The sequence below is a fragment of the Ovis aries genome, chromosome 8 (genome assembly GCF_016772045.2).
Source record: "Ovis aries strain OAR_USU_Benz2616 breed Rambouillet chromosome 8, ARS-UI_Ramb_v3.0, whole genome shotgun sequence".
Lineage (NCBI taxonomy): Eukaryota > Metazoa > Chordata > Mammalia > Artiodactyla > Bovidae > Ovis > Ovis aries.
In genome coordinates this window covers 224,832-362,018 of record NC_056061.1, presented here as the reverse complement: position 1 = coordinate 362,018, position 137,187 = coordinate 224,832, and the positions used below count along the sequence as shown (strand labels likewise).

Genomic DNA, 137,187 nt, shown 5'->3' with positions numbered 1-137,187 from the left:
CTGGGTTTTCACTTAGGACCACCTACTGCACAGCAATAGGAGGGAGACTGTGTGGGGATGACTGGGTCTTAGGTAGTAACTGGAATTTCTTTTCAAGTTTAATGTATTGACAGTCTAATCTAAAAGTAAAGTAATTTTCTTAACCTGCATCATAGCATTCAGTGTATACATTCCCTTGCCTAACCAATCAGAAAAAAACCAACAATGACTCTTAGACACAACTGAAGCTATCATTGAAAGTCCCTTCCAAGCTTCACAGAGGTAGGATAGCATTCATTTCTTTAAATCTGCATCAAAATATTTAATTAACTCAAGCCTAAGTAGGAGCTTCCCTGGTGGCTCAGTGGTAAAGAAGTGCTTGCCTCAGATCAAAGTCCTCCCCACGGCCCCACCTTGTAGTCCCAATAAAAGACAGAGTCTTCCTTACCAGTTCGCTCGTGCTGTTCTCCAAGAAAACAGATGTGTGGAGTCCACCTCTGTTGGCTGTCAGCTTGGCTGCATGAGAGACAGTAGTGTGACAATCCATCAGTAGACTACTGAGATTTTTTTTTTCCCAAATAAACACAAATTAATGAAAAAGATAATGCAAGTTTTAACAGATTAAATACCTTTTCTCCAGTTCTCTCAAAATACTTTAGGAATTTTTCTTTGTAAAACTCTATGAAGAGCCAATCTTCACTCCTTTACACAATTTTGTTACTTTATAGACACATCTTGTATGTTAAAACTGTGACCTAGTTTGATTGCTTTCCTTTATATGTAATGATGCTACCACATAGCATTATTAACTCTATGTCTTGTTGGTTTTTATTTTAGTTGGAGGGGTTAATCAATCATGAAAACTCTGAGTTTCGGTTTTGCCTTAGCTGTTGTTATTGTTTGAATTTTTGTTCTTTGGTGCTTGTTTGTTTAAACAAAGAGAGGTCTAATGATAGAGACTGGAATCATTTCATCAATTGATGTAACCAGTTCTGATGAATTTTTTTTTAATAGAAAGGATTAAATTTAAGATTCTGGTTTACTAGCATTATAGCTAGTAATTTGTAAGATTGTGATTTTTATTCCTGAGATACTCAATTAGAAAGATAATCTCAACATAACTGCATTTTTCTTTTTACTTAAATTACTGGTACAGAAAACAAGCATAAATGTGTCCTATTTAAAAAAATAGCTAAATTTGTAAGTCTACTTCTTTCATGAATACTGGGAATTGCTGATTTTTTAAATTGATTTTTAATTGGAGGATAATTGCTGTGCAATGTCGTATTGACTTCTGCCATAGAACATATCAGCCGTAAGCATACATATACCACCCCCACATCACCCCTCTAGGTCGTCACAGAGCTCTGAGCTGAGCTCCCTGTGTTAAACAGCAAGTTCCCACCAGCTGTTTACTTTACATATGGTAATAAATGTCTCAATGTACAAGTTCAGAAAGTTTAACAAATTGGAAGCAAGATAAATAATGAATCCACACTTGGATGCATAATAGTGAACCAAAAGAGAACAGAGTCAGAAACAAGTTACTAAAAGCAACTAGAAGGAAAAGACAGATTAACTAAAACGGGATTTCATTTAGTCAGACAACAGACTAATTAATGACCAGAAAATAAAGGGAAAATGTGGCCAATTTCCTAAGAGGAAATATTCATCAATTTTTGACTTGTAAAACATCAAACTGTAATTCAACAGTAAAGAAGAAAGAGGTTAAAAAAATACCTAAAAAATGAAAATTCAGCTATTCCTCTACAAAAGGGTTAATCATAGCCCTTTTTTAAAAAAGTAGCAAACTCACGTGTCATCTTAAATGTAACTGAATTTATATAAACTTTAATATAAGTTGATATAAGGAACAATAAGGTGCTATTGTGTTCATTGGTAGGTTATAGGGATACCTAGAGCCGGACATCCTGGAATGTGAAGTCAGATGGACCTTAGGAAGCATCACTATGAACAAAGCTAATGGAGGTGATAGAATTCCAGTTGAGCCATTTCAAATCCTGAAAGATGATGCTGTGAAAGTGCTGCACTCAATATGCCAGCAAATTTGGAAAACTCAGCAGTGGCCACAGGACTGGAAAAGGTCAGTTTTCATTCCAATCCCAAAGAAAGATAATGCCAAAGAATGCTCAAACTACCGCACAATTGCACTCATCTCACATGCTAGTAAACTAATGCTTAAAATTCTCCAAGCCAGGCTGCTGCAAGATGTGAACTGTGAACCTCCAGATGTTCAAGCTGGTTTTAGAAAAGGCAGAGGAACCAGAGGTCAAATTGCTGATATCCATTGGATCATGGAAAAAGCAAGAGAGTTCCAGAAAAACAGCTATTTCTGCTTTATTGACTATGCCAAAGCCTTTGACTGTGTGGATCACAATAAACTGTGGAAAATTCTGAAAGAGATGGGAATACCAGACCACCTGACCTGCCTCTTGAGAAACCTGTATGCAGGTCAGGAAGCAACAGTTAGAACTGGACATGGAACAACAGACTGTTTCCAAATAGGAAAAGGAGTACGTCAAGGCTGTATATTGTCACCCTGCTTATTTAATTTATATGCAGAGTACATCATGAGAAACATGGGACTGGAAGAAACACAAGCTGGAATCAAGATTGCCGGGACAAATGTCAATAACCTCAGATATGCAGATGATACATACCACCCTTAGAGCACAAAGTGAAGAAGAACTAAAGAGCCTCTTGATGAAAGTGAAAGAAGAGAGTGAAAAAGTTGGCTCAGCATTCAGAAAACGAAGATCATGGCATCCGGTCCCATCGCTTCATGGCAAATAGATAGGGAAACAGTGCAAACAGTGTCAGAGCTTATTTTTCTGGGCTCCAAAATCACTGCAGATGGTGACTGCAGCCATGATTAAAAGACACTTACTTCTTGGCAGGAAAGTTATGACCAATCTAGATAGCATATTAAAAAGAAGAGACATTACTTTGCCAACAAGGTCTGTCTAGTCAAGGTTATGGTTTTTCCAGTAGTCATGTATGGATGTGAGAGTTGGACTGTAAAGGAAGCTGAGCACAGTAGAATGATGCTTTGGAACTGTGGTGTTGGAGAAGAGTCTTGAGAGCCCCTTGGACTGCAAGGAGGTCCAACCAGTCCATCCTAAAGGAGATCAGTCCTGGATGTTCATTGGAGGGACCGATGCTGAAGCTGAAACTCCAATACTTTGGCCACCTGATGCGGAGAGCTGACTCATTTGAAAAGACCCTGATGCTGGGAAAGATTGAGGGCAAGAGGAGAAGGGGACGACAGAGGATGAGATGGTTGGATGGCATCACCGACTCAATGGACATGGGTTTGGGTGGACTCTGGGAGTTGGTGATGGACAGGGAGGCCTGGTGTGCTGCGGTTCATGGGGTCACGAAGAGGCGGACATGACTGAGCGACTGAACCAAACTGACCACTTTTTAATATCCAGATCCCATTTTCTCAGATTATTTTTCCTGTTATAAAGTAACAATTAGTTTCTAATCCAGTATATCCCTCATTAGTCAGAAAATATGAATGTATATGTACAGAGAATTCTGACCAAAAAGGATTGTCAGGAAGAGCTGACTCAACAGCACTGTGGTTTCACACACTAGTTAAAAAAACAAATTTGAACCTTAATCTTCTAATCTGCCTGAGTCATTCAATTTTAAGTTGCTTTACATGCACTTTCAGCTTATTTCTGAAGGTCATTCTGATTCTTGTGGTACTTATGTGATTTTCCCAGCTGATTCACTATCTGCTTCACTGATAATTCACATTTGCAAAAATTGACTTATTTTAAATTCCCTAAAGTCAAAGAGATAAAACCACAACATACCTTCTAAATTTTTCAATGTATTTAAATGACTCTGTGGGAGAGGGAGAGGGTGGGATGATTTGGAAGAATGGCATTGAAACATGTATAATATCATATATGAAACGAATTGCCAGTCCGGGTTCAATGCAGGATACTGGATGCTTGGGGCTGGTGCACTGAGATGACCCAGAGGGATAGTACGGGGAGGGAGGAGGGAGTGGGGGTTCAGGATGGGCAACACGTGTATACCTATGGCGGATGCATGTTGATGTATGGCAAAACCAATACAATATTGTAAAGTAATGAACCTCCAATTAAAATAAATAAATTTATATTTTAAAAAAATAAAAATAAGTAAATAAATGTTACATATCAGTCTTTTCCAGGATTTTTCCAGAGGCAAAATTACTTACGTCTTTTTTTCAAGTGACTACTTTTTCAGCATCTATATAGCAAATAAAAGAAAGGAAACTGACAAAGAAAGTTTCATATAATTTATAGTCAACAACTAACTTCACATATTATATACCTATCACTGAAATGACTTCCAAGAGTAAGCAAAATTGTACTCAAAAGTTTTGAGATGCAAAGATAATGAAGGAGGTGTTGAAAATCAAGAAAATTATGAAGAAGCACCACCATCCTAGGGGCTCTGAATTCTAGAAAAGGCAATAAATCTAAATTGCCATAGTGCCTCTCACTGATCTTGGACAATTTACTTCATTCAACTGTCATGCATTAGTTCCCCTCTTTTAAATGGTTATAATAACCACGCATCTGTGGGTATATTACGATAATTACCCAATTGTTATGTTAGATTGTAAAGCACTAAGAAAATTTAAACCCTGCTATAAAAATACTTGAGTGATGCTGTCAGCTAGACATGACAAAAAACTATTCACATTTACCTACCTTACTTTGTTTACATTTTGATCATTGTCTGAGAACATCTGTCAGTAAAGCTGCATGAAGGAAACAGGATATGGGAAAGACTGTTCATTTTTGAAATTCCTTTCTAAAAATATGATCTATTGTCCTCTGGAATACATTAATCATATACCACTGGTTCTCTAGAAAATATACATTTTAAAAAGTCCTCTAATTCATAATTGTTAGAGAAATATTTGTACTTCCCTTGCACAGTAATTAAGAAATATTTTCTTCTAGGTACATTTTATTTATAAACTCCTTAGAGGCAAAAATCATGTTTATTCATCCATACACTTTCATAGCAACCAGGTCAGGTCCTTGGCATAATATGAGGTTCCATAAATATTTCTTAAGTTGTTCTGTCTGCTTAGAGCTGGAATGGAAGATAAGTAAGTCAAGGTTCCTATCTTCAAGGAATGACTCACACACTATAAACAGCCTTAGTTATAGCACAATGTGTTAATATAAATGTATGAATAATACACACGAGAGCATGAGAAAGGGAGAGGTGGCCAAGAGATCTTGAAAGAAATGTGACATTTTAGTCCACAAACAAATAAGAACTCACTACGCACAAAAGAAGTAGACAAAGAAAACATGATGTGTAGTCCAATGTGTACAGCACCCAGTGGGTGCAGAAGTGGTGGAAGGTGGAAGGAAAATGCGGCCCATCAGTAACAGTCTTGTGTGCTTCACCAAGTATTTAGATTTTATCTTCTAAACAATAGTCTCCAAAGTGGGGGGCACTCACTGCAGAGCATATGCAAACTGATTCAGGGAAAAATCAAAATATCTATCTCTATTTATATTTTCTCATCTCCTTTTTAATTTTGAGTGTTCATTGAATATATATATATATATATATATATATATTCATGTGTAATTTACAAAGAAAAATATACAAATTGGGTCCATATTCAGAATTTTTATTGATGTAGTACACAATCAAAAGATGTGAAGACCCAGGGAATAAGTTAACATTACAGGGTTTTTTAAAGGAGTAGTAGTATCAGACCTGTATTATGCAGAGAGAGCATTAAGGTACATGCAGATGATACTTTAACAGGGAAAAGGAGAAATATTTTTCCAGCTTTAGCTGTAGAAATAATTGACATACATGAAGCTTAAGGTGTACAGTGTGATGATTTAACACATGTATATATTATAAAATTATTTCACAAGGTTAGTTAACATCTCCATCCCCTCACATAATTGCCTCTGTGTGTGTGTATTGATAACATTTAAGATTTATTCTCTTAACTTTCAAGTATACAGTACAGTACTGTTAGTTATAGTCACAATGACATACATTAGACCCTTTGAACTTATTTATCTTGTAACTGGGAATTTGTACCTTTCGACTGACATCTCTCCATTTTCCTCACCCCACCGCCAGCCCTTGGCAACCACCAATCTTCTATTTCCAACTTCAGCTTTTAAATTTCAAATAAAAAGTGAAAAAATACAGTATTTGTCTTTCTCTGTCTGACCTGTCTCACCTAGCATGTCCTCAAGGTCCATCTATGTTCTCACAAAAGGCAAAATTTCCTTTTCTACTTATCTGAATACTATGCCATTGTATTTCCTATATCCATTCATTTGTTGATGGACACTTAGGTTGTTTCCATATCTTGGCTTTTGTGAATAATCCTGCAGTAAACATGGGAGTGCAAACTTTTCTTTAAGACCCTGACTTCCTTAAGATATATATATATATCCAGAAGTGGAATTGCTGGATCATATGGTAGTTCTAGTTCTAACTTTTTGAGATACTTCCACAGTGTTTTCCATAGTGGATGCAGCAATTTACGCTCACATCAACAGCTTTGCCAACATCTGTTATCTTTTGTCTTTTTGACAACAGACTTTCTAACAGGTATGAAGTGATATCTCATGATTTTGATTTGCATTTCCCTGTAATTAGTGATGTTGAGCATCTTTTCAGTATCTATATATGTCTTCTGTGCAAAAAAGTCAATTCAAATCCTTTCAGTTCAGTTCAGTTGCTCAGTCGTGTCCAACTCTTTGCGACCCCATGAATCGCAGCACACCAGGGCTCCCTGTCCATCACCAACTCCCAGAGTTCACTCAGACTCACATCCATCGAGTCAGTGATGCCATCCAGCCGTCTCATCCTCTGTCGTCCCATTCTCCTCCTGCCCCCAATCCCTCCCAGCATCAGAGTCTTTTCCAATGAGCCAATTCTTCGCATGAGGTGTCCAAAGTACTGGAGTTTCAGCTTTAGCATCATTCCTTCCAAAGAACACCCAGGGCTGATCTCCTTTAGAATGGACTGGCTGGATCTCCTTGCAGTCCAAGGGACTCTCAAGACTCTTCTCCAACACCACAGTTCAAAAGCATCAATTCTTTGGTGCTCAGCTTCCTTCACAGTTCAACTCTCACATCCATACATGACCACAGGAAAAACCATAGCCTTGACTAGACGGACCTTTGTTGACAAAGAAATATCTCTGCTTTTCAATATGCTATCTAGGTTGGTCATAGCTTTTTATCCAAGGAGTAAGCATCTTTTAATTTCATGGCTGCAGTCACCATCTGCAGTGATTCTGGAGCCCAGAAAAATAAAGTCTGACACTGTTTCCACTGTTTCCCCATCTATTTCCCATGAAGTGATGGGACCAGATGCCATGATCTTCGTTTCCTGAATGTTGAGCTTTAAGCCAACTTTTTCCACTCTCCACTTTCACTTTCATCAAGAGACTTTTTAGTTCCTCTTCACTTTCTGCCATAAGGGTGGTGTCATCTGCATATTTGAGGTTATTGATATTTCTCCCGGCAATCTTGATTCCAGCTTGTGCTTCATCCAGTCCAGCGTTTCTCATGATGTACTCTGCATGTAAGTTAAATAAGCAGGGTGACAATATACAGCCTTGACGTACTCCTTTTCCTATTTGGAAACAGTCTGTTGTTCCATGTCCAGTTCTAACTGTTGCTTCCTGACCTGCATATAGGTTTCTCAAGAGGCAGGTCAGGTGGTCTGGTATTCCCATCTCTTTCAGAATTTTCCACAGTTTATTGTGATCCACACAGTCAAAGGCTCTGGCATAGTCAATAAAGCAGAAATAGATGTTTTTCTGGAACTCTCTTGCTTTTTCCATGATCCAGCGAATGTTGGCAATTTGATCTCTGGTTCCTCTGCCTTTTCTAAAACCAGCTTGAACATCTGGAAGTTCACAGTTCACGTACTGCTGAAGAAGTTCACGTACATCCTGGCTTGGAGAATTTTGAGCATTACTTTACTAGCGTGTGAGATGAGTGCAATTGTGCAGTAGTTTGAGCATTCTTTGGCATTGCCTTTCTTTGGGATTGGAATGAAAACTGACCTTTTCCAGTCCTGTGGCCACTGCTGAGTTTTCCAAATTTGCTGGCATATTGAGTGCAGCACTTTCACAGCATCATCTTTCAGGATTTGAAAGAGCTCAACTGGAATTCCATCACCTCCACTAGCTTTGTTCGTAGTGATGCTTTCTAAGGCCCACTTGACTTCACATTCCAGGATGTCTGGCTCAAGGTGAGTGATCATACCATCCTGATTATCTTGGTCGTGAAGATCTTTTTTGTACCGTTCTTCTGTGTATTCTTGCCACCTCTTCTTAATATCTTCTGCTTCTGTTAGGTCCATACCATTCCTGTCCTTTACCCATTTTTTAATCAGACTGTTTGGTTTTATGCTATTGAGTTGTATGAGTTCTTTTACTTATTATGGATATTAACCCTTTATCAAATAGGTTGTTTGCAAATGCTTTCTCCCACTCTTTTTATTTTGCTGACTATATCTTGTGCTGTGCAGAAGCTTTTTATTTTAATGTAGCTCCACCTGTTTATTTTTTATGTTGTTGCTTATATTTTGGGTGTCATATCCAAAATATAATTGCCAAGGCCAATGTTCTCTTCTAAGGGGTTTTACAGTTTCAGGACTCACATTTAAGTCTTTAATGCATTTTGAGTTAATTTTTGTAAATGATGTAAGATAGGGGTCCAATTTCACTCTTCTGCATATAGTTATCCAGTTTTTATAACACCAGTTTTGAAATGGCTATCCTTGACCCATTGAGTATTACTGACACCCCTGTCAAATATTAGTTGACCTTATAAGTGGGGGTTTATTTCTGGGCTCTCAATTCTGTTCCATAGGTCTATGTCTTCATTTTTATGCCAGTACCATACTGTTTTGAGTACTATAGCTTTGTAATAAAGTTTTAATTCAATAATTGTGATGTCAGAAAAGAAGTATTATAAGGAAAATCAATATTCTTAGAGTACAGAGAAACCTTATACTCAATAGAAATTCTCCTACAAACCCTATCTTTTTAAAATATTTTAACACTCCTCCTTGAATAATTACATTAGGTCATTGTTTGAAGTCAGGCTGATTGGTACTACCTAAAGTTTTAGTGTCTCTCCTTTGCAAAAATCTATTATCTGGGCAAGTATTTGGCCTAACACTCTATATAAGTTACAAAGATAATTTGAGAAAAAAAATGATCAGTGGAACTGAACTTTATAGAATTCTATGAGGATAAGATCTCCAAAATGGTGGAATATATAATAATGTGATACAATTTAAAGAAAATAGTTGCAAAATCCTAGAGATTCAAAACCATAAAATGACAAAGAATTATGAAATTAACCCAAAGAAATAAACTCTCAGATGATTAATTGTCAAGTGTGGCAAAATAATAATAATTAATTAAGACACTGAATAAAGTATCTCAATAACCATTATAGCTTGATAATCATCATTTATGATTATAATTAATTATTTTAGAGGAAATTTTGGGATAAAGGATGATTTTATAGGGTGACATTGTTCATCCAAAAATTCCTTTACCAGTTTTACTATTTCTAAATTTAGTGGTTCCAATATCTGTCTCTCCATTGAGTTTTTTACACCTTATATACACATATCTACTTGAAATTTCACCTTGGTAGTTTCACCAAAGCCAACATGGCAAAGTACTGTGAAATATGATAAACACAGTGAAAGAAAGAGAGTTACGAACTTCTCAGCTCACAAAGATAAATGAGACGTGATGCCAGTTCCTAGGACACCAAGAGTTACAGAAAGGAACTAAAATAGCTGCACAGTCAGCTACTATCCATATAATTCTGGACAGAAAGTGATTTGTATTTTGAAACAGGTATAATAAAAATCAAATTGGAGTTTCTGTGCAGTTAGTGGGAATGTAAATTGATGCCGTATGGAGGTTCCTTAAAAAACTAAAAATAGAGCTACCATATGACCCAGTAATCCCATTCCTGGGAATATATCTGGGGAAAACCATAATTTTAAAAGATACATGCACCCCAATATTCATAGCAGCACTATTAACAATAGTCAAGACACGCTACTGCTACTGCTAAGTTGCTTCAGTAGTGTCCAACTCCCATAGACGACAGCCCACCAGGCTACCCCGTCCCGGGATCCTCCAGGCAAAAACACTGGAGTGGGTTGCCATTTCCTTTTCCAATGAATGAAAGTGAAAAGAGAAAGTGAAGTCACTCAGTCGTGTCTGACTCTTAGCAACCCCATGGACTGCAGCCCACCAGGCTCTTCCATCCATGGGATATTCCAGGCAAGAGTACTGGAGTGCGGTGCCATTGCCTTCTCCGAGTCAAGACATGGAAGCAATCGAAATGTCCATTGGCATTGGAATATTACTCAGCCATTAAAAAGAATGAAATAGTGCCATTTGCAGCAATGTGGGTGGACCTAGAGATTGTTATACTGAATGAAGTAAGTCAGGGAAGGAGAAATATTGTATGACATCCCTTATATGTGTGTGCATGCTCAGCTGCTTCAGTCATGTCTGATTCTTGGTGACTCTATGGACTGTAGCTCGCCAGGCTCCTCTGTCATGGGACTCTCCAGGCAAGAATACTGGAGTGGGTTGCCATGGCCTCCTCCAGGGGATCTTCCCACTCCAGGGATCAAATCTGCATCTCCTTTGTCTTCTGCATTGCAGGGGGATTCTTTACGCACTGAGCCACCTAGGAATCCCATATATGTAAAATCTAAAAAGAAACAACACAAATGAACTTATTTATAAAACAGACTTACAGACTTAGAGAACAAACTTAATAGTTGCCAGGGAGGGAGGATGGGAGGAAGAGATAGTTAGGGAGTTTGGGATGGACATGTACACAGTGCTGTATTAAAAATGGATAACCAACAAAGATCTACTGACTATAGCACATGGAACTCTGCTCAGTGGTATGTGGGAGCCTGGATGGAAGAGAAGTTTGGAAGAGAATGGATACCTGTATATGTACGGCTGAGCCCCTTTACCTTTCACCTGAAACTATCACATTGTTAATCATCTGTACCCCAATACAAAACAAAAAGTTAAAAAAAAGATGTGGTACATATATACAAAGGAACATTACCCAGCTATAAAAAAAGAATGAAATAAAGCCATTTTCAACAACATGGATAGATCTAGAGATAATCATACTAAGTGAAGTAAGTTAGAAAGAGAAAAACAAATGTTATATGATATCACTTATATGTGGAATCTAAAATATGACACCAAGGAACTTATTTATAAAACAGAAACAGACTACCAGACATAGAAAAAAAAAAACTTATGGTTACCAAAGGGGAAAGGGAATGGGAGAGGGATAAACTGAGAGTTTGGGACTAGCAGATACAAGCTAATATACATAAAATAGGTAAGCAATAAGGTCTTACTGTATAGCACAGGTAACTATACTCAGTATCCTGCAATACGCCATAATGGAAAAGAACATAAAAAAGAATGTGTGTGTGTGTGTGTGTGTGTGTGTGTGTGTGTGTGTGTGTGTGTATAACTGAGTCACTTTGCTGTACACCAGAAAATAACATGACACTGTAAATAAGCTACATTTCAAAGTATATAAATAAGGGAGTTCCTAAGATGGGGAGGTTCATTTCCAACACAAATTTAACAATAAAAATGACAATAGCTACCATATATTGAAACTTACTACCCCATCATATAGTGCTTCCCTGGTGGCAGTAAAGAATCCACCTGCCAGTGCAGGAGCCACAGGAGACACAGGTTCAATCTCTGAGTGGGGAAGATGTTCTAGAGAAGGAAATGGCAACCACTCCAGTATTCTTGCCTGGGAAATCCCATGGACAGGGAGCCTAGTGGGCTACAACCCATGAGGTAGCAAAAGAGTTGGACATGACTTAGTGACTAAACAACAACCTATCCTATACCATGACTTGCATGCATTATTTATTTCTCATAATAACAAAATAAGTTAACAATAATAGTTGTTTCTATTATTATCTCCATTTTATAGAGGAAGAAAACAGCTAGTCTTTTGAACTAGGCACTGATCAGAAGACATTCTTTTTCCATGCAAAGACAGAATTTGGGGGAAAAGTAAGCCCTCACATGGTCTACAACTGTGCTGTCCAAAATGGCAGCCCAAGCCACATGTGGTTATCAAACATTTGAAATGTGACCAGTCTTAATAAAGATGGGCTGTAAGTGTAATACACACACCACATTTTGAAGATTTAGAACCAAAACAAAGGATGCAACATATAACATTAAGTGGTTTCTGTTTTTGATGTGGATCATTTTTTAAGTCTTTATTGAATCTGTTACAATGTTGTTTCTGTATTATGTTTTGGTCCAGAGTCATGTGGGGAGTCATGTGCCATCTTAGCTTCCTAACCAGGAAGTTAAGAAACCCCCAGCCCCTGCATTAAAAGGCAAAATCTTAACCACTGAACTACCAGGGAAGTCCCTCAGTAAGTGTTTTATATTGATTAGATATTGAATTTGCAAAAATTTTGATAGATTTGATTAAATAATGTATATTATAAAATAATTTCATCTTTTTTTACTTTTTTGTTTCTTAAGTTTTTAATGTAGCTGCTAGAAAATGTTAAATTACATATATGTCTTGCATAATATTTCTATTGAACAGCACTGGTTTAGAGCGCTGGTAAAGGAAGGAATTACCAATCAAAAAACCAGTAAATAACCTCAACAACAATCTTTTATGGCAGTGAGCAGGAATTGAATACCAGATACAAAGAAGTAAAAGGTGTTACCTTATACTTTAAAAATATATATATTCTCTTGGGAAGATTATAAAAGGAAACAAAAAAAAGTACCTCCTCTGGGCCTGGAATCAGTGACAACAGCAAGATGTACACCCAGCACCCATCTTGGTTTCTAATATCACTGCCCTTGGAGAAATGGCAGGAGTGGAGACTATTCAGGATCAGCTGCAATAGCCTGTAATACCAGAAACTAAGGTAGTCCTCAAAAAATATACAGCAGGGACATATAAAAGGGGTACAGGAGCCAACTGAAAGGAGCACTCAGTTACCAAAGCTGGAACAATCTGAGCAATGAAATGAATGACAAAGCGCTGAATTATAACCCAAAAGGATAAAAAGCCATGAGTCCACATTAATACAAATAAATGACTGAATAAACAAATATATGGGGGTGGGGGAGGGATAGATTGGGAGTCTGGGATTGACATGTACACGCTGTTATATTTAAAACAGATAACCATGGGAATTACCTGGCGGTCCAGTGATTAGTTAAGATTCCTCGCTTTCACTGCCTTGGCCCAAGTTCAATTCCTGGTTGGGAAACTAAGATTCTATGAGCAGTGCAGCACAGCTTTAAAAAAAAAAAAAAAAGAACAAGGGCCTACCATCTAGCACAGGGAACTCTCAGTACACTAGAATAACCTAAACGGTGAAAGAATTCGAAAAAGAATGATGCATGTACATGTATAAGTGAATCACTCTGCTGCACACGTGAAACTAACCCAACATTGTCAATCAACAATACTCCAAAGTAAAGTAACAAATTTTACTAAATAAATGAGTGATTTTAAATATATGTATACATAAAATAAACAAACGGGGGCGAACAGACACATTTCCCATACAAAAGAATTCTGTCCTTCAAAGAGACGAAGCATAAAGTACCTGCCCCTCAAGTTCAGGCTGCACATACTGAGAGAAAGGACGGAATGGGAGGGGGGAAAAGAGGAATTTGACACAAGGAAAAACCTGACAAACACCACCTCAAGCATGTGATGAAGTGTAATACCACCATTAAGTGATAACCATTAATGATAAGCTATGCTGACAGCACATTCTCTTGAAATTATGTGATGATGATGGCACTTTACCTCTGTGGTCTTTCTTCAGAACCCTTAACTCCAGTTTAATTACAATAAAAGCATCCAACAAACCCAAATTAAGAGCCTTTCTACAAATTCTACCAGTACTCAACAAAACTTTCAAGGTCTGCGAAAACAAGGAAAGTCTGAGAAACTGTCAGTCTACAGGAGTCCCGTGAGATACAATGACTAAATATAATGTGGCATTCTGGATGGAATCCTAGGACAGAAGAATATTAGGTAAAAGCGAAATAAATCTGAATGTAAAGTATGAACTCCCATTAACAACAACCCATCAATGGCTAATTAGTTGTTATCAATGTATCATACCAACCTAAGATACCAGCTATATGTCAAACAAGACAAATGGTACGCAAAACTCTCTGGATTATCTCCACAACTTTTCTTTAAACTTAAAACTTCTAAAATAAAAACGGTAGGGTTTTGTATTTTTTTTAAAGGATGTCTTGTGGTTTGAAAACTTTTAAGTTTTTGTTGGAATCTTTCTGGTTCAAGTCCTTTATAACCTTGCAATTCAAAGTGTAGCCACCTGTGAACTTCCTAACACTACAGAATTCTGACAGGCCAGAATCAGCCTCAGAGAGTTTAAAATCTACGTAATTTCAGAAAGTAGGTCTGATTCATCCTAGTTTTAACGTGATAACCTTCCTAGCCTTTACCCATGCAGAGGTTAAGAATTCCTTTAGTAACTACCACCCTCCCCTCTGGACAAAGGTGACCCCTCTCATTTTTCTCACGTGGACCTCACCAAGTGCCTGACCTGACTGACTCAACTGTTGACTTGTGAGTTTCTTCCCCGCTACAAGGTCATCTGCTATACCTTTATATCTCATTAATCTCCAATTCCCAGGATTACTGCCGGTGGTCACACACTCCAAGGCAAGATAGTGCATTTTCCTAGTGCTTCTCCCTTAGAGTCAGCAAATGCCAGGAAAACCTGTTCGAATCAGACCTGGGGAGACCTAAGTCAGATGATTGCATAGGGTGAACTATAGGAAACTGCTGATAACTGGGTATTTTGACTGCAAAGTAGGCAATTACACAGGAATCAATGTATCTATTGCCTGTTTTCCACCTTCAAAGCTATCCTAGCGACAATATGCTGTCATGGGCAGAAAGAACTGGGGTTGCTAATATCCATGGCAATTTTCCCTTGTGGCTCAGCTGGTAAAGAATCCGCCTGCAATGAGGGAGACCTGGGTTCGACCCCTGGGTTGGGAAGACCCCCTGGAGAAGGAAAAGGCTACCTACTCCAGTATTCTTGCCTGGAGAATTCCATGGACTGGATAGTCCAAAGGGTCGCAAAGAGTCGGACACGACTGAGCGGCTTTCACTTTCATGGCAAATTACTACTATAGCGGAACGTCACATACACGCCACCCTCTCCAAGTTCTCTCCTTAATGATGCACAATTTAAGCCCCTGTCTTCCGCCTCAAGGTTCCCAGTCCCCGCTGTTCTCTGAGCTTTACCAGGGAGCGCAAGGGACGGTAACACTAGTCTTTAGAACACCAGCGACCCAGCGGGCCTACAGCTGGCGGGCCCGACAACTTGGCGTCCGCCGCACCTCAGCGAGCCTGACCCTCAGAACCCGGCCGTCCCCGCCCCACCGGCCGCCATAACGCCCGACCTCAAGATGGCGGCGGGGGCGGAGCCTGCGCGGCCGCCCTGGGGCGGAGCCTGTGACTGACGTGGCCGGGGTGGGGTCAGACTGGGGGCGGTGCCAGCGGCCCAGCTCAGCCTGGCCGCCTCGGCCCGGGGGCGGGGGGCTTCGGCGGTCCCGCTGGAGCTCTCTTTTCCGCGGAGCAGGTTTGCGCCGTAGCTCCCTGAAGGCATCATGAAGTCCCCGGTTTCGGACTTAGCCCCGAGCGACGGCGAGGAGGGCTCGGACCGCACACCGCTCCTGCAGCGCGCCCCGCGGGCGGAAACCGGTGAGTGGCGGCGCGATCCAGGGGGTTTTCGGGCGGGTGGCCGTCCCAAGGTGGAGGGTGTCCAGAGCCGCTCAAGCCCTCGGGGGCTGAGATCGGGGAGCCCGGTGAGGGCCCCCCCCTCAAGCCTCCGATTTCTCAGATGCCCAGAAGCCCGCTGCCGGGCCCGGGAGGCGAGCGGCGCCGGGAGGCCGGGGCTGGGCGGAGGTTCCAGCAGGACCTCGGCAGGTGCAGCCCCGGGGGTCTCCGCAGGTGCAGCCGGCGGGCTCGGGCTCGGACCTGCTGGGCGCCGCGGGCGCAGGGCGCCGGGCGATCTTCCGTAGTATTGAGCTGGGGACCCTGTGGAAGAACGAACTGGGGGAGAGAACCTTGAAATGAATGGGCAGAGGGCGAAGCGGAGGACCCCGAGGAAAAAAGCGCCCTGGGGAAACCTGCAGTTGAAGGCTGGAGGGCGGGACGGAGAAGTGGACTCTTCCTCCTTGTCACTGCCACCTTGCCACAGCTGCTGGTCCTCCAGCATGTGATCTGGTAGCTAGCTCCTTGGGCGTGGAGACAAAAAAAAAAAAAAAAGGACTGGGGTTAACTTTGTTGCGTATGCGGAGGGAAATTATTGGATAACTCAGCGAATATCTTGAAATTGTGCAGTAAAAGTTACTGCATACATTTTTTCCCCCGTATAGTTAGTTGTCTACAGTGAAGTCATAGCAGTCTAATAAATTAGGAAACGGGTAGGCTATCCACAGATAGGCTTAAGATAGGCTATCCATAGAGCGCGCTAAGGTAATTTATCGAAAGCCTTGCAGCAAATAGAAAAGGATGTATAATACTTCACAATGCATCTTCCCTGAATTTGGGAAAATTAAAATATTTTGCTATCATGCTTCTTTAAAAGAAATAAAAACTAAAGAATAAATCACTTTGCGTGCTTTCTGTAGTTTCAAAGATGTATGCTTGAGAAACAGAGCTGAATTAGAAATTCAACTTTTCTTGACCAAGAGCAGTATAACCTTTTAAGTTTGTTTTCAACATTACCAGATGGTGGCAGTAGAGGTAGCAATATTATAGCTCCATCGGGCAACTAGGTGCTTATTTTTGTGGACGCTCAGGGTAAGCATTGTACCATACTAGCGTTTTATCTGGAAGTTGGACTTAGTTCCATAAACTGATCTTTTTTCATGACATATGAATTAGATTTCTATAATCCTCTTCTCTGAAATAATCTAGTGTGGAAATACAGAAATAAATGCCATAAAGATATTCCCTAGAAACTACTATGTTCTATTGCAATTGGGAAATAAATATATATATAATCAAATTTTAGCTCAGATGTTAAACAGAGTAGTTGTCAGGAAATGCAGATTAAAACTGCAGTGAGCCATTACATGCTTACTGAAATAACTAAAGTTAAACTGGCCAAAGATACCAAATACTGGCAAACATATGGAATAACTAGAACTCATATTTTGCTGGTAAGAGTATAAAATGGTGCAAGTACTTTGGAAAACTGGCAGTCTGTTAATATTTTAAAGTTAAACATGCATGACCATAGTACCAAACAATGTTTATAGCAGCTTTAATTCATAATATCCATAGTTAAAAACTGGAAACAACCTATCCATCAGTCCATCAACAAATGACTAGGTAAACAAATTGGGGTATAGTCACACATACTCAGTGATAAAAAGTAACTGCTGACACTCCTGATATGGCTAAATCCCAGGCACAAAGGAAACTACCATGTTAATGTATCTTTTGGTCAGTATGAGGTTCTAAACAAGCAAAACTAATCTGTGATAACAGGAAGCAGATCATTGATTGCATGGAAGCTACAGGCAGGAAGGAGTTGCCTGCAGAGACACTAGGGTACTTTTTGGGGTGATGGAAAAATTCTGCATCTTGACTAGGGATCAAAGATGTATACATCTGTCAAAATTCACCAAATTGTACACTTGAAATGGGAGCATTTATTGTGTGTAAAATATACCTCAATAAACTAGATTTAAAAAGAAAATTTTCATTCCTTTTGGGAAATGGAATGAGATGGAAATGAAATTTGAAAACAATCCCTCCTTGATTCATGGGTTGAGTGTTCTTGTATAGATCTTAGCCCTGTTCCTCATGCCTTGAGGTGGCTGTCTTTATTATAACCATTTCCCCTCTTATTTTTACTCTATACATTACCTACAACAGAGGAAAAGAAGATAAAAATAGCACAACACATTGTTATTTTTTGCTACTTAAAATATAAGGGTTTTAGAGAAAAGTTACAGGGTGTTGCATTAGTCAACAATATTTTAAATTACGCTTTGTGCCTGGCGTGCTATGACAAGGACAAGAGAGGAGCAATGGGAAAGACAAAGATGGGTGTAACAGCTTTATAAGAGGCCCCAGGGGTTACCTCATCTTCTCGCTCAGTAGTGCCCTGGTCCTGGCTTCTGTACATCTAATAGAAGAAACAAGATGACTATCAGTTATATTTTTATTTAAATTATGTTCTGTATGTTTACTTTGCACATTTCAGACATTGTAGGTGTTTAAAAAAAAAAAAACTTTTCATCCAGAATTAGCTTTTTAGTGGTGCCTGAAGGAGTAAATCTTCAGCTGACCTTAAAATCTCTCTTTCTGTATGTTTATATATGTCTTGGGCTTCCTTTGGTAGCTCAGTGGGTAAAGAATCCGCCTGCCATGCAGGAGACCCCAGTTCAATTCCTGGGTCAGGAAGATCCCTTGGAGAAGGGATAGGCTACCCACTCCAGTATTCTTGGACTTCTCTGGTAGCTCAGTTGGTAAAGGCTCTGCCTGCAATGCAGGAGACCCTGGTTTGATTTCTGGGTCAGGAAGATCCCCTAGAAGAGGGATAGGCTACCCACTCCAGTATTCTTGGGCTTCCCTGGTGTCTCAGACGGTAAAGAATCCACCCACAATGCGGGAGACCTGGGTTGGATCCCTGGGTTGAGAAGATTCACTGGAGGAGGACATGGCAACCCACTCCAGTATTCTTGCCTGGAAAAACCCTGTGGACAGAGGAGCTTGGCGGACTACAGTCCATGGGGTCACAAAGAGTCCAGCGTGACTGAGCATTTATGTTTTACTTATCATTTATGTTTGTTTTGGACCAAGCCTATATGAAATTAGCAGTATCTTCTGTACGCCTATGTGTATAGTTTTGTTTACCAGAGGAGATAACAAAAGCTGATAAAATGTTAGTTATAATGTTATACATCAGTTAAAACACCTTAGAGACTAAACTACCATCTGGTGGGCATCATTTTATATATAAACAACCAACAGCCAAAGAGATTAAGTTCCCAAAGATTGCTATAGCCGTGTTAAAGTCTAACCAGAGTTCTAGATTTTAGTCCCATCCTCCTTCCTTGTCACAACACTGCCACCTTTGCGTTACATTTGAGAAAGTCCTATTTGCAAAATGCTTAATCATTTTTGTTGACTTCACAAATTTGAAAGTTCACCACTCATTCCATCATGGATAAGAGGTCACGGTCTTGTTTTTATAGGTCGTGCTTCTTTATTAAGAGAGCTAAAATTAAGGTATATTTCTATAGTGTTAAGAACCTCTCAGGTTGACAGAATATGACAGAATTCTCCGTAACCTGACTGGTTTGCCTTTCAGGCATTTGTTTTTACATAGCCAGCTAGATTTCAGAGATGCACGCCAAAGTGATGGCAGACATTGTGTTGCTGTAGATGGCATTATTTCATTCTTTTCTCTGGCTGAGTAATATTTCATTGTATATGTGTATCACATCTTCTGTATCCATTCCTCTGTTGATGAATATTTAGGTTGCCTGAATGTCCTGGACATTGTATAAGTGTTGCAATGAACACTGAGGGTACATGTATCTTTTTGAATTATGATTTTCCCCAGATAATATGCCCAGGAGTAGGAATATTGGTAGCTCTTAGTTTTTTTAAGGAATCTCCATATTGTTCTCTATAGTGACTGTATCAATTTGCATTCCCACCAACAGTCTAGGAGGGTTCCGTTTTTTCCACACCCTCTCCAGCATTTATGGTTTGCAGACTTTTGGATGATGGCCATTCTGACTGGTATGAGGTGATACCTCATTGTAGTTTTGATTTGCATTTTGCTGATAATTAGTGATGTTACACATCTTCTCATGTGCTTTCTAGTCATCTGTATGTCTTCAGAGAAATGTCTGTTTAGGTCTTCTGCCCATTTTTTATTTGTTTTTTGTTTTTCTGAGCTGCATGAGCTGTTCATGTATTTTAAAGGAGATTAATCCCTTGTTATGACCAACCTAGATAGCATATTAAAAAGCAGAGACATTACTTTGCCAACAAAGGTCCATCTAGTCAAGGCTATGGTTTTTCCAGTGGTCACGTATGGATGTGAGAGTTGGACTGTGAAGAAAGCTGAGCACCAAGGAGTTGATGCTTTTGAACTGTGGTGTTGGAGAAGACTCTTGAGAGACTCTTGGACTGCAAGGAGATCCAACCAGTCCATTCTAAAGGAGATCAGCCCTGGGTGTTCTTTGGAAGGAATGATGCTAAAGCTGAAACTCCAGTACTTTGGCCACCTCATGCGAAGAGCTGACTCATTGGAAAAGACTCTGATGCTGGGAGGGATTGGTGGCAGGAGGAGAAGGGGACGACAGAGGATGAGATGGCTGGATGGCATCACCGACTGGATAGACTTGAGTCTGAGTGAACTCTGGGAGTTGGTGATGGACAGGGAGGCCTGGCGTGCTGCGATTCATGGGGTCGCAGAGTCGGACATGACTGAGCAACTGAACTGAACTGCCCTGAATTCCTTGTTGGTTGCTTCATTTCCAGATCTCTTCTCCCATTTTGAGGTTTGTCTTTTCACTTTGGTTATGATTTCCTTTGCCATGCAAAAGGAAAGTTTAAGTTTAATTAGCCCCGTTTGTTTATGTTTGGTTTTTATTTTCATTTACTCTAGGAAGTGTATCAAAAAAGATCTTGCTGAAATTTATGTCAAAGTATGTTCGGTGCATGTTTTCCTCTAAGAGTTGTATAGTGTCTAGTCTTACATTTAAGCCTTCAGTCCATTTTGAATTTATTTTTGTGTGTGGTGTTCAGAAGTGTAATAATTTCATTCTTCTACATGTAGTTGTCCAGTTTTCCCAGCACCACTTATTGAAGAGACTGTCTTTCTCCATTGTGGATTCTTGCTTCCTTTTTCACAGAGTAGGTGACCGTAGGTGCCTGGGTTTATCTCTACTTTCTATCCTGCTCCATTGGTCTATATTTCTGTTTTTCTGCCAGTATTCTGTCTTGAATACTGTAGCTTTGTATTCTAAAGTCAGGGAGCCTGATTCCTCTAATCTAGAGACTGTCACACTGAGTGAAGTAAGTCAGGTAGAGAAAGACAAATATCATATTATATTGCTTATATGTGGAATCTAAAAAAGGGGGATACAAAGGAACTTATCTACAAAACAGAAATAGAGATACAGATGTAGAAAACAAATTTACAGTTACCAAGATATAATGAGGGAGGCATAAATTGGACGATTGAGATTGACATATACACACTACTGTATATAAAATAGGTAACTATAAGGACCTGCTGAGTAGCACAAGGAACTCTACTCAATATTCTGTAATGACCTATATGGGGAAAGAATCTAAAAAAGAGTGGATATATGTATATGTATAACAGATTCACTTTGCTATACACTTGAAAATAATACAACTTGTAAATCAGATCAATTATTAATATATCCCCCAAATGTTTTTAAGTGGTGGGGGGGAAGGAAGGCTCAATGCTGATAAACCACAGGAATGTATAGATTTTTCTGCTTAATCTAGATAGGAGGGAGGAAGAGAATTAGGCACACACAGAAAATTTCCATTCCTCACACTTCTCACCAGTTGAAGGTTTATTTTTGTATGAATGAAATGTGTCTTGTATTTGATTAAATGGACTTTCAGAATACTGTTTGCGCCGAAAATATGTTCATTCATGTTAGGAAAAGTCAGTTTTAGATCTCCTTTGACATTTCTTTGTGTTTAAAAGCAGAACGTGGATCTGGAGGCAGGGTGCCTAATTGCCAATGCTAGTTTCACTACCTAACCTAACCTCTCTGTGCCTGTAAATCAGAGAAAAATAATATACCTAACTCATAGGGCTATTGTGAGGATTAAATAAGCTAATAGAAAGTGCTTGGAATAGTTTAGCATACAGTAAACGTTAATTACTATTATTAGCATCAATTAAAATTGTTTGGATTTTGCATTCCTCAGAGCAGCTGGCACCAAAAAAGAAAGAGCCCCATTCTTCATGTAACACTCTATTGGAACTTGATTTTCTAGCTTAAAATGGCACATCCTCTGCTTTATTTCATTTTGTTATCGTTTTGTTTTGTTTTTTTGCCTCTACTATTCTTTTGGGACAAGAGGCAGATGGTTACATTCAAGTTCAGTTATATAAGCTTTGTATAGTACACATAAATAGAACTTGTGTGTAATTACAGTCTTAAATGTAAGGTATGCAGTGCTCATAGATAGCAGCCATATTGCAGGATGAAGGGAAGTGGCCTTGGGTCATGTTGTGATGATCAGTGTTAACATATTAAAGTAACTGAGTCCATTTTAGCGGTTTTTTATTTTTCTCTTACAGAGTATAGAGTTAAACAAGGCCTACATTTAACGTTGTGTGTTGGTCACTCAGTTGTATCCGACTCTTTGAGACCCCATGGGCTGCAGCCCGCCAGGCTCCTCTGTCCATGAAATTCTCCAGGCAGATACATTTAATATTGTTGCATATATTTTAAAAATTAATATATTCAATGCCTAACAGTAAAAAAATTAACTGAGTCCATTTTAACGGAATTTGTTTTCATGTAAATGGATATTAATTTGGGAACTAGAAATAAATAAGGATTTATCAGGAGTGGGTTACCCATAAGACAGGCTCTGTGTGTGTGTGTGTGTGTGTGTGTGTGTGTGTGTGTGTGTGTGTGTGTGTGTTAGTTGCTCAGTCATGTCCAACTGTCTTGGCAAGTCCAACCCATGGACTTGCCAGGCTTCTCTGACCATGGAATTCTTCAGGCAAGAACACTGGAGTAGGTTGCCATTCCCTTTTCCAGGGGATCTTCCTGACCCAGAGACTGAACCTGGTTCTCCTGTATCATAGGCAGATTCTTTACCATCTTAGCCACCAGGGAAGCCCAAGACAGGCTAAGATTAGTTAAATATTTACCCCTTTTAAAAGCAAAACTTACTTTAGCCATTTAGATAAGAACTCTTTTTTAATGCAGTTCCCTGGCCAAGGGGCTCACCCATGCAAGCCCCTCCTCTAGAGAAAGTCACCGTCTTTGCATAGGTCAGTGCCCTTGACCATGAATTTTCCACCTCAGTCTTAGCCCCTCACCACCACTCAGTACGTCCCTGCTCCTCAGCCAGGCCCGCTCGTCCCCAGTGTCAAACCCTCCCACCGCGAGTGGAGGCCGGGGATTCTCAGGTTTTTACGAGCCTGCACGCACCTCAAGCACCTCCTTACTCCAACAGAAGTCTGGCCTCCTGGGCGCTCTACTCCCACCCCTCACTGCTGTTGTCTTACAGCAATTGGTGGGGTCACTTCATACTCCATACTGATGCTCCCAGACAATCACCCCTCCACTCTCAGGGCCGTTTGGCTAGACCACTTTCCCCAGCATGGTCTCCTCTCTGCCCACTGCCCAGCCCTTTGCTTCACCGCAGGCTTTACCGCCTGACACACATCCATCTTCTCCGTTCTAATTCCCCACTGTTATCTCGAGTGACTTCTCACATGTAGCGCCTCAAGTTCTCAGACTCAAACATGTCTGACGACTTCCTTCCCTCCTTAGTCACCCTTGGACTTCGCCAGCTCCCATAACTGCCTTAACCACAACTAGAATTCCTCCCTTCCTGCCTGTGTAACTGCTCCACTTTGACCTCTCTCTCATTCCATCTGAACTTTCCACCCACTGACTCCTCATTTATTTTTATGGAAGATTCCACACGGGTCCAGAAGTAGAGAGAAGGTGTGTCTGTTTTATCCATTGTCAAGATAGGTACCAACTTCATAGGTAGAACTGTGAGCTTCCATTAAGAAACACCCTTTGGGACTTCCCTTGTGGACCAGTAAGACTCTGCTTGCCAAGGCAGGGGGTATGGGTTAGATTCCTGCTCCAGGAAGATTCCACATGCCTCGGGGCAACTAGGCCAGTGCAGCGCAACTACTGAGCCTGTTCTCTAGAGCCCGTGCTCCACAACAAAAGGAGCTACCTCAGTGAGAAGCCGATGCACCACATGAAAGATAGCCCCCACTCCCCGCAACTAGAGAAAGCCTGCGTGCAGCAGTAAAAGACCCAGAACAGCCAAAAATAAGTAAGCCAATAATTGTTTAAAAGATACACCTCTCGACTTTTTCATGCTTGCTCAGTCGTGCCCGACTCTTTGTGACCCCATGGACTGTAGCCCACCAGGCTCTTCTATCCATGGAATTTTCCAGGCAAGAATACTGGAGTGAGTTACCGTTTCCTCCTCCAGGGGATCTTCCCAACCCGGGGATCAAACCTGTGTCTGCTGTGTCTCCTGAATTGGCAGGTGAGTTCTTTACCAGCCAAGCCACTGGGGAAGCCACACTCTCTACTTTTAAGCCCCCTAAATATTTGTATGCCAACTCTTGCAGACACTGCTCTAGGCATTGAAGGTGGACAGCGGTGAACAACACAGCCGAAAAGCTCCTGCTTTCACTGAGCATTAGCCCTCTCCATTTTACTTGCTTCTTGAGTCAGAATCATACTCCAGCACTTTATGTTCTTGCTTGTACTCTAAACTCCTTTGCCCTCTTGCTTTGTCACTGCATCCATCTCAGTGTGAGCTATCTGCTTACAGGCAAGTTGTGCTTCAAGGTGAAACACAAGGGCAGATTGCTCACCCCAATTTTGGGTGGATATTCATTCACTCAGCAGTTCTGTCTGTTTCACCGGGAACTTCACACCCCGACTCTCTTCAATAGCTTCTTTTTTCAACTCTTAATTTCTCAAAAATGAGAAATAACCTGGATCCCTAACATACATGCATGCTCAGTTGCTTCAGTCATGTCCAACTCTGTGCCACCCTATGGACTGTAGCTCTCCAGGCTCCTCTGTCCATGGGATTCTCTAGGCAAGAATACTGGAGTGGCTTGCTATGCCCTCCTCCAGGGAATCTTCTTGACCCAGGGATTGAACCCACATCTCCTGTGTCTCCTGCACTTCACACTGATTCTTTACCCACTGAGCCACCTGGGAAGCCCTAATTACCTCAATTCCTAATATCCAGAGAAAGCATTATAATAATAACAGTTCACAGTAATTGAAGCATATTATGTGTGTTGTAAATATTTTATATGTGCCACCTCAGTTAATCCTTAAAACCATGATCTAAAATGCTTAGACTGATACTGAGCACATTGAGCTCAATAATTATTGCCTATTGTTTTTGTCATTAAATTAAGAAACCAGTGTTCCATTCAGTTACTGCAGCATCATAGTCCAGCCCCATCAGGTCATCTGCTGTTTCCTGCTCCTTTTAAAAAAATTAATTTAGTTTTAATTTTATTTTTTTTTAATTGGAGGATGATTGTTTTACAATGTTGTATTGGTTTCTGCCATTACAACAATGCAAATCAGTCATATATATATATGTATATATATATATGTATCCCCTCCCTCTTGAGCCTCCCTCCCCCTTCCTGTCCCATTTCTCCAGGTCATTACAGAATGCCATGCTGGGCTTCCTCTGCTATATAGCAATTTCCCACTAGCTATCTGTCTTCAGTTTCCCACTAGCTATCTGTCTTCCACACGGTACTGTATATCCATCAACGCTATTTTCTCAAGTCGTTGTATTCATCCTGCCCTCTCCTTCCCCTGTTGTGTCCATAAGTTCGTTCTCTACATCAGTGTCTCCGTTTCTTCCCTTTTAATAGGGTCATCAGTACTATTTTTCTAGATTCCATATATATGAGTTAAAATATGATACAGTTTCTTCCTCTTTCTGACCTTGTTGTTCGGTCGCTAAGTCATGTGTGACTCTTTGTGACTCCGTGGACGACAGCACACCAGGCTCCTCTATCCTTCACTATCTGCCAGAGTTTGTTCAAATTCATGTCTGCTGAGTCAGTGATGCTATCTAACCCTTCCTACCCTTTGCTGTCCAACGCTTGCTATCTAACTGATGCTTCAGCCCTTCCAAGGAATATGCAGGGTTGATTTCCTTTAGGGTTGACTAGTTTGATATCCATGCAGTCCATGGTGGGAGGTGTAATGGTTCAGTTCAGTTCAGTTCGGTTCATTTCAGTCGCTCAGTCGTGTCCGACTCTTTGCGACCCCATCAATCGCAGCACGCCAGGCTTCCCTGTCCATCACCATCTCCCCGAGTTTACTCAGACTCACGTCCATTGAGTCCGTGATGCCATCCACCCATCTCATCCTGGGTTGTCCCCTTCTCCTCCTGCCCTCAATCCCTCCCAGCATCAGAGTCTTTTCCAATGAGTCAACTCTTTGCATGAGGTGGCCAAAGTACTGGAGCTTCAGCTTTAGCATCATTCCTTCCAAAGAACACCCAGGGCTGATCTCCTTCAGAATGGACTGGTTGGATCTCCTTGCAGTCCAAGGGACTCTCAAGAGTCTTCTCCAACACCACAGTTCAAAAGCATCAATTCTTCACCATTCAGCCTTCTTCACAGTCCAACTCTCACATCCATACATGACCACTGGAAAAACCATAGCCTTGACTAGACAGACTTAGTCAGCAAAGTAATGTCTCTGCTTTTGAATATGCTATCTAGGTTGGTCATAACTTTTCTTCCAAGGAGTAAGCGTCTTTTAATTTCATGGCTGTAGTCACCATCTGCAGTGATTTTGGAGCCCCCCAAAATAAAATCTGACACTGTTTCTACTGTTTCCCATCTATTTCCCATGAAGTGATGGGACCAGATGACATGATCTTCGTTTTCTGAATGTTGAGCTTTAAGCCAACTTTTTCACTCTCCTCTTTCACTTTCATCAGGAGGCTTTTCAGCTCCTCTTCACTTTCTGAGTTAAATTCACCCATTCCAGACCATTTTAGTTCGTTGATTCCTAAAATGTCGATGTTCACTCTGCCATCTCCTGTTTGACCACTTCCCATTTGCCTTAATTCATGGACCTAACATTCCAGGTTCCTATGCAATATTGCTCTTTACAGGATTGGACCTTGCTTCTATCACCAGTCACATCTACAACTGGGTATTGTTTTTGCTTTGGCTCCATCCCTTCATTCTTTCTGGAGTTATTTCTCCACTGATCTCCAGTAGCATATTGGGCACCTACTGACCTGGGGTGTCCCTCTTTCGGTATCCTATCATTTTGCCTTTTCATACTGTTCATGGGGTTCTCAATGCAAGAATACTGAAGTGGTTTGCCTTCACATGCTAGAAAGTAATGCTCAAAATACTCCAAGCTAGGTTTCAGCAATACGTGAACCATGAACTTCCAGATGTTCAAGCTGGATTTAGAAAAGGCAGAGGAACCAGAGATCAAATTGCCAACATCCACTTGATCATTGAAAAAACAAGAGTTCCAGAAAAACATCTATTTCTGCTTTATTGACTATGCCAAAGCCTTTGACTGTGTCGATCACAATAAACTGTGGAAAATTCTGAAAGAGATGAGAATACCAGACCACCTGACCTGCCTCTTGAGAAACCTATATGCAGGTCAGGAAGCAACAGTTAGAACCAGACATGGAACAACAGACTGGTTCCAAATAGGAAAAGGAGTACGTCAAGGCTGTATATTGTCACCCTGCTTATTTAACTTATATGCAGAGTACATCATGAGAAACGCTAGACTGGATGAAGCACAAGCTGGAATCAAGATTGCCGGGAGAAATATCAATAATCTCAGATATGCAGATGATACCATCCTTATGGCAGAAAGTGAAGAGGAACTAAAAAGCCTCTTGATGAAAGTGAAAGAGGAGAGTGAAAATGTTGGCTTAAAGCTCAACATTCAGAAAACGAAGATTATGGCATCTGGTCCCATCACTTCATGGGAAATAGATGGGGAAACAGTGGAAACAGTGTCAGACTTTATCTTTTTGGGCTCCAAAATCACTGCAGATGGTGACTACAGCCATGAAATTAAAAGACGCTTACTCCTTGGAAGGAAAGTTTTGACCAACCTAGATAGCATATTCAAAAGCAGAGATGTTACTTTGCCAACAAAGGTCCGTTTAGTCAAGGCTATGGTTTTTCCAGTGGTCATGTATGGATGTGAGAGTTGGACTGTGAAGAAAGCTTTGATGCTTTTGAAGAATTGATGCTTTTGAACTGTGGTGTTGGAGAAGACTCTTGAGAGTCCCTTGGACTGCAAGGAAATCCAACCAGTCCATTCTGAAGGAGATCAGCCCTGGGATTTCTTTGGAAGGAATGATGCTAAAGCTGAAGCTCCAGTACTTTGGCCACCTCATGCGAAGAGTTGACTCATTAGGAAAGACTCTGATGCTTGGAGGGATTGAGCGCAGGAGGAGAAGGGGACAACCCAGGATGAGATGGGTGGATGGCATCACTGACTCGATGGAAGTGAGTTTAAGTGAACTCTGGGAGTTGGTGATGGACAGGGAGACCTGGGGTGCTACGGATCATGGGGTCGCAAAGAGTCGGACATGACTGAGTGACTGAACTGAACTGAACTGAGGATTGTCATAGCTTTCCTTCCAAGGATCAAGCGTCTTTTAATTCCATGGCTGCAGTCACCATCTGTGGTGATTTTGGAGCCCAAGACATACTTCACTCTGTATAACGGATTCTAGGTTCAGCCACCTCCCTACAACTGACTCAAATTCATTCCCCTTTATGACTAATATTCCATTGTATATATGGACCACATCTTCAATATTCATTCATCTATCAGTGGACATCTGTGATCAGAAATCTTTCAACGAACAAAAGCCCAGGGCCAGATGTCTTCCTGTCCCTTTGGTGCTCACTCTTGTTTCCACACTGTGCTTGCCCTGCCTTTGTTTGTATCACTCTCCCTCCTCTAGCCTGCCCGTAGCTTCTTGCTTACGGATGAAGATTCACTGTTAGGTGTTCTTTCTCCCAGAGGTCTTCCTTGACCATCGCCTACCCCACACACAGCATGTTTACGTCCCTCTTTTGTCCCGTGTTACACACGTGTATTGTAGCACTGTATCTCATCGGTATGACTTTCTCCAGGGTAAATGGGAAAGGATTCTCTTTTACTCCCTGCCCTTCAGTACTTCATCTAATCTACACACAACCCAGTGAGGTGGATGGTGGTCACCTCGTTTGGCAGCTGAGAAACCTCATAATGGAAACTGTTAGCTGCCTTTCCCCAAGACACACCGCCAGTGAAGATCAGAGCTGAGATTCCATCAGCAGGTCAGTCGTGTCTGACTCTGTGCGACCCCACAGATGGCAGCCCACCAGGCTCCCCCGTCCCTGGGATTCTCCAGACAAAAACACTGGAGTGGGTTGCCATTTCCTTCTCCAGTGCATGAAAGTGAAAAGTGAAAGTGAAGTTGCTCAGTCGTGTCCAACCCTCAGCGACCCCATGGACTGCAGCCCACCAGGCTCCTCCATCCATGGGATTTGCCAGGCAAGAGTGCTGGAGTGGGGTGCCATCGCCTTCTCTGATCAGCAGGTCTGCTTTGATCTAAATCAGCCTGTGTTCTTTCAACTACACCTACTTCACATTCCTAAGTTGAAACCATCTTTTAGAAGCTGCTGTTTGTTTTGATGGGTGCTCCGCTCGTTATGCAAGCATGGTTTTACTTTGAATTTGATTTCTGTGTGGCGGGTGCCCAGTGAATGTACTCTCTCATTGTCACGCAAGCGCACTTTCCTTGGACCAGTTTCACACACTGGCCACATTCACGGGTACATTTTGCTCTGTCACCATACGTTCCTTTTTTCTTGCCATTCTTTCTTGAAATAAAATGTTTCCAACTGATTTCTAATCAACAACCATTTTTTTAAAACTAGGAACCATTTTTTTGGTAATATTTCTTAAAACCTCAAAATCATATAGTCACTTTGTGACTTCTGTGTTGGCATTTTCTTTTATGATTATTGAATGTGCCTCCTGAGGTTAAAACTGCCTGATCCATAACTACTAGGTCAGATTTTCAAGTAATTGCACTGGTAATTTAAAATCGTTTTACTCGCTTTTTCTCCACTTCCCAAGCTTTTGGCACCAAGGATGGGGGAAGGGATAGTCAGGGAGTTTGGGATGGACATGTACACACTGCTATGTTTAAAATGGATAACCAACAAGGACCTAATATATAGCACAGGGAACTCTGCTCAATGTTATGTGGCAGCTTGGATGGCAGGGGAGTTTAGGGGAAAATGGATACATGTATATGTGTGGCTAAATCCCTTTGCTGCCCACCTGAAACTTTAACAACATTGTTAATAGGGCTATACCCCAATACAAAATAAAAGGCTTAATTAAAAAAAAAACAAAAAACCATGCCTTGTAGTTTGCAAACTGTCCTTAACTAAACGGCTGCCAATTTTCGTGGGGTGGAGAGCAAGAGTATGTAGGTTCAGGTGAGAGAGGCAGTGTGAATGAAACTTTATAGTTTCCACAGGTCTGGATTGGACTGTGGCAGGTAGCACCACAGTTTGAACACCAGCTCTACTCTGGAGAAAGAAATCAAGAATGCCAAATGAAAAATTCTCTGTTAAAAGATGTCAATCTTTCACAAAGCTAAAATTGATAGCAGGTGTTAAGTGTATGAGTGCCTACAGAGGAGTGAGTGGATTACAGTATGTTAACATGCGCCTAAATGCAGTTGTTCTGTCTTCATTAAGGCTTCAATCTGAATTGAATCTGAATCTGAACCAAGACAATTGTACTCTGAAAAATATATCCTTGTGCAAAGCTAGGTCAATGAATATACCAGGATTCCTGAGTAGGGAACAACAGGCATATGTGTGTGTGTATGTATGTATTGTATTTATATATCCGCATACAATGCTAATATATCACTGCCAAATAAAAGCACACATATATGCTTTTATGTATATATAAATGTATGTATGTATTTAACTTGTCATTAGTGATTGAAATAGATTTTCATATCTTTAAAAACACTCTGTTGGTCGAACTTATGGTGTAAAACCCTGGATTCGCCACTTTGTCATTGTCACTTGGGGTCAGTCACCCTTAATTTAGCTTCCTGAACTCTTATCTCCCCTCCAGTTCTGCCACTCAATAAAAGAAGAAAAACAGAGACAGTAGGTGCATACACCTATAATCAGAGGGAAAAAAATAGGTCAAATTCCTCCTGTCATATGATCTTCCTTTAACAGGCTTCTCCCACCCACTCCGCCTTTCCTTGTGTGTGTGTGTGTGTGTGTGTGTGTGTGGTGCGTTCTCTTGCTGTGCTTTTTACCACGGGCCCTTTAAGCGAGACCAGCTGAGCAACTGTCACAGGGGCTGCAACTGTCATAGATTCTGCAAGTTTGCTTCTGGATTCTTAAATACATCTAGTTCAAGAAAGGCTTGAGTATTAATCATGGCTTCTAATTCAAACCCAGCCTCTGAGGATGGTTTTCAAGGTAAGAAATCGATCATGGTGTGTGGGGGGCAGAGAGAGGGGAAGGGGGTTCATGCCCTGGCCTTAGCAGAAAGTGTTTTATGCTGAGATATGTTTATGATGAGAGATGACTACTAACCCATAGTTAGTAATGTACACGGTATGCTGAATACTCAAGGACTTTTGGCCGTGTTTGAGATGGTTTTTCAGCAATACCAACGCCATTAAACCCCTTTAACTGTGTTTCTCGTATCTTGTCAGCTGATAGGGATTGTCAGCTTCAGTTTGACTCCAGAATGCAGATTTTTCTGAGCAAAGTTAATAAAACTGATGCCTCCATGTTTTAAGAAACCATCTTACAGTTCAGGCTCTCATATGTTAAATGTTTATCAAAGCTACAGATACCAGAACAAATTCTCCTTGATACATGCTTTTAGGTATACTTCATCTGATAGTATTCTCAGAAAAATATTCATAATTTACGAACTTGTGTACATCTAAGAAGTGACCTTTTTAATGATTTGGACAATATGATCTAAGTTATTCTTTACATGGAAGTTTTACCCCAAGTCTTTATTTCAGCTCCAGTATGCTGCTCTGCTCGTTACAACCTAGCATTTTTGTCCTTTTTTGGTTTCTTCGTTCTCTATTCATTACGGGTGAATCTGAGTGTTGCACTAGTGGACATGGTGGATTCAAACACAACTGCCAAAGATAATAGAACGTCCTACGAGTGTGCAGAGCATTCTGCTCCCATAAAAGTTCTTCACAACCAAACGGTGAGTGCTGTTTTTTCAAACAGATGATCTTAATCATGAAATAATTCCAGGTAAACATATTGAAAAACATTGAATTTGTACGTCCTACAGAAACACAGATTCTTTCTTCATGTAAACCCTGAATGATTTTCTTTTGTGTTTTCCCAGTGACTGGTTAGCTGCTACCACTGCACCCTGATCTGTTTGAAAAGTAACTTTTGAGTTTCCTCCATAAACATGCCATCCTTGAAGAGAATTTAGAAAAACCTGTCTGGCATACTGGGAAATTAGATTGTTTTAGATGTTGCTAAATAGTTTTTATGGGAACAATATTTAATAGCTGTACTCTTTAAAAGGTTCCTGTTGCAGGAGAACTTTTTAAATTTTATTTATTTATTTTTGGCTACGCTGGGTCTTGGTTGCCGCGTAGACTTTTCTCTCCTTGCTGCAAGTGGGGGCTCCTCTCTAGTTGCGGTGAGCAGGCTTCTCATTGCGGTGGCTTCTCTTATTGCAGAACAAGGGCTCTAGGGTCCACGGGCTTCAGTAGCTGTGGCACGTGGGCTCAGTAGTTGCAGTTCCCCAGACTCTAGAGTACAGGCTCAGTAGTTGTGGTGCCTGGGCTTAGTTGTTCCACGTTATGGGGGATCTTCATAGGTCAGGGATCAAGCATGTGTCTCCTGCATTGTCTGGCTGATTCTTTACCACTGATCCACCAAGGAAGCCCTCTGTTGCAGGAGAATTTAAACAATCTCAACTACAAGGGTGAAAAATAAGAATTCATCAATTTCTTTTCAAAAATCTATAACATGTCTCACCGAAGCTACTTAGATCATTTTGCCCCCCTCGTATTCTAGTGGTATTGATGAGTGCTTGTTCATCATTTGTTCAGAATTGAGTTTTACACATATTAAATGTTTTGTTTTGCATGGAGACAATACAGGGGGGACAGGCTGGTGTCTTTTTATAAGCATATTTTTCTCCATCTTCAGTGCTTATCAAGGAGCCAGATCCCATGTTAGGTGAGTCTTCTCTGCCATTTACAGATGAGAAGACTTCCCTCTCCTCAAACAGGGAAGAGGGTTTCTGCCCCCAAACAAGCACATGTATGAAAATAATGACATCAAAAATCTTTACATTGGACTTTGATAATGCTACTGAATACATGTTAAGGGTACATATCACCCACTTTCCCTACCTCAACCTGTAACTGCCAGATACTTCATGAAGCCCTGGAATTTCAGAGAAGCTACAGAATGGTACTGTAAACAAACATAATTATGGATTTGCTTTGTATTTCTCCTTTCCACAAATTCTGTCTGATAATTCAACTACTTGAAAAGTTTTAGTCACTAATCGTGTCCGACTCTTTGCAATCCCATGGACTCTAGCCCACCAGGCTCCTCTGTCCATGGAATTCTCCAGGCCAGAATACAGGGATGGGTAGCCATTCCTTTCTCCAGGGGATCTTCCTGACCCAGGGATCAAACCGAGGTCTCCTACATTGCAGGCAGATTCTTTAGCATCTGAGCCACCTATCTGCCTTATATGCACAGTAAAAAGAAATCCTGAATGGTTCTTAACACATGGGTTAGGTTACATGGCTACGTGTACTAAAGATTCAGATACCCAGTTGTCAAATCTTCGTATTTGGACTTCCCTGGTGGTACAGTGGATAGGGATCTGCCTGCCAGTGCAGGACACAGGTTCGATCGTTTGTCCTGGAAGATTCTACATGCCATGGAGCAAATAAGCCCGTGGGCCACAACTCCTGAGCCTGTGCTCTGCAGTAAGAGAAGTCACTGCAATGAGAAGTCCACGCACCGCAGCTAGAGAGTAGTCCCCGCTCGATGCAATGAGAGAAAGCCCATGCATAGCAACAAAGACCCAACACAACCAAAAATATAAACTAATAAAATTTTTAAATCTTCATATTCACCTTACTGTGTGTTGCTGCTAGTTAAAAGACCTTTCCTACTCACATGAAGTTTCTGGCTTGGTTTAAATTCTTGCTCTGTTGTACTGCTCTGTATCTTTGTTTAAGTGCTTGCTCTGAAATGAGGAGACATTATATTTTTGCATGCTAGTAGCTAACATTAAGTGGTTACTTAGTATGTGTCAGGCCTTATTTTATGTGCCTTTTCCATTTAATCTTCCCAGATTACAAATCCAGTAAGTAACAGAGCGGGCCTTGAACCCAGCCCTAGCTCTAAAGCCTGGCTTAGCCTCTGAAGTATCCTGATCAGTAACTTTCTGGATCAACTCTCTGCCTTTTTTGAGCCTCCTTTGTCACAAAACATCTACAATTCATCCCATCATCTAGTTTTATAAAATAGCAAGCATGCCTGCACATTATGACTTTCAGTGATTTTCCGTTCACTCCTAGAAACTGCATGTCTGTATCACATTGACTCACCCCCCCCAAGAGGAAGTCTGCATGTTCTTCAGCCTCCATCAGTGGTTCTGGGGAATTTCCTGGTTATCCAGTGGTTAGGGCTTGGTGCTTTCACTGGTATGGCCTGGGTTCAGTCCCTGGTCGGGACACTAAGATCTCACAGGCCTCACAGCCAAAAAACAAACGAACAGGAAAAAAAAGAACAGTGGTTCAAAATTACATTTATATGTACTCACATGCCAATAAGAGAAAGGAGCCATTTTATCAAGATGTTAAAAGGCTGGGTTTTTTTTAAAATTTTTATTTGGTAGAAATTTTCTTTACAATGTTCTGTTGGTTTCTGCTGTACAACAATGGAAATTAGTCATAATTATATATATATCTGTAGCCTCCCTCACTTCCCCCCATCCCACCCCCTCTAGGTCATCACAGAGTGCCAGGGTGGGCTCCCTGTGTTCTGTAGCGACTTCTCACTAACTGTTTATTTTACACGAGTGTGTATATATGTCAATGCTACCTCCTCCATTCATTCCCACCCTCACTTTCCCCTGCTGTGTCCAGAAATCCATCCTCTACTAGTTTCATCAGTACTGTTTTTCTAGTTCCCATATATATATGTTAATTGTTTTTCTCTTTCTGACTTACTTCACTCTCTATAACAGGCTCTAGGTAGAAACCTCAGGCACTGTTAGTGGGAATGTAAACTGATGTAGCCATTGTGGAGAAGAGTGTGGCGTATTCCTTAAAAAAAAAAAAAAAAAAAAGAGGACTAAAACTACCATATGACCCAGCAATCCCACTACTGGGCATATACCCTGAGAAAACCGCAGTTCTAAAAGACATGCGCACCCCGTGTTCTCTGTAGCGCTATTTACAGCAGCCAGACTTGGAGGAAACGTCCAAGTCCACCGACAGATGAATGGATGAAGCTGTGGTACATGAACACGAAGGAATGTTGCTTAGCCATAAAAGACTTTTTTTGTTTTCCTGTTCTTTATAGGGTAAAAAGTACCGGTGGGATGCAGAAACTCAAGGATGGATTCTCGGATCTTTTTTCTATGGCTACATCATCACACAAATTCCTGGAGGATATGTTGCCAGCAGAAGTGGGGGGAAGCTGTTGCTAGGATTCGGGATCTTTGCTACAGCTATCTTCACCCTGTTCACTCCCCTCGCTGCAGATTTCGGAGTCGGAGCCCTTGTTGCACTCAGGGCACTAGAAGGGCTAGGAGAGGTATGCTTTTTTCTCTTTTATTTTTCTTCTTACCCCTTCTCACTTTCTTATCTTCTTAAAGATATCATTCTTTGGTATGAACATGAGCCCCAAGAAATGACACTGAAAGATGATAAGGGTTTATTTTTTAACTAAAAACTGATTAAACCATAAAATAACGTGAGTAGATTTTTGTTTGTGGTTGATGAGCTCTCCAGTGGAAGCACTCCAAAGTTAGAAGCTTTGTTCAAAGACCAGAGAAAACATTTTGTAGGGGACACTTCACAGCTCCCCCTGCTCCCTCCTACTGAGGAGATAAGGAAGTGAAAAAGTATTAGTCTCATTCAGGCCTTAAATAAAGTAGATGAATAAAGTTAACACTGAGAGGAATCCCTTTATATCTGTGTAGGAAAAACACTGACTGGAGTAGTAAAATCCAGTCATATAGTAATAGCTAGAAAACTTCGGAAATTGCCAAGTGCTATTTACATTTAAGCTTTGGTCACTCACCTGAATGATCCTTATCAAATAGAGGTGTACCAAATAAACTCTTCTTGATTACAAAATAAAACTAGCCCCCTAATACCAGGTTCCTCTTCTCCTTATATAAGTAAAATACCTGTTTTACAGATAAAGACATGGAAGTTCTAAGAGGTTAACTAATCTTTCTGAGGCTACAACAGCTAGTGAATGGCCAAGGAGAGCAGTGAATCTACCACTTTGAATCTATCAGAGTCCATTCCTTCCTGTTCCCTGTAGCATCTCTTCCTCTCCCAAGTCTCTATGGACCTCCCTGCTTTCACCGTTCTGTTACTTCTCCATTATCAGTAATTGGTATTTTTTTCAGTCAAGGTGTAACAGATGTACAATATTATGTAAATCTCAGATGTACAACATAGTGATTCAAACAGTAAACTGTGGAAAATCCTGAAAGAGATGGGAATACCAGACCACCTGACCTGCCTCTTGAGAAATCTGTATGCAGGTCAGGAAGCAACAGTTAGAACTGGACATGGAACAACAGACTGGTTCCAAATAGGAAAAGGAGTACGTCAAGGCTGTATATTGTCAGCCTGCTTATTTAACTTATATGCAGAGTATGTCATGAGAAACGCTGGGCTGGAAGAAACACAAGCTGGAATCAAGATTGCTGGGAAAAATATCAATCACCTCAGATATGCAGATGACACCACCCTTATGGCAGAAAGTGAAGAGGAACTAAAAAGCTTCTTGATGAAAGTGAAAGAGGAGAGTGAAACAGTTGGCTTAAAGCTCAGCATTCAGAAAACGAAGATCATGGCATCCGGTCCCATCACTTCATGGGAAATAGATGGGAAACAGTGGAAACAGTGTCAGACTTTATTTTGGGGGGCTCCAAAATCACTGCAGATGGTGATTGCAGCCATGAAATTCAAAGACGCTTAGTCCTTGGAAGAAAAGTTATGATCAGCCTAGATAGCATATTCAAAAGCAGGGACATTACTTTGCCGACTAAGGTCCGTCTAGTCAAGGCTATGGATTTTCCAGTGGCCATGTATGGATGTGAGAGTTGAACTGTGAAGAAGGCTGAGTGCTGAAGAATTGATGCTTTTGAACTGTGGAGTTGGAGAAGACTCTTGAGAGCCCCTTGGACTGCAAGGAGATCCAACCAATCCATTCTGAAGGAGATCAGCCCTGGGATTTCTTTGGAAGGAATAATGCTAAAGTTGAAGCTCCAGTACTCTGGCCACTTCATGCGAAGAGTTGACTCATTGGAAAAGACTCTGATGCTGGGAGGGATTGGGGGCAGGAGGAGAAGGGGACGACAGAGGATGAGATGGCTGGATGGCATCACTGACTCGATGGACGTGAGTTTGAGTAAACTCTGGGAGTTGGTGAAGGACAGGGAGGCCTGGCGTGTTGCGATTCATGGGGTTGCAAAGAGTTGGACATGACTGAGCGACTGAACTGAACTGAACTGATACTCCATTTGTAACGTTTATAAAATATTATATTCCCTGTGATGTATAATTTCCTGACAGCTTATTTATTTTATACCTAGTAGTTTGTATTAATAGCTCTTAATCCCCTACTCCTATCTTGCCCTTCCACTAATTGGCATTTACTAGGCTAATTATGACCAGAAAACTTAAAAAAAATATACCATAAACACTCTAATTGAGTGTTTTTTGGTAGGACCATTTTTCCTGTTAATAAGAATGAATTTGAATTTTCTTCTAGTATCCCACAGTATTAGATCAGTATGTTTAAGTTATGTATTGGTTACATTTCCATTTCATTCAAGCCTTAAATAAAGTGAAAGAAAGTGAAGTCGCTCAGTTGTGTCCAACTCTTTGCGACCCCATGGACTGTAGCCTACCAGGCTCCTCCATCCATGGGATTTTCCAGGCAAGAGTACTGGAGTGGGTTGCCATTTCCTTCTCCAGGGGATCTTCCCAACCCAGGGATCGAACCTGATTCTCCCTCATTCCAGGCAGACGCTTTAACCTCTGAGCCACCAGGGAAGCCCTTAAAAAAATATATATATATATATATATATATATATATATATATACACATATATATATAATGTATTGAATGGTGATATAAAGGGATTCCTCTCAATGTTAACTTTATTTAAAGTAGATAAGTAAAGTTAACATTGAGAGGAATCCCTTTATATCATCATTGAATACATTCTTTTATATTTTTTATAACCCTTACCTTGCAGTCCTCAAACCAGTTGACAGAATCCACAAATCTTTGTTCAGATTTTTAAAGTACTTCACTATGAGGTATTTTCACTCAACACTGTAAAGGCATGTCACTCCACGAAACGTAATTCTGGTTTGAGTCTTATCCAGAAATTTTTCTTGCAACAAAATATTCAACTGAATTTAAAACATTAACGAAACTACTTTGTATTTCATCAGAAATGCCTTTTTCCCTTCTCAGGGTGTCACATATCCAGCCATGCATGCCATGTGGTCTTCATGGGCTCCCCCTCTTGAAAGAAGCAAGCTTCTGAGTATTTCATATGCAGGTGAGATAACCATTTTTATAAAGATTTTTGCTACAGTTTGTTATTTATACATCAACCTTGGGGGAAAGGTATACACCAGAGTCATGTAATGTCAAGTGTTTCCTTTGGGGAAAAATAAAGTTTTGAGGATACAGCTTAGTTATTAATGGTTTTCCTTGGCTCACTAGCATATAGCAATGTGGCATAATTGACTATTGTCGTTTTCTCCATCTGCCATCCTTTATTTCAAACCATGTTGCCTTTTTAGATGTTGGTATAGAGAATGCTTTAACAGAACAAAATCCCCAAAAAGCTGGAAAATTGAATACTTGTGTCCTTAAATTGTGATTTCTGGTTTGATCATCTCATAAACATGTCATGACTTTCAATCCCTCCCTTCAGACACTTTTTTTTTCCCCTATGCATTATTTTCTGTCATTTGATCTATAGGTAAGATAGCATGAGCTTTATATGTGAATTATAATTTTCCAGCTCACTGGAGGAATGAAAACTTTTGATCTGACTGCTTTTAAATAGAGTGGTTGAGAAAGACCTCTCTTGCAGTGGCTTTTAAGCTAAAATCTAAAGAATGAGATGAACCAGTCATGCAAAGAGCAAAAAAGGAAAGCATTCCAGCCAATCAGAACAACATGTACAAGGACTGACAGGCAGGAAGTAACATAGTTTCAAAGCAACGAGAAACACTGTAGGTGTCTGCTGCTGCTAAGTCGCTTAAGCCCTGTCCAACTCTGTGCGACCCTATAGACGGCAGCCCACCAGGCTCCCCCGTCCCTGGGATTCTCCAGGCAAGAACACTGGAGTGGGTTGCCATTTCCTTCTCCAATGTATGAAAGTGAAAAGTGAAAGGGAAGTCGCTCAGTCCTGTCCGACCCTGAGACCCCATGGACTGCAGCCTTCCAGGCTCCTCCCTCCATGGGATTTTCCAGGCAAGAGTACTGGAGTGGGGTGGGTTTAGAGAAATAGACAAGAGCCAGATTACATGAAGGCCTACAGGTCACAGGGTTTTTCTTCTCCAAAAGGCAATGGGGAAATATTTTGCGTGAGAGATATGATCTCATGTACATTTTAAGAAGGTTCCTTTTTTTTTTCTTTTAAGAAGATTCTTACAGCTGTGTGGAGATCGATGTAAAAAATCTGATAAGAAGTTCAAGAAGAGGCACTATCTGTGATTCTCCTTTGCCTATTAAATAAAGTCTGAGCTCAAATGAGGGGTCAAGAGTCTTTGTGGTCATTACCACTTCATTTTAGCCAGCCTAGCCCCTGGCACATAGTGCCTGGCAGGGAGCAGATATTCAACAACAGTTCAACCTGTTTCTCTAGCCTTTCTTTTCCTTTCCTTCACCAGCTGAAGTTCCCAATCCCACTTGCCCCTTTCCTGCTTTCATTCCTACTCACCCTGTTACCTCTACCTCTCTATCTTCTTTCTTATGGGACCAGACATTGGTCATCTTTTCAAAGTCCCACCACTACCTCTTAACATCTTTTCCTGACCTCTAGAGGTCAGAGGTTATCTGTCCTACCTTTGAACTTTCATATTGCTCTGTGATACTCAACACTTTCTAACATGTAATAATTATTTGTTTATATTTACTTACTCTATAAGACTAAAACTTGAGACCAGAAACAATGTCTGATTCTTTTAGCTTACACTATACCTACTAAGGTGTCTTCTGTTTGTACTAAATACTAAATACTAAAATGAGTTTTAGTACTTATTTATCTGATACAAATGTATGTTATTTGGAGCAAATTAGATTACTTAAAGCTTTGTTCATTTTCCATCAGATTTGCTGCAGTAGGTTATGTTTAGAGATCATCTTTGAGCCTTTCCCCCAAACACTCGGCTTTCTAACACATTTACTAGTAATGTGGCATTTACTAGCTCATGTTATAATAGGTCTTCAGTTGATTGATGCCTTCTAATTCAGCAATAGCTATATAATTGTAACTAATGTAACTATATATTAATGTATCTATTTTACATATGATGAGTTTTCTAGTAAATGATCCCTTAAGAGAATGGATTATTTGTATTTACATGTGACTAACTCAACTCCTCTGGCTTCCCTGGAGGCTCAGTGGTAAGGAACCTGCCTGCCAGTGTAGGAATGGAGTTCTATCCCTGGGTCAGTAAGATCCTCTGGAGAAGGAAATGGTAACTTGCTTTAGTATTCTTGCCTGGGAAATCTAGTGGACAGAGGAGCCTACATGGCGGACTGCAGTCCGTGGGGTCACAAAAGAGTCGGACATAACTTAGTGACTAAACGACAAACTCAGCTCCTATGAGATTTTCTTTTTAATTCATGTATTTATTGCTGCACTGAGGCTTCACTGCTGCACGTGGGCTTTCTCTGGTTACAGTGAGTGGGGCTGCAGTGCACAGGCTTCTCACTGTGGTGCCTTCTCTTGTTGCAGAGCACGGGTTCTAGGCCCACGGTCCTCAGCAGTTGAAGCTTGTGTACTCAGTAGCTGTGGTGCATGGGCTTAGTTGCTCTGCATCATGTGGAATCTTCTAGGGCCAAGGATCAAACCAGTGACCCCTTCATCTGCAGACGAATTCTTAACCCCTAGACCACCAGGGAAGCCCCACCTATGGGAGCTGATCACTCTTTTCCTCATAATCTACTATCCACCTTCTTAAGCAGTAAACCTGTCCCTGTTCGTTCATTTATCTCCAAAGTTTACAAAGTTTTGTTGTTCTAGGAGCACAACTTGGGACAGTAGTTTCTCTTCCTCTTTCTGGAGTAATTTGCTACTATATGAATTGGACTTATGTCTTCTATTTCTTTGGTAAGTTTATTCAAAATGTAACCTAAATTATGGTGTGAGAGGTCTGAAATGTAATAGAGGTTTAATAATTGGTTAAAATATGTGTATGCCAACTCACTGAAGTAACCATTTCCTAAACCACAAAGCCCTGAAACACTTACTGATAACCTGTTTTTCAAGTTCATGTGGTTAAAATGATCTGGCTAAGCTATAACTTGCTGTTAATTTTGGAATATTTGTTCAATAGAAAGTGCTGTTGAATCCAGGACTTAAATGCTATACTTACTACAAAAATTGCTATGTCACTTATTATAAAAATGTAAATTTTGAAATATTTCTTCTCAAGCAAAGTAGGATACTCTCACTTGGTAGTTTTAATCTTTTTTGTTTGTTTGTTTATCCCCAGGGCCTTTCATTCCTCAATCTCAATAGCAGGGTGATACACATTTTTAATAAAGAAGATTCCACCTAAACATTTATTTGGGAAATATGTTTGCAATCAAAACAAATAAACAAAAGCAGATACCTGTGGAAATAATAGATTGTAGACATTTAGTTTTTTAAAGATTTTGTCTGGTAGACCCTGTGAGGCAGTCATGTGGTCAAAAGTTATTCGCTTTAGGTGCAAAATTCCCATTATAAAGTAAATAAGACTAGGTTTGTAATGTATTGCACAGTGATATTGTAGTGCATACTTGAAAGTTGCCAAAAGAATGGATCTTAAAAGTTCTCATAACAACAACAAAAAAAAGATTTGTGTGGTGACAATGCTACACATATTGTGGTGAAGTTTATAATTACATAATTTTTTTCAAGACATAAGTAAATTGCTGCATTGGTGCATTCTGATTTCATTTAACTATTATTTTTCTATTTTAAGGCATTGTTGGAATCATCTGGTTTATTTTATGGATCTGCTTAGTTAGTGATACACCAGAAACTCACAAGACAATCACTCCCTATGAAAAGGAGTATATTCTTTCATCATTAAAAAATCAGGTATGAACTTTGGCACATCTCAAAAATAATTTCAGAAACTTTTTTTTTCAGGTTTAAGATACCAACTTTTTAATGAATATTTCTGTTGTGCACACTCTAGGCAAATTAATATACAAAGTACTGTTTTGCCCAAGATATTTTAATTCTTTCTAGTTTAAATCTATGAAACTTGAAATGAAAATGAAATCTTTTCATTTTAAATCTTCTAGAGTAATGATTTTCAAGTGACTTTCTTTGTCTTTCTTCTTAGTGGAAAATAATATGTGTTATCTACAAAAGGAATCTTAAGACAGCTACATTCTAAATGTTTGTTGTTAGGAAACGAGTGTGTTTTTTTGTATTTTAAATGAGTGTGATTTAACAAGGACAGCACTTTTGCTATGCTATATAATTTGCTCCTCTAGAATAGACCTTTATAAAAAATTTATATGCACTAAAGTAAGATTTGCTTCCCTTAATTGAGCACAATAGCAAATCAGAAATCAAATCTGTCATAATTTAATACAGTAAATTCTCAAGCCCTAGAGATAAAATATTTGTCTTTTAGTGGGAATAAAAGAAGAACCTGAAAACATTAGCAAAAATTAAAATACACAGTCTTTTCTTTAGCATTATTAATGGCTTCATAGTCACTTTCTTGGTTTAAAGAACATAAAATATTTCATATAAAATTTTCATTCCCCATCAAGTTATTATTATTGATATTTTCAGTTCCCCACCCCCCACCAAGCTGGTATGATTGTTCTTTTATTCTGTTCTATTTTACAGTCATAAGAGTCAGTGATTTGTTGTTGTTGTTATAGTTGATTTACAGTGTTATGTTTCAGGTGTAGAGCAGAATGATTCAGTTTTATATATACTTCCAGATTTTATTGTAGGTTACTACAAGATATTGAATATAGTTCCCTGTGCTATACAGTAGGTCCTTGTTGGTCATCTATTTTCTTCTTTTTTAAAAAAATTTTTTAATTGAAGGATAATGGCTTTACAGTATTTTGTGGTTTTCTGTCATACATCAACAAGATTCAGCCATAGGTACAACCCATGTCTCTTCCCGCCCAAACCTCCCTCCCATCTCCCTCCCCATCCCACCTCTCTAGGTTGTCACAGAGCCCCTGTTTGAGTTCCCTGAGTCATAGAGCAAATTCCCATTAGCTGTCTATTTTACATGTGGTGTTGTGAATTTCCACGTTTCTCTCTATACATCTCACCTTCTCCCTCCTCACCTCCCCTTGTGTCCATGGGTCTGTTCTCTATGTCTGTTTGTCCATTGCTGTCCTGAAAATAAATTCATCAGTACCATCTTTTTAGATTCCATATATATGCATCAGTATGTGATATTTATATTTCTCTTCCTTCCTTTCTTTACTCTGTATAATAGGCTCTAGGTTCATCTAGGAACTGACTCTAATGTGTTCCTTTTTATGGCTGAGTAGTATTCAATTGTATGTAGGTACCACAGCTTCTTTATCCATTCGTCTATCAACGGACATCTAGGTTTCTTCCGTGTACTGGCTATTGTGCATAGTGCTGCGATGAACATTGGGGTGCATGTGTCTGTTTCAATTTTGGTTTCCCCAGGGTATATGCCTAGCAGTGGAACTGCTAGGTCATATGGTGGTATTATTCCTAGTTTTTTAAGGAATCTCTGTACCATCTTCCATAGTGGCTGTAATCAATTTACATTGATTACAGACTTTTTGATGATGGCCATTCTGACTGGTGTGAGGTGGTATCTCATTGTAGTTTTGATTTGCATTTCTCTAATAATGAGCAATGTTGAACATCTTTTCATGTGTTAGCCGCCTGTATGTCTTCTTTGGAAAAATGTCTGTTTAGGTCTTTTTCCCAGTTTTTGACTGGATTGTTTGTTTTTCTGGTATTGAGCTGCTTGCATATTTTGGAAATTAATTCTTTGTCAGTTGTTTCCTTTGCTATTCTTTTCTCCAATTCTGAGGGTTGTCTTTTAACTTTGTAGTTTCCTTTGCTGTGCAAAAGCTTTTAAGTTTAATTAGGTTCCACTTGTTTATTTTTGTTTTTATTTCCATTACTCTAAGAGGTGGGTCATGGAGAAGGCAATGGCACCCCACTCCAGTACTCTTGCCTGGAAAATCCCATGGATGGAGGAGCCTGGTAGGCTGCAGTCCATGGGGTCGCTAAGCGTCAGACACAACAGGGCAACTTCACCTTCACTTTTCACTTTACTGCATTGGAGAAGGAAATAGCAACCCACTCCAGTGTTCTTGCCTGGAGAATCCCACAGATGGGGGAGCCTGGTAGGCTGCCGTCTATGGGGTCGCACAGAGTCGGACACGACTGAAGCGACTTAGCAGCAGCAGCAGCAGCAAGAGGTGGATCATAGAAGATCTTGCTTTGATTTATGTCATCTAGTGTTCTGCCTATATTTACCTCTAAGAGTTTTATAGTTTTGGGTCTTACATTTAGGTCTTTAATCCATTTTGATTTTATCTTTGTGTATGGTGTTAGGAAGTGTTCTAATTTCTGTTTTTGCACATAGCTCTCCAGTTTTCCCAGCACCACTTATTAAAGAGGCTATCTTTGCCCCATTGTATATTCTGCCTCCTTTGTCAAAAATAAGGTACCCATAGGTGCGTGGGTTTATCTCTGGGTGCTCTATTTTGTTCCATGGGTCTGTATTTCTGCTTTTGTTCCAGTATCATTCTGTCTTGATGACTGTAGCTTTGTAGTATAGTCTGAAGTCAGGAAGCTTAATTCCTCCAGCTCCATTCTTCTTTCTCAAGACTGCTTTGGCTGTTCAGTCTTTTGTGTTTCCATATGAATTGTGAAATTTTTTGTTCTAGTTCTATGAAAAATGCCATTGGTAATTTGAAAGGGATCACATTGAATCTGTAGATTCCATTAGGTAGTATAGTCATTTTCACAATGTTGATTCTTCCTACCCAGGAACATGGAATATCTCTCCATCTGTTTATGTCACCTTTTATTTCTTTCATCAGTGTCTTGTGATTTTCCATATGCACATCTTTTGTCTCCTTAGGTGGGTTTATTCCTAGATATTGTATTCTTTTTGTTGTAGTGGTGAATGGGATTGATTCCTTAATTGCTCTTTCTGATTTTTCATTGGTAGTATATAGGAATGCAAGTGATTTCTGTGTATTGACCTGGTATTCTGCAACTTTGCTGAATTTGCTAATTAGCTCTAGTGATTTTCTGATAGTTTCTTTTGGATTTTATATGTGTAGTATCATGTCATCTGCAAACAGTAAGAGTTTTACTTATTTTCCAATCTGGATTCCTTTTATTTCTTTTTCTTCTCTAATTGCCATAGCTAAGACTTCCAAAACTATGTTGAATAACAGTGATGAGAGTGGACACCGTTGTCGTGTTCCTGAACTTAGAGGGAATGCTTTTAGTTTTTCACTGTTCAATTGAGAACAGCGTTTGCTGTGGGCTTAATCATATTTGGCCTTTACTATGTTGTGGTAGGTTCATTCTATGCCCATTTTGTGAAGTGCTCTTATCATAAATGGGTGCTCAATTTTGTCAAAGGCTTTTCCTGCATCTATTTAGGTGATCATATGATTTTTATCCTTCAACTTGTTAATATGGTGTATCACACTGATTGATTTGTGTATACTGAAGAATCTTTGCATTCCTGGGATAAACCCAACTTGGTCATGGTGTATGAGCTTTTTAATGTGTTGTTGAATTCTGTTTGCTAGAATTTTGTTGAGGATTTTTGCATCTATGTTCATCAGTGATACTGGCCTGTAGTTTTCCTTTTTTGTGTTGTCTTTACCTAGTTTTGGTATCAGAGTGATTGTGGCCTCATAGAATGAGTTTGGAAGTGTTCCTTCCTCTGCAATTTTTTGGAAGAGTTTCAGAAAAGTAAGCATTAGCTCTTCTCTAAATGTTTGATAGAATTCTGTGAAGCCATCTGGCCCTGGGCTTTTGTTTTGGGGGAGATTTTTCATCACCATTTCGATTTCAGTGTTTGTACTTTGCTTGTTTATAACTTCTGTTTCTTCCTGTTGAACTTTCCTAAGAATCTATTTCCTCTAGGTTTTCCATTTTATTAGCCTGTAGTTGCTTATAATATTCTCTTATGGTCCTTTGTATTTCTGTGTTGTCTGTTGTAACCTTTCCTTTTTCATTTCTAATTTTGTTGATTTGATTTTTCTCTATTTCTTGATGAGTCTGGCTAGTGGTTGTCAATTTTGTTTATCTTCTCAAAGAACCAGCTTTTAGTTTTATTCACCTTTGCTGTTGTTTCCTTCATTTCTTTTTCGTTTATTTCTGCTCTGATCTTTATGATTTATTTCCTTCTATTAACTTTTTTTGTTCTTTTTCCAGCTGCATTAGATGTAGAGTTAGGCTGTCTATTCAATGCTTTTCTTGTTTCTTGAGGTAGGACTATATTGCTATAAACTTCCCTCTTAGAATTGCTTTTGCTGAATCCCATAGGTTTGGGGTCATCGTGTTTTTGTTGTCATTTGTTTCTAGGAATCATTTGATTTCCCTACTTATTTCTTCAGTAACATCTTCATTATTTAGTAATGTATTATTTAATCTCCATGAGTTTGTGTTTTTCGCAATTTTCCCCTGTAGTTAATATCTAGTCTTATAGAGTTGTGGTCAGAGAAGATTCTTGATACGATTTCAACTTTCTTAAATTTGCTGAGGTTTGATTTGTGACCCAAGATGTGGTCTATTGAAGAATGTTCCATGTGCACTTGAGAAGAAAGTATATTCTTCTGCATTTGGATGGAAAGTCCTGAAGATATCAATTAGGTCCATTTGGTCTAATGTTTCATTTAAGGTTTGTGTTTCTGTATTGATTCTCTGTTTTGATAATCTGTCCATTGGTGTAACTGGGGTGTTAAAGTCCCCTACTATTATTGTGTTACCGTCTATTTCCCCTCTTATGCCTGTTAGTGTTTGCCTTATGTATTGTGGTGCTCCTGTGTTGAGTACATAAATATTTACAATTGTTATGTCTTCTTCTTGGATTGATCCGTTGATCATTATGTAGTGTCCTTCTTTGTCTCTTATAATATTCTTTATTTTAAAATCTATGTTGCCTGAAATAAGGATTGCCACTCCAGATTTCTTTTGGTTTCCATTCACATGGAATATCTTTTTCCATCCTTTTATTTTCAGTCTGTATGTGCCTCTAGGTCTGAAGTGGGTCTCTTGTAGGTAGCATATATGTGTGTCTTATTTTTGTATCCATTCAGTCAGTCTGTATCTTTTGGGAGGTGCATTTAATCCACAATATATATATTCCTATTGGCATTTTCTTGATTGTTTTGGATTTGTTTTTGTAGGTCTTTCATTTCTCTTGTGTTTACTGGCTGTATAAGTCCCTTTAGTATTTATTGCAAAACTGGTTTGGTGATGCTAAATTCTCTTAACTTCTGCTTATCTGTAAAGCTTTTGATTTCTCCATCAATTTAGAATGAGATCTTTGCCAGTTATGGTAATCTTGGTTGTAGATTTTTCTTTCAATACTTTAAATATATCCTGCCATTCCCTTCTGGCCTGCAGAGTTTCCACTGTAAGATCCGCTGTTAATCATATAGGTTTTCCCTTGTATGTTACTTGTTCCTTTTCCCTTGCTGCTTTTAATATTCTTTCATTGTGTTTAATCTCTGTTAGCTTGATTAATATGTGTCTTGATGTGTTTCTCCTTGGGTTTATCCTGTGAGGGACTCTCTGCACTTCCTGGACTTGATTGACTATTTCCTTTCCCATGTTGGGGAAGTTTTCAATTATAATTTCTTCAAAAATTTTCTCGGTGCCTTTTTTTTTCTTCCTTTGAAACTTCTGTAACTCAAATGTTGGTGCATTTAATATTGTCCTAAAGATCTCTGAGGTTATCCTCAATTCTCTTTATTCTTTTCCCTTTATTCTGCTCCTCAGCAGTTATTTCCACCATTCTATATTCCAGCTTACTTATCTCTTCCTCTGCCTCAGTTTTTCTGCTCTTGGTTCCTTCTAGAGTATTTTTAATTTCTGTAATTGTGTTACTCATCTCTGTTTGCTTATTCTTTATTTCTTCTGTGTCCTTGGTGATTGTATTAACTATGTTAAATGTTTCTTGCATTTTTCTCCATTCTATTTTCAAGTCTTTGGAGCATCTTTACTATCATTATTCTGAATTCTCTTTCAGGTAAATTGCTTATTTCCTCTTCATTTATTTGGTCTTGTGAGTTTCTACTTTGTTCTTTCATTTGTGCTGTATTTCTCTGTCTTGTCATCTTTTTTTTTTTTTTCCTAACTTGCCCCACTTGATGTATCCTTTTCTCTGGCCTTAGGGTTGTAATCCTTATTCCTTTTGGTTTTTGCCCTTGGAGGGCAAGATTGGATGGGTGGTTTGTGTTGACTTCTTGTTAGGGGTGACTTGTGTCTGTGTTCTAGTGGGAGGAGATCAAGCAGGTAATTACAGAAATAATGGGACATAAACACACACTTGCACACATACAGTATTCTAAAGAAAAGAGTACAGGAGATTGACTTGGTGAACAAAGAAAACCAAAAGTGATATCAATTAATTAAAAGGCAGAGCTAGCGAATGCTCAATCTGGAAAACTGAGCACAAGCAGAGTGCCAACTGGGGAATATAGCAAAGAGAGCTCAACAATTTAACTTACTTGGTGAGAAAAGAAAGAGTGAAAGAAAAAAAAGGAGAATAGAAAAAGGGAAAAAAGAGGAGAAGAGAAGGAAAAGAGAAAAAGAGGGGATGGAAAAGAGGGTAAAAAAGAGAGAAAAGAAAAAATAGAAAAGCAAAGATAAATAGATGTATTTGGAAAAGATCTCTGTATAGTCAGGAATAGCTATAGCCAGTATAGAATGGTAGGCAAAGCAGTTGAATATGTCAAAAACAAAATTTAAAAACTCATTCAAAAAAAAAAGGGTGAAAAAGAAAAAAAATCTTAAAAACAAACAAACAAAAAATCTTGAAAATGAATTATGTTTTTTAACAAGAAAAACAAAAAGGAAAATTCCACAGCACTGCAAAAGGATAATGTGAAGGCGAGACTATATAGGGGGAGTAAGCAGGGTGACTTATAAGAAAAAACAAAAAAACAAAAAGGTTCTCAAGGTCGCACTTCTTGGTTGTGGTCTGCCCCGTGGGTGGGGTCGGGTTAGCGTCCTGCGATGTTTTCCTGGCTGGGGGAGCTTGTGATGTGCCCTGGCTGATGGAGCTGACCTCATCTCTCTGAAGGGCGGTGCAGTGTCCAGTAGTCTCTATGGGTCCAGTATGTGTTTGGGCAGCCCTTCTGGCCCTGGCAGTATTAGACACATCTATTTCCACAGCTGCTTCAAAGTGGCCCTCCCAGCATATCTCCACTGTCGCCAGCCCCCAACTGTCCCCGGGATCATTGCTATGCTTCTGTTCCCCTGTCCCGCCCTGCACTGCTAGCCAAAGCTTGCTGGGTAGGGGTTTGTGTGGATTTTTCCTTGGCTCCCCAACTGTGCCCTCTGTGTCATGGAGACTTCTGTGGGCTTCCCTCAGCCCCCGGAACTCACCCCCTGTGTTGTGGGCTCATGTACGCTTGTCTCAGCTTCATAGTCCCAGCCTCTGCATCACAGGGCTTGTGTGCGCTTGTCTCAGCTCCCCAGGTCCGGCCTCTGCGTCGCAGGACTTGTGTGCGCTTGTCTGGGCTCCCCGGGCCCATCCTCTGCATCGCGGGGCTTGTGTGCGCTTGCCTCGGCTCCCTGTGCCCGGCCTCTGCTTCATGGGGCTTGTGTGTGCTTGTCTGGGCTCCCCGGCCTCACTCTCAGCATCGCAGGACTTGTGTGTGCTTGTCTGGGCTCCCGGCCTCACTCTCGGCATCGCGGGACTTGTGTGCGCTTGTCTCAGCTCACTGGGCCCACCCTGTATATCACAGGGTTCAATTTTTATAAATAGCAACTGCTACTGCTGCTAAGTCGCTTCAGTCGTGTCCGACTCTGTGCGACCCTAGAGACGGCAGCCCACCAGGCTCCTCCGTCCCTTGGATTCTCCAGGCAAGAACACTGGAGTGGATTGCCATTTCCTTCTCGAGTGCATGAAAGTGAAAAGGGAAAGTGAAGTTGCTCAGTCGTGTCCAACTCCTAGCGACCCCACCGACTGCAGCCTACCAGGCTCCTCCCTCCATGGGATTTTCCAGACAAGAGTACTGGAGTGGGGTGCCATTGCTTCTCCATATATATCAAACCAGGTAATAATTAAACATTTACTCTTTCACGTTTCTTTTTAAGTTTTATAATTCACTACAAAGGTCTCTGTAAGCTGCTGAATTTTAAGAAATATGGCATCCCTTGGTCTTCACCAAAAGCTGGCAGAAATTTAGAAGGTACCACTGATGTAATAAAGTTACTTTGAGATCTCCCTGTGCTCTCAGATATTAATTAAATGAATACCCATTTCCCCCCACTGAGGAACAGGTTAAAATAGTTAATGCGCTGTAAATGGATCTTGCCACATAAAATGTAATGTATTTATATATACAGTAGAATATTACTTGGTCATAAAAAAGAATGAAATTTTGCCATTTACAACACATGGATGGATCTGGATGGTATTTTGCTTTAGTGAAATAAGTCAGATTGAAAAAGACAAATACTGTGTCTTTTCATTTATATGTGGAATCTGAAAAATAAAACAAGTGAACAAATATTAAACAGAAACAGGCTCATGGATACAGAGAACCAACTAGTGGTTAGAGAGGGAGAAGGGGGAGTGGGGGCCAGGCAAGGTAGTTGAAGGGGATTAAGAAGTACAAAGTACTGGGTATAAAATAAATAAGTAACAAGGATGTACTTACTGTACAGCTTGGGGAACATAAGTCAACATTGTGTAATAGGTTTGTATTGAATTTTGAATTGTTCTTTTGTACACGAGGAACTAATATAATATTGTAAGTCAATTATGCTTCCAGTTTTTGAAAAAACTTGGTATGTTTTCTCAGCGTTGATTATTAATAACTTGCTTCTTCTAAAATTTCACTTTTACCGTTATCCTCACTAACTTATGAAACTTTTTAGTTTATTTAGATTTTTTTTTAAAGAGAAAGGTGCCTGAATCTGTCCATTATCCAAGCCTAAGGTTAATCTGTTTTTCCATATGCTTCAGAAATTGAAATATTCAGAAGCAAGAGGAATTAAGAGAATTAGGTTTCCCAGAGCTTCTTAAACCAGATGACATTGTAGTTGAAAATGTCATAAAATACTTTGTTACATGAAGCTCCACTTTTAATCCCAGATCCAATAGATGTTTGGGATCTGCTGTACTTCATTCATTCCTTAAACATTTTTTGAGAGCTTACTATGTCCTAGGTTCTTTGTCAGGTGTGTGTGTGTGCTTAGTCACTCAGTCGACCCCTGGACTGTAGCCTGCCAGGCTCCTCTGTCATTATGATTCTCCAGGCAAAAATACTAGAGTGGGCAGCCAGCCCCTTCTCTAGGGGATCTTCCTGACCCAGGGTTTAAACCCAGGTCTCCTGCTTTGCAGGCAGATTCTTTACCATCTGAGCCAGTAAGGAAGCCCCTCTTTGTAAGGTACTGAGGGGGGAAAAAAATTGATAATCAGAGAGAAGAAATGACATGGTTCCCGTGGGACCTATGATATCCAGAGGGAGACAGATGTGAATGGACAGCACTTCAGGCCAACACTGCTGTCTACAGCTTATATAGTACATCTTTGGTACAGAGAAGGCAGGAGTCCTCAGCCAGCCTGGTGATGATACTCTCCTGCCAAGGACTGTCAGCAACATACCTGTAGTTGAACAAAGGGATTTCTTTCTTTTTTTCTTTCTTTTTTAATATGGAGCATTACATGAATTTGCATGTCATCCTTGCGTAGGGCCCATGCTAATCTTCTCTGTATTGTCCCACTTTTAATGTATGTCCTGCCAAAGTGAGCATGGGATTTCTTGCTTTGTGGCAAAGAAGAAGAAACCACACCATGAGGAACTAAAGGGCATCTCAGTGAGAGAGCTGAAGGCAGCTTGTTACAGTTTAGACTTGAGTTACTTGCCTGTGAGGAAGGTTTAAAGAATCACTGTTTTGCTCCAGAATTGGTGCTGTGAGAAGGCAGTAGTGGTTCTGTGGCTGAGGATCCTAATTTTTATCTAGGTGGGGCTGAGGCTGTAACTGGCAGAGAAGCAGCGGTCACATTAGCCAGGAGAGAGTCTTGCTCTTTTGTGTGGTTCATACATTCTTGTTTGCATCTGAGCTCAGAGGTAATCAAGGTGTTGTCTATCTGTCTCATTCCATCATTTTTTAAAAAGATTTTATTTAGTTTTGACTGTGTCGGGCCTTCATGGCTGCGGGCTGTCTCTAGTTGTGGCAGGCAGGGACTACTGTTCATTGCGGTGCATGAGCTTCTCATTGCAGTGGCTTCTCTTGTTGCAGAGCATGGGCTCTAGAGGGCTGGCGCAGTTGTTGTGGCACATGTGCTTAGTTGCTCCGCAGCATATGGAATCTTCCCAGACCAGGGATCATAGTCAGTGGGAGCGTGCTGTGGCCCAACTGCTAGAAGCAGACCGTCTCAGATGAGAGCAGTCAGACACTGCTTGTTTCTATCTTACTGGTAAAAGCTTCATCTGAGCAATCTTGAAAGAAAAGTTGGCATTAACTAGGCACACTGGGAAAGGGAGAGATGTGTGGGTATCCCTGGGCAAGGATGTGGTATAAGCAGATTCCGAGGAGAGAGAGTGACGCTCACCAGGAATCAGGTATTGATGTGAGTAAAAGGCAAAGGCAGAGAGTGGCAGAAGCCTGATCATGGAGAATCCTGTATGTCCCACTGAGGAGCTTAAACTTTACCCTTTAGGCACTGGGATGCCATGAACTATTTGTAAGCTTGATGCTGTTAAAGGGCTGCACTCAGTAGGCCAGCAAATTTGGAAAACTCAGCAGTGGCCACAGGACTGGAAAAGGTCAGTTTTCATTCCAGTCCCAAAGAAGTGCAATGCCAAAGAGTGTCCAAACTGCCGCACAGTTGCACTCATTTCACGTGCCTCTTGGCCATGTGGATCACAACAAACGTGGAAGATTATTCAAGAAATGGGAATACCAGACCAGCTGCCTGCCTCCTGAGAAATCTGTATGCAGGTCAAGAAGCAACAGTTAGAACTGGACATGGAACAGCAGACCAATTCCAAATTGAGAAAGGAGTATGTTAAGACTGTATATTGTCACCCTGCTTATTTAATTTACATGCAGAGTACATCATGCGAAATGCTGGGCTGGATGAAGCACAAGTTGGAATCAGGATTGCCGGGAGAAATATCAACAACCTCAGATATGCAGATGACACCACCCTTATGGCAGAAAGCAAAGAACTGAAGAGCTTCTTGATGAAAGTGAAAGAGGAGAGTGGAAAAGCTGGCTTAAAGCTGACCATTCAAAAAACGAAGATCATGGCATCGGGTCCCATCCGTTCATGGCAAATAGATGGGAAAACAATTGTTTGATCCCTGGTCTGGGAAGATCCCCCGTGCCAGGGAGCAACTAAGCCCATGCACCACAACTACTGAGCAGCAACTACTGGAGCCTGCGTGCCTAGAGCCTGCACTCCTCAGCAAGAGAAGCCACCTCAATGAGAAGCCCACACACCGCAACTAGAGAGTAGCCCAGCTCAGCACAACTAGAGAAAGCCCATGTGCAGCAAAGACCCACCATGGCCAAAAAATAATGTAAATAAATAAATCTTTAAGAAAATATGTTGGAGCGGATTGCCATTCCCTTCTCCAGGGGATCTTCCTGAACCAGGGATCAAACACAAGTCTGCTGCATAGCAGGCAGATTCTTTACCATCTGAGCCACCAAGGAAGCCCTATTATAAAACAGTGATTCACAATTTTTAAAGACTATGCTGCATTTATACTTGTTATAAAATATCGGCTGTATTCCCCATGTTGTATAATACATCCTTGTAGCTTATTTTATACCTGATGGCTCAGACGGTAAAGCGTCTGCCTGCAATGTGGGAGACCTGGGTTCGATTCCTGGGTTGGGAAGATCCCCTGGAGAAGGAAATGGCAATCCACTCCAGCACTCTTGCCTGGAAAATCCCATGGACGGAGGAGCCTGATAGGTCCCTGTGGTTGCAAAGAGTCGACACGACTGAGAGACTTCACTTTCACTTTCACTTCACTTCACTGGACCTCTTTACCCGCTGCCCCTAAATTGCCCCTCCCACCTTCCCTCTCCCTGCTAGTAGCTATTAGTTTTTTCTCTGTATCTGTAAGTCAGCTTCATTTTTGTTATCTTCACTAATTGTTGTATTTTTTAGATTCCATAAATAAGTAATACCTTGTGTTTCTCTGTCTGATTTATTTCACTTAGCATAATGCCCTCCAAGTCCATCCATGTTGCTGCAAATGGCAAAATTGTGTTCCTTTTTTTTATAACTTAGTACTATTCCATTGTGTATATACCATGTCTTCTTTACCCGTTCACCTGTTGATTGCCACTTAGGTTGCTTCAATTTCTTGGCAGTTGTAAATGATGCTGCTATAAACATTAGGATGTCTATATCTTTTCCAATTAGAGGTGTTTTTTTTTTTTCAGGTACGTACCCAGCAGTGGGATTGCTAGGTCATTCGGTAGTTCCCAGTTCAGTTCAGTTCAATAACTCTGTGACCCCACGGACTGCAGCATGCCAGGCTTCCCTGTCCATCACCAACTCCTGGAGCTTGCTAAAACTCATGTCCATCTAGTCAGTGATGCCATTCAACTATCTCATCCTGTCGCCCCCTTCTCCTCATCTTTCACTTTCATCAAGAGGTTCTTTAGTTCTTCTTTGCTTTCTGCCATAAGGGTGGTGTCATCTGCGTATCTGAGGTTATTGATATTCCTCCCGGCAATCTTGATTCCAGCTTGTGTTTCTTCCACTCCAATGTTTCTCATGATGTACTCTGCATATAAGTTAAATAAGCAGAGTGACAATATACAGCCTTTCCCAATCTGGAACCAGTCTCTTGTTCCATGTCCAGTTCTAATTGTTGCTTCTTGACCTGCATACAGATTTCTCAGGAGGCAGGTAAGGTGGTCTGGTATTCCCATCTCTTTAAGAATTTTCCACAGTTTGTTGTGATCCACCCAAAGGCTTCAGCATAGTCAATAAAGCAGAAGTAGATGTTTTTCTGGAACTCTCTTACTTTTTCAATGATCCAATGGATGTTGGCAATTTGATCTCTGGTTCCTCTGCCTTTTCTAAATCCAATTTGATCATCTGGAAGTTCACAGTTCACATACTGTTGAAGCCTGGCTTGGAGAATTTTGAGCTTTACTTCGCCAGCATGTGAGATGAGTGCAATTGTGTGGTAGTTTGAACATTATTTGGCATTGCCTTTCTTTGGGGTTGGAATGAAAACTGATCTTTTCCAGTTCTAGGGCCACTGCTGAGTTTTCCAAATTTGTTGGCATATTGAGTGCAGCACTTTAACAGTATCATCTTTGAGGATTTGAAATAGCTCACCTGGAATTCAATCACCCCCACAATCTTTGCTCATAGTGATGCTTCATAAGGCCCACTTTGACTTTGCCTTCCAAGATGTCTGGCTCTAGGTGAGTGATCACACCATCATGGTTATCTGGGTCATGAAGATCTTTTTTGTACAGTTCTTCTGTGTATTCTTGCCACCTCTTCTTAATGTCTTCTGCTTCTGTTAGGTCCATACTGTTTCTGTTCTTTATTGTGCCCATCTTTGCGTGAAATATTCCCTTGGCGCCTATAATTTTCTGGAAGAGATCTCTGGTCTTTCCCATTCTATTGTTTCGCTCCATTTCTTTGCATTGGTCACTGAGAAAAGCTTTCTTATCTCTCCTTGCTATTCTTTGGAACTCTACATTCAAATGGGAATATCTTTCCTTTTCTCCTTTGCCTTTAGCTTCTCTTCTTTTCTCAGCTATTTGTAAGACTTCCCCAGACAACCATTTTGCCTTTTTGCATTTTCTTTTTCTTGGGGATGGTCTTGATCACTGCCTCCCATACAATGTCATGAACCTTGATCCATAGTTCTTCAGACACTCTGTCTATCAGATCTCATCCCTTGAATCTATTTGTCACTTCTGCCATATAATTGTAAGGTATTTGACTTAGGTCATACCTGAATGGTCTAGTCATTTTCCCTACTTTCTTCAGTTTATATCTGAATTTAGCAATAAGGAGTTCTTGATCTAAGCCACAGTCAGCTCCCAGTCTTGTTTTTGCTGACTATATAGAGCTTCTCCATCTTTGGCTGCAAAGAATATAATCAATCTGATTTCAGTATTGACCATCTGGAGATATCCATGTGTAGAGTCTTCTCATGTGTTGTTGGAAGAGGTTGTTTGCTATGACCAGTGCGTTCTCTTGGCAAAACTCTATTAGCCTTTGCCCTGCTTCATTTTGTACTCTAAGACCAAATTCGCCTGTTACTCCAGGTATCTGTTGACTTCCTACTTTTGCATTCCAGTCTCCTATGAGGAAAAGGACATTTTGGGGGGTGTTAGTTCTAGAAGGTCTCGTAGGTTTTCATAGAACCATTTAACTTCAGCTTCTTCAGCATTACTGGTCACAGCATAGAGTGAGATTACTGTGATATTGAATGGTTTGCCTTGGAAACAAACAGAGGTCATTCTGTCATTTTTGAGATTGCACCCAAGTACTGCATTTTGGACTCTTTTGTTGACAATGAGGGCTGCTCCATTTCTTTTAAGGGATTCTTGCCCACAGTAGTAGATACAATGGTCATCTAAACTTCTGTTTTTCGTTATTTTTAGTTTTTTTAAACAACTTCCATACTGTTTTCCACAGCAGCTGCATCAGTTTACATTCCCACCAACAGTGTACAAGGGTTTCCTTTTCTCCATATTATCTCCAACATTTGTTGTGTTCTTTTTGATGATAGTGATTCTGAAAGATGTGAGGTGACATCTCATTGTGGTTTTGATTTGCATTTCCCTGATGATTAGTGATGTTGAACTTCTTCTAATGTGCCTGTTAGCCATCTGCATTTGCTCTTTGGAAAAATATCTGTTCAGTTCTTCTGCCTATTTTTTAATCAGATTCTTTATTTTTTTATGGTGACTTGTATGAGGTATGTATATATGTTGGCTATTAACCCCTTGTCAGTGATATCATTTGCAAATATATTCTCCCATTCAGTAGGTACTGTTTTTGTTTAGTTGATGGTTTCCTTTGCTGTGAAAGAGCTTTTGTGTTTAATTAGATCCTGTTTGTTTATTTTTGCTTTTATTTACTTTAGGAGAGAGATTCAAAATCATTGCTACAATTTTTGTCGAAAAGCATTCTCCCTATGCTTTCCTCTGGGAATTTTATTCTATTCAGTCTTACATTTAAATATTTAATCTATTTTTAGTTTATTTTTGTGTATGGAGTAGAGAATGTTCTAATTTTTTTCCTTTACATGTAGCTGTCCAGTTTTCCCAGCACCATTTATTGAAGAGTCTGTCTTTCTCCATTGTGCAGACTATCTTTTCTCTCTTGTCATAGAGTAAGAGCGACTTCACTTTCACTTTTCACCCTCGTGCATTGGAGAAGGCAGTGGCAACCCACTCCAGTACTCTTGCCTGGACAATCCCAGGAATGGGTGGAGCCTGGTGGGCTGCCGTCTGTGAGGTCACACAGAGTCGGACACAACTGAAGCGATGCAGCAGCAACAGCAGCAGCAGCAATTAACCATGAGTGTCAATTGGGTTTATTTCTGGGCTTTCTATTCTGTCTCACCAATCTATGAGTCTGCTTTTGTGCCAGAACCATACTGAGTTTTTTATTACTATAGCTTTATAGTATAGTTGGAAGTCAGGAAGCATATTCCTCCAGCTGTTTCTCTTTCTTGATTGTTTTGGCTGTTCGAGGTCTTTTATGTTTCCATACAAGCTATTAAATTATTTGTTCTAGTTCTGTGTAGCATGCCCTTGTTATTCTGATAGAGATTGCATTGAATTGGTACATCGGTTTGGGTAGTATGGTCATTTTAACAATATTAATTCTTCCAGTCCAAGAACACAGTATATAGCGGTCTCATTTTTAATAAATTGTTAAGACATTACCACTTTACCCATTGACGTTTTCTTTCCTCAAGAGATCTGGTACTGTTTTTTTTTTTTGCTCTTTTTTTTTTTTTCTTTACTAAGTCTTTAGAACAGGATGTTTTAAAACTGTTTTACTTCTCTTCTACCTTTTTGAAAGAGTATACAATTTTGCAGTCTTATGAAGCAAATAAGGGCTTTGGCTTGAGATATTTAGTTGCCCTAACTTAGAACATGTGTTTCATGCAGCTTTTTCTAAACCAATTTGTTTTTTCTTACATTTGACAGGAAACCATTTTTTTGTGTGAAGTTGCACATAGAAGATACTCAAATATTATTGATTGACCTTACCCTTCCTATAGTCTAGAAGATTTTGCACATTTGACAACAAATACATTTTTGTTCTGTACTTCTGTGCTTCAACTGGTATTTTAAAAAGCTGTTTGAGCTATTATTACTTATTTAATGATACATTCTCTATACAAGATTCAAGATCTCATTGGTTATTCCTTCAGCAATTCCCTTACTCAAATATCTTAAAGAATTTGCTCTCGAAATATTGACTGGGCAGATGCTCTGAACAACTGAAAAATTTCCTTTCCAGTATATTTTCATTCATCAGCAGTGGCATTTTAGAAGAATGTGGAGCTCTGCTAAGAACTTTTGTAATGTGCTTTGCCAACATTTAAGTATAGGGAAACCAGGAGAGTGTGTGACCCTGCGTGATTGACAAGTCACCTCTGATAATAGCAAAAGAATAATTTCTTCTCTAGAACATCAGAAAAAGCTGTTTTGTACTTTATTAAGATCTTACCTTCAACTTTTGTTGTCCATTATGGTAGCCACCAACACTTGTGGTTATTAAATTTTAATTTAGATTAATTTAATTAAAAATTCATTTCCTCAGTCACACTAGCCATATTGCAAAGGCTTAATAGGGCTATGTTTACCAAATTGGGCAGTGTAGATATAGAGCATTTCTGTCACCATAAGAAGTTCTATTAGACAGGGCTCTCTTAAAATCCTGAAGGATTTTTTTAATGTCTGCCACAGCTAATTGGGTAGTTTCTCCTAGAAACATTTAAAAATTCATCATTAATTTGAATGTTTTATAAATGAAGGGTTTTCCCCCTTTAAATATAACTTATAATGTGGAAATACTGTAAATTGATTTCATAATTCTCATTCAGAGAAAAGAAAGCTGTTATTTTATGCTCAGTTTACAAATGAACACTAACATTTACATATTCTATTCTTATTTCCAAATTCCTGACCTGTGGGCTTCATATTCATGTGATAAATAGCTACTGAGATCCTGCTACGTGTCAAGCTTATATGTTTGGCCTACAACTGGTCTTTCCCCCTACCCAGCTTTTTTAAGATATAATTGACATTATGTATGTTTAAGATGTACACCATGATGATTTGATATACTTCATTACAAAACTGGAGAAAGGAACAGAAACCCATTCCAGTATTCATGCCTGGAGAATTCCAAAGGAAACTGGTGGGCTACCGTCTGTGGTGTCGCAAAGAGTCGGACACAACTGAGCCACTAACACACACATGCACGTGTAACAAAGTGATGCCCACAGTGGGGTTAGTCACACCTGCAGCATCTCAGTGGACTACTGTTTCTTTTTTGTAGTGAGAACATATAAGATCTACTTAGCAGCTTTCAAGTACGTGATAGAGTAGTGCTAGCTATTGTCGCCATGCTGACATTAGACCTTAGCAGCTGCTCATCTTGTAGCTGGAAGATGAGTTTCCCCCTCTCTCCAGCCCCTGGCCACTACCATTTGATTCTCTGTTTCCATGAGTTTTGACTTTTTAATTTTTTAACTTATGTATCTATTTAATTTTTGGCTGCACTGGGTCTTCGTTGTGGCATGCAGGCTTTCTCCGGTTGTGGCGAATGGGGGCTACTCTTCGTTGCATTGTACCGGCTGCTCATTGTGGTGGCTTCCCTTGCTTCAGAGCTTGGTCTCTCTTCCGCTTGTAAGTTATATGGTATTTGTCTTTCTCTGTATATCTTATTTCACTTAGCATAATGCCCTCACGGTCCATATGTGTTGTCACGAATGTCGGGATTTCCTTGTCTAAAGCTAACAATCTAAGTCAATATTTTCCAAGGCTTCCCAGACCACAGCCAAGAAAGGCTGAAGCTGGTTGACAAGTTACTTCAGGGTTCATAGCTGGGACCAAGATCCTTATGTCTTTTACCCAATGCACAGACATGCAAAACTCTTACCGGGTCCCTTGGCATATGTTTGTAGATCCCACTGCCCCCAGAAAAGCACTTTTGTCTGTGGATGGATCCCAGATTGTTGTTGGGGGTGGGAGACAGTGGATACCAATAACGGGCATATTATTTGGCCATCTTGCTGACATCACTCTCCATGTATAGCTGGTCATGGTTGAGTGATTCTCCAAAAAACTCAAATTATAGAAAATTCAGTTGTTAGACTGTGAAAATATTCTGGTATGGCTCAGTTTGCTTCAGTTTTCCTTCATTTATATTAATATAAGCAAGATTATGCCTAAATACTGGTGAAAAGCTACAGAAGCTATTATCAGAGCCCTATACTCTTCTAAAACATCACCATCAGTAAGTGTAAATACATAGTCATAGCATGTCTTAAAATTATTACATATTTTACATCAGATATATTTCAGTTATTTAGATCAGATACATTTAGGCTCATATTTTTCAACAAAGAAGAATAATTTCATTTCTTTTGTGAGTTTCAAAGCCATGTAAAAATAGCTATATTCCAAATTTCTTTAAATGCTAAATTCTCTAGACTGGTTTTTTCCTTCCTCTTTGTCCTAAGATTTTCAAGCAAGGGGTGATAGAGCGCAGTGCAGCAGGGAGGAGGTTGCAGAATTCTTTAATTAGTACAACTGCTGCTGTGTTATGCTCAGTCGTGTCCAACTCTTTGCAACCCCGTGGACTATAGCCCTTCTGGCTCCTCTGTCCATGGGATTCTCCAGGCAAGAATGCTGAGTAGGTTGCCCTTTCCTTCTTCAGAGGATCTTCTTAACCCAGGAATAGAACCAGAGTCTCTTGCATCTCCTACATTGGCAGGTGGATTCTTTACCTCTAGTTGCCACCCGGGGAAGCCCCAATTACTACAACAGTGGATTCCAAAGCTTGCTACACTTTTAAATCATCCAAGGATCTTTCAAAAATACGGCCACCTACCTCCTACCCATCTCCCACCCACCTCCCAACCTGATTTAATTGGTCTCAGGTGTGAGTTTGGCTCTGGGGTTTTTTTAGCTCGCCTGGTTGTTCTAACGTGAAGCAAAGTTTGAGAACCACTGCTGTGTAGAATCACCAGGGAAGCCTTTTAAAATATACACATTGGTCCTCCACTCAGAAGTTTGACTTTGGCTTTGAATCAGCAAGTCTGGGGTAGAACACAGCCAACTGTAATTTTGAAGTGCCAAAGGTGATTCTGAAGTGTAAATGGAATCAAGAACCACTGCTATATAAAAATAATTGTCCCCTCTGTTTCTCTTCCCCCACATCCCCTACATCTTTAATACATGGGGGGAATCACAAGAGTATATCTACCAAATCAGATCAAAAGTCCCTAGGAAAAAAGGCCCCAAGAAGGTTAATACTGGTTCTTCCCCTTTTTGAAGTAATAGTGCACCCTAGAGGTGGAAACATAGATTGCTCCAGCTTGTGAAGAAGACAGAGCAGAGTCTCAGTATACAAGAAATGTCAGGAACTGATTTATCAGGCCAGTGGTCTCCAGACTTTACTTAATCATGCATCTGTAAAGCAGGGGGACTTACCTGGTGGTCCAGTGGCTAAGACTCTGTACTCCAAATGCAGGAGGCCCAGGTTCGATCCCTGCTCAGGGAACTGAGCCACATTGCCACAAATGAAGACCCCAAGTGCCGCAACTAAGACCTGGTACAGCCAAGTAAATAAATATATTTTTAAAAAATACAATGTGGGGGATAACAGTCTGAGCACATGGATATTTTTATGGTTATCTGTATGCATTTCTGTACTTTCCTACATTATAAAATTTGCATAAAGACAGACTCTTTAAAGGATGGGTAAGATGAAATAAACAATATATACATAAATTTTGAATTTTAATAGGGAAAGCCTTTTGTCACTTCAAAATGAATAATAATACATTGTTTAATAGGAATAGTGTGTTTGAATATGGAGTATTGATGAGCCTGCCATCATTTTGTTGGGTGTGGTAGCTGACAAAGGGCTCATGAAGAAAAGTGTCAACTCTACTATTTTCTTTCTTTAACATAAGCATTCACTCGTGCTTATGTTATTAGATTTCTGTTTACCTTCTCCGGATGAATCTTTTGAAGCCTTTTTCTTTGTCCTCGCTGGTCTTCTTGGTGTGTGTGCACTCTCTCCAGTTGTGGCCAGCAGGCGCTGCTCTCTAGGTGTGGCGCACAGGCTTCTCATTGCGGTGGCTTCTCTCGTTGCAGAGCACGAGCTCTAGGTGTGTGGGCTCAGTAGTTGTGGCAAATGGGCTTAGCCGCCCTGCAGCCTGCAGAATCTTCCCTGGCCAGGCATCGAACCCAAGTCACTGGACTGGCAGGTGGATGCTTAACCACTAAACCACCAGGGAAGTCCTTGTTAATTCTGTAGATTTGTTTTCATTAAAACTGGCTAATGAAACCTATAAATCCATTTTGAAAGGCAGATATATGGGGAGGGAGGAGGGAGGGGGGTTCAGGATGGGGAACACGTGTATACCTGTAGTGGATTCATGTTGATGTATGGCAAAACCAATGCAATATTGTAAAGTAATTAACCTCCAATTAAAATAAATAAATTTATATTTTAAAAAAAGAAAGGCAGGTATAAACTAAAGTGTGCTGTGATACTACACCAAGGGCAGACCAACAAGTAAGAACGCCATTAAACCCCTTTTGATTGGGGGAAATCAGACAGTATGTGATTATCTGACATATTCCAGGGCCAACCTATTTGTTAAATATTAATACAGCTTAATTTCTTGTTTTAAAATGAGTATAGTGAGTATAGATAGATCTAGTATGCCTTTCCACACCGTGGAGGATCATCTTGCTACCCCTGGAATGTTTATACCCTGCTTCGAAGACCGTTACTCCAGATGGCTACATAAAAAACCTTTTATTGCACAGTTCTTATAAATTACTGTAATTGAATAAAGATTGGAGAATGAAATATGAATTCTAATAGGACTTCCAGTCTCTTACCTTGGCCCTTATGTCAGCCTCTGAATTTGATTATTAAACTGTCCTCTCTTTTTAAGGTGGAGAAATTAATACTTCAGGGGACTTCTGACACTTATAAGGCATTTTTAGTTTGACCTTTGAGCTCTAAGATTACATTTCTGTTTTTTCTTCTAATCTGAATCATGGAGTTTCTATTGCTATTTAATATTTTTAAAGAGTTGTTTCAGAAATCTGAGATTTACTAGCCAAGATTGATAATGTGTTCAGATGAAATTTTAGCTGATAAGATACAGATTTAAACATAGCTGTCCTCTGCTGTACTTAGTTGTGTCCAACCCTTTGAGACCCCATGGACTGTGGCCCACCAGGCTCCTCTGCCTGCGGGGATTCTCCAGGCAAGAATATTGGAGTGGGTTGCCATGCCCTTCTCCAAGGGATCTTCCTGACCCAGGTATCAAACCCAGATCTCCCGCACTGCGAGCAGATTCTTTACCATCTGAGCCACCAGAGAAGCCCAAGAATACTGGAGTGGATAGCCTATCCCTTCTCTGGGGGATCTTCCCGACCCAGGGATCAAACTGGGGTCTCTTGCATTGCAGGTAGATTCTTTACCAGCTGAGCTATCAGGGAAGCCCAAACATAGCTGTAGCTTATCCCAGTTACGCCTGGTGTTTGTTTTCTAGCTCTCTTCACAGAAGTCAGTGCCGTGGATACCTATGCTGAAATCACTGCCACTTTGGGCTATTGTCGTTGCACATTTTTCTTACAACTGGACTTTTTATACTTTGTTGACCTTATTGCCTACTTACATGAAGGAAGTCCTAAGGTTCAATATTCAAGAGGTAAGAAAAAATAAGCATCTACTTCTTATAGAGAATATACAGAATTTGTTCCTATCTATATGAAACTCAGTTATTTTGCATCTTCCATTTTACTTTGGTATACTAAATTCTAAGGACTTCTCTTTTTAGCCTTGCTTGTTCCTTTGCTCTATGTGTGTTAACTCTTGATTCAGGGTATCTTGGCTAGTATCCCCTTTAACTGTGAAGACCTTACTAGTGCCCAGTAACATGCCAGGATCTCAGATGACAAATACAGGTGGTACTCTGTGTGTGTGTGTATGTTAGTCGCTCAGTCATGTCTGACTCTTTGTGACCCGATGGACTGTAACCCACCAGGCTCCTCTGTCCATGGAATTCTCCAGGTAAGAATACTGGAGTGGGTTGCCATGCCCTCCTCCAGGGGATCTTCCCTGACCCAGGGATCGAACCCTGGTCTCCTGCATTACAGACAGATTCTTTACCATCTGAGCCACCAGCATAGCCCTGCAGGTGATACTGTATTCCCTTGTAAAAGGGATGGGGGCAGGACTCTGCTGGCAGCCTAGTGGGGTGTTGGAAGACACAAGATGATTGTACAGAGGTTGCTCTGTAGTGCTGTCCAGGCATTGGCAGAGCTGAGGTTGTAAAGCTGTATAAGACAGATCTCCCCAAAACTGTCAGTTCCTTCTGATCTCATCAAATGGAGACAATTCCTATTATTTCTGTGTTGATGGATTTTGTCTCTAAAGAAAGTGAAGAAAAGCATAAAGAGAAAGAGGCATAATTTGTAAGAAAACTTGGTAGTGTTTTTTGTCTTCAAATGAAAGATGAATCAAAGGCATAAACGTTAAGAGTTAAAATGATAAAACTCTTAGAAGTGTACATCTTTGTGACCTGGCACTGGACAACAACTTCTCACATATGACCCCAAAAGCACCCATGACCAAAAGAAAAAACTGATAAGTTGGGCTTCAGAATTAAAAGCTTTTGTGCCTCAAAGGATATCATCAAGAATGAACACCCACTGAATGGGAGAAAATGTTTGCAAATCATATACTTGATAAGGATTAAGTATTCCAAATATGTAAAGAATTTATACAACTCAATAATCAAAAGATAAGTAACCCAGTTTTTTTAATGAGCAAAGGATTTAAATAGACATTTCTCCAAAGAAAATATGAAAATGACCAATAAGCCCATGTAAAGATGCTCAACACTATTACTCAATACAGAAATGGAACTCAAAACCATAATGAGACGCCACTTCATGCCTATTAGAATAAAAAAAAAAAAAAACAAAGCAGGAAATAACAAGTGTTGGTAAGGATGCAGAGGAAGCAGATCCCTCATACATAGCTGGTAGGATGTGAAGTGCAGCTGCCACGGAAAACAGTTTGGCAGTTCATCCAAAAGTTAAACATGAAGTTATTATGACCCAATAATTCCATTCCTGAGTCTATACCCAAGAGACCTAAAGACATATGTGCACGCAAAGACATGGACATGCACACAAAAGCTTATAACATCATTGTTCATAATAACCAAGAGGGGGAAACAACCCAAATGGTGTCAGCTGATGAGCAGATAAATAAAATACGGTATATTCCCCTAAGAACTATTACTGAGGCAGAGTGGAAACACTGGAAGAAAAAGTAGCAGCCTGGGTGGTGAATGTAAAGATAGTAAGGCTGACTGCACAACTGCAATGGTTACACGGACCTAAAGCTATCAACACTGTTAAAATGAACCTTTCAGTCACCTCACTTCCAAAGCATACTGAAAACGTTGGCCACGTGGACCAAACCTTAAACTTCACCTAGATGGCTAAGCTGTGAAGAACTCCTCCAGCTACTTTTGAAAAACAAAATCCATTATACTGAAATATATCCACCAATTGCGTTAACAGAAGTTAAACTGAACTGAGGCTTTACCCATAGCTTGGGATGGATTTGTTGCAAGCAACCTCATTTTTCCTAAGCTTTCTGTTAACAGAGTTTGACTGTAGTCTCCTACCGTAATGACAAATTGCATGCAAATTTAAGGATCATTCCACTTGATGCTTCTTTTTGAAAGTTTCCCAGGAGAACTATAAAAAGAATGCAGTATCAATAGCTGACTGGTAATTAGTATATGTACTTAATTGCCTTCATTTATTTTTCGTTAATTTCTTTTAGTTCTGTAATGAGAGACTTTAAAACTAGAATCTTAAAAAAAAAAAAAAACAACTACAATCTTTTTTCTTGACATTTTCATACCAAAACAAAACAAACAAAAAAAGGCATTTTTTGAATCAAAATTAAAAGAAATGTGAATAGAGTTTGAAAATAATTCTCTTGTTATATAGAAGCTTCTTTTTTCAATGTTTTTTTCCTTGAAAAATCAGCATACTACATTCATGAAACAGCTGTGTTCAAAATAAAGCTTGATTTGAGATGCATTGTATTTAAAATTATAATCTCATTAATTTAAAAGTTTAAAGATCTGATCATTTGTTATAAGCTTGCTTTGTTATATGTTTAGTTTTGTTGATTATCACCACTTTTACTTTTTCCTCATTTTTTCCTAGTGTCCCTATTTCTTACAACTCAGTGAGAGTTGAAGCAGTATCTGTTGGCCTATTTTGAATATTAACATTTTGGAATCAATTTTTTAAATAAATAAATACAAGGGACTATATCCTTGAACAGAATGGTTAATAACTATGGAAGACACACATGGACGTATCTATGTGGTATAAATGTTGAAGATTTTAGCAGTTTTAGGTTGTCAGGGGAGTTTTTACCACTGCAATTTTAGGTGGAAAAAGTAACTAGTGATTGTTGGTCTAAGCCCAGCAGAGGACAAGGCCAAGATCAGAAAACTCTCTTCTCTACTTGTTGCAGTTATTCCTGTGTAAGGTTCTGCCACAAACAACAGATGTGGTCCCACTCTGCAGAATTCTTTTTTAGTGTCTCTTACTTAAATTACTTGCTCATTTGGCTGAACTTATTCATTTGCAGCGTGTGAACTCGTAGCTGTGGCATGTGGGACCTAGTTCCCTGACCAGTGACTGAACCCCGGGCTCCTTACATTGGGAGCTGGAGTATTAGCCACTGAACCACCAGGGAAGTCCCCCACTATGCAGAATTCTAAATGGAATAAATTTAAAGAAGAAATTACTCAATACCAGAAAAAAGAAAAATATTCAACCAAAGCAGTGGAACTAGAAGCATACAACATCTGAAAATAGATCACAAATTTTGATAAAAAATTAAATATTTTCTTAAGTACACTTAAATTTAAAATATTAACACATTTTACTGATCTATTCCATTAGTATACTTAGATAGAATTATTACCAGATTTACTAGATGGAATGTATTTATTCGATAGATGGGATTTATTTATTAGACAAATAGAATTTATTAGATAATATTATTACCAGGATGGGGTGGCCACATGTATACCTATGGCTGATTCATGTTGAACTGTGGCAAAAACCATCACAATATTGTAAAGTAATTATCCTCCAGTTAAAATAATATTAATAAATTAAAAAGTAAATAAATATTTCTCAAAAGCTTAAAGAGAGTTCATAGTAATAATAAAATAGTTAATAATAAATTAATTAGTGATAATAATAATGGTAATAATAAAATAATAAAATCAACAACTATAGCAACAGAGAAAAAAGAAACAAAAATCCAGAACCAACTACAGAACAAATCAAAATATAAGAATAATAATAATTGTTCTTCTTGGAAAAACAATTATTATTACCAGATTTTAATATCAGTGATAAAATATCTTTCTACCTTTTTTGTGTTTGTACATCTCTAACAGGTGTACCCATCTCTCTCAGACTAAAGTGTTCTCTTTTTAACTTTTTACTTTGTACTGGGGTATAACCAGTTAACAGACAATCTTGTGATAGTTTCAGGTGAACAGCAAAGGAGCTCAGCCAAACATATACATGTATCTGTTCTCCCCCAAACTTCCCTTCTATCCAGACTGCCACATAACGTTGACCAGAGTTCCCTGTGCTGTACAGTAGGTCCCTGTTGGTTATCCATTTTAACTGCAGTAGAGTGTACATGTCCATCCCAGACTCCCTAACTATCCCTTACACCCATCTTCCCCCCATCCCCAGCTACCATAAGGTCCTTGTCTTAAGTCTGTGTCTGTTTCTGAAAAACCTTTGTTTTTAACAGAAATGGGCCATTTAGGCTTGGCACCTCAGGTTGTGCTTAAAGGAAAACCGCATAGAAGAAAGGAAAACTTTCTTTGAGTATGCTTTCTTCATTTTACAGAATGGGTGATTTCCCAAAAAGCAGTCAAATCAGAATGAATAACACATTTCCATGAGACATTCCATTTCATATCTCATGGTTTTTTCATTTGTTTAGGTGGTGTTGTAGAGGAAGAGACGAGGGGGAAAATAGAGCCCTCTGTGTCGCCCAGCACCTTTGTCCTCTGCTCGAAGCACGTGCGAGTGCTCCAGTCACTGCTTTTTAAATTTTTTTTTCAGGCACTGTTTGTTTATTTATTTATTTATTTATTTTCAGGCACTGTTTTTTTAAACTTCTTTATGTTGCATACTTTAATTTCAGAACAAAATAAACAAAAAACACAACATGCAACATTCAAACCCCATGTCAGACGTGGAAAAGAATAGAGCTTGAGGCCCTTGTATTCTGCCTTAGACAGAAGGACAGAACTAAAACCACTAGACATCAGCAGAGGGAGCTGGGCCAGGGCCGCTGCCAGGAGAGTCACAGGGACACAATACAGAGAGGACAAAGTCTGATGAGAAACTCCTCATCTACTTCTTCCATGTATCCTCGTCACCCTGGATAGGGGCGGAGGGCTGGGGCAGATGGGGCACCAGCAGCCCTGGGCTCCTCTTCTGTCACTTCACCTTCATCAGCGCCCGGCACTGATGCAGTTGAAGTAGGTCTGGGCATCCTCAAGCAAGAAGCCGGAAGAGAGCAGTTTCTAACAGCATCTGGATGGTGCTCACTTTAAAATAATTCATTAAGCTGTGCATTTGACTTATGTGATTTTCTCTGAATTTTATTTTGTAATTTAAAAATGTTTTCTAAATAAATAAATAAAGACTGTCCTGTGGGAGAAAGCCCTAGGCTAATAGGAATACATCCTCTCACTGAAGCTAGAGCCCAAATCCCAAAATAGCATTCAAGATCACCCTAAGCAAATTAGACTATGGGGAGCTCTGGTTCCCTGTAAGACAGGCTCTTTGGGACTGCATTGAGCTGAATCCCAGAATCCTTCTAAAAACTGAACTTATTTACTGTATTATATAAAAATTAGCAGAATACTGCTATGTATTTGCTTTCATGTGGTGGTAGGGGTGTGTGTGTGTGTGTGTTTGTGCATGCGCGTGTGTGTGTGTGTGTGTGTGTTATTTTGGTTCTTTTTCCCTCCATAATTAATCTTGGATCTTCTTATTCCTTCCAGAATGGGTTTTTATCTGCAGTCCCTTATTTAGGTTGTTGGTTATGTATGATCCTGTCGGGTCAAGCTGCTGACAATTTAAGGGCAAGATGGAATTTTTCAACTCTGTGGGTTCGAAGAGTTTTTAGCCTTATAGGTACGTAAAAATGAATCATGTTGTTTTGGTTTGCAATTATTTACTGTGTTTACATTGAAAGGCAAAGTAAAAGTGATAATATTAGTTATTTATTCACATATCAAAACAATATATTTTAGCACACGTAGTACATGTCTGTATAAGATGGTTCCTTTTGAATGATGCATTTTGAGGATTAAGATTTATAATATCCTGTTATTTCTACCATACTCTTACAGCTATAAAAAAAAATGGCTTGCTTTGCTAAATATCTTCCCCAGAATTTTTGTAAATCATTTTGTTTTCAACTCTATTTGCAAAGAAAATGAGAAAGTCTCCATCCCTTTTCTATTTTAAATTTCAATCAAAAATATATAGTAGCATCATTATAGCAAATGAGGACCCGTAAATCAAAGAACTCAAAGGAACCGTAAATAATCATGTTTCAGACTCTGATTTAAGAAGAGTGAATTTTAAAACGATGTAAGACAACTAATAAGTTCCTTGATTGCAGTATCTACAAATACAGCATTTCCATCATCACAGAGAGTTGCTGGGTGGTCCTGCTATAGGCACAGAAAACACAGCAGCTGCTCATTACGCTCCTTCCTATATTATTTTTATGTTATGCTTAACTGCCTGTAAATAAACTCCGTGTACCACTTTCAGTTGTCAAAACCTAGATGGAGTATTTTTCTAACCTTATCTAACAAAGTTTATTATTTAGTTTACCTCCTTCGGTAATGTGAATTTTAAATCATATTCTGTATCCACTGTTGCCTCTCTCTGGAACCATGTGTTTTAGTCATTCTCTTGCTCTTTTCTCAAACATTGTAGAACTTTAGCTGAGTCCTGGTCACATGTAAATTTAATACATTGCATGAAGAGATTTTTTAACTTTTATAATAGTTGCATTAATTCCATATATTTTCCAGCACTTTTTATTTCAGTTCAGTTCAGTTCAGTCACTCAGTCAGTCGTGTCTGACTCTTTGCGACCCCATGGACTGCAGCATGCCAGGCTTCCCTGTCCGTCACCAACTCCTGGAGCATGCTGAAACTCATGTGCATTGAGTCAGTGATGTCATCCAACCATCTCATCCTCTGTCGTCCCCTTCTCCTCCCGCCTTCAATCTTTCCCAGCATCAGGGTCTTTTCAAATGAGTTGGTTCTTCGCATCAGGTGGCCAAAGTATTGGAGTTTCAGCTTCAGCATCAGTCCTTCCCAATGAATATTCAGGACTGATTTCCTTTATTTATGAAACTATAATTGAAGCTGAATCTTCCAGGCAGTACAATGTTTCTACAGTAGGTGGCAGTAATATCAAATCTCAGATTTATGCTATATTAAAGAACAAGCGAAGACTAATGCTGGGGCTTGTTTTTTTTTCTTTCTATAACGTTTTAACTCCAGGGATGATTGGACCTGCGATATTCCTGGTTGCCGCAGGATTTATAGGCTGTGATTATTCCTTGGCTGTTGCATTCCTAACCATATCAACAACCCTGGGAGGCTTTTGCTCTTCTGGATTTAGCATCAACCATCTGGACATTGCTCCTTCGTGAGTACTGATTTAAGATTGGTTCAGAGTAACTTTAAGTTATTATTTAAATTACTAATCATTATTTAATCACTATTAATCATTAATTGTAGTGAATTATGCATAACATAAACTTTACTATTGATACCATTTTTAAAATATTGTAGAAGTTCTAATGTATTTTTTTATTTATTTATTTTTTAACTTTTAATTTTGTATTGGGATATAGCCAATTAAATATGTCGTGAAAGTTTCAGGTGAAGAGCAAAGGCACTCAGCCAAATATATGCATGTATCCATTCTCCCCCAAAACCCCCTCCTACCCAGGCTTCCAAATAACATTGAACAGAGTTCTTGTGCCTCAGAGTAGGTCCTTGTTGGTTATCCATTTTAAGTATAACGGAGTGTGCACGTCCGTCGCATATTTCCTAATTATCCCTTCATTAAGTGCATCCATTGACACTGTCGTGCAACCATCAACGTGATCCATTCAAGAACTCTTTTTTTTTCTTATTTTTAAAAAATATTTGTTTCTTTATTTAGTTATGCTGGTTCTTCATTGCTGCTCAGGCTTTGTTCTAGTTGGGGAGAGCAAGTTCTGCTCTCTGGCTGCAGTGTGCTGGCTTCTCCTTGCGTTGGCTTCTCTTGTGGAACAAGGGCTCTAGGGTGTCTGCTGGCTCAGTAGTTGTGGCACAAAGACTCAACTGCCCCGAGGCATATGGGATCTTCCTGGACCAAGAATCAAACCCACATCTCCTGCATTGGCAGGCAGATTCTTTACCACAGAACCACCAGAGAAGCGTGTTCCAGAACTCTTTTTTATTTTCCCAAGCTGAAACCCTGGACCCATTAAACACTAACTCCCATTCTTCCTCCCTCACCCCCAATCCCTGGCAACTGCCCTTCTACTATTTTCTTGTGTCTATGAATTTGACTGCCCTAAGACTGACTTATATCCTTAAACAAAGTTTCAGTTTACATAATAATTAAAGCATGAAGTTGTTTTTAAATTTAAACGTTTAACTATCATCACCTCTGTAAAAACATTACATACACCGCCCAGCTAGAATAGGACCTTTGTGAAGGCAGAGTTCTTCAGAGTCTTAACGTTCTCAGGGCTCACCATGGAGCTTGGCCCATGGTGAGCATTTGGTTGGTTGGATGAATGCCCAAGACCAGACCAAGTTGTTTGTCCAATTATAATCTTACCTATGTGCAAATATATTTGTTTAGTACTTGATAGCATATAAACCATCTTCACAAACATTATCTTGTTTGATTCTTAAAGCATCCCTTTGAGAAAGGCATTCATGACCTATTTTATGACTGAGAAAACTCAGATTCAGAGAGGTCAAGTGACTCATCTTGTATCACTCAGCTAATAAGTGATAGAGCCAAAACTTCCCCTAGGATTAAATAGCTATTTCTCTGGAACTATTCTTTGGGACACATTCTTCTAGACTTCTTTTGTGCCAGTTGACACAAGGTAGATGGGGGGACTGTGTGAATATTTTAACCCAGAGGATTTGGTACACTTCATGTTTTAAAAATAATGAATATGAATTTATTTTTAGAGAAAACACAAGTAGTCTCCTACTCCCTACACCCAATTTTTCACACCTAAACTACCTCAGAATCTTCCTACTCCTATTAATCCTCAGTCTCCCATCCCTTCAATAAATACTTCTAAATAATCTAGTTTCTTGTTTTGTATAAGAAGTCCAAGAAGGTGCCGCAGGATCAGAGTCTTTGTGTGCCTAGCTCCAGGCAGAGTCCTGTCTGGTGTTCCACAGTGCCTTCCACTGGGATTCATTCTCAGCCTCTTGTCCGTTTCCTTTCCTCCCCATCCATATGAATCCTCCCAGCTCACATCCTGGTTCTTCATTAAGCCTCTCCAGACCTTTGTGCTTTTTTTTTTCTTTGTTTTCTCAGTTTATAATTTTATGCTGGATATCATAGTTTCAGTTCAGTTCAGTGGCTCAGTCGTGTTCGACTTTTTCCGACCCCATGAATCGCAGCACGCCAGGCCTCCCTGTCTGTCACCAACTCCCGGAGTTCACTCAGACTCACATCCATCGAGTCAGTGATGCCATCCACCCATCTCATCCTCTGTCGTCCCCTTCTTCTCCTGCCCCCTTAAATCCCTCTGATTAAGCATCAGAGTCTTAATTCCAATGAGTCAGCTCTTCGCATGAGGTGGCCAAAGTACTGGAGTTTCAGCTTAAGCATCATTCCTTCCAAAGAAATCCCAGGGCTGATCTCCTTCAGAACGGACTGGTTGGATCTCCTTGCAGTCCAAGGGACTCTCAAGAGTCTTCTCCAACACCACAGTTCAAAAGCATCAATTCTTGAGCGCTCAGCCTTCTTCACAGTCCAACTCTCACATCCATACATGACAACTGGAAAAACCATAGCCTTGACTAGACGGACCTTAGTTGGCAAAGTAACATCTCTGCTTTTGAATGTGCTATCTAGGTTGGTCATAACGTTTCTACCAAAGAGTAAGCGTCTTTTAATTTCATGGCTGCAGTCACCATCTGCAGTGATTTTGGAGCCCCCAAAAATAAAGTCTGATGCTGTTTCTAATGTTTCCCCATCTATTACCCATGAAGTGATGGGACCGGATGCCATGATCTTCGTTTTCTGAATGTTGAGCTTAAGCCAACTTTTTCACTCTCCTCTTTCATCAGGAGGCTTTTTAGTTCCTCTTCACTTTCTGCCATAAGGATGGTGTCATCTGCATATCTGAGGTTATTGATATTTCTCCCGGCAATCTTGATTCCAGCTTGTGCTTCTTCCAGCCCAGCATTTCTCATGATGTACTCTGCATAGAAGTTAAATAAGCAAGGTGACAATATACAGCCTTGACGTGCTCCTTTTCCTGTTTGGAACCAGTCTGTTGTTCCATGTCCAGTTCTAACTGTTGCTTCCTGACCTGCATACAGATTTCTCAAGAGGCAGGTCAGGTGGTCTGTATTCCCATCTCTTGAACAATTTTCCACAGTTTATTGTGATCCACATAGTCAAAGGCTTTGGTATAGTCAATAAAGCAGAAATAGATGTTTTTCTGGAACTCTCTTGCTTTTTCCATGATCCAGCGGATGTTGGCAATTTGATCTCTGGTTCCTCTGCCTTTTCTAAAACCAGCTTGAACATCTGGAAGTTCACGGTTCACATATTGCTGAAGCCTGGCTTGGAGAATTTTGAGCATTACTTTACTAGCATGTGAGATGAGTGCAATTGTGCAGTAGTTTGAGCATTCTTTGGCATTGCCTTTCTTTGGGATTGGAATGAAAACTGACCTTTTCCAGTCCTGTGGCCACTGCTGAATTTTCCAAATTTGCTGACATATTGAGTGCAGCACTTTCACAGCATCATCTTTCAGGATTTGAAATAGCTCAATAGGAATTCCATCACCTCCACTAGCTTTGTTCGTAGTGATGCTTTCTAAGGCCCACTTGACTTCACATTCCAGGATGTCTGGCTCTAGATGAGTGATCACACCATCGTGATTATCTGGGTCATGAAGATATTTTTGGACAGTTCTTCTGTGTATTCTTGCCACCTCTTCTTAATATCTTCTGCTTCTGTTAGGACCATACCATTTCTGTCCTTTATCGAGCCCATCTTTGCATGAAATGTTCTCTTGGTATCTCTAATTTTCTTGAAGAGATCTCTAGTCTCTCCCATTCTGTTGTTTGCCTCTATTTCTTTGCATTGATCGCTGAGGAAGGCTTTCTTATCTCTTCTTGCTATTCTTTGGAACTCTGCATTCAGATGCTTTTATCTTTCCTTTTCTCCTTCACTTTTCACCTCTCTTCTTTTCACAGCTATTTGTAAGGGCTCCCCAGGCAGCCATTTTGCTTTTTTGCATTTCTTTTCAATAGGGTTGGTTTTGATCCCCATCTCCTGTACAATGTCACAAACCTCATTCCATAGTTCACCAGGCACTCTGTCTATCAGATCTAGGCCCTTAAATCTATTTCTCACTTCCACTCTGTAATCATAGGGGATTTGATTTAGGTCATACCTGAATGGTCTAGCGGTTTTCCCTGTTTTCTTCAATTTGAGTCTGAATTTGGTAATAAGAAGTTCATGATCTGAGCCACAGTCAGCTCCTGGTCTTGTTTTTGTTGACTGTGTAGAGCTTCTCCATCTTTGGCAAAGAATATAATCAATCTGATTTCGGTGTTGACCATCTGGTGATGTCCATGTGTAGAGTCTTCTCTTGTGTTGTTGGAAGCGGGTGTTTGCTATGACCAGTGCATTTTCTTGGCAAAACTCTATTAGTCTTTGCCCTGCTTCATTCCGCATTCCAAGGCCAAATTTGCCTGTTACTCCAGGTGTTTCTTGACTTCCTACTTTTGCATTCCAGTCCCCTATAATGAAAAGGACATCTTTCTTGGGTGTTAGTTCTAAAAGGTCTTGTAGGTCTTCCTAGAACCGTTCAACTTCAGCTTCTTCAGCATTATTGTTTGGGGCATAGACTTGGATTACTGTGATACTGAATGGTTTGCCTTGGAAACGAACAGAGATCATTCTGTCGTTTTTGAGATTGCATCCAAGTACTGCATTTCGGACTCTTTTGTTGACCATGATGGCTACTCCATTTCTTCTGAGGGATTCCTGCCCGCAGTAGTAGATATAATGGTCATCTGAGTTAAATTCACCCATTCCAGTCCATTTTAGTTTGCTGATTCCTAGAATGTCGATGTTCACTCTTGCCATCTCTTGTTTGACCACTTCCAATTTGCCTTGATTCATGTACCTGACATTCCATGTTCATAGCTTAATTTGTAATTATTTCTGAATGTAACTCTTCTCTTTTTCTTGCCCTAATCTCTTTGGGAGCTTTCTCAGACTGAGACATCTTTTATATCCATATCACAACTGCTGCACAAGGAGAAGCACTCCCAGTCCATAGTTGTTGAGTGGTTGATGTACATGATCATACTCAAAAAAATAGGAGCTTCCATCTACATACCCTTAACAGTGGGGAACCGAGGAAAGAAACAAGTGACACTTGGATATTGGGCCAAGAAACAATTTGAAACAAAAGATAGCCAAGCAAAAGCTCTGGTGCTGTCACCTCTGAGGGTTCAGGGCCCAAGTCTGTCCTGTTGACCCCCGGCAGTACTGTGCAGGGCCATCGGCAGTACTGTCAATCAATTACATGCATGGAAGAAGGAAAATAGATTTTCTTCTTTTATTATTTTATTTTATTTATTTATTTTTGGTTGTGCTGGGTCTTTGTTGCTGTGTGGGCTTTCCTCGAATTGTGGTGAGTGGGGCTGACTCTAGTTGTGATGTGCAGGCTTCTCGTTGTGATGGATTCTCTTGCTGCAGAACAAAGCTCTTGGGCACATGGGCTTCAGTAGTTGCAGCTCCTGGGCTTTACAACACAGGCATAATAGTTGGGGTGCACGGGCTTAGTTGCTTCCCGGTACTGGGATCTTCCAGGACCAGGGATCAAACCCGTGTTTCCTGTGTTGACAGGCAGATTCTTTACCACTGAGCCACCAGGTAAGCCTGGAAAACAGATTTTCGTATTCAGTATCATGACAAAATCCTTTCTAGAAAACTATTTGTGTATTGACCTTACTGTGTGTCAATCAACACTTTGCTTTAACGCTCTTTCTTATGAGAAACAGGGGAAGAATTTTGTGAACTTTACAAGCTAGAAAATGTTAAGTATACATGTTGTTGAGTTTAGAACTAAAGGAGTTTTAGAATTCCCCAGTGGTCCAGTGGTTAAGGCGCCTCACTTCTAGTGCAGGGTGCACAAGTTCAGTCCCTGTTAAGGGAGCTGTTAATAAGCTCCAACATGCCATGCAGGGCAGCCAAAAAAATTTCTTTTAATTAACAAAAAAACTAAAGGAGCTTAACATAGTGAGGAAAGAGAAGAATACTTGAAAAGTAAATTAACCTCAAGAAAACCTTGTTAAATATAGTGACAGTTTGAAAGATCGGATACAAGCATAACTGAAATAATTAAGAGCCCATTGACATGGAAGGAGTGAGGGTGTAAGAAGCCTTTTCAGCGGAAGGGCCTAAGCAGGAGCCTGAAGGCCCAAACACATCTCTCCTCGGGACTTGAGGCAGACGTGGTATTTACAAAGTAGACTAAGTCTCATTACAGAAAAGGATTCAAGGCATAGCGATAATTAAAGGATTGAAATATGTTCCCTTATGCGATTGATTAGAAAAGGAATCTGGAAAGGATTTCCCTGGAAGTAAGTTAAACGAGTGACAGTGTTTTGATAAACTACAGTGTATAGATTATACATGCAGTGTATGCAGCGCATAGTTCGTACAAGCAGGGTATACAGCGCATAGTTCGTACATGCCGTGTATACAGTGTATAGTTTATACAGTGTATAGTTTTATCATAGAAAGTTAGAACTAGGAAAGATTTAGAGTGTTCTTTATGCAGACTGTGGTCCATGGACCACTGGCATCATTACATGAGAGCTTGTGTAAAATGAAGATTCTCAGGAATCTCTCCAGACTTAGTGAACCAGAATCTATGTCTTTAGATCATCAGGGATCTAAAGGATCCTTTGTATCCCTGTGTTTTCAAGCATGAGGCCCAGGGCTGGCCCAGTCCTCTAGTGCATACAGCAAATGTCTATATAGTACCAGTTGTACATTCAGCCCTCCACATGGCACTATAGAAAATAAAACCCAGCTCCTGCTCACAAGGCAATCAGTCTAGTTTGGGAAAGAAACAATAAAAAATAATTGTAGTAAGTTATGATGATAATTCATTCTTTCAGCAAATACTTATCACGTGCCTACCTACTAAGTGTCAGCCAAAACAGCCCAGCTCTGGCCTGTGGAACCCTTAGTCTAGGGTGGTGGACATGAAAGAAACAAATACAAACTAACTTTCTGAAGAGAAAGTAAGAGAATATAATAGGGGGCATAAGGCAGACCAGGGAGCAAGGGAAGGTCTCTCTGAGGAACTGATACTTATTTAAGCTAAAGCCTCAACGATAAGCAAGAAGTTAGGCAAAAAGGAAGTCGTGTTCTTGACAGGAGAATTTACATGGCAGGAAGAGGAAATTGGTGTGTGTCTCTGTCTGCTTGGGCTGCCAGAATAAAACACACAGACTGAGTACCTTAAACAACAGAAATTTTTTTACAGTTCTAGAGGCTAGAATTCCCATCAAGGTGCCGACACCTTGGTTTCTGGTGAGGACTCTTCCTGGTTTGCAGAAGGGCCAGCTTCTTGCCCTGTGCTCGCACGGCCTTTCCCTGGGTACGTGTGCATGGGTGTGTGCAGAGAGAAAGCTCTGGTGTCTCTCACTCTTCTTTTTTTTTATTTTTATTTTTTATTTTTTTTCTCACTCTTCTTATAAGGGCATCAGCTTTGTCAGATTAGAGTCCTGCTCCTTATGATCTCATTTAACCTCTATCACCTCGTAAACAGCCTGTCTCCAAATGCAATCACATTGAGGGTCAAGACTTTAACATATCAATTTTGGAAGCGCATAGACATTCAGTCCAAAACTCTATATTTCACTTAACTGAGAGGTCACTTGTGGCTGAGATGCAGGGAAGAAAGCCACTGGGGAGTAATTAGGGGCCTATAGTAAGTATTTAAAATTGTATCCAAAGCAAGTAAGAAATGACCTTCTTTGGTCACTTTTAAGGTCACTCTTGTGTGAACAAATATAAGCAGAGAAAACCAATTAGGAGGCTATTGCAGTAACCCAGGGAGGAGGTGGTGATGGCCTAGAATGGAGATAGGAGATGTATAAAGATAGATAGGTTTGAGATCTTTGTAAGTACAATAGAAGTGACTTGACAGTAGTTTAGACCTGAAAAGTAAAGAAGATACCCATGATGATGCATGCATGCTCAGTCGCTTCAGTTGTGTCCAACTCTTTGTGACCCTATGGACTGTAGCCTGCCAGGCTCCTCTGTCCATGAAATTCTCCAGGCAGGAATACTACTGGAGTGGATTTCCATGCTCGCCTCCAGGGGATATTCCCAACCCAGAGATAGAATCCACATCCCTTGCATCTGCTGCACTGGCAGGCAGAGTCTTTACCCACTGAACCACCTGTTGTTATTGTTTAGTCGCTCAGTCGTGTCCAACTCTTTTAGACCCCATGCACTGCAGCACACCAGGCTTCCCTGTCCTTCACTGTCTCTCGGAGCTTGTTGAAACTCAGGTCCACTGAGTTGGTGATGCCATCCAACCATCTCATCCTGTGTCATCCCCTTCTCCTCCTACCTTAAATATTTCCCAGCATCAAGGTCTTTTCTAATGAGTCAGCTCTTCACATTAGGTGGCCAAAGTATTGGAGCTTCAGCTTCAGCATCAGTCCTTCCAATGAATATTCAGGACTGATTTCCTTTAGGATTGACTGGTTTGATCTCCTTGCATTCCAAGGGACTCTCAAGAGTCTTCTCCAACACCACATTTCAAAAGCATCAATTCTTTGGTGCTTTATGTCCAAGTCTTTATAGTCCAACTCTCACATCCAAACATGACTACTGGAAAAACCATAGCTTTGACTATACAGACTTTCGTTGGCAAAGTAATATCTCTGCTTTATAATATGCTGTCTATGTTTGGCATAGCTTTTCTTCCAAGAAGCAAGTATCTTTTAATTTCATGGCTGCAGTCACCATCTGCAGTGATTTTGGAGCCCAAGACAATAAAGTGTGTCACTGTTTCCATTGTTTCCCCATCTATTTCCCATGAAGTGATGGGACCAGATGCCATGATCTTTGTTTTTTGAATGTTGGGTTTAAGCCAACTTTTTCACTCTCCTCTTTCACTTTCATCAAGAGGCTCTTTAGTTCCTCTTTGCTTTCTGCCGTGAGGGTGGTGTCATCTGCATATCTGAGATTATTGATATTTCTTCCAGCAATCTTGATTCCAGCTTGTGCTTCATCCAGTCTGGCATTTCTCATGATGTACTCCACATATAAGTTAAATAAGCAGAGTGACAATATACAGCCTTGACATACTCCTGAGCCACGTGGGAAGCCCATTATTCTGGTGACTAAGTTGTATTGCATTTTTGACCCATAGTCTTTCTCATTAAGTAAACTGTAAGCTTCTTGAGAACAGGAGCTATGTTTAATTCATTACTGGACACAAGGATGCTCTATAGTGGTGGACACAAATGACATACTTAGGAATTTTTTGTTAAGTGAGCCGCCGCAGTGAGAAGCACATGAGCTGCAGTGAAGCATAGTGCCTGTTCACCACAGCCAGAGAAATGCCACGCAGCAGTGAAGACCCAGCTCGGCCAAACATAAATAAATACATAAAATTTAAGAATTATTTGTTAAGTGAATGGATGGATGGGTGAGTGACAGCAGTAGTTGGTGTTTACTATTAAAATGGCTTGAACTCTTGGATCTCCTTCATGCATTAGAATTATAATTGGTTAGAAACTGTGATAAGAATCGACTATGTTCCAAAGAAGATATTAGGGTGAGTGATGTATTTCTTACACATTTGAGGAGTATTTTCATAATCAACAATTTTAGCTCATCCTTTTCCATCTGATTCTGAGACTAGTCAATAAATTGTGGGAAAATAAGACATAATTTTTAAAAATGCATTCAACAGATTATTTATTGACCAAAGTGGTATGTGTCCTGGGCACACCCAGATTCTATCCTCAAGGAGGTTAAAATAATAAACTATAGTTTTTTTTTAATTTATGTTGGAGTCCAGTTGATTTACAGTGTTGTATTAGTTGGACAGCAAAGTGAGTCAATTTGCTGTATATGTATATGAATCTATTATACATATCCATATATCCTCTTTTTTAGATTATTTTCCCATGTAGGTCATTATACAGTATTGAGTAGACTTCCCTGTGCTATGGAATAGAGCCTTACCAGTTATCTTTTTTATATATAGTAGTATATGTTTGTCAGCCCCAGTCCCACAGTTTATCTTTCTCCTCCTTGCCCCTCCTGATAACAGTGTCTCTTTTCTACATCTGTGACTCTATTTCTGTTTTGTAAATAAGTTCATTTGTACCATTTTTTTAGATTCCACATGCCCATCCATGTTGCTGCAAATGGCATTCTTTCTTTCTTTTTGTGGTTGAGTAATATTCCATTAAACATATGTACCATGCCTTCTTTATCCATTCCTCTGTTGATGGATATTTTATATATCTGTAACAATGCCTTATTGAAAACAGTCATCATTGAATTCACAATGTAGGAAAGATCAGTTTTCTCATGCTTAAATTTTTGCTACAAGCCCCAGCATTATAGGTTATAACATTCCAATATTAAGTACTGATTTGGAACCAGACAAATTGAGTAACATTTTATAGTCTTTCTTTCTTTCTTATCTATAGAGTAAAGATAACCTTCCTCTTGGGGTTCATTTTACTGTTAAAGTGGGATAAGATATAAAAACTACTTAGAACCCTGCCTGGCATAAGGTTTTTCAATAGGCAATCAGTCCTGTTAGCATGTAAATATATATTGACATGGTATTTTCTAAACCTTTTCTTCTGTGGACTAAGATATATATTTTCTATGGATAATTTTGTTACTCAGATTTCAAAGAATTTGAATAGATTTTTAACTATTAACCCCACAGAATTCTAAGGCTCCAATAGCACAGAATCCAGGCTGAGTCCATACAACAGTTTCTTTCCCCCAGGCTCTCATCAATCTTTCATGGCCTTTCTTGCCTAGTGTAATATAAATACTTGAATGAGCTTCTTGGTGTTGACATTTAGAATTTCACAACATTCATCTGCACTTAATATCTGTCACTGAAAAGGCCTGGCAACACTGCAGTCATTTCCTCCTACTGCCAAGGTGTTAATGCTTTAAAAAAAAAAAAAAAAAAAAAAAGGACAAGTTCTGCCAAGGTTGGTTAATTTAAGATCTGCTCCCTAAAGGGCATAAGCCAGAAAGTTCTGAGCTCTTTTGTTTTGTTGTTGTACACTGTGTACGGTTTTCAACATAAAATTTTGTGATGTTTATAGATAACTGAATTGGGTTTAGCAGGATATTTTATTTAGGCACTGTGTCGATCAACTCAGGATGCCATAAAAATACCATGTGGCTGAGTATCTTAAAAAACAGAACCTGATCTTCTCACAATTCTGGAGGCTAGAAGTCTGAGGTCAGGATGCCTGCTGGGCAGTATTCTGGTGAGGGCTGCCCTCCTGGTTTGCAGACAGCCACCTTCTCACTATGTCTTCACGTGGCCTCTCCTCCATAGGAGCTCACAGAAACAGAGAGAGCAATCTGCCTTTCGTCCTTTTCTGGTAAGGCCACCAACCCTATTAGGTTGGGAGCCTATCTTTATGACCTCATTTAACCTCAATTGCTTCTTAAAAGCCCTGTCTCCAAATACAGTCACATTGGAAGTATGGGTTGGGGGAGGACACAATTCTGTCCATAGCAGGCACTTTTCCATGTCTAAAATGGGGTGAGGAATTTCAGATCAGTGGTCTGCAACTGAGGTACTGAGGATCCTAAACCTAACAGAAACAGTATCATCCCAAATAAGACTATGTGGTCTAATTAATACCAAGCTTCTTTAATTTTGACCACAATTTTATTTTATAATATCACTGATTATCTCATTAAAAAGTTTAATATCTCTAATTGGCCTTTGCATGTAACTTGGTGGCTTTTGGGCTTCCCTGGTAGCTCAGCTGGTAAAGAATCCAACTGCAATGCAGGAGACCCCGTTTCAATTGCTGGGTGGAAAAGATCCCCTGGAGAAGGGATAGGCTACCCACTCCAGTATTCATGGGCTTCCCTTGTGGCTCAGATACTAAAGAATCCTTTTGCAATGTGGGAGACCTGGGTTCGATCCCTGGGTTGGGAAGATCCCCTGGAGGAGGGCATATCAACCCACTCCAGTATTCTTACCTGGAGAATCCCCATGGACAGAGGAAGCTGGCGGGCTACAGTCCATGAGGTCGCAAAGAGTCGGACACAACTGAGTGACTAAGCACTGCACACAGCACAGGTGAGTTTTATAAAAAGTAATTTAATTTACTTGATTAACTAATGTTTAACTCTACCACCACCATTGAGTTTTCATGCTAAAAATAACAAACCTAAATGTAATGAACCGTCTAGGATCTCAAGTCTGTAGTCTGCCACGACCCTATGGACTGTAGTCTCCCAGGCTCCTCTGTCCATGGAATTCTCCAGGCAAGAATACTGGAGTGGGTTGCCTGCCATTCCCTTCTCCAGGGAATCTTTCTGACCCAGGGATTGAATCCGGGTCTCCTGCACTGTAAGCAGATTCTTTACTGTCTGAGCCACCAAAGAAGCCCATAGATACTACCAGCGTACAGGAAATACAGGGGAGATAAAGTGAAGTCGCTCAGTCATGTCCGACCCTTTGCAGCCCCATGGACCGTAGCCTACCACGCTCCTCCTTCCATGGGATTTTCCAAGTAAGAGTACTGGAGTGGATTGCCATTTCCTTTTTCAGCGGATCTTCTCAATCCAGGGATCAAACCTGGGTCTTCCACATTGCAGGCAGACGCTTTACCATCTGAGCCACATAGGACTGTATCAAATGATGCCTCAGTCTACAAAATTTAGAATTGTAAGGCCATCTGCAAGACAAAATCCCAAGTTCTTCTGTTAATACACACAACTTAGAATACTGTTCAGCAACCCTAGCATGTAATCCAAAATGTTGCATACTGTATAATCCTTCAGAATCAAGTCCCAGGAGAAGGTACTTTGTCCCTTTGTCTCCAGGGGACAAAGCTCCAGCAGCCGGTCCAGCCAGAGCCCCATAGGATCAGGCATGGGACCTGACCAACTGCAGGTCACACACCATTTCTCTGGTCAGCATGTATTGAATTAGCATATATGTTGTACTGGAAATAATAAAGGAGAATAAAACATGAGTTTTCAGGGACACTATGGGGTTAAAATTAGCAAACTTGAATTAGATAATGATTACCTCTTAAAACATGAAGTACCAGCTTTGAGGACAATAAAGATTCTGAAAAGAATTTTTATCAATAGGAATTTTTGTCATCTACACACAGTTTCAAATGAAACTGTTTGTCTATTTCTGGGACAATATGCAGGGATTTAGCTACAGGAAGACATGTAATAAGTTCAACAAATAAGTTGTGAAACTGTGCTTGATATCCCATTTCTATAATAATATATTATGTTATTAGATATATTAAAATATATACAGGAAAAAATTAGGATATTTACCAAAATGTTACTGTTGATTGTATCTACATAGAAGGATTATAAATAATTTTACTTTCTTCATAGTATTTTTCTTATTTTAAATTTTTAACAATGACATAAATTTTGTAATCAGGAAACAAATTCTCTTTTTAACTTCAAAAATTTTAAGATACATGAAGCTTCCTATCTAGATACCATCTTGTATGAAAATCATATCTCAGCACGTCTCCATTTCACTGTAAAAGAGATCATTTCAGTGGCTGTGTTCCTCTATATGATGTTAGAACTATTGAAATACGAGGTTTTCAGCAGCTAACTATTTAGTCCTATTTCAGTAAGACATTGCATTTAGACATAAAATTTCACAAGAGTACAGCATGGGAATGTAGCTATCTATGGACAGAAGCTACTTAAATGTGTAACACAGGGAATTGCCTGGTGGTTCAGTGGTTAAGATTCTGCACTTCCATTGCAGGGAGTACAGACAAATTCAATTCCCACCCTCCCAAAACACCTGTGTAACACATTAATAAACCTCTATGAAAATGTTTCTGCAGGTATGCTGGTATTCTCCTGGGCATCACAAATACCTTTGCCACTATTCCTGGAATGATTGGGCCCATCATTGCCAGAAGTCTTACCCCTGAGGTAAGTAGATAACTTACTTATAAACCAAAAAGGTTTAAACAGTTCATTTAAAACTGCACATCTATATCAAAGTTGAGTATATTTAATTAAGGGTAAAATGCTGAAAATGCTGAATCCCAAAGAAAGGCAATGCCAAAGAATGCTCAAACTACTGCACAATTGCACTCATCTCTGCTGCTGCTAAGTCGCTTCAGTCCTGTCTGACTCTGTGCGACTCCATAGACGGCAGCCCACCAGGCTCCCCCATCCCTGGGATTCTCCAGGCAAGAACACTGGAGTAGGTTGCTATTTCCTTCTCTAATGCATGAAAGTGAAAAGTGAAAGTGAAGTTGCTCAGTCGTGTCCGACACTTAGCGACCCCATGGACTGCAGCCTACCAGGCTCCTCCATCCATGGGATTTTCCGCACTCATCTCACACGCTAGTAAAGTAATGCTCAAAATTCTCCAAGCCAGGCTTCAGCAATACGTGAACCGTGAAATTCCAGATGTTCAAGCTGGTTTTAGAAAAGGCAGAGGAACCAGAGATCAAATTGCCAACACCCGCTGGATCATGGAAAAGCAAGAGAGTTCCAGAAAAAACATCTATTTCTGCTTTATTGACTAAGCCAAAGCCTTTGACTATGTGGATCACAATAAACTGTGGAAAATTATTCAAGAGATGGGAATACCAGATCACCTGACCTGCCTCTTGAGAAACCTATATGCAGGTCAGGAAGCAACAGTTAGAACTGAACATGGAAAAACAGACTGGTTTCAAATAGGAAAAGGAGTATGTCAAGGCTGTATATTGTCACCCTGCTTATTTAACTTATATGCAGAGTACATCATGAGAAACGCTGGACTGTAAGAAGCACAAGCTGGAATCAAGATTGCCGGAAGAAATATCAATAACTTCAGATATGCAGATGACACCACCCTTATGGCAGAAAGTGAAGAGGAACTAGAAAACCTTGATGAAAGTGAAAGAGGAGAGTGAAACACTTGGCTTAAAGCCCCACATTCAGAAACAAAGATCATGGCCTCTGGTCCCATCACTTCATGGGAAATAGATGGGGAAACAGTGGAAACAGTGTCAGTCTTTATTTTGGGGGCTCCAAAATCACTGCAGATGGTGATTGCAGCCATGAAATTAAAAGATGCTTGCTCCTTGGAAGGAAAGTTATGACCAACCTAGACAGCATATTCAAAAGCAGAGATATTACTTTGCCAACAAAGGTCCATCTAGTCAAGGCTATGGTTTTTCCAGTGGTCATGTATGGATGTGAAAGTTGGACTGTGAAGAAGGCTGAGCACCGAAGAATTGATGCTTTTGAACTGTGGTGTTGGAGAAGACTCTTGAGAGTCCCTTGGACTGCAAGGAGATCCAACCAGTCCATTCTAAAGGAGATCAGTCCTGGGTGTTCTTTGGAAGGAATGATGCTAAAGCTGAAACTCCAGTACTTTGGCCACCTCATGTGAAGAGTTGACTCATTGGAAAAGACTCTGATGCTGGAAGGGATTGGGGGTAGGAGGAGAAGGGGACGACAGAGGATGAGATGGCTGGGTGGCATCACTGACTCGATGGATGTGAGTCTGAGTGACCTCCAGGTGTTGGTGATGGACAGGGAGGCCTGTCATGCTGCAATTCATGGGGTCGCAAAGAGTCGGACATGACTGAGTGACTGAACTAAACTGAATTGAAAATGCTGAATGCCTATTCTTGTGCAGTTATTTACAGCAATGAAAAGCTAAATGCCTTAGTAGATGGGAAAGTATATTTCAAAGAACACTCTGAATTTTAGACAGAACAATAGAACGAAGTTAAATGAAAATCTTGTAACTGAACCTGCACAAGTCCTTAACAGTTGTGATATTATAGCAGATACATGACTTGTATCTTTGGTTTGAACAAATAAATCTGGCAGTGTAGAATTATTCAAGAAGTGGAACCACAGAGGTATCAGGAATCATGTGTGAATGAACAAAAACAGTTGAAATTATCAAGAACATTTAGAAGAACAGAAGATTTAGCAAAATGTATAGATGTCTTTGGGCTTCCCTGGTGACTCAGTGGTACAGAATCTGCCTGCAGTGCAGGAGACACAGGTTCAATCCCTGAGTTGGGAAGATCCCCTGGAGGAGGGCCGTGGCAACTCATTCCAGTATTCTTGACTGGAGAATCCCATGGACAGAGGAGCCTGGCAGACTACATGGGATCACAAAGAGTCAGACACAACTGAAGTGACTTAGCAGGCATGCATAGCTGTCTTCACATATTCAAAAGATGGTGACTTCTCTCAACAGTTCCACAAAAGCAGATAGAAGTTGTGAAAGTGAAGTGAAGTCGCTCAGTCGTGCCCGACCCTCAGCGACCCCATGCATTGCAGCCTACCAGGCTCCTCCGTCCATGGGATTTTCCAGGCAAGAGTACTGGAGTGGGATGCTTAGAAGTTAGGAGGAGATAAACAGCAAATTTTCTATTTAGAGCTGTTACTGTGTGGAATGGGCTGCCCTATGACTTAGTGGGCTTCCCTAGTGGCTCAGCAGTAAATAATCTACCTGCAGTGTAGGAGACACAGGTCCAATGTGGGTTCAATCCCTGGTTTGGGAAGGTCTCCTAGAAAAGGAAAATGGCAACCCACTCCGGTATTCTTGCCTGGGAAAGCCCGTGGACAGAGGAGCCTGGCGTATTACAGTCCATCAGGTTCCAAGAGTCAGACACAGGGCTTCCCTGGCGGCCGAGTGGTAAAGAGCTCACCTGCCAGTGCAGGAGACATGGGTTCAATCCCTGGTCTGGGACAGTCCCACATGTTGTGGAGCAACTAAGCCAGTGCACCACAGCTACTGAAGTCCATGCACCTGGAACCTGTGTTCCACAACAAGAGAAGCCACCACAATGAGAGGCCTGCATCTAGAATGTAGCCCCGGCTCGCCACAACTACAGAGAGCCCGTGCAGCAACAAAGACCCAGCAAGGCCAAAATAAATAAATAAACAAAAATTTTTAAAAAAAAGAGTCAGACATGACTTAGCAACTAAACCACCACCATCTTGAATTAGTGAGCCCTGAAATAGTCAAACATATATTCAACTGGAACTTCTTTTTTTTTCTTCCTCTCTTCTATTTTATTTTTTATTTTTTAAATTTATTTTAATTGGAGGCTAATTACTTTACAATATTGTAGTGGTTTTGGCCATACATTGACATGAATCAGCCATGGGTTTACATGTGTACCCCATCCTGAACCCCACTCCCGCCTCCCTCCCCATCCCATACCTCTGGGTCATCCCAGTGCACCAGCCCTGAGCACCTTGTCTCATGCATCGAACCTGGACTGGCAGTCTGTTTCACATATGATAATATACATGTTTCAGTGCCATTCTCCCAAATCATCCCACCCTTGCCTTCTCCCACAGAGTACAAAAGACTGTTCTATACATCTGTGTTTCTTTTGCTGTCTCGCATATAGGGTTATCATTACCATCTTTCTAAATTCCATGTATATGTGTTAGTATACTGTATTGGTGTTTTTCTTTCTGAATTACTTCACTCTGTACAATAGGCTCATTTCATCCATCTCATTAGAACTGATTCAAATGTACTCTTTTTAATATTCCGTTGTGTATATGTACCACAGCTTTCTTATCCATTCGTCTGCCAGTGGACATCTAGGTTGCTTCCATGTCCTGGATATTATAAACAGTGCTGTGATGAACATTGGGGTACATATGTCTCTTTCGATTCTGGTTTCCTCGGTGTGTATGCCCAGCAGCAGGATTGCTGGGTCATAAGGTAGTTCTATTTTCAGTTTTTTAAGGAATCTCCACACTGTTCTCTGTAGTGGCTGTACTAGTTTTCATTCCCACGAACAGTGTAAGAGGGTTCCCTTTTCTCCACACCCTCTCCAACTAGACTTTTGGATAGCAGCCATTCTGACCTGCGTGAGATGGTATCTCATTGTGGTTTTGATTTGCATTTCTCTGATAATGAATGATGTTGAGCATCTTTTCATGTGTTTGTTAGCCATCTGTATGTCCTCTTTGGAGAAATGTCTGTTTAGTTCTTTGGCCCATTTTTTGATTGGGTCGTTTATTTTTCTGGAATTGAACTGCAGGAGTTCCTTGTATATTTTTGAGATTAATTCTTTGTCAGTTGCTTCCTTTGCTATTATTTTCTCACATCCTGAAGGCTGTCTTTTCACCTTGCTTATAGTTTCCTTTCTTCTGCAAAAGCTTTTAAGTTTAATTAGGTCCCATTTGTTTATTTTTGCTTTTATTTCCATTACTCTGGGAGGTGGGTCTTAGAGGATCCTGCTGTGATTTATGTCAGAGAGTGTTTTGCCTATGTTTTACTCTAGGAGTTTTATAGTTTCTGGTCTTACATTTAGATCTTTAATCCATTTAGAGGTGTTTTTTTGTGTATGGTGTTAGAAAGTGTTCTAGTTTCATTCTTTTACAACTGGCTGACCAGTTTTCCCAGCACCACTTGTTACAGAGATTATCTTTTCTCCATTGTATATTCTTGCCTCCTTTGTCAGAGATAAGGTGTCCATAGGTGCATGGATTTATCTCTGGGCTTTCTATTTTGTTCCATTGATCTATATTTCTGTCTTTGTGCCAGTACCATACTGTCTTGATGACTGTGGCTTTGTAGTAGAGCCTGAAGTCAGGCGAGTTGATTCCTCCAGTTCCATTCTTCTTTCTCAAGATTGCTTTGGCTATTTGAGGTTTTTTGTATTTCCATACAAATTGTGAAATTATTTGTTCTAGTTCTGTGAAAAATACCATTGGTAGCTTCATAGGCATTGCATTGAATCTGTAGATTGCTTTGGGTTGTATACTCATTTTCACTATATTGATTCTTCCAATCCATGAACATGGTATATTTCTCCATCTATTAGTGTCCTCCTTGATTTCTTTCATCATTGTTTTATAGTTTCCTATATATAGGTCTTTTGTTTCTTTAGGTAGATATAGTCCTAAGTATTTTATTCTTTTCGTTGCAATGGTGAATGGAATTGTTGCCTTAATTTCTCTTTCTGTTTTCTCATTGTTAGTATATAGAAATGCAAGGGATTTCTGTGTGTTAATTTTATATCCTGCAACTTTACTGTATTCCTTGATTAGCTCTAGTAATTTTCTGGTGAGGTCTTTAGGGTTTTCTATGTATAGGATCATGTCATCTGCAAACAGTGAGAGTTTTACTTCTTCTTTTCCAATCTGGATTCCTTTTATTTCTTTTTCTGTTCTGATTGCTGTGGCTAAAACTTCCAAAACCATGTTGAATAGTAGCGGTGAGAGTGGGCAAACTTGTCTTGTTCCTGACTTTGGGGAAATGCTTTCAATTTTTCACCATTGAGGATAATGTTTGCTGTGTGTTTGTCATATATAGCTTTTATTATGTTGAGGTCTGTTCCTTCTATTCCTGCTTTCTGGAGGGTTTTTATCATAAATGGATGTTGAATTTTGTCAAAGGCTTTCTCTGCATCTGTTGAGATAATCATATGTTTTTATCTTTCAATTTGTTACTGTGGTATATTACATTGATTGATTTGTGGATATTAAAGAATCCCTGTGGTCATGTGTGGATGTGAGAGTTGGACTGTGAAGAAAACTGAGCACTGAAGAACTGATGCTTTTGAACTGTGGTGTTGAAGAAGACTCTTGAGAGTCCCTTGGATTGCAAGGAAATCCAACCAGTCCATTCTAAAGGAGATCAGTCCTGGGTGTTCTTTGGAAGCACTGATGCTAAAGCTGAAACTCCAGTACTTTGGCCACCTCATGCGAAGAGTTGACTCACTGGAAAAGACTCTGATGCTGGGAGGGATTGGGGGCAGGAGGAGAAGGGGATGACAGAGGATGAGATGGCTGGATGGCATCACTGACCTGATGGACATGAGTTTGAGTAAACTCTGGGAGTTGTTGATGGACAGGGAGGCCTGGCGTACTGCAATTCACGGGGTCACAAAGGATCGGACACAACTGAGGAACTGAACTGAACTGAACTTCATCCCTGGGATAAAGCCCACTTGGTCATGATGTATGATCTTTTTAATATGTTGTTGGATTCTGTTTGCTAGAAATTTGTTAAGGATTTTTGCATCTATGTTCATCAGTGATATTGGCCTATAGTTTTCTTTTTTTTAGGGGGGGGCATCTTTGTCAGGTTTTGGTATTAGGGTGATAGTGGCCTCATAGAATGAGTTAGGAAGTTTACCTGCCTCTGCAGTTTTCTGGAAGAGTTTGAGTAGGATAGCTGTTACCTCTTCTTGAAATTTTTGGTAGAATTCAGCTGTGAAGCTCTCTGGTCCTGGGCTTTTGTTTGCTGGAAGATTTCTGATTACAGTTTCAATTTCCATGCTTGTGATGGGTCTGTTAAGATTTTCTATTTCTTCCTGGTTCAGTTTCGGAAAGTTATACTTTTCTAAGAATTTGTCCATTTCTTCCAAGTTGTCCATTTTATTGGCATATAGTTGCTGATAGTAGTCTCTTATGATCCTTTGTATTTCTGTGTTGTCTGTTGTGATTTCTCCATTTTCATTTCCAATTTTGTTGATTTGATTCTTCTCCCTTTGTTTCTTGGTGAGTTTGACTAATAGTTTGTCTATTTTATTTATCTTCTCAAGAACCAGCTTTTAGCTTTGTTGATTTTTGCTATGGCCTCTTTTGTTTCTTTTGCATTTATTTCTGCCCTAATTTTTAAGATTTCTTTCCTTCTACTAACCCTGTAGTTCTTCATTTCTTCCTTTTTTAGTTGTTTTAGGTGTAGAGTTAGGTTATTTATTTGACTTTTTTCTTGTTTCTTGAGGTAAGCCTGTATTGCTATGAACCTTCCCCTTAGCATGGCTTTTACAGTTTCCCATAGATTTTGGGTTGTTGTGTTTTCATTTTCATTCATTTCTATGCATATTTTGATTTCTTTTTTTATTTCTTCTGTGATTTGTTGGTTATTCAGAAGCATGTTGTTTAGCCTCCATATGTTGGAATTTTTAGTAGGGTTTTTTTTTTTTCTTGTAATTGAAATCTAATCTTACTGCATTGTGGTCAGAAAAGATGCTTAGAATAATTTCAGGGTTTTTTTTAAATATACCAAGGCAATATTTATGGCCCAGGATGTGATCTATCCTAGAGAGGTTCCATGTGCACTTGAGAAAAAGGTGAAATTCATTGTTTTGGGGTGAAATGTCCTATAGATATCAATTAGGTCTAACTGATCCATCGTATCATTTAAAGTTTGTGCTTCCTTGTTAATTTTCTGTTTAGTTGATCTATCCATAGGTGTGAATAGGGTATTAAAGTCTCCCACTATTATTGTGTTTTTGTTCATTTCCCCTTTCATACTTGTTAGCATTTGCCTTACATATTGTGGTGCCCTTATGTTGGGTGCATATATATTTATAATTGTTATATCTTCTTCTTGGATGGATCCTTTGATCATTATGTAGTGTCCTTCTTTATCCCTTTTCACAGCCTTCGTTTTAAAGTCTATTTTATCTGATATGAGTATTGCTACCCCTGCTATCTTTTGGTCTCCATTTGTGTGAAATATCTTTTCCAGCCCTTCACTTTCAGTCTATATGTGTCCCTTGTTTTGAGCTGGGTCTTTTGTAGACAGCATGTATAAGGGTCTTATTTTTGCATCCATTCAGTCAGTCTTTGTCTTTTCATTGGAGCATTCAACCCATTTACATTTAAGGTAATTGTTGATAAGCATGATCCCGTTGCCGTTTACTTTGTTGTTTTGGATTCGAGTTTATACATCCTTTCTGTGTTTACTGTCTAGAGAAGATCCTTTAGCATTTGTTGAAGAGATGGTTTGGTGGTGCTGAATTCACTCAGCTTTTGCTTGTCTGTAAAGCTGTTGACAGAATGTGGTCCGCTGGAGAAGGGAATGGCTAACCACTTCAGTATTCTTGCCTTGAGAACCCCATGAACAGTATGAAAAGGCAAAATGATAGCATACTGAAAGAGGAACTCCCCAGGTCAATAAGTGCCCAATATGCTACTGGAGATCAGTGGAGAAATAACTCCAGAAAGAATGAAGGGATGGAGCCAAAGCAAAAATAATTCCCAGTTGTGGATGTGACTGGTGATAGAAGCAAGGTCCGATGCTGTAAAGAGCAATATTGCATAGGAACCTGGAATGTCAGGTCCATGAATCACGATAAATTAGAAATGGTAAAACAGGAGATGGCAAGAGTGAACATCGACATTCTAGGAATCAGCAAACGAAAATGGACTGAATGGGTGAATTTAACTCAGATGACCATTATATCTACTACTATGGGCAGGAATCCCTTAGAAGAAATGAAGTAGCCATCATGGTCAACAAAAGAGTCTGAACTGCGGTACTTGGATGCAGTCTCAAAAATGATAGAATGATCTCTGTTCGTTTCCAAGGCAAACCATTCAATATCACAGTAATCCAAGTCTATGCCCCAACCAGTAATGCTGAAGAAGCTGAAGTTGAACGGTTCTAGGAAGACCTACAAGACCTTTTAGAACTAACACCCCAGAAAGATGTCCTTTTCATTATAGGGGACTGGAATGCAAAAGTAGGAAGTCAAGAAACACCTGGAGTAACAGGCAAATTTGGCCTTGGAATGCGGAATGAAGCAGGGTAAAGACTAATAGAGTTTTGCCAAGAAAATGCACTGGTCATAGCAAACACCCTCTTCCAACAACACAAGAGAAGACTCTACACATGGACGTCACCAGATGGTCAACACCGAAATCAGATTGATTATATTCTTTGCAGCCAAAGATGGAGAAGCCCTATACAGTCAACAAAAACAAGACCAGGAGCGGACTGTGGCTCAGATCATGAACTCCTTATTACCAAATTCAGACTCAAATTGAAGAAAACAGGGAAAACCGCTAGACCAGGTATGACCTAAATCAAATCCCTTATGATTACAGAGTGGAAGTGAGAAATAGATTTAAGGGACTAGATCTGATAGGTAGAGTGCCTGATGAATTAGGGACGGAGGTTCGTGACATTGTACAGGAGACAGGGATCAAGATCATCCCCATGGAAAAGAAATGCAAAAAAGCAAAAATGGCTATCTGGGGAGGCCTTACAAATAGCTGTGAAAAGAAGAGAAGCAAAAAGCAAAGGAGAAAAGGAAAGATATAAGCATCTGAATGCAGAGTTCCAAAGAATAGCAAGAAGAGATAAGAAAGCCTTCTGCAGCGATCAATGCAAAGAAATAGAGGCAAACAACAGAATGGGAAAGACTAGAGATCTCTTCAAGAAAATTAGCGATACCAAGGGAACATTTCATGCAAAGATGGGCTAGATAAAGGACAGAAATGGTCTGGACCTAACAGAAGCAGAAGATATTAAGATGAGGTGGCAAGAATACACAGAAAAACTGTATAAAAAAGATCTTCAAGACCAAGATAATTACGATGGTGTGATCACTCACCTAGAGCCAGACATCTTGGAATGTGAAGTCAAATGGGCCTTAGAAAGCATCACTACAAACAAAGCTAGTGGAGGTGATGGAATTCCAGTTGACCTATTTCAAATTCTGAAAGATGATGCTGTGAAAGTGCTGCACTCAATATGCCAGCAAATTTGGAAAACTCAGCAGTGGCCACAGGACTGGAAAAGGTCAGTTTTCATTCCAATCCCAAAGAAAGGCAATGCCAAAGAATGCTCAAACTACGGCACAATTGCACTCATCCTACACACTAGTAAAGTAATGCTCAGAATTCTCCAATCCAGGCTTTAGCAATACGTGAACCATGAACTTCCAGATGCTCAAGCTGGTTTTAGAAAAGGCAGAGGAACCAGAGATCAAATTGCCAACATCCACTGGATCATCGAAAAAGCAAGAGAGTTCCAGAAAAACATCTATTTCTGCTTTATTGACTATACCAAAACCTTTGACTGTGTGGATCACAATAAACTGTGGAAAATTGTTCAAGAGATGGGAATACCAGATCACCTGACCTGCCTCTTGAGAAACCTATATGCAGGTCAGGAAGCAACAGTTAGAACTGGACATGGAAAACAGACTGGTTCCAAATAGGAAAAGGAGTATGTCAAGGCTGTATATTGTCACCCTGCTTATTTAACTTACATGCAGAGTACATCATGAGAAATGCTGGCCTGGAAGAAGCACAAGCTGGAATCATGTTTGCTGGGAGAAATATCAATAACCTCAGATATGCAGATGACACCACCCTTATGGCAGAAAGTGAAGAGGAACTAAAAAGCCTCTTGATGAAAGTGAAAGAGGAGAGTGAAGAAGTTGGCTTAAAGTTCAACAGTCATAAAACGAAGATCATAGCATCTGGTCCCATTACTTCATGGGAAATAGATGGGGAAACAGTGGAAACATGTCAGACATTATTTTGGGGGGCTCCAAAAATCACTGCAGATGGTGACCACAGCCATGAAATTAAAAGACGGTTACTCCTTGGAAGAAAAGTTATGACCAACCTAAATAGTATATTGAAAAGCAGAGACATTACTTTGCCAACAAAGGTCCATCTAGTCAAGGCTATGGTTTTTCCAGTGATCACGTATGGATGTGAGAGTTGGACTGTGAAGAAAACTGAGCTCCAAGGAGTTGATGCTTTTGAACTGTGGTGTTGGAGAAGACTCTTGAGAGTCCCTTGGACTGCAAGGAGATCCACCCTGTCCATTCTGAAGATCAGTCCTGGGTGTTCTTTGGAAGGAATGATGCTAAAGCTGAAACTCCTGTACTTCGGCCACCTCATGCGAAGAGTTGACTCATTGGAAAAGACTCTGGTGCTGGGAGGCACTGGGGGCAGGAGGAGAAGAGGACAACAGAAAAACAGCTGGAATGGCATCACTGACTCGATAGACGTGAATCTGAGTAAACTCTGGGAGTTGTTGATGGACAGGGAGGCCTGGCGTGCTACGATTCATGGGGTTCCAAACAGTCGGACGCGACTGAGCAACTGAACTGAACTTTACCTGCTGAGTATTTATCTGCCTTTTCTGTATTCTGGCAGTTTGTGGTCCTCTTTATTGTGGAGGTTCCTCCCTGTGGGTGGGGTTGGACAAGTGGCTGGTCAAGGTTTCCTGGTTAGTGAAGCTTGTGTTGGTGTTCTGGTGGGTGGAGCTGGATTTTTCTCTCTAGAGTGCAATGAAGTGTCCAGTAGTGAGTTTTGAGATGTCTATGGGTTTGATATGACTTTGGACAGCCTGTATATTGAAGCTCAGGGCTATGTTCCTACTTTGCTGGAGAATTTGTGTGGTTTGTCTTGCTCTGGAATTTGTTGTCTCTTGGGTGGTGCTTTGTTTCAGTGTAGGTATGGAGGCTTTTGGATGAGATCTTATCGATTAATATTCCCTGGAGTCAGAAGTTCTCTGGTGTTCTCAGGTTTTGGACTTAAGCCTCCTGCCTCTGGTTTTCAGTCTTATTCTTACAGTAGCCTCAAGACTTCTCCATCCATACAGCACCGATGACAAAATATCTAGGTTAATGATGAAAAGATTCTCCACAGTGAGGGACACCCAGAGAGGTTCACAGAGTTACATGGAGAAGAGAAGAGGTAGGAGGGAGATAGAGGTAACCAGGAGAAGAGGGGGAATCAAAAGGGGAAAGAGCAATCTAGCCAATACTCAATTCTCTATGTCAACTGGCACTTCTTGAGTGCTTATTTGTGTAACAGATACAAAGGATTCGAAGGCAAAATTGCAAATTCTACATTTGAGAAGCTCATTATTTGAAGGTTGTATGTTAAAAAAAAAAAAAAAAGTACAGTGTGACAAAGGCAGAAAAAGATGTGTGTAGAGTGCTGTGGGCACAGAGAAGGAAACAACCAGTTTGTGAGGACAGAGACTGGAGGGGTGAGCTGGGGTGTGGGAGGGGCTGCCCATCCCCACCCCCCACCCCTGCCCCCAGTGCCCAGGCACTGCCCTGGAAACACCGTGGATCCGGGGCTGGTCTGCCCTGAAGCCAGAAGGCCGCCTGAGGCCAGACCACTAAGCAGAGACTCTTGAGTTATATAAGAAACCAAATTCAGCAACCTCAAAGGCCCTTTCAAACTCTAGTTTTCCTACTGTTTAAGAAAATCTAAAGGACTAGTGAAATTGGATTCTTCAAGAGGCTTATTTAAATCTCTATAAATAGACTTAATTTTGTGTCTCTGTGATGAAATTAACACTATCCAATCCTTAGGATTTTCAGGCTATGCCTACAAATTGTCTTATTACCAAATACTCTGACTTCAGACGTGTGTGTTCACTGCAGGTGGCGCTCTCTACCATTTCTAATTCCTTACTCTAGTGAATTTGTGCCTCCTTGTTATGATTTTCTCTCACTTAATGGAAAGGAATGTTGGAATGTCTCAGCATGGTCAGGTCACAGATGTTTAGCCTTATCTTCCTGGAGCATTGTGGCAACACAAGAACCTAAGTCAGCACACTATCATGAGTAATTCCATACACTCTCAATAGTCCTGGCACTTCTGCTGGGAAGATACTGACTCCTGAATTCAAGTCTTGAATGTTTGTAAAGTGGAAATAAACTGGATTTCAGATATGTTGTTTTAGCATTTGTTTAATATTATTAGAAGGCCATTCTTGTAATTTACTATTTTTTTAATACTTTTATTTAGTTTTGGTTGTGCTGGGTCTTCATCACTGTGCGTGGGTTTTTGCTAGTTGTGGCAGGCAGCAGCTACTCTTTACTGTGTTGTATGGGCTTCTCATTGCAGTGGCTTCTCTTGTTGCAGAGCATGGGCTCTAGGTGCAAGCTTCAGTAGTTGCAGCGCCTGGGCTCAGCAGTTGCAGTTCCAGGGCTCTAGAGCTCGGACCCAGTCCAGTAGTTGTGACCCAGAGGTTTAATTGCTCCGCAGCACGTGGAATCTTCCCAGACCAGGGATCAAACCTGTGTCCTCTGCATTGGCTGGTGGATTCTCACCCACTGTGCCACCAGGGAAGTCCAAAAGGCCATTATTTTTTACAAAAAGGAAAAGCACATTTGCCTTTACAATTGTAATTACTTACAATTAAAGTTTACTGCACAACCACAAAAATGTTGTGGAATGAGTCAGAACATAAATAAATAATGAAATAGGGAGTTCCCTGGAAGTCCGTGGTTAGGATTTGGCACTCACTGCTGTGGCCCAGGTTCAGTCAGCAAGCGGAGATCCCACAAGCTGTGTGACATGGCCAAAAATTAAGAAGGAGAAGAATGAAATAAAAGGTCAGAGCGTGCCTGAGGTTCAATTTTGTTACAGACAAAACAGTATTCTCAAAAAACTGGTGGAATTTTTTTGTGAAGAGGCAAACTAGAAGCTTTGTGAATTTCTGATACTATTGATTGATTTTAAGTCACCCATTGCCTCCAGATAACACTGAAGTGTTATTTCATCCTGTAGATCACACAGAGCAGCTTTGTCTTGGAATCCTAAGAAACTGTCTTAAACGTGTCTCTCTGATTTATAATTACTGACCGACTTCTACCCTAGGATGATAACACATTGTTAGCAACCATATCTAAATAATCCCTAAAATTTAAGAAGCAGTTCTAAGATTTTTTCACCAAAATACATTCATCTCAGATAAGCATAATTAACCACAGAGTGCTCCTTTCCTTCTTTTTCCTTTTTTCCTAAATAAATCACTTCATGCCAGCTTCCACCTTCCTGGTTTCCTTTTTCTTCCTCATTGCCAGTTCTGCTGCTTGTTTTGTTTTTCTTCTCTAAGTGCTGCAAATGTAGCACTCTGGTTACACTGAAACTGTGAAAATAAAAAAAAAAAAAAAAGGTTATTAAAGATAGTCACATGACCCAGAGATTTAGATAACTACTGGATATTTTTTACATAAATTATTTTTATTGCTTGAAAATGTGATAATTCATAATGATTAAACTACTGGATGTTTTTGTACTGGATTACATGCTGTATCTTTTTGATCTCTCACTGACAAATGCCATCCACATCGTGTGTTGTGTGCCATTCAAGAGCCCTGCAGGATCTGTCAATTCAGGTCTCAAACTTGAACTTCAAAGTCCATCTTAACTCATCCTTACTTGATCTGCCCCTAACACATTCCATATGAGTACTTAGGAGGTGATGTGCTGGCATAATACTAATACTTTCCTAGTAACACATGATTCGAGGACATACCAATGTTTTATTTTTAGTAAACTTTTTCTTGAAGTATAACATGCATTTTTAAAATGCACAAATCCTAAGTACATAGTAGGACAAATCTTCACAAAGTTAAAACATCCATGTAACCCGCACCCACCCAATCAAGAAACAGAACGTTCTCTCTCTTGCACAGTGGCCAGGTAGCCCTTCCTAGCTCTTTCACCCCCACCAAGAGGAACCACTATCCTGACTTCTTAACACCATAGATTAGCTTTGTCTGATTGGCTTTGTATCAGTAGAATCACTCAGTACTCTTTTGTGTTTGGCTTCTTTTGACTTAACGTTTTGTGAGCTGTATCTATGCTGTTGTGGGTCATTCATTCTCGTTGCTGTATAGTATTCCACTGAATACATATGCCACAAGTTCACTGTTGATGGACATTTGTGTTGTTCAGGTTTTATGAATAACGCTACTGCTATGTAACAACAGTCTTGAGGCACCACCTTTTTTAAAAAGTGAACTACATACAAGATATTTTTGCATTTGCATCTTTTTCCTCTCTTTCTCTGCAGAACACTATTGGAGAATGGCAAACTGTTTTCTGCATCGCTGCTGCTATCAATGTATTTGGTGCCATTTTCTTCACACTATTCGCCAAAGGTGAAGTGCAAAACTGGGCCATCAGTGATCACCAAGGACACAGAAACTGAAGGAACCAATAAATAATCCTGTCTCTATTAATGTATCTTTGTTTATCATGTAACCTAAAAGTGCCTTTGATATTTTAATGTGTAAGCAATCTATATACAAGATAAAATTGTACTAGAAAAATTGTGTTAGATTTGTAAGGCTTGTAATCATGAAATGTCACTAGTTGCCATATAAGCAAAATTAGCTATTTTTAATTATTATTAACCCGTTTGCTGGAACTTACAATTCAGGGTCACATATCTGGCTGCAAGTCAGGCAACCCACAATAGGGGAGTTCTATTTATTTATAAGACCATACCTAAAGAGATGAGCTGAAATAGACCCTTCTATACCTTTGCTTAATTAAGGTGGATAATAATTCTCAGGTCTTGTTAAACATCTGTTTTTGTACACCTTCCTCAAAAAATTATTTGTCATCAGCAATCCCTGACATGTAGGTCTCAAACTTTAGCCTCTCCACGGAGCTGGCAGCCACTGTATCATTCAGCCTGGCAACTTCACTGAGGGAAGCATGCCCAGGCAGCTGCCACATGTCCCCTCTCTGGCTTCAGGGACAGTGCCCAGCACTTAGGCAGCATCCAAGACCAGGGTCAGCGCCAAGGCTTTGGACGGTATTCTTCCCCTGGGGCTGTTAATGTGTGGATGAAGCCCTGAGCCAACAGGGACAGCGCGATCCACAGTCATGGTTTCCATGCACCCTCTCCCTTCCCTTCCCAGCACACTGGAGTATTGCCTGGCATGTAACCTGCAAAAGAAAGTGTGATGCCTAATTAGCCACATATAACATCATCCTTGATGATCCTACCTTCACATGGATCAGAGTATAAATCTTCAAGTCCTGTGTTCTAGGAGCTACACCAGAATAATTAAAATATAAAAAGAAAAAAAACATTGTTTCTGTCTGACACCTAAGTGTCTGGTTGCAGTTCAAGGTTAAAGTGACTTCTACTTCACATAACCTGCAACCGGTGGTGTAATCATCTTTAGTGTTGGTTTCTTAAATCTTATTTTTCCAGTTTTTCCTGGACCATCTTCCAGTGGTTTTGAGCATGCTTTGAGGGCATTTATGTGATTTAGAACTTGATTAATGTTTCACTGTGTATGTTCAACACTACCTGTAATATTTTAACTAAAGCTATTTAATGTAATATGATGTGTATACATTCTGTAAATTAATTTTTAAATCTGTAAATAGCTTTAAGTTGCTATGGTGATATTTCTTTTACAAATCAAAATAAATCTTTTTGGAATGATTTTTGGGGGGGATCTGACAGTTCTGTGATATCTTCTAGTACCCACAGTGGCTATTTTACATCTTTTCTGCCATCTTCCTCAAACCACTGGTCGACCTCTGCATGCATCTCTACCACCACCTGGGCAGGATACTTGGTCCTCTGAGTAACGCAGCATCACAAACCCTACGGCCATCAGCCTGCCCTTCCTGTTCTCAAAAGGGTCCACTCTTCCCACTAAAACATATGCTTGCATCAGTGATTATATCTTCTCCACCTCCACTAGACCTTGCTTCAGTAACTCCTCTTTAATTTGCTTCCTCAGTCTCTACCTCTCTTCTTGTTCTTTCCCTTCTGTCTCAAAGACACACAAAAGCCTTCTCCAGCCTTTAAAAAGCAAAAATACCAGGGACTTCTCTGGTGATCTAGTGACTAAGACTCTGCACTCACAATGATAGGGGCCGGAGTTCGATCCCTACTCAGGGAACTAGATCCCACATGTCCCAGCAAAGATCAAAGATCCCATGTGCCCCAACTAAGACCTGACCAAATAAATACTTTTAAAAATACTAAACTCTCCCAGGGACATAAAAATGGTCCAGTGGTTAGAACTCAGTGCTTTCACTGCCAGGGGCTGGGGTTCAGTCCTTGGTTAGGAAACTAAGATCCTGCAAGCAGTGCTGCTTGGCACAATAATAGATAGATGACAGAAAGATAGGGTAGCTCAGATAGTAAAGAATCTGCCTGCAATGCAAGAGACCTGGGTTTGATCCCTGGGTCAGAAAGATCCCCTGGAGAAGGAAATGGCAACCCAATACAGTATTCTTACCTGGAGAATCCCATGGACAAAGGAGCCTGGCGGGCTACAGTCCATGGGGTCCCAAAGAGTCAAACACAACTGAGCGACTAACACTTTCACTTTTCACTTTCAGATAGATACATACACATATATATAAAATATTTCTAGAGTGATACTCAAGAGACTAGAAACAGTAGTTCCTTCTGTAGAAAAAAAAATAGTCTACGGGGTGGGGAGGTGGAAAGGAGATTCACTTTCACCTTTTGAAATGCGATAGTACAACCTGCTGCTGCTGCTGCTGAGTCACTTCAGTCGCGTCCGACTCTGTGCGACCCCATAGACGGCAGCCCACCAGGCTCCCCCGTCCCTGGGATTCTCCAGGCAAGAACACTGGAGTGGGTTGCCATTTCCTTCTCCAAGCAATAGTATAACCTAGTCACATAAAAATATCACTTAAAAAACAAGACACCTGTTACTCAAGCTACTGTGTAATCCCCACCAGGCTTTCCACTGCCTAATGGACATCCCCAGTGAGCTGTCTTCACTTCACCTGAGAAGTTTAAATCCAGCCTAACTCCCCCATCCCTGTTCCCCCAATAACTAACCATTCCCATCACGATCCTCACTCCTGGTAAGTATTTCATCTCCCTGTCATGAGGCTCGGGCTTGAAGTTATTTGTTATTCTTCCTCCTCCCTCATCTCCCACCTCACCCTCAACCCTGTTTATAATTAACCACCTGTATTTTCCATTCCAGTCTTTTTAAGACTCTGGAATTTTTTTTTTTTAAATCTCTTTGGCCATCTCCCAAATAAGAGCTTTGCAGCTTTTGTTTCCACCTGGAATAGACGAGTAATCTCACTGCCTTTAGTCTGAACCTCTTCTGCCTGACTTCCCACCTGTGCTGGGTTATTAGTCCAAGTACATCCCACCTCCCAAACCAGGATGCTCCCACAGGGTGAAACACTCCCACCCCACTTCCCTCTGCCCACCCAACAATTCCTTTACCCAGTACTGCAGACCACAGGGGTCCTAAAGAGCTGGGGAGACTGAACAGCAACATTTTAGCTGCTTAAGGAATACTTGGTAAATAACCAAGTGAATAACATGTTTGTTACATGTATTGATTTTTTTTAACTCATATATTACTTTTTCAATAGACTGTTTTCTTCTCAAAAAATAAACTGAATAAATATAACACTCAATACAGAAAGGATATGCTAACCTCAAAGTAAGTTGTAAGTGGCAGTCATTGGTGAATGGTTTTGAAAGTATTTGAGAATAGCTCAGCCCAATATAGGCAAAGTAATTCTCCCAGCTATACAGCAAGTATTTTCCACACATTCATCAGGTGCTGGGCTTGTTCTTGTACCTGCAACACAGTGTGACAAAAACAAACCCCTTCTCCCAGGAAGTTCACATCCTGATTTATCAAACCTTTTCCTTCAATGGGGTCCAGCCTTGGAAACCTTCTAGAGAGATTGTCACTATCCACCTAACAATCAAATCCAGGGCAAACAAGCATGCCAGCTGACCTCAGGAAGCCGAGTTACGAAGGAAACAGAGGCAACGCTGGAGTCAGCAGTTTGTGTTAACCACTGTAATGTCCTTCCTGCTTCAGCCTTTGTTTCATTTTCAAAAAATCAGAGATGTTTGAATTTAGATCCTATTGCAAAGTAAATTATTTCTCTGAGGGAAGTTTATCACTGTTAAATAAAATTGCCCCAACAGAAAAACAGTGGTCAAGTATTTAAAGTTAAAGGCAGGAAGAGCCCTATAGGAAACGACCTGGTTCCTCTTCCTCTCAGGAAAAGCATGTTACTGCCTCAGATGACTAGATATGAGGTCAACGTCTAATTTCTGTTTAAAAAATAATCTTTGTCATAGAAATGTAAAGTGGATCACAACACCTTTTCAGATGCCTCTTTTAGAGCAACCATAAGAAAAGCCAGTTATAAAAGTTTGTGCTTTAAGAGGGTGACACAGAAAGTAATTTCTTAGAGCGCTGCTATGGCAAGCTTTGAGTACAGGAAGTACTGAAACCAAACGAAATGTAACCCCTTTCCCTGCCACCCTTTTCCGTGTGCCTTGATGGGGAAGAACACTAGTAGTTTTCCGAGTGCCAGCTTACTTTCACTTTATCTTGACGTAGGGGGAGGAGGAAGCTGACGTCCAGCCCTGCCAGTCCTGTGCTTCTCGGTGAGGAACTAGAAAAGTAGTCAAGTGACCGCTTTCCTCTCACAGTCTCCCCGCTGGGATAGGCTGCGCTTGGGACAGGGAATCCTCCTTCTGTCCTAAATGTTGTGTTAAGTCTCTTCCTGTCACGCTGTCTTCAGCAGAAACCACTGAAATATGCTAGCCCTTCGAGGGTCACTGCCTCTAGGGGATCAAGTGCATACTGGCCTCGTGTTGCATTAGAGCCATTGATAGCCCCTCACTTTGAGTATTTCACAATTTCACCTTCACTCCACAGCCTGAAACTTGAGCTTCCCACAGAAGTTTGGCTGAGATTGAAAGTGATCGAGATAGGATATACAGCCTTTTAATGCTCAAGAACTGTTTGTGAAAAGTATTGGGATGCTGTCAGAGGAAATTCCAATTGGTGTATTGTATAAATTACCCATACAATATGTATGATGTGCGTGCATGCTAAGTCACTTCCATCGTGTCTGACTCTGCGACCCTAAGGACTGTAGCCCGCCAGGCTTCTCTGTCCATGGAGATTCTCCAGACAAGAATACTGGAATGGGTTGCCATACCCACTTCAAGGGGATCTTCCCGACCCTGGGATCAAACTGGTGTCTCTTGTGTCTCCTGCATTGATAGGCAGATTCTTTACCACTAGCACCACCTGTGAAGCCCAATATGTGTGATTATGCACTTTTTTTTCCCCCTGCAACAAAGCTACTTTAGGTGTCGGCTGTGCTTTGAGTTGTTCTGTCATTAGTCGCAGGGCATTCACAGAGGTCTCTTTTTGGTCATCAGCTACATCAGCATACGATAGGTGACAGCATGTGTATTTCACTGTCACATAGATTACCTCACTTAGTAGCCACAGATATACCCCCAAGTATGCAGGCAACAAGACTTAGTTAAAGCTGGGATCCAAGATACATGCTCTGTTAATGGAGAGGTCTTTGCAGCTTACAGGAACCCCACCAGCAATCTTGGCTCCCCGTGCCAACTTCAACCAAATAAGCCCACTGACTCAAACTATTACACCGAGTTGGGAATTCTGTATCACTATCTCAGCTCCATGTGTGATATGAAGGGATGTGTAGCTATAGCTACACATTCTATAGCACTATGAATCTTTTTGATGTTTTCTACAAACCTAAGCATGTTGATATGATTCAGTTGCTTCTATGGAAAAAAATAATAATTCATTATTTCTATTCCTGAAATAGAAAACATTTAAAAAGGGGGAGGAACAGAGGAGCCAAGGACACCGACAGTGACTCTGCAACTACCATTCCTGCTATCAGCAAAGATGGGTGATGGTTAGAGCCCGCCGTCCATGTCTGAGAAGCTCAAAGCACTCCTGAGAAAGAGAAACAGAAACTTGAGAAATCAGGCTCCCTGACTTCAGGCTATGCTATTAAGCTAAAGCAGTATGGTATTGGCATAAACATAGACTTATAGATCAATGGAACAGAATAGGAAGCCCCCAAATAAGCCCATACACATATTCTCAATTAATCTACGACAAAGGAGACAAGAATATTGAAGAATATTGAAGTCTCTTCAATAAGTGGTGCTGGGAAAACTAGACAGTTACCTATAAAGAATGAAATTAGAACATTGTCTAACACCATATACAAAAATAAACTCAAAATGGATTAAAGACCTAAATGTAAGACCAAAGACTATAATACTCTTAGAGGAAAACATAGGCAGAAGAGTCTCTGACATAAATCACATCAATATCTTTCTGAACCCACCACCTTTGTTATTCAGTCACCCAGTAGTGTCCGACTCTTTGCGACCCCGTGGTCTACAGCTCACCAGGCATCCCAGTCCCTCACCATCTCCCAGTTTGCCTAAGTTCACCTCCTAGAATAATGAAAATAAAAACAAAAATAAGCAAATGGGACCTAATTAAACTTACAAGCTTTTGCACAGCAAAGGAAACCATGAACAAAATGAAAACACAGTCCTCAGTATGGGAGAATATATTTGCAAATGAAGAAACCAATAGGGGTTTAATCTCCAAAATGTATATTTTGTATAAACAGTGCATGCAGCTCAATGTCAGAAAACAAACAAGCCAGTCCAAAAATGGGCTGAAGATCTACACAGATATTTCTCCAAAGAGGACACATAGATCGTTAAAAAGCACGTGACAAGGTGCTCAGCATCACTAATTATGAGAGAAATGCAAATCAAAACTACAATGAGGTGTCACCTCACACCAGTCAGAACGGCCATCGTCAAAAAGTTTACAAGCAGTAAGTGCTGGAGAGGGTGTGGAGAAAAGAGAACTCTCTTAAATTGCTGGTGGGAATGCAAATTGGTACAGCCATACAGCCACTGTGAAAAACAGTACGGAGGCTCCGTAAAAAACTGAAACTAGAGCTACCAAATGAAGCAGCAATCCTATTCCTGGACATATATCTGGAGAAAACCATAATTTGAAAAGATGCATGCCCCCCAATGTTCATTGCAGCACTGTATACAGTAACCAAGACATGGAAGCAATCTAAACGTCCATCAACAGAAGAATGGGAAAAAAGATGTGGTACATATACCCAGTGGAATATTGGTTTTGTTGTCATTTAGTTGCTAAGTCATGACTGACTCTTTTGTGACCCCGCAGACTATAGGACTCCTCTGTCCATGGAATTTCTCAGGCAAGAATACTGGAGAGGGTTGCCATTTCCTTCTCCAGGGGATCTTCCCAACCCAGAGATCAAACCCATATTTCCTTCGCTGCAGGTGGATTCTTTACCACTGAGCCACCAGGGAAGTCAACAATGGAATATTACTCAGCCATAAAAAGAATGAAATAATACCATTTGCAGCAACATATATGGACCTAGAAATCATCATACTAAGTGAAGTAAGTCAGACAAAGACAAACATCATATGATACTGCTTCTATTTGGAACTTAAAAAATGATAGAGATAAACTTATTTACAAAACAGAAACAGACTCACAGACTTCGAAAATAAACTTATGGTTACCAAAGGGTTTCAAAAGGTGGCGGGGGAGGAATAAATTAGGAATTTGAGATTAACAAATGCACACTACTATAAAATAGATAACAAGAACCTACAATATAGCACAAGAAACTCGATTCACTATTCTTTAATAACCTATATGGGAAAAGAATCTGAGAAAGAATGGATATATGCATGTGTACAACTGAATCACTTTTCTATACACCTGAAACTAACACAACATTGTAAATCAACCACACTCCAATATAAAATAAAAATTAAGTTAATGTTTAAAAATCATGCTTGGTTCCCCCCTGGGCTTGGACCTAGTTTGAGGTGATATGGCTAACTGTACCAGGAAAGTTAGGACCACTGTCAGTTCAGGACAATGCTGACCTAGTCCCTCCTGCAGGAAGATAGTGAAGAAAATCAGCCTGCACACCAAGGACACCTGCTCCTTCTGTGGCAAAACCAAGATGAAGAGGGAAGCTGCAGCTCACACATGAAAACGGAGGCTGGCGCGACCTGGACCACACCACCACTGGTTCCCTTGCAGTGAAGCCGCCTTAGAGACTAAAGGAGCTGAAAGAACCAGCAGAAGCAACACCACTGAAAACATCGCCAGCCTCTAATAAAATAGTTAATTTATATAACAGCTACTCCAACAACAAATCGTGTTTGAACACTGTCAATGGAAATACAAATCATTACAACATTTTTGGAGAGTAATTTGGTAGTAAGTCAAAATTAAACATATTCATTAAACCAGAAAGTCTGCCTATGGTAATCTAGCCTAAAAAGTACTTGAACAAGCACCAAGCATATTTTAGAGTATTGTCAGTTTTTCATCAGTCAGGAGATTATTAAAGAAGTTATGCTACATTCATATAAGAGAATACTATGCAGCCATTAAAAAGTAAGCATGCTGAAACAGAGACATAGGAAAATGTCCACAATTTGTTTGAAGATGAAAAAGAGCTACCTAACAAAACACATTATCTTACTATATTTTTGTTAAGAAATGAATTATGGATGTGTTGATATATACATGCGAAAAGATCTGTTAACAGTAATATAAAATTATATAGTGAAAAGAAAAAAATACTGGAAAATATCTTTATCATTTAGGAACAGGGGAAAAATTATCTTTTTTTAGCATTTATTTTTTTGGCTGTGCTAGGTTTTAGTTGAGGCCCATGAGATCTTTTTAATTGTGGCATGCAGAATCTTTAGTTGCAACATGTGAGATCTAGTTTCCCGACCAAGGATTGACCCTGGGCCCCCTGAATTGGAAGCATAGAGCCTTAGCTACTGGACCACCAGTGAAGTCCCTAGGAGTAAAATTAAATGGTCTTCACTACATTAAGTACTTCTTTCAGCAAAACATACCAATCAAAGTTAACAGATAATGGAGTAGAGGAGACTGCAACATCTTGTCCATAGAAGAGATTAATATCTAGAATATTCAAAGAGCTCCTACAGATCAACAAGAAAAAGTGAGAAAACCCAACAGAAAAATGAGCAATGAATAGGCAATTCACTTAATAGAAGACAAGATGTCAAACAAGTATATGAAGAGCTGATTAAATTCCCTTGCAGAGACTGGTCCAGTGGTCCAGCCAGGTGGTCCAGTGGCTAAGACTTTGTACCCCCGGTGCCAGGGGCATGGGTTCTATCCCTGGTCAGGGAACTCAATCCCACATACCGCAACTAAGCGTTCAACTAAAAATCCTGAGTGCAGCAGCTAACCCAGCACAGCCAAACAAATAAATATTTTTTTAAAATAAATAAAAAAGACTTCACTGGTGGTACAGTGGATAAGAATCCTCCTGCCAATGCAGGGGACACAGGTTCCATCCCTGGTCGGGAACGATTCCACATGCTGCAGAGAATTCAACCAAGCCCCAGTATGCCACAACGACTAAGCCTGAGTGTTGCAAATACTGAAGCCTGTGAGCCCTAGAGTCCATGTTTCACAAGAGGAGCACCACATGAGAAGCCCATGCACTGCAACCGAGAGCAGCCCCCAATCGCCACAACTAGAGAAAGCCCTTGAGCAGCAGCGAAGACCCAGTGCAGCCCAAAATGAAATAAATAAGTCTAAAAAGAAATAAATAGATTATTTTTCTAATTAATGAATTCCCTTGTAATTATAGAAACAAAAAGAAATGCAAATTAAGATATTCCTTCCAAACCATCAAATTAATAAAAATTAGAAAGTTTGATGCCATCAAGTGTTGGCAAAGGATGTGAGGAGAAATTACTGTCCACAGGGAGAAGGGAATATAAACTGGTGTATCCATTCCAGAAAGCAAAATGATTGCATTTAAATTAAATAAGAATATGTCCTTTGCCCCAGTACACTGCCCCACATCAGGTTATTTGTACCAGAGTAATTCTTGCTCAAGTCCTGAAGGGAACCTATACACCACACTGTTCCTTGCGACAGAGCTGGAGGTGAGCCAGGTGTGCCTCATTAGGGAAATAGAGAAATAAAATGTGGTGACTTTTACTGAGGAATAACATCACCCAAGAACATGCAGAGACCTCAGAAAGCGTTGCATAAGAAGACTGAATAGCACAATAACCACTTCCAAACATTAAAAACCCATACCAAAATGTGATATTTTCCAGAGATACTTGCATAATGTAGAACATGTAAGGATCGCAGAGTGAGTGGTGACACAGGGGAGGAAAATGAAAGCAGAATTAGAGAGAAAAAATTAAAAATAAAAACAATGGGCTTGCCCTGAACCTAAGGTCCTATAAACAGAAGAGTATTAGATAAAAGTAACTTTTAAGCAGGTACTCTGAAGCTGTTGAAGATGGGCCAAGGGAGAAATACTTCCCTTTCCTCTGTTCACTCTTCTGCATTCTTTAATTAAAAAAAAAAATAACTGTGCATTACTTTGATAATTAAAAATAGAAATATTACAGAAGAGTAGTCTTTTGGAATATTAGGGAAATGTTCATAATATGAGGTATAGTGTGATTCCATTTACTTTTGTTTAATAACAGCTTTCTGAGATACAATTCACACACCATAAAATTCATCTTTTTTAAAGTGTACAGTTCAAGAGTTGTTAGTACATTACAGAGCTTGTGTGCCCATCACACATTTAATTCCAAAACATTTCATTAGCCCAAAAGGAAACTCCATCTCCCCCAGCTCCAGTCCCTGCCAGCCACTAATCTAGTTTCTGTCTCTAAGTGCTGTCTGTGTCTGGCTTCTTTTTAGCATAATGTTTTCAAAGTTCATCCAGGGTGCAGCATGCATCCACATTTCATTCTTTTCAGTCCCAAATAATATTCCATTAAATGGATAGATCACTTTTTGGTTATCTAGTCATCAGCTGAATTCTTTCCACTTTTTAGCAGTTAGGAATAATGTTGCTATGAACATTCATGCATGGTGGTTCGGGGGGCATATATTTTCATTTCTGTTGAATATAGCAATTCCATTTTTGTTTCAATAAAATAGGCATAGGAAAGAAAAAATCTGAACACACACCAAAATGTTAACAGAGGTTATTTCTGGACAGGTAATTATTTTTTTTCCTCCTTTGAGCATTTTTATTTAAAATTTTTGAAAATAAAAATTGATTGTTTAATCAGGAAAAAAACCATATTTTTAAAAGAAAAACAAAAACAAAGCCTCAGTGTCAGCCCCGGAACTGATCCCCTGTCTTTCCAACACCAAACTCAGAGACGCTGGCACTGGAGCTCTCGGCTGGAAAGTTCCATGTCTTCCCCACCCCCACCCCGCCGCCACCAGCGTCACCACTTTCAAACATTACACCTCACCCTGGGCGTAAAGTGGTTTCTGTGGCCTACAAAGTGGCCCTTGTTGATATTCCTGTCAGCCACAGGCCATGCCAAATGACCCATATTTACTTGCCAAAAAAAAAAAAAAAAACAACAGGATACCGTGGAGGCTGCCATTCAGTTTAGGTATCTTCTTTGCTCCATATCCCGGGATAATGTCCATCAGTTTCACTGTAACAGTTTTATATTTTTAAAGAACTGATTATTGAAGCATGCACGCGCGCGCGCGAACACACACACACACACACCTCTCTTCAGAAGCTTGGACACACACACACACACACACACACACACACACACCTCTCTTCAGAAGCTTGGACTCCTCTGTAGTTTCACTGCCTTGAAAACCACTCAACTGCGCGCAGATCGGTTTGCCCTGGACACCAAAGAAGTGCTCCAGATTTGAGCCACTGGGTGGCGAAACAAGAACTGTGGGCGCTCCTCCTTAGGGTGGGGCGGAGCAGTTATTTCCAGCTCTTAGGAAACTGGAGTTTGACTCATATTTTAGCTGACTCGTGAATCAGAACCATCAAAGGCTAAATTTCTTTTGTCTGAGCAAAGAAGATGACTCTTAGAGCAGCCATCCCCGCGCTCGCGGAGGGAAAACACAAAGAGAAGAATTCGGAATGACTCAGCCCGGCCGCCCGCGGGCGCGGGCCGCGCCAACAATGGAAAGTCACAGCGGGGCCTCAGAATTGGGCTCCGGGCACTCCGGGCGCTTACCAAAAAAAAGTGACTGTTACACTTTTCTCTTTTAGCCTAAAATGCAGAACTAACTTTTCAGATTACTGTCCACTGATGATACTTCGTAAAACCCACAGTAGTCATGGGACGGTATTCCCAAAAGCCAGGGTCATCGTGGCGGGAGAAAGACGCCTGGAGACCGCCCCCCCCCCTCCCCCCGCAAATCTACTCCTGTCTCCCCGGGGAGGTGGGCAGAACCCTCATGTTCTCTTCACCCACCAAAAACTATCCTGAAACAGGCACAAGAACCCCAATCACAACCTCAGCGTCCAGGCGCAGGGTGAAGGCTCGGATCTCGAAGGGAAGAACTTGCCCTAAGGCGGGAACACAGTCTCGGGGAGGGAGCTGGCCCGGGGCCTGGTGGTGAGGAGCTCTTTTCTGGCACAAAAAAAAAAAAAAAAAAAAGCCGTCGTCTATTACAAATGTGTTGAGCTTGGAGTATCTTGTCTGGGACTCAGTGACTCTCGAGGAACATGGCAGCTGCCGCCAAGAGTCGAAAATCAGTAGATGTTTCATATCCCGATTTCTGCCCTCGGCCAGCCTGCCGATGCGCAGCAAGAAAAGCGTTGCTGGCCTGGGCAGGCGCTCTGAGCATCCCGGGGCGGCTCCAGCAGGGCTCCGGGGCGGCCGTGCTCATATTTTCCCATCCCCAGCCGCCGGTGCACCTCAAGGGGCTGCAGCCCGCAGCACCCCGGCTTCGCTAGCCCGGGGACAGCCGCAGGCCCCAGAGGCTGTGCTGAGTTTTGGGGCGAAGGGCCGGGGCTGGGAGGCCGGGGGCGCAGTGCGGAGGAAGGGGGCGGGGGGAAGGGGGGGGGCTTGGATCTCTTCCGCGTTCCACCCCCGCGGACCGGCACCCTGCGCCCTTCCCAGTACGCCTTCCTGCCAGCCCAAAAGCCCAGGCTGCCATATCAATCCATACCTTGCTCCCCTAAAATCTCCCTCCCAGCTTCCAAGAACACCTCTCAGATACCCTAGTATATAAGAGTCCCTCTCTGCGATTTCTCTATGGTTTAGTATCCGAAACCAAGAATTCTAAGTGTAACTAGAGATTATCATACTAAGTGAAGAAAAGTCAGAAAGGGAAAGATAAGTACCATATGCTATCACTTATATGTGGAATCTTATATATGGCACGTGGGATATTTCCTGGAGGTCCAGTGGTTAGAACTCCTACCACTGCAGGGGGCGCAGGTTAGATCCCTGGTTGGGGAACTTGGATCCTACAAGCCATGCCACTGGGTCAAAAAGTAAAATAAACTTTAAAATATGATACAAATGAACCTATCTAGGAAACAGAATAAACTGGTGGTTGCCAAGGGGGTGAGGGAAGGGAGAGGGGTGGATTGGGAGTTTGGGATTAGCAGATACAAACTGGTGTATATAGAATGGATAAGCAACAAGGTCCTCCTACCTCATAGCACAGGAAACTATAGTCATTACCCTGTGATAAACCATAATGGAAAAAAATTAGGAAGAATGTATCGGGCTTCCCTGGTGGATCACTGATGAAGAATCCACCTGCCAAGGCAGGAGGTGTGGGTTTGATACATGGTCCAGGAAGATCCAACTTTTTAACATAGTGAAAGATCAAATGGCATTCAATATTCCCACACAGAAAGTTTCCACTGGTGTCAATATCTCATTTATGCCGCACTCTGTTAGACAAGAGTCAGAGAGAGCTAAAATGCTAAATTTTATAGGTCGGTTCAAAGTTGAACTTTAGCAGTTACCACAAAGCTTGAAAAAAAATGGTCATCTCAGAATCTCACAAGGATAGGAAATTGTTAACAACAAAATTAAAAACTATAAAAATAAAATGGGAAATACCCACATTATACTTGACATGAACCATACATTTTTGTCTTTTTATAGAATGAATGTAAATCCCCAATTGTTTTATATATAAGAGGAGCCTGGTGGGCTGAAGTCCATGGGGTTGAAAAGAGTCAGACACGACTGAGTGACTAACACACACACACACACACACACACACACATATATGGGTGTGGCGCTAGTGGTAAAGAACCTGTCTGCCAATGCAGGAGACATAAGAGAATCAGGTTCCATCCCTGGGTAGGGAAGATCCCCTGGAGGAGGACATAGCAATCAACTCCAGTATTCTTGCCTGGAGAATCCCATGGACAGAGGAGCCTGGTGGGCTACAGTCTATAGGGTCACAAGGAGTTGGACAGGACTGCAATGTGTACAAACAACCTATATTTTTAACAAATATTCTAAGGATTGTCTGATGGATTACAGTGATATAAATACATACAATTTTGAGTTGACCAATTTGAATAACATATTTCTACTTCCTGAGTTCTCTTTAAACTGTCTTAAGAAACAGACTTTCTCTTTAAGTGAAAGTCGTTCAGTCGTGTCTGACTCTTTTCAACCCCATGGACTATACAGTCCATGGAATTCTCCAGGCCAGAATACTGAAGTGGATAGCCTTTCCCTTCTCCAGGGGATCTTCCCAACCCAGGGATCGAACCCAGGTCTCCCGCATTGCAGGTGGATTCTTTATCAGCTGAGCCACAAGGGAAGCCCAGGTTTCTCTTTAAATAACAAATAAAAATCAAGACAGAAGCAAGCAAAACAGACTTCTGAGAGGGAAAAGGATACTATTAATGAGTCACCCAAACAGTGGCAGAAAACCCAGCTGGGGCAAACCAGGTTCACCTTAGGAGATCTGAGCAATTTATCTGACTTCAGAAGCTACTCCTTACCTCTCACACCCAGAAAAAAGGAAAGAAGGTGGGAGAGAAGCAGGTGGAGGTACAGTTTTAAAAGAAAAGGAAGCCCAATTCAGTGCTGCATTTTGAAAAGACACCTACTTCATTAAGAGCTCTTACAGCTAATTAGTATGTGTTGCACTGCTTTTGTTGGATACTTGGAGATTTATTTGTAAACTCTGCAACAATTTCTGTGGACATCAGCAAAGCTGGGTTAGCAAGTATGGCAGGAAATGTGGAACTAGCCTGACTGTGTCAGACTGACCTGACAATGGTATTTCTTCCTGGGGATGTTCTTTGTGCGTTATCTTTATATACACAGAACTATTGTTCATGCCTACTAAGTCTCTTCAGTCGTGTCCAACTCTGTGCAACCCTTCGGACAGTAGCCCACCAGGCTTCTGTCTCCGTGGAATTCTCCAAGCAAGAATACTAGAGTGGATTGCCATGCCCTCCTGCAGGAAATCTTCCCCGGAATGAAACCTGCATCTCTTACACCTCCTGCGGCAGGCAGGTTCTTTACCATTAGTACCGCCTGGGAAGCCCACACAGAGCTATTACTTATCTATAAACAAATCTGGAAAAAAGTAGTTATTTTAGCAATAGCTTCCTAGTTGCCTGGTTCTGTGTAGTCAACAATACTCAACCAATCGCCCTTTTAATGAACTCAAGCTCATACTATGTGCATGCTGAGTGCTCAGAGGAACTCATTTAATCTAAGTCATTTAATCTAAGTCATTTAATCCTCACAATAACCTCAGGAAGTAAGTACAATGTTATCTTTCACATTTTACAAATAGGGAAACTGAGGCAAAGAGAGGTGAAGTAAATTGTCCACAATTTCACCTCTAATACATTGTATAGGTGGGATTAGAACCCAGGTGGTCTGTGCCAGAGTCCACACATCCAAGCACTAAGCTGTGCAGACCTGACCTGTGAATGCTTCCTAAGGGCAATAGACATTTGAAGTGGCTTAATTAAGCTCATTTGCTAAAGATGTGTTAGCAAAAATATGTTCTGGAGCTGCCCATACCTCTCTAACAGATGTTTTCACCAGACATCCTAAAATAAATCTGGTGCTAGTATTTACCCAGCAGTGTAAGTTTTGAAGCAGTGTGACCCAGTCTTTCTCTTTAACTCTCAGTTTCAGCTAAACTAAAATTCCAGTTCATATTTCCCTGCCTCAGCATTCTCTCTGTGCTTTTCCCTCCACCTAGAATGCCCTCCAGGTAACTCTCCCCAACTGCCTTCTTTTTTTGAAACCCCATCTACTCAAGGCCCAGCTCACACTGGCATTCCATTGTCACACTAGACAGAAACTCTCCAAAGTCTGAAATCATACAGTTGCTATTATCTGCACCACTCACATGCCTACATATCTTATCTCCCCTGCTCAATCAGCAATTTCTTTCCCCCACAATACATAGCACAGCACATTTTCCCATAAATAGTTCCCTGAATGTATAGCCCTACACTGTTTGTCCTTCATTCATCCTCTCTGCTAAATATCTACATACATAGATAGATATATACATATTTATGTAAAATTTCAAAAAGAAAAGACATCTTCGTAAAAGAACCATGATTTTATTCAGATATCTTTCCATCTCCAGTTCTGGAAGTTCTGGAAGTTCAGTTCAGTTCAGTCACTCAGTCATTTCCAACTCTTTGCCACCCCATGGACTGCAGCACACCAGGCCTCCCTGTCCATCACTAACTCCCGGAGTTTACCCAAACTCATGTCCATCGAGTCAGTGATGCCATCCAACCTTCTCATCCTCTGTTGTCCCCTTCTCCTGACTTCAATCTTTCCCAGCATGAGTCAGGTCTTTGAATCATGTGGCAGAAGTATTAGCGCTTCAGCTTCAGCATCAGTCCTTCCAATGAATATTCAGGATTGATTTTCTTAACCATTGACAGGTTTGATTCTCAAGAGTCTCCTCCAACACCTCAGTTCAAAACCATCAATTCTTCAGTGCTCAGCTTTCTTTATGGTCCAACTCTCACATCCATATGACTACTGGAAAAACCATAGCTTTGGCTAGATGGGCCTTTGTCAGCAAAGTAATATCTCTGCTTTTTAAAATGCTGTCTAGGTTGGTCATAACTTCTCTTCCAAGGAGAAGTTTCATGGCTTCAGTCACCATCTGCAGTGATTTTGGAACCCCCCAAAAAAAGTCTCTCCTTGTTTCCATTGTTTCCCCATCTATTTGACATAAAGTGATGGGACTGGATGCCATGATCTTCGTTTTTTGAATGTTGAGTTTTAAGTCACTTTTAACTCTCCTCTTTCACTTTCATCAAGAGGCTCTTTAGCTCCTTTTCGCTTTCTGCCATAAGGATGGTGTCATCTGCACATCTGAGGTTATTCTTCTTCATCCCTGCAATCTTGATTCCAGTTTGTGCTTCATCCAGCGTGGCATTTCTCATGATGTACTCTGCATATAAGTTAAATAAGCAAGGTGACAATATGCAACCTTGACGCACTCCTTTCCCATTTGGAACCAGTTCGTTGTTCCATCCCTGGTTCTAATTGTGGCTTCTTGACCTACACATAGGTTTCTCAGGTGGTCTGGTTTTCCCATCTCTTTAAGAATTTTTATACAGTTTGTTGTGATCCATACAGACTAAGGTTATACCATAGTCAGCGAAGCAGATGTTTTTTCTGGAATTCTCTTGCGTTTTCTATGATCCAATCAGTTCGGTTCAGTTCAGTCGCTCAGCTGTGTCCGACTCTTTGCGACCCCATGAATCGCAGCATGCCAGGCCTCCCTGTCCATCACCATCTCCCGGAGTTCACTCAAACTCACATCCATCGAGTCGGTGATGCCATCCAGCCCTCTCATCCTCTGTCATCCCCTTTTCCTCCTGCCCCCAATCCCTCCCAGCTTAGAGCCTCTCTTGATACAGACTGGGCACATTTCAAGTGCTCAGTAGCCACATGTACCTAGTATCTTCCACTTTGAATTAGGTAGGTCTGAGGTCTGTCTAGTCAAGGCTATGGTTTTTCCAGCAGTCATGTATGGATGTGAGAGTTGGACTATAAAGAAAGCTGCTGCTGCTGCTGCTGCTGCTGCTGCTAAGTTGCTTCAGTCATGTCCGACTCTGTGCGACCCCATAGAAAGAAAGCTGAGTGCCAAAGAATTGATGCTTTTGAACTGTGGTGTTGGGGAAGACACTTGAGAGTCCCTTGGAATGCAAGGAGATCCAACCAGTCCATCCTAAAGGAGATCAGTCCTGAGTGCTCATTGGAAGGACTGATGTTGAAGCTGAAACTCCAATACTTTGGCCACCTGATGTGAAGAACTGACTCATTGGAAAAGACCTTGATGGTGGGAAAGATTGAAGGCAGGAGGAGAAGGGGATGACAGAAGTTGAGATGGTTGGATGGCATCACTGACTCAATGGACATGAGTTTGGGTAAACTCTGGGAGTTGGTGATGGACAGGGAGGCCTGGCATGCTGTGGTCCATGGGGTCACAGAATCAGACACGACTGAGTGACTGAACTGAACTGAGCCCATCAACACGGCCTTCTTGTGGCAACCCATATTAAGACCAGACTGGAGACCTAAGTTGGGTTGATGAGACTAAAGCAGAAGATTTATGATCCATAGTTGGGAGAGATTTCCGCCTACTGGTGATGACGAGGGAAGCCTCTAGCTCTGATCACCTGGCAGCCTTAGTGAGAAGCATCTTGGAGACATGAGGGGCAATAGCAGGATTGATGGTAGGATGTCACCAACCCTGAAGATGATGGGAGAGGGGAGACGGAAAGAACTCAGGCTCCTTAGTGACATCACACAGGGCCTGGAGATCATCCTACTTCTAGTCTTGAAAAATAATACATTTCCTTTTTATTTAAATCAGACTGAGTCAGAGTTTTCTGTAACATCCCAATATCAGAGCCAACCCTTGGATCCAGTGTTGTAGCCTTCTCTGGGGCCAGGCTCCTCCATCAGGATGCTTTTCAAGAATTATTTTTACCTAATTCTTCTGGATTCCACTTAGAGCCTTTCAGTAGTTTCAAATTGGCAACTCCCAGTGGACTGGGGGGGGGAGGGGGGTAAAGGTCCTTGAAGATGCTGGTACTTGTGAAGGCCTCACCCAGCAGGTGAGGCAGGGGCTGTACAGCAGCAGCATCTCAGGGCAGAGCTGCTAGCACACTGCCTTCTCAAGCGGCCAGCACGTGCGCCATCTGCCAGGGCCTGTGTCTGTCATAGCCTTTCATCACCTCTCCTGGAGCCCACAGGCCCTGGGACTGGCCCAAAGCTGGACAAGCAAGAGTCTTTTGCCAAGAAACAGCTCAGGAAGCCACACTTTCCTCTGGGATATGGCAACTTTTTGGGCGGCTTTTCCCTGTTGAAGACAGGACAGGGTGTCCTAGGCCAACTGCTGGTGCAAAGAATTTGGAAGAAAGATCAGAAAGATGGACAGAAGACTTTCCTGGTGGTCCAGTGGTTAAGAATCCACATGTCGGACTTTCCTGGTGGTTCAGTGGATGAGAATCCACATGCCAATGCAGGGGATTATGGGTTTGACCCCTGGTCTGGGAAGATCCTACATGCCGCGGATCAACTAAGCCCGTGGGCCACAACTACTGAGCCCACATGCTGCAACTACTGAAGCCCATCTGCCTGGAGCCCATGCTCTGCAACAGGAGAAGCCACCACAAGGAGAGGCCCCAGACAGCGAAACTAGAGCATAGCACCTGCGCGCTGCAGCTAGAGAAAGCCCACGCCAGCAATGAAGACCCAGTGCAATCATATATAAAGAAATAAAAAGAAAGACGGACAGAGTCCTGACAGCTTCGGGGCCATAAACTGACGAGTAGTGGAAATAAGAAAAATGGGCGGAAAAAATGCCAGCAAGGGAGTGAGAAAAAATTGTTCACAAGCACATCACTAACAAGCAGCAGCAGTGTGCGAACGCACCCGCTGCAAGGCAAACAGACCCTAGGATTCACGACGATGCACAAGTCTTACAGCCCAAAGCTAGGGATGGCAGAGCCACAGATTGCTGCTCCTTCAGCCACCTAGCTTGGAAAACACACCTTGGGCACCAGTTGGTGAAAAATGAGCAACATAGTAGAGTGAGAAGAATGTGGCTCCAGGACCAGAGAACTGCCACTGAGGGTGGTGACTGGTGGACAAGGCCTCCACGAGCCTCAATTTTCTTGTCTCATGAAATGAACATTATTATCTCAATCTCACAGCTCTAAGAAGCTTATGTTCCAAAATGTACCTTGCTTATAGCACATCAGCTATAAATGCCATAAATGTCACTATTATGATTCCTTTAATAAGGAAAAAAATACCTCTGATGGATTTTTCATGCTGAGGAGCCACTACCATTAATGCTGCTTCTGAAGGATAATTGACAAATACGTGTTTTTAATAAAATCATATGTTCTTAGAGCATTTATTCCTATCAACTTACTCTCTCTGTGCATTTCTTTCCTAATTTACAAAATGAGCCTTCAAATACTTGTCCTGCTGGGGCCTGGAGTGGTGGTCAGATGAGATTACAGATCCAAATGATTTATTTAGATTTAGAGCTTATACATCAAGTGTTACCTCTCTCCAAAACATTTATAGCATCTCATTGCAAAAAAGCTTTTGTTTTAGGAAATATTTTAGACAGTGGAAAGTGTAGAAAATTAATGACATCCTTATTACTATTTGTTAAATCTGGGTGACAACCAATGTTTAAACATTTCATTTAAAAAAAATTTAAATTACAGTTTTTTTAAAAAAAAATCTATGTCAAGGAAATTCCTTGATGGTTCAGTTGTTAGGACTCTGTGCTTCCACTGCCAAAGACCTGGGTTCAACCCTGATTGGAGAACCAAGATCCCATAAGCTTTGCAGTGTGGCCAAAAATAGATAATATAAAATAAATTTTTAAAAAGATCTAGTCAAATATCAGGGGCTTTCCAAGTGGCTCAATGGTAAAGAATTTGCCTGCAATGCAGGAGATGAAATTTCAATCCCTGTGTCCCGAAGATCCTCTAGAGAAGGAAATGGCAACCCACTCCAATATTCTTGCTTAGGAAATCACATGGACAGAGGAGCCTGGTGGGCTATAGTCCATGGGGTCGCAAAGAGTCAGACACCACTTAGCGACTGAACAACAACAGCAGTCAAGTATCAACATCTTCTCTTGGATGCCTTTTAAGCCTCCCAACCCTCCATACACTTCATTCTCAATGCTGAATTAGATGTGTTTTCTCTGTGACACTTTGAGAGGGCTTCTGTTTAAATCACTTATCACACTTTGGTATTAATTCTCATTACCCCAGGTTTTGCGCTCTTTGCAAGCAGGATCAAGCTTTCATCTCTGTCTCCTCATCAAGATTCATGCTTGGTACTTTGTGGGGCTTAGTAAATGTCCTGTTAACTAAGTAAATTAACATGAATGAAAGACTCTGGCTTCTCTCTGTCTTTACCAACAACCAGAACCTTCTTTCTTCTCCAGGACTGTTTCTCCTCTCCCTTTCTCTTTTGTACCAGACATGAGTTCCTCTGAATGTTGCAACTATATGTCTTAAGAAAAATCTGATAGCCACACACCAGAGAAGAACTATGCGTTGATTAAAATTGATTTAGATATTGCTCTAGACTGAATGTTTGTGTCCTCTTCCCACCAACATGCATATGTTGAAACAATCCCCAATGTGATGGCGTTTGGAGGTGGCCCCTGGGAAGTGATTAGGTCATGGAGGAAGAGCCCATACATGGTATTATTGTCTTTAGAAAAGAGACTCCAGAGAGCTGCCTCTCCCCTTCAGCTATGTGAGGTCTCAGGGGAATGACAGCTGTCTCTGAACCAGGAAGAAGGCTTTCACCAGACACAAAATCAGCCAGTCTTGATCTTGGACTTCCCAGCCTCCAGAATTGTGAGAAATAATTGTTGCTTATAAACCATCCAGTCTATGGTAGGTAGTCTATTATAGCAGCTCAAATAGACTAAGACACATACGCCAAAAAATACAAAAGGAAAGGCAATTTAAAACACCACTCTTTCTTAGTTGTTCAGCACTACAAATACAAGTCTGAAAAACAAGACAACTCCTTTTTTTTATTTGCTTACTATTTTATTCATTTATTATTTATTTTATTTGCTTATTTATTTTTGGCTGTGCTGGGTCTTTGTTGCTGCTCGCCAGCTTTCTCTGTTGAGGTGTGTAGGCTTCTCACTGTGGTATCTTCTCTTGTTTCTGAACACAGGCTCTAAGGCCCCCTGGCTTCAGTAGTTGGGACTCAGCAGTTGTGGCGCACAGGCTTATCTGCCCCAAGCCATGTGGGATCTTCCTGGATCAGGAATCCACTCCCACTTCATCAACAGGCAGATTCTTAACCATCGGACCACCAGGGAGACTACATGAGAACTTCTTAACACTGATAATCAAAAAAAGCAGTTTCAAGGCATGGGTCTTCTCAGTGGACAAAAGGCATACAGACTTGGAGAAGACTTACACTGCCTGGTCCACAGGAATGACCTCGTTTTGACAAGATTATGTTCTTTTTCCTATTACACTCATAATATTCAAAGAACATGCCTGAAATAAGTTAGTCAAGTCTGTCTACAACCAGCCTACAGAGTACTGGGTGGTTTTGAGCACCTAAACTGCTCTTCCGAATACACATTTAACTGAATACTTGTTCTTGGTTTCATTATAAAGAAATGCAATTGTTTTTAGGTTAAAATTACTATGCCATAATCCCCCACAATTAGTTATCGCACATTTCCTGAAATTTTTCTACTTCAAATTTAACCAATCTGTTCCAAATGATACTATCCAGAACAAAAGCTGGTATATCTGGTTCCAGGTACAATTGCTTCTTTTGATGTCCTTGCTTATCTTTCTGGTCCCATCTGCTGCTCCCTTGCCACACCCTGGAGGCGACTAAGTCACTCTCTTTCTGATCTCCCTGCCTTTACAGGTATTGTTTCTTTGACTTAGATTAGAATGTCTCCACTCATCCCCCAAGATCCACTGTCACCTCCTCGGGATCTGCTCTGAGCACTGTACTCCGTCAGGCATGGTACATACGTCTATTTCAATGCACACATCCGTGCTTCCTTGCCTTGTCTTTTCTCTACCCCAAATGCCCCTAGTGATCTAAAATGATCACCTGCTCATCTTTGTAATTCTATTGCCCAACACGGCATCTGACCCTGAATCAATGTTCAGTGAATGAATGGCTGAGACTGAACAAATGAATGAATGAGTGCATATGACTCAACAAAGCTGCATTTACTCAGCACCTCCAAGATAAAGACCCTTAGCCGTATCATGGTCATCCTAGATTGCATGGAATTTGGAACCAGGCATGCCCAGCTGGTCTATTGCATGCCCAGGGGCTGCAAAAACCCACTTTCTTCCTTTGTGCACCATCCTTAAACACTGTCAGTTCTACCCGCTTTCCCAGCTCTCCTCTGCTTTGGCTCTCTTCTTCACTCATCTCCCAATTTCCTATCATGCCATCAACCTCGAAGCCATGTCCAGGTAATATGGACAGATAAGTGATTGCAAACTGAAGCATTACCTGTGCACTTCGTGCTCTATTCTCTTATGTAACTTCAAATTGCCACCAAGTAGGGTGACCATGGGAAACCTTACTCCTTCTGTGAGCTCAGAACAAACCAGGAACACCTCAGGAAAGTCCCTCTCCCAGGAATCCATAGTCCCCTTGAGGTAATAAGAAATCAAATTATACAAAGCAAAAGTAGCTTCTGTTTTTAAATATTTATGAGAATATTGTTATTTGCAACAATTATATAACACTCTAAAAATATTTTTTATGCTTTATTTTGCTAACTTATCCTGAGGTTGATGCTGTGAAACAGGTTTTTAAAAATCAGCAATTATCATTATTTTAAAAGTTAGAAAATAGAAGTTCAGTGAGACTCATGATTTCCAAAGACTTGGCAGAGAGGGAGCTGCGTTAGATCGGATGGTTGTTGCTGAGGACCTGTGGTGACAATCCCCAGAGAGAACTTGGCATACTTTCAATATATTTGTTTCTGTTTGAGTTAATCCTCCACAAACACATTTAATCATGTAACATCTCACCTCCCCAATCATTAAACTAATTCAGTGGTCCTAGAATAAAGTAAAGACTCGAGGATTTTAAGGCTGCCAGGGTCTGACTCCACCTTCACTGATGTAATATTTGCACAGCCTTTAAACACTATTCTCTGTAAGGTACTAAGAGGATTCAAGCTTACACGGATGCAGAAGACAAACATAGCTCTTCCCCTTCAGGGAGTTTACATTCTAATTTAACTTTCTACCTTATTTCCCATGTGTATGCTATGCTTGGTCCCTCAGTCGTGTCCAGCTCTTTGCAGCCCCATGGACTGTAGCCCACCAGGCTCCTCTGTCCATGGGGATTCTCCAGGCAAAAATACTGGAGTGGATTGCCATGCCCTCCTCCAAGGGACCTTTCCAACCCAGGGATCAAACCCAGGTCTCTTGCATTGCAGGCAGATTCTTTATCGTCTGAGCCAACAACGAAGTATCTAAAATATTCTTCCCTCAGGCCAGGCTGGTCTGTATGGTGACTTACACAGTCTTGACCAGGTGGCTCAGGGGTGAAGAACCTGCTTGCCAGTGCAGGGGCCAAAGGAGATGCAGCGTCAGTCCTTGGGTCAGGAAGACCCCCCTGGAGAAGGAAATGGCAGCCCACTCCAATATTCTTGACTGGGAAGTCCCACGGAGAGAGGAGCTGGCAGGTCCATGGGGTCGCAGAGTCGGACACAACTGAGCACACACACATGAATGGATGGCCCGGACCTCCTACTGGTGTTTGACTCGTCTCTCCTCTCGAAGCCTCTCTAAGTGAAAGAGGAAGTGAAAGTCGCTCAGTTGTGGTCCCAAGGACTATACAGTCCATGGAATTCTCCAGGCCAGAATACTGGAGTGGGTAATCTATCCCTTCTCCAGGGGATCTTCCCAACCCAGGGATCGAACCCCTCATTGCAGGCAAATTCTTTACCAGCTGAGCCCAGGCGTCCTTCAAAACCTAACTCAAAGAAACACCACTGTCCCACCAACAACATGTCCCACATGCCTGGCATGTCCTTCAAAATGTTCTTCAGTAGGAACTTCCCTGGTGGTCCAGTGGTTAAGAATCCGCCTGCCAACACAGGGAACCTGGTCAGAGAACTAAGACCCCACATACCTTGGGACAACTAAGCCTGCGTGTTGCAACTACTGAAGCCTGAGTGCTCTAGAGCCTGGGCTCCACAACAAGAGAAGGTCACACAGGGGGAAGCCAGAGCACCACAACTAGCGAAAGCCCTGGGGCAGCAAGGAAGACCCAGCACAGCCATAAATAAATAAATAAAATAGTTTAGTAGGAGAGGGAAGGGTAGGAGGGAGTATGAGAAAAGAATACTGGCCATGTGTTATTATAGCTGCATCTGGTGAATGAGACATAGGAAATGGGGGTGGGGGGAGAATTCCATTGTTCTCCCACTCCTACTTTTGCCTGATTGAACTTTTCTATAATAAAAAGTTTAAAGCGTATGTATACAAGTAAACACTTTAAAACCAAAGTGCTTTAAAAATAAATCATATATACTTCTGCCAGCCTTTCTAGTCAGAGTCACTTTCTCCATTCTCTGTGCGCATTCAACATGTTTTTGTTTTTGTTTTTTTTGCTATCTTGCATGTCTATCTTCCCTTTAGTCTGTCAGCTTGTTGAATACACACCCTTTTCCTCTCTTATCGCTCTACATATCTTGGGGCATAGCACATTCTCCACTGGTTGAGCAACTGCAAAATAGTCCTGAAATATGTAGCTTAACTTGCTAGTAGTAAATCGGGACTAGAGACTCAGAGAATGAAAATATTGTGATCTTTTTTTTTTTTTTTTTTTTAATTTTTGGCTGTGCTGCGTCTTCGTCACTGCTCATGGGCTTTTCTCTAGTGGCAGCAAGTGGGGAATACTCCCTAGTTGCAGTGTTGCTTAATGTGGTAGCTTCTTTTATTGTGGAGCACGGGCTCTAGGCTCAGAGGCTTCAGAAGTTGTGGAACATGGGCTCAGCAGTTGTGGTGCACGGGCTTAGTTGCCCCAAGTCATGGAGGATCTTCCTGTACTAGGGATTGAACCAGTGTCCCCGGCATTGCAAGGTGGATTCTTAACCCCTGGACCACCAGGGAAGCCCAATATTGTGAATTTTAATGGCAAATAATAAGAATGTATAGTTGTAGTGGTGATCATTTTGTAATGTATAAAAATATCAAACCACTGTTTTACTTGTACACCTAAAACTGATGTAATATATTTCAATTTATAAAAAAAAGAGTTGCTATTCAGTCGCTAAGTGTCCAGCTCTGGCAACCCCATAGACTGCAGCATGACAGGCTGTCTCCTGGAGTTTGCTCAGATTCGTGTTCATTGACTCAGTGACTCTAGCCATCTCATCCTCTGCTGCCCCCTTCTCCTTTTGCCTTCAATGTTTTCCAACACCAGGATCTTTTCCAAAGAGTCAGGTCTTCCCATCAGGTAGCCAAAGTACAGTGAATATTCAGGGTTGATTTCCTTTAGGATTGATTGGTTTTATCTCCTAGCAGTCCAAGAGACTCTCAAGAGTCTTCTCCAGCACCACAATTCAAAAGCATCAAATTCTTCGTCATTTAGCCTTCTTTATGGTCCAACTCTCACATCCATACACGACTACTGTAAAAATCACAACTTTGACTACATAGACCTTTGTCAGCAAAGTGATGTCTCTACATTTTCATATGCTGTCTAGGTTTGTCATAGCTTTCCTTCCAAGGAACAAGAATCTTTTAACTTCATGACTGCAATCACTGTCCACGGTGATTTTGGAGCCCAAGGAGGGACAAAAAAAAAAATCTGTCACTGCTTCCACTTTTGCCCCATCTATTTGCCATGAAGTGATGAGACCCAATGTCCAATGCTGTGATCTTGGTTTTTTCAATGTTGAGTTTCAAGCCAGTTTTTCACTCTCCTCTTTCACCCTCATCAAGAGGCTCTTAGTTCCTCTTCACTTCTGCCACTAACACTTTAGTGGTATCATGTGCAAATCTGAGGTTCTTGCTATTTCTCCTGGCAATCTTGATTTCAGCTTGTGATTCATCCAGCCTGGCATTTTGCATGATGTGCTAAATCAGTAGCGTGACAATATACAGCCTTGTTATACTCCTTTCCCACTTTGGAAGCAGTGTGTTGTTCCATGTTCAGTTCTAACAGTTGCCTCTTGACCCACATACAGGTTTCTCAGGAGGCAGGTAAGACGGTCTGGTATTCCCATCTCTTTAAGAATTCTCCACAGTTTGTTGTGATCCACATAGTCTAAGGCATTAGTGTAGTCAGTGAAGCAGAAGTAGATGTTTTTCTGGAACTCCCTTGCTTTCTCCCTGATCCAACGGATGTTGGCAATTTGATCTCTGGTTCCTCTGCCTTTTCTAAACCCAGCTTGTACATCTAGAAGTTCTCAGTTTAGGTACTGCTGAAGCCTGTCTTGCAGGATTTTGAGCATAACCTTGCTAGTATGTGAAATGAATGCAGTTGTATGGTAGTTTAATATTCTTTGGGATTGCCCTTCTTTGGGACTGGAATGAAAACTGTTTTCCAAATTTGCTGACATATGGAGTGCAACACTTTAACAGCATCATCTTTTAGGATTTTAAATAGCTCAGCTGGAATTCCATCACGTCCACTAGTTTTGTTCATAGTAATGCTCCCTAAAGCCCACTTGATTTCACACCCCAAGATGTCTGGCTCTAGGTGGGTGACCATACCAACATGGTTATCCAGGTCGTTAAGACTTTTTTCCATATAGTTCTTCTGTGTTTTCTTGCCACCTCTTCTTAATATCTTCTGCTTCTGTTAGGTCCTTACATTTCCTTTCTTTTATCATGCATCCTTGCATTAAATGCTCCTTTGATAGCTCCAATTTTCTTGAAGAGATCTCTAGTCTTTCCCATTCTATTGTTTCCCTCTATTTCTTTGCATTGTTCATTTACAAAGGCCTTCTTGTCTCTCCTTGCTATTCTCTGGAACTCTGCATTCGGTTAGGTATATCTCTCCCTTTCTTCCTTGCCTTTCACTTCTCTTCTTTCTTCAGCTATTTGTAAAGCCTTCTTAGACAACCATTTTGCCTTCTTGCATTTCTTTTTCTTTTGGATGATTTTGGTTACTGCCTCCTGTAAAATGTTATGAACCTCCATCCATAGTTCTTCAGGCACTCTGTGTACCAGATCTAATCCCTTGAATCTACTTGTCACCTCCACTGTAAAATCATAAAGGATTTGATTTAGGTCATACCTGAATATTCTAGTGGTTTTCCCTATGTTCTTCAATTTAATTCTGAATTTTGCAACAAGGAGCTCATTGTCTGAACCACAGTCAGCTCCAGGTCTTGTTTTTGCTGACTGTATAGAGCTTCTCCATCTTTGGCTGCGAAGAAGATAATCAATCTGATTTTCATATTGACCATCTTGTGATATCCATGTGTAAGAATCACCTCTTGGGTTGTTGGAAAAGTGTGTTTGTTATGACAAGCATGTTCTCTTGACAAAACTCAAAAAAGAATATATAGTTGCAAACTTCAGTGCCTTCAAATTAAAATGCATTTAAGTCTTCCTTGAATTTGCCTAAAGATTTCAAAACAAATTAGTAAGTGGTCAAATGGCACATTTCCTTGCAGTGTATCTATCTTTGAGGAGACCTGCCGCTTTATCATCTTATTTACAACTATTCTAGGATTTGCAAAAGTACATTAGCAATATATTTGAGCTACTATTTCTCAAAACTTCCCAGCAGTAGTGCTTCAGGCCAATTTCTAGTAGCATGGGCATTCCTGCTTGTCAGGAAGCCTTTTTTTTTTTTTTGGTCTGCAAATCTTAAAATGGAGAGTGGAAATGGGAAGTTGGTACTAGCTAATTCAATTATCCTCCTGTTCATCAGCTCTATTAAAAATGCCATGGCAAAATACTTTAAAATAAGCAGTGCAGAGTTATACGTTAACTTGTGTATGGTGTCCTATTCACTGCATATTTATATGCAGGAATCCCAGAGGCCTGGGGCAGGAATGTGCGGCTGCCTGTGCAGTTAAATGGCAAACATTCTTTACATGTCTGCAGACCCTGTCCCTCCCCACTCTGTCTCCTAATTTTAAACCACCCAACTTCCTAGTCCCCAGACTTGCCCTCCACCGAACCTTCACCCATAATAGCACACTTCTATAACAACACCTCTTAAACTTGAATGTGCAAACAAATCTTTTGAAATCTTGCTAAAATGCTGATTTGGATTCAGCAAGCCTGGGGTGGGGCTGGAGAGTGTGCCTTTCAAACAGATTTACAGATAATATTCCTTGCTTCTAGTCTACAGCCCACACTTGGAGCTGTAAAGCTCGAGAGCAGGAGTCAGAAGACATTCTGTAAAGGGACAGATAATAAAATGCCAGGCTTTGTGGGCAACAGGGCCGCTGTTCAACTACTTGATTCTGTCACTGCAACAAGAAATCAGACAGACAACATGTAACTGAAGGGGTGTGGCTATGTTCCAATGAAACATAATTTATGGGCCTTGAAATGTGAATTGCCTAGAATTTTCTCAAGTTAGGAAATTTTAGTCTTCTTTTAATTTTTTCCCCCTACTCTTTAAAAATGTAAATACCTGGAGAAGGCAGTGGCAACCTACTCCAATACTCTTGCCTGGAAAACCCCATGGACGGAGGAGCCTGGTGGGCTCCAGTCCATGGGGTCGCTAAGAGTCGGACACGACTGAGCGACTTCACTTTCACTTTTCACTTTCATGCATTGGAGAAGAAAATGGCAACCCACTCCAGTGTTCTTGCCTGGAGAATCCCAGGATGGGGAGCCTGGTGGGCTGCCGTCTGTGGGGTCGCACAGAGTCGGACATGACTGAAGCGACTTAGCAGCAGCAGCAGCATGATTGAGAACCCATTTCTTATACTGATACCATGATACTCTTTATTGTGACATGGACTTTTTTGGCAGTTAAAAAAATGAGTTAAATTCACATAAAATAAAATTTGCCAACGTGGTTTTTAATATATCACTGTGTTGTAACTATCACCATTAATTCCAGAACATCTGCATCATCCCCAAAAGAGACCCCATACCTGTTAGAGTCACTCCCAGTTCTCTCTTTCCCCTCCCCTTGGAAGTAACTAAAGTATTTTCTTTTTGGATTTGCCTATTTTGGACATTTCATAAAAATGAAATCATTCTATATGTGGCCTTTTGTGTCTGGCTTCTTCTACTTAGCATCATGTTTTCAAGATTCATCCATGTTGTAGCATGTATAAGAGCTTCATTTCTTTTATAAGTGAATATTATTCCATTGTATGAATTTGTACCACATTTTGTTTATCCATTCATCAGTGATGAACAGGAACAATGATTTTTAAGTATTAAAATTAATTGTAAGTTCAACATATGTGTATCTATAATTATAATTGGTAATGTCAAGATTATACATGATGTGAACAGAATGCTGTATAGAAATGATATGTAAATTATTGTCAGCATTTCATGCAAGTGTGATGATTTTCTAAGACCCTTCTAGCTCTGATTTTATGAAATGTGTGAATGTAGTATTTCATCAATAAAATTTAATGCCTTAAGCATTAATTTAAAATTTGAATGAGAACAATGTTAGGCAGATAACTTATTTGCCACATGTTGTAATAATCATGTTTTGATTTATTTCAAATATGCAGTATTTGAAAAATGTCAATACATAAGGAAACGAGTATAATTAAGTCAATATATTTTTAAAGCAATTTTTATAATTTAGCAGACATTGCATCTTAATATAAGTAACTATTAAAATCATGTCCTCATGAAAAAATTAAAAAAAATAAAAATAAAAATAAAAATGTAAATACCATTATTACCTCAGGACTGTCCAAAAACAGGTTGGATTTGACAGCTGCACCAGAATTTGTCAATCCCTGCTCTAAAGCGCAAACTTTGGAAGTACAGACCCAAATGTGGGCCCTTGCTCAGCCTTATATGAACTCTGCTGCTCACTCAGTTATCTGATCTCTCAGAGTCTCCTTTTACAAAGCTTTAAGTGGAAGCAAGGGCTTTCCTGGCAGTCCAGTGGTTAAGAATCCGCTCTGCAACACAGGGGACACAGGTTCGATCCCCGGTCTGGGAAGATCCCACATGTCACCAAGCAACTAAGCCCCCTCGAGCCACAACTACTAAAGCCCGCACATCCTCGAGCCTGTGCTCAGCAACAAGAGGAGCCGCTGCAATGAGAAGCCCATGCACCGCAAATAGAGAAAGCCCAAGCATAGCAACGAAGACCCAGCACAGCCAAAATAAATACAGATAAACTCTAAATGAAAGAGAAAGTTCTTGTCCTCTTAAGGCTGTTGGGTCAAGAACCTGGCACACATCAGGGCTTTAGTAGAAGGAAATCAGGATTATTACTGGCATGTCCAGGCTTGCTTCCTTAGACATTATGCTTTTCAGATTATTCACCCTATAAAATCTTTTGTGGCTCCTGGTCCCCCACTACGCCAAGTTTCAAGGTTTCTGTGTGACCTTCAAGGCTCTATGTGATCTTAATTCACTCCCTTTCCCATTGTATTCCCTGAGGCTGCCCTCTGTCAGCTGAATCAAGCCAATTTCCCATTGTTTCTGTGACCTCCCCTCTCTCAAACAGTCTTCCTTCTCTCATTTGCTTACTACAGACTAAGCAGCTAGGGCCCAGTTCAGTTCTGTCTCCTCTATAAAAACTGACCTTAGGGTTATGGTTGTTTTCTACAGTCTATTTTCTACACACGGTATCCCATACCAGATGTTATGAATTTCTTGGCTAAGAATTATTTGAATAGCATTTGCCTGGCCAAGGCAGCAAAATATGTCCATATTGGTACTTTTTATAAGAATTATGAGATGGCTTTTGGCCATATTTATCCATTGTAATTTGGGTTCTTAGCTTTCTAGATACAAAGATTTTTTAAAAAACCTAGTATTTGACAGATCTTCAAAACAATTTCTTTGTTAAAAATGACTAGATAATTTAAAACTGACAGTTTTCAATGAAGCATAACTGCTATGAATTAAAATTCAGTAACTGTAGATGTGGTTTTCTCAAATCTTGGTCTCAAAATATCCTCCTAGGGTATTTGATTGAAATGTGTACTTGAGTCCCCACCCCAGAGACTGGCCCAGTTCATTAGTTCTTGGAGCACACGGAAACCTAAAACAGAAGAGTGGCACAAATAATGAGAAACACTGAAGACAATTTTGCCCCTTTTATAGAAATATAAAGACGGTTTCACCTGTATTTTTTTAACACAAATCAGATAACCTCAATTCTTTTTAAAATTGATTAATAAATTTTTTTGGCTGTGATAGGTCTTAGCTGCAGCATGCAGGATCTTTTGCTTTGGAGCCCCAGCTTAGCTGCCTCCTGGCATGTGGGATCTTAGTTTTCCAGTCAGGGATCCAACTCTCGTGCCCTATACTGCCAGGCAGATTCTTAACCATTGACCATCAGGGAAGTCCCTCACCTTCAATAATTGATTCAAACCAGGATCTGAGTCACAAATTTGAAGTGCCTAGTGGCACCCTTCAGTAGGTCTAATTTTGATATGACTCATTTTCTAACTTAGGGAAAGCACCCCCCACTTCCTCCCACCAAGCTCAAATAGTCATTGACACCAATGACTTTGACTATAATTCTTAGAAGATTCATAATGAATCATTAAAAGAGATGAGAGAAAAAAACAACAACAGTAATCACTTGGCCCTCATGAGTTCATGAAATATACTGCATTTCTTTCTGTGACTGATTTGTCAATCAGAAGAAATGCAACAACATTGTGTATGTGAAATTCAGTAATGTATTTGAGGAGTAGAAAGGAGGATGGTAAAAAGCCCCAAAAGATTGATCAATGTTCTTGAAAAATGAGATGGATTCCTCCAGAATGGAGTGCATTCCCCATTAATGGAAGCATTCCAAAGTAAGTTGGACAGTCAATTGGCTAGGATGATGGAGGCAGATGAATAGTATTGACTTAACTGAATAGATTTAAGATCCCAACTAAGATTTACTTATTTTGTTTTATGATACTTTATAGTCATTCTCTGTGGACAAGTAAAATACCTGATGGTGCTTACATAATCACAGATATAAACTTTAGAGAGTGAACACCAAATTCCCACAACTGTAAAGTCCATGAGCAGAAATCCAAGACCTTTCTTGCATTATGCATTCTTTTGTCAACTACAAGTTGGCATTTGCCAAGAGCATTTGCCAGTGACTGAATGACAACAAGGGCCTTTGCCATCTGCGTCTATGGGCCTTGAAGCCTGTGCGGCTACAGCTGCTGACCTTCCATACTCCCCGAAGGGAATTCGGGGTGGAGAGTGAGGCTCTCTGTGCTCCAGGTAAGCTGGTGGAACAGTTCATTAGATAGATATTTTCAATCACTGATTTCATGATCCCAATCCTTATATCTTCTCATATCTAGAAAAGCACTAAATCCCTTCACAGTGACATCAGCTCCTTGTGACTATCAGAAAACCTTTTGTAAAGTGAGTGCTTGATAACACTGAACTCCTCCTTTCATCAAAATTTTGTGTATTGACCTTCCCCCACTGCTTCTTTGGAGCAGTCTCTCAGAGCTATCTGAGGTACTATCTCCTGGCCTGCAGTCCCCATTTTGCCCCAACTAAAACTTAACTCACAATTCTCACATTGTGCCTCTCTTTTTAGCTGACACCTTTAAAAAACAACAACAACAATAATAGTAAAAAGATCCTAGTGAGAATGAGATCGTGTTCATTTTGTTTGGGGAACAGTTAAGCCATAGCAAGGGAGCAGAATCAATACTTTGCTTGTCCATTCCCTATTCACTTTCTGGTAAGATCAGTAAGGCTGTGGCCCCAAAGTGCTCCCATATAGACACAAATTGGTTCCTAGGTAGTCGTATACTATTAGATAATCAAATGGGCCTCTGAAAATTTCCATTGGCAGGTGAACAATATTGTGGACATCATTATTTTCCAAGTGGCAATGATATGAAGTTATGAAGGGGCATTTGCCAAATATCTAGAGTCATTGTTAAAAAGTTAAGTCTTCCATGACTAAGAAAATTCTTAACCTTAGAGATAAAACTTCAGCTCCTCTGCTGTATGACACAGAGAGCTCAGCTGCTGCTCTGAGATGACCTAGACAGATAGGATAGGAGGGGTAGGAGGGAGGTAAAAAAGGGAGGAAAGTGAAAGTTAAGTCGCTAAGTGGTGTCTGACTCATTGCGACCCCATGGACTGTAGACCACCAGGCTTCTCCGTCCATAGGATTCTCCAGGCAAGAATACTGGAGTGGGTTGCCATTTCCTTCTCCAGGGGAACTTCCCAAGCCAGGGATTGAACCCAGGTCTCCTGCATTGCAGGCTTTAACCTCTGAGCCACCAGGGAAGCCAAAAAGAGGGAGGGGATATATGTAAACCTAGAGTTGATTCATGTTGTAGGATAGCAGAAACTAACACAACATTGTAAAGCAATCATCCTCCAATTTTTTTAAAAAAACTTCAGCCATTAGCATGGATACTTAAGTTTTGAACATTCCCCTCTGCAACACAACAGGAGGTAATAGAGTGATGGGATTAGGGTGTTTCCTGAAATTTTGATTCTTGGCTACCTAAATATGATTTTTTTTGGTTTCTGTAAGGCATTAACTTTGCATAACTGATGCCGAAGAAGCTGAAGTTGACCAGTTCTGTGAAGACCTATGGGCTTCCCTGGTGGCTCAGACAGTAAAGAATCCTGCCTGCAATGCAGGAGACCTGGGTTTGATCCCTGGGTTGGGAAGATCCCCTGGAGAAGGGCATGGCAACCCACTCCAGTATTCTTTCCTGGAGAATGTGAAGACTTACAATACCTTCTAGAACTAACACCAAAAAAATTAAAAACCAGATAGCCTCTTCATCATAGGGTTTTGGAATGCAAAAGTAAAAACTCAAGAGATACCTGGAAAAATAGGTAAGTTTGACTTTGGAGTACAAAATGAAGCAGGGCAAAGGCTAGGAGAGTTTTGTCAAGAGTCACTGGTCATAGTAAACAACATTTTCCAATAGTCCAAGAGACAACTCTACTCATGGACATCACCAGATGTCAATACTAAAATCAGATTATGTTCTTTACAGCCAGAGATGGAGAAGCTCTATACAGTCAGCAAAAACAAGACCTGGAGCTGACTTTGTTCAGACCTTGAGCTCCTTATTGCAAAATTCAAGCTTAAATTGAAGAAGAAGGGGAAACCACTAGAACATTCAGATATGACCTAAATCAAATCTCTTATGATTATACAGTGGAGGTGATGAGTAGGTTCAAGGGATTAGATCTGGTAAAGTGCCTGAAAAACTATGGATGGAGGTTCATAACATTGTAAAAGAAACAGTGACCAAAACTATCCCAAAGAAATGCAAGAAACCAAAGTAGTTGTCTGAGGAGGCCATACAAATAGCTGAGGAAAGAAGTAAAAGGCTAGGGAGAAAGGGAAAGATATACCTAACTGAATGCAGAATTCCAGAGAATAGCAAGGAGAGATAAGAAGGTCTTCTTAAATGAGCAATGCAAAGAGATGGAGGGAAACAATGGAATGGGAAAGACTAGAGATCTCTTCAAGATAACAGAAGTATCAAGGAAACATTTCATGCAAGGATGGGCACAATAAAGGGCAGAAACAGTAAGAATTAAGAGAAGCAGAAGAGATTAAGAAGAGGTGGCAAGATACACAGAAGAACTATACAAAAATGGTCTTAATGACGAAGATAACCATGATGGTGTAGTCACTCACCTAGAGCCATACATCCTGGAGTGTGAAGCCAGGTGGGCCCTAGGAAGCATTAATATGAACAAAGCTAGTGAAGGTGATGAAATTCCAGCAGAGCTGTTGAAAATCCTAAAAGATGATGCTGTTAAAGTGTTGTACTCCATATGCCAGCAAATTTGGAAAACCCAGCAATGGCCACAGGACTGGAAAAAGTCAGTTTTCATTCCAATTCCAGAGAAAGGCAAAGCCAAAGAATGTTCAAACTACCATACAATTGCACTCATTTCACATGCTAGCAAGGCTATGCTCAACATTCTTCAAGCTATGCTTCAGTAGTATGTGAACTAAAAACTTCCAGATGTATAAACTGGGTTTAGAAGAGGCAGAGTAACCACAGATCAAATTGCTAACAGTCAATTGGCAAAACTGGAGAAAGCAAGGGAGTTCCAGAAACATATACTTCTGCTTCACTGACTATGCTAAAGCCTTAGACTGGAGGATCACAACAAACTACGGAAAACTCTTAAAAATATGGGAATAACAGACCATCTTAACCTATCTCCTGAGAAAACCCGTATGTGGGTCAGGAAGAAACAGAACTGGATGGAATAAAACTGTTTCAAACTTGGTAAAGTAGTACCACAAGGCTGTATATTGTCAATCTGTTGATTTAACTTAATATGCAGAGTATATCATGCAAAATGTTAGGCTGGATGAATCACAAGCTGGAATCAAGATTGCCAGAAGAAATCTCAATAATCTCAGATATGCAAAGATACCACTCTAATGGCAGAAAGTGAAAAGGAACTAAAGAGCGTCTTGATTAGGTTGAAAGAGGAGAGTGAAAAAGCTAGCTTGAAACCCAACATTGAAAAGTCTAAGATCATGGCATTGAGACCTCAACACCTCATGGCAAATAGAAGGGGAATACGTGGAAGTAGTGACAGATTTTATTTTCTTGGGTTCCAAAATCACAGATTTTGCATCTCTGACCACAGTCATAAAATTAAAGGACACGTTCCTTGGAAGGAAAGTTGTGACAAACCTAGATAGCTTATTAAAAGCAGAGACATCACTTTGCCTACAAAGACCCGTATAGTCAAAGCTATGGTTTTTCCAGTAGTCATGTATGGATGTGAGAGTTAGACCATAAAGAAGGCTAAACACCAAAGAATTGATACTTTTGAATTGTGGTGCTACAGGAGACTCTTGAGAGTTCTTTGGACGGCAAGGAGATCAAACTAGTCAATCAATCCTAATGGAAATGAACTCTGAAAATTCTTTGGAAAGACTGATGCTGAAGCTCCAAATCTACTTTGGCCACCTGATGCCAAGAACTGACTCATTGGAAAAGATGCTGATGCTGGAAAAGATTTAAGAAAAAAGGAGAAGGGGGTGGCAGAGGATGAGATGGTTAGTTCGTGTCACCAACTCAAAGGACATGAATTTAAGCAAACTCCAGAAGATAGCAGAGGACCCTGAAGCCTAGTGTGCTGCAATCTATGGGGTTGCAAAGAGTCAGACATGCCTTAGGGACTGAACAACAATAGCA

At 40.6% G+C, this 137,187-nt stretch overlaps 1 protein-coding gene, 1 long non-coding RNA gene and 1 other non-coding gene across 12 annotated transcripts; 1 reads left to right on the top strand and 2 right to left on the bottom strand.

Moving 5' to 3' along the window:
• The first annotated feature begins 15,628 nt into the window (after positions 1-15,628).
• Positions 15,629-101,586, top strand: SLC17A5 (solute carrier family 17 member 5). 10 transcript variants are annotated; one of them, XM_060419177.1, is made up of 14 exons: positions 15,803-15,851; positions 24,369-24,425; positions 29,109-29,253; positions 29,366-31,440; positions 32,001-32,197; positions 35,569-35,802; positions 38,716-38,803; positions 41,507-41,593; positions 42,453-42,571; positions 64,480-64,638; positions 70,075-70,207; positions 71,599-71,746; positions 85,468-85,558; positions 100,194-101,585. In XM_060419177.1, exons 4-14 carry the CDS (start codon positions 31,398-31,400, stop codon positions 100,329-100,331), a joined length of 1,437 nt encoding a protein of 478 aa, XP_060275160.1. In that variant the 5' UTR covers positions 15,803-15,851; positions 24,369-24,425; positions 29,109-29,253; positions 29,366-31,397; the 3' UTR covers positions 100,332-101,585.
• On the bottom strand, positions 52,359-52,463 carry LOC114116262 (U6 spliceosomal RNA). Its single transcript, XR_003590250.1, has one exon. It is a non-coding gene; the product is annotated as a U6 spliceosomal RNA (small nuclear RNA).
• Positions 98,062-111,751, bottom strand: LOC105614110 (uncharacterized). The gene is made up of 3 exons (XR_001041994.4): positions 111,648-111,751; positions 111,450-111,518; positions 98,062-99,263 (listed from the first exon to the last, which is right to left on the bottom strand). It is a non-coding gene; the product is annotated as an uncharacterized LOC105614110 (long non-coding RNA).
• Positions 111,752-137,187: the final 25,436 nt, after the last annotated feature.

Coding starts and splice junctions, on each gene's coding strand:
- SLC17A5 (XM_042253151.2), top strand. CDS start 15,758: ATGAAGTCCCCGGTTTCGGACTTAGCCCCGAGCGACGGCGAGGAGGGC. Junction 15,852..24,368: donor CGCCCCGCGGGCGGAAACCG/GTGAGTGGCGGC, acceptor TTCCTCCTCCAG/GGGATCTTCCCAACCCGGGG. Junction 32,198..35,568: donor AAGTTCTTCACAACCAAACG/GTGAGTGCTGTT, acceptor TGTTCTTTATAG/GGTAAAAAGTACCGGTGGGA.